Here is a 144,179-nt window from a genome sequence, read left to right as displayed (position 1 = left end):
GGGAACCCGTCCCGGGAGAGGAGGCAGTTCTCTGGTTCCAGACCGGGCGGGCGGCGGAGGAGACCGGACGTGGCGTGAGCCGGCACCCGGGAGGAGAGAAGGCTTGGTTCGGAGCGGAGAGGCACGTCTGGGCGGCGCAGACCTGGAGAAGCCCGGCGTCGCGGCTCCGGGAGGCGGCGGGAGAAGTGCCCAGGCCACTGCCTGCACCTTTACAGGTCCCCGCGAGGCCCGCCCCGGAGTCCCGGAGCGATGAGAGTGCAGGTCAAGGTAAACGCCGCCGCCCCAAACACCTTCCCGGAGTCCCCTCCCGGGGCTCCGCTCCATCCTCTGCCTCCTACCGCCGGGGCTCGCAGGAGAGCAGCGCGCTGGCTCCTCCCGACTCCTGTCCGAAGTGCGATGGGAAGATTTTTTTTTGTCGGGGGGAAAGGGAGGGTGCCCCTGGCTGCTGGGGAGCCTTGAAGGAGCTTGGGGAATTGTGGACAGGAGTGGAGACCCTGGTTGTGCCTTGGTCTCTTGTGAGGCGGCCAGACCTCGAACTGGCTATCACCTACCTGTTTTGTCTGGACTGGCATACATGTGTGAAGTAGTACGGTTTATTGTGCACATTTTATTCTAGCATTGCGGCAGAGTCTGGTTTTTGGTACAAACTGTTAAAGCCAGATCAGCTTAATTCGCATCCTCGCTTCACCAGTAGCTACGATATTGAGCAAATTACTGGAACCTCTGTACTTTGGCTTCCTCTTCTGGAAAATGGGATGAGGATTGTAATTTGAACATTAAATGAGATGCTATATATACAGTAACATTTCGAATAACACCTAACATTTATTGGATTACAGAAGTTTGTTATTATTTCACCCAGAGGATAATCCTGTAAGATCTAAGTATCACCACCCACCCACTTCCACCACACTGGTTTATAGGTGAGGAAAATGAAGTTGAGGGAGAATAGTTAAGATTGGAGCCCAGAGTAGTGGTTTAAAACATTAAGAATATGGATACCATGCACCGGATTTTGAGCATTAGTTCCTAGGGAGAAGGTGGTTCATTTTTAACTACCAAAGTGGGGACTGAGTTCTTGAATTTATTTTTTCCCTGTATAAAAATTTTGGTGTTTCATTTTTCATTTGCTTTGGATTCTTCCATGACTGATAAAGTGTTGGATATTCTGGCTTGACTGACACCTGGCGACCCCCTACCCCCATTAGGTATGGTTTTCTGATGTGGGCCTCAGTTGTGATTTTTCTCTTTTTTACTTCTTAGTTTGACTGAAGTTGTATAGTTCAGAAACAAATTCCATAAGGTTCATTACCAAAAACAGCAGAACTTGTGTCATTTTCTTCTTTTCAGAAAGAGCAATCATGTTCATCTCTTTTAGCTGCTGCTGCTGCTAAGTCGCATCAGTCGTGTCCGACTCTTATCGACCCCATGGACTGTAGCCTACCAGGCCCCTCCATCCATGGAATTTCCCAGGCAAGAGTACTGGAGTGGGCTGCCATTGCCTTCTCCGTTCTTTAGCTGCTGCTGCTAAGTCACTTCAGTCGTGTCCAACTCTGTGCGACCCCATAGACGGCAGCCCAGCAGGCTGCCCTGTCCCTGGGATTCTCCAGGCAAGAATACTGGAGTGGGTTGCCATTTCCTTCTCCAGTGCATGAAGGTGAAAATTGAAAGTGAAGTTGCTCAGTCATGTCCGACTCTTAGCGACCCCATGGACTGCAGCCTACCAGGCAGTTGGTACTTATTCATGTCTAAATAATGCTTGTATTACTCTTCTTGATTTTTCAGATTTAGTATTTATGCACTGTTTTTCCAGAACGGAATATGAGTATTTAGCTTTCTTCTAAGTTCCTGCACCTATCACTAACATCTTTTCTGTTCCTTCCATCCATCTTCAGAATATAGTTAACTCAAAGGTTCCCTTTGAGTCTCTCTAGTGCTGGATCCTGTTCTTGTACCCATACCGTTGTCTTTCTTATTTCCCATTATTTTGGTGGAGCACATTCTCCAGTAGGTCTCTGAGAAAGGTTACATGTAAAGTAAACTGAATCAATGTATTCCTTTTCTTTTTTAATATTTTTTTTGATGTGGATCATTTTTAAGGTCTTTATTGAATTTGTTACAGTATTGTGTCTGTTTTATTTTTTGGTAGCAAGGCATGCAGGAACTTAGTTCCCTGACCAGGGATTGAACACACACTTCCCTGTACTTGGAAGGTGAATCTTAACCAGGCACCACCAGGGAAGTCCCTGAATCAATGTATTCTTGTGACATATTATCCTTCCATATTTTTTTTCTTACCTAAGTTTCACTAATAATACAAAAATATGTTCTTTTGGTAAATAATTCAAACCCTACAAGTAGAAATTCAAACAGAAAGTTTCCTTTCTGTCTTGATCCTCATCTCTCTTAAACCCAGAAGTAACCAAACCATTGGATTTGAAGAATATTATTTAGGTACATTATTATTATATACAATATATTGTTTTGATTTGTGCATTTGTTTTTACGTAAAGGAAATTATACTGATTATTGATGTGCAACCTGATTCCTTTAAAAGTAGTTCTTGGACTATTTTCCCATGTCAATACAAACTGATGCTTTCCTGGCTAATATATTCAGATGAATTTGGTCATTCAAAATCAAGCATATAAAATTTTCTGAACAATTACTCTTCTAGTTTCATTCAGCCAATAAATAATTACTGAGTGTTAAGTATATGCTAAATCCTGTTCCAGAACCTGGGAATATACAGTTAACAAAACCTTTATTTTTGAAGTAGACAGGGATGGTGAGATGGTTCTAGATAATGGAATTGAGTGCAGCTGCAGCTTTAATGAGTTTGTTTTTCCTCTCCTGGAGTACACACATCATTCAACCAAGTCTGTCTGTCTTTCTCTGTAGAAAACAACCATTACAAATTGGACTGCATAACTTCTGTGCCACCAGCGCAACAGAACCATACCTCTGAGACACAGAAATGGATATTCCGAATCGATAAACAAATGCGATATACACATACAATGGAATATTATTCAGCCTTAAAAAGGAAGGAATTCCTATACCATGCTACATCATGGATGAACCTTGAGGACATTTTGCTAGATGCAATGCTCAGTCACGAAAAGACAAATATTGAATGATTCCATTTATGTGAGATGTCTAAAGTAGTCCAGTGCACAGAAAAAAAAAAGTAGAATGATGGTTGCTAGAGCCTGGAAGACTGGGAAATGAGAAGTTGTGTAATGGAAATAAAGTTTAATTTTTGCAGGGTGAAAACATCCTAGGGTTTGGTTGCACAAGTTTAAACATAGTTAATAATACTAAACTGTGGACTATAAAATGGCTAAGATGGTAAATTCTACATTATGTGTATTTTACCACCATTTTTAAAAAAATAAGAAAAAAATTCACACAAGCTCCCTAGTGGGATCTGTCCTTTACTTTGTAATTTTTATTTTATTTTTCACAGCGCTGGGTCTCCATTGCTTTTCTCTAGTTGCAGAGATCGGGGCCTGCTCTCTGGCTGTGGTGCACAGCTTTCGCTGCAGCAGCTTCTTTTGTTGTGGAGCACAGGCTGTAGGGCATGTGGGCTTCAGCAGTTGTGGCTCCCAAGCTCTAGAGCACAGGCTCAATAGTTGTGGTGCTTAGGCTCTGTTGCTCCATGGCATGTGGCATTTTCCCAGACCAGGGATTGAAACTGCCTCCTGCATTGACAGGCCAGTTCTTTACCACTGAGCCACTGGGGTAGCCCTGTCCTATACTTTGAATTCATGATTGAACCTGTTTTCAGCTGGGTTCAGCTTTTGCATGGAATCATGGCTTTTTTAGGGGTTGGGGTAACAATGGACTTCCCTGGAAACTCTTCTTGGCACCAGAACCTTTAGCATGTCCCTTTGTTGGTGGTAGCCCAATGCTATTTTTCATTTTTTTCCCACAAGTTTTGGCATTTCCATATCTCTGGGGAAAAGGTTCCTAAGTTGTTTATGGCACAGATAAACTTTGAGACTATTTCAGAATTACACAATTGAGAGAAGTGAGAAGTGGTCATTTTGTTTGCCTTAAAAGTTTCATTCTTTTCCTGGTTTTGTAAGCACGTGCTTCTCTGCAAGAGCCTTCTGGTCTGTTTTGACTGGAGAAGATGACTTTTACTACTTGCATGGCACAGACAGGTGCCTTCCCTGGCCCTGGTTCTCCTGCAGTTTCCCAGCTGGCATTTATTTTCCAGCCCTGGCCTGATGTGCAATGATCCTCTGCTATTTGCTGGCTCTGGATCTTGAAGCCCACCCAGATCGGATAAGAGTCAGGTATCCAGGGCTTGCAGACATGCTGTGTGTTTTGGATTGGAGAGATCAGCCTGGTGAACTGGATTGTTCTTCTTCTTTTTTTTTTTTTTTTTCTGTTTCTCTGAGCTCAGATCAAATGTTGTTACAAAGGTCTGTAGTAAAACCTTGTCATCATTGCTCAGAACTGATCAGCCTTTCATACACACACACCCCCTGCCCACTCTCACATATCCATCTGTGAATCTTCAGTTATTCACTGTCACCTTTACACACACACACACACACACACACACACACACACACACACCCCTTATTTTAAATTATTCTTTTACTTTTCAGTACTACTGAGATCATATGTCAGGTGGACTAAGAGGTCTTCTCTGATGCTCAGATTTGGCTATTTTCATCATTAATCCTCTTCAGTAAGAGCAGATCTCAGAGAATGGGTTGTTCTTTATTCCTCCACTTCTCCCTAAACTATGTGTGGGCATTATATAGAATTTTCTTTCCAGGCAAACTCAAAGCTTGGTGGGGTAAATGACTATAAACAAGTGACATTCTCTCCTCACTTTACCTATTGTGGACTTGGAGCTTCTTGTAAATAGTCTTTTTTTTTTTTAATATGTACTTTATTTTTAAAAAATTAATTTTATTTATTTATTTATTTTTGGCTTTTCTGGGTCTTTGTTGCTGTGCAGGCTTTTCTCTAGCTGCAGAGAGCTGGAACTATTCTCTTGTTGCAGAACATGGGCTTTAAGGTGTGTGGGCTTCAGTAGTTTGGCATATGGGCTGTGCGGTCCTGGTTCCCAGGCTCTAGAGCACAGGCTCAATAGTTGTGGCGCACGGGCTTAATTGCTTCATGACTTATGGGATCTTCCTAGACCAGTGATGGAACCTGTGTCTCCTGCATTAGCAGGCAGATTCTTTACCACTGAGCCACTAAAAGTGAAAGTTCAAGTGAAAGTGTTAGTTGCTCCAACTCTTTGTGGCTCCATGGACTGTAGCCCACCAGGCTACTGAGCCACTGCTGCTGCTGCGAAGTCTCTTCAGTCGTGTCCGACTCTGTGCGACCCCATAGATGGCAGCCCACCAGGTTCCCTCGTCCCTGGGATTCTCCAGGCAAGAACACTGGAGTGGGTTGCCATTTCCATCTCCAGTGCATGAAAGTGAAAGTGAAGTTGCTCAGTTGGGTCCAACTCTTAGCGACCCCATGGACTGCTGCCTACCAAGCTCCTCCGTCCATGGGATTTTCCAGGCAAGAGTACTGGAGTGGGTTGCCATTGCCTTCTCTGACTGAGCCACTGCTAAGTCACTTCAGTTGTGTCCGATTCTGTGTGACCCCATAGACGGCAGCCCACCAGGCTGCCCCGTCCCTGGGATTCTCCAGGCAAGAACACTGGAGTGGGTTGCCATTTCCTTCTCCAGTGCATGAAAGTGAAAATTGAAAGTGAAGTCACTCAGTCGTGTCTGACCCTCAGCGTCTGCAGCCTTCCAGGCTCCTCCGTCCATGGGATTTTCCAGGCAAGAGTACTGGATTGGGGTGCCATTGGCTTCTCCAGACTGAGCCACTAGGGAAGCCCAAATAGTCATTTTTGACATCAGCAAACCACCTGTCCCAGGGTGGAACCATTTTTATCTGTTAGGAGTTTGTGCTTTCTGTAGCAGGAGTGCTAGTAACCTTGGAGAAAACGTATTCTTGGGATTATTTCCTTGTCCTGAGAGTTTAACATTCTTTATCTTTCTTGGGCTGTGGGATAGGAGGATGGCTCATACAAACCAAAGGTTTGCCCATACAAACCAAAGGAATTTAGGTCCAGGCAAAATTTGTGTGTGATTAGAAGATCATAGAGCCTGAAAATCATATGCCATTTTGGAATCTCTAGGAGGTTCTTTCCTTTCTCATTGATTTCTCTCATTTGCTGCTGAAAAGAACAGGATATGGTAATTGTAGATGCTCTAGAAATATCAGCAGGGAGGCCAGAAGAATAATGAAAGTAACCAAGAGTCAGAAAAAGTAGTTTCACTGCTGACTGCACATTCTCCTGGCCTCAGGCAAGTTAGGTCAGTTTTCTTATCTGTAAAGCAAATGGCCACTGTTTGCTGGCTGCTTCTTTCTAAAGGTTGTGAATGTGCTTGGAGTTAGAGATTCCTTTGACAATCTGATGAAAGCTATAGATAAGTGACTCAGAAACTCACAGTGGAAACCTGACCTGCTGGGCACTCAGGCTTACTGGGCAATTTAAGCTCTGTCTAAAAATGACTGCCCACCCTTGTCCTTAACAGACCATTGCCAAATTAGAATGCAACCTAGTATTACCAGATTCTGTTTTTTGCTTGCTTGTTTGTTTAAACTTTGTTCCTTGTTAAGGAAAATGCGGATGTATAGTTTTTTGTTGAACATGAAACCTCTGGGTTTTTACATTTTTCTAGTTGCTTCAAAGATTTTTGAAAACACTTTATAAAGGGCTAAACAAAACACATTCATGGCCTGCTTTCTTCCTATGGTTAGAAACATGTCTGTATTTTGTTTTCCACTATGGTTAAACCCAAATTATTTATGGGTTTATTTTTGGGCTTTTCTCCCTTTCTGCCTGTGCCACTTCCTCCTTAAATTTTTTTCTTAGTGGATTTATTGAGATATATTCACATATCATATATTTCACACATTTAAAGTATACAATTTAATGAGTTTTTTATCTTCACAGAGTTGTGCATCCATCACCACAGTCAATTTTAGAACATACCCACACCCCTCTTCCTCCTTAGCTCACCCTCCATCTCCATCAGCCACAGGCAACCACTGGTGTACTTTCTTTCTCTATGGATTTGCCTATTCTGGGCATTTTATATAAATAGACTCATACAATGTATATGCCTTTGTGACTGATTTCTTTCATTTCACATAACATTTTCACAGTTCATCCATGTTGTAGCACGTAACAGTACTTCTTTGTATTGCTGAATAATATTTCATTGTGTGGATATATCATGTTTTATTTGTCCATTCATCCATTGATGGGTATTTTGTTGTTTTTGCTTCTTTTTTTGGTCTGTACTGCTATGAACATTTATGTACAGGGTTTTGTGTGGACAATTGTTTTCATTTCTCTTGGGTAGATACTTAGAAATGGATTAGTGGGATCATATGGTAATTCTATGTTTAGCCATTTGAGAGACCTCCAGACTGTTTTCCACAGCGCCTGTATAGCTTTTCATGCCCACCAGCAATCTATGAGAGTTCCAATTTCTCCCCATCCTTGCCAATACTTTGTCTTGTCTGAATTTTTGATTATAGCCATCCTAGTAGGTGTGAAGCGGTATCTCCACTGTGATTTAGATTTACATTTAAATGATTAACGATGTGAAAAATCTTCCTGTGTTCCCTGGTCGGTTGTATATCTTCTTTGGAGAACAGCATATTCAGGCCCTTGTGTAGCACTTATTTTCAGTAGAGCTCTTGAGATTTTCTCCTGAGAAATGCATGTATTCATATCCATGTAAAAGTTGTTATACAATTCCTAGGGGTTCGTGACCCTCTTGCTCTCTGGGTCTAAGGATACCCACAGAGGTTGGGGTACAAAGCAGATTTTTCTGGGCACTTCATGTGCTTTATGTCACTCTTATATCTGCTAAGGACCTTATGGGATTTGTGTGAAGATCACATCTTCAGGAAAGTGATTTGTAAACCCCAAATCACTATTCAGCTTCAGGGATTGGTACATGTGCAAGTTCTGCGGGTAAATGATGGTGAAATGAAGTCATTAAAGGTGTGGACTTGAATCTGACTGCCTGTGTTTGAATCCCGGTGACATTTTTATGAACTATTGTGTTCTTGTGAAAATTACTCAACCTCTCTAACTCAGTGTCCTCTTTTGTAAAATGGAGATAATAACTGCAACTACTTCCCACATGCTCTGGGGCAGAGTTAATATAAACAAAGTACTTTGCCTTGTGCAAGTGGGTGCATAGAGAGTGCTGAAAAAATTGTTAACTTGCTGCTGTGGACTAAATGTTTGTGTCCCCCCAAAGTTCATATATTGAAGCTCCAATCTACAACGTGATGGTATTTGGAGGTGGAACCTTTGGGAAATAATTAGGTCTTCAGAGTGGAACTCTCATGAATGGAATTAGTGCTCTTACAAGAAGAGACACAACTGAATGCTTTCTCTGCCATGTGAAATTATAGTAAGCAGGTGGCTATTGTAAATAAGAAGAGGGTTCCCACCAGAACCCAACCATGAGGGCACCCCAATCTTGGACTTCCAGTCTGTAGAATGTTGAGAAATAAATATTTGTAGTGTGAGCCATCCAGCCTATGGTATTCTGTTACAGTAACCCAACTAAGATACCTGCTATTTATATTATCTTAGGGCTTTCCAGGTGGCATTAGTTGTAAAGAACCTGTGTGGCAATGCAGGAGACCATAGAGACTCAGGTTCAACCCCTGGGTTGGGAAGATTCCCTGGAGGAGGAAATAGCAACCCACTCCCATATTCTTGCCTGGGAATTCCCATGGATAGAGGAGTCGGGTGGGCTACAGTCCATAGGGTCGCAAGAGTGGGACATGACTGAAGCGACTTAGCATATAAGCATATAGAACAGAATGAGCTTCCCAGGCGGCTCAGTGGTAAAGAATTCATCTGCCAATGCAGGAGACCCAGGTTCCATCCCTGGGTTGGGAAGATCCTCTGAAGAAGGAAATGGCAACCCTCTCTAGTATTCTTGCCTAGGAAACTCGGGAGGAGCTCCCAGAGGAACCTAGCGGGCAGTCTATAGTCCATGGAGCCACAGAGGAGTTGGACATGACTTACAGACCAAACAACAACAACATAGAACAGCACAGGTTATTAGCTTATAGTGGAGCAGGTTGGCCTTTGAATATGAGAACACCTTTCTTCTTCCTGGAGGAAATAGATATCCTCTGTTGATATTTTAAAGAGCTAAGAGGTTTTTTTTTTTTTTTCTATAAACTGAATCTTGTTATCTTAGGAAAGAGAATTTTCCTCCCAGAAGGATTTCAGTCCAGAGGGTACTTTACAGATCCTTGGCCTGGATCAGTTAATCCTGACTGAACTTTGTCACCTCTGTTAGTGTCTGTTTAAAGTGATTTAAAACAAACAAATAAAAACCAAACCCCCCAATTTTTGTCCTTATCTGTCCTAGAGAAACTCAGATTCCAAGTAGTCAGTATTGTTCTGTGATCAGGTCAAGTGATCTTGCTGGATTAAAACAAAGCGAGTCCAAAGTCTTAAGATTTAAACTCTTTATAGTATTAGCTAGAGTCTTTAGGGCAGTCTTTTCTTTTTTTGCTACACCACACAGCTTGTGGGATCTTAGTTCCCTGACCAGGGTTTGAACGCAGGACATAGCAGTGACAGTGTGGAGTCTTAACCACTGGAATGCCAGGGAATTCCCTTGGGCAGTGTTAAGACAGACTAGGAGGGAGTCCATGACTTAGCAGAAGACTTTACAAATTGGATCTTTGTTCTCGGATGAGATAAAGAGGCAAGCCTCTCAGGCTCATGTTTTGGTGTCTTGAGCTGCTAATAGCCATTCCTTGCAAGGATAGCCACTATTTCCAAGAGAAATCACATTTTGAGAAGCAGCTCTTTTAGTGGAGATATTTCAGCTGGAAAGTGCATCTTGCTGGCTGGTGTTTGGGTTCAGCAAATACTGAGTGTGAAAAGCAGAGTGGTAGATGAAGGAATAGGAGCCACTTATCCAGAAGGAGACATCTGAAGTCCTTCTCTGTGGGATCTCCTTTGTCAGAGTCCTTCATTTCAGTTTAACTGAAGGGACAAGCTCTGTAAGTTTCAGTCCAGGAGAGAGTTTCTAAGAATTACTGGGATCCCAATATGTTGTCAGTGTTGTTTTCTAACCCACAGACAGTGATTTGTATGTGTGTGTCTGTGTGTGTATGTATGGTGCATGGGTTTTGTTAAAGAGAAGTTTTTCATGACATTTGTTAAAGAGAACAAGGAAGACCAGTCAAGAAAAAATGATTGCAATGGGAGTTTTCAGGAGGCAAGACAGATAGGGCTTAACTCCAAATACAAGGGAAGTGGAGATTTATTGGCAAGGAGCAGGATACCATAAGTGAATGGAAAGGGTTAAGAGGAAACATCAAGGCTAGGGGATTCTTATTAGACCACTCAACAGGAGACTTGGTGAAGGTGGGCCAGAGTAGAGTGGTCAGATACCAAGCATGGGGGATTTTTGCTAAATTAACTCAGCTGGATTCTAAAAATTGACTAAGTGAGCTAATGAGAGAGCCCAAGTTTGTGGCCTAGTTAGAAAGAGGACTCAAGCCAGAAAGAGCCTGACCCAAGTTTGGTTAGGAAAGAGAGTCTTCCTCAGCTTGTAGCTAGAAGTGACTAAGGTAGAACATTCTTCTTTTTGATACAGTCACAAAATATGTGATCATTTGAATGATACCTTCTTTAAAGAAGAAAGTTGCTTTTCTTTTATTTAATCACTTTTTTAGAATTGTCTTTTTAGGTCATTTCAAGGTCTCTTCCTTATGAATAGAATATATTTTTTTCTCATCTTAAAATAGCAGAAGAAATTAGATATAGAAGAAATGTCTTAATAATCAATACCCAGTGGAAGTGGAAACCTGTTGTGTAGTTCGGCTTTCAATGACTTAGAAAAATGCATTGTGCAATAAGTGTGTTCCCCTTTCCTTCCTGAAGTGCATTGAAAGTACAGTCTCTAAACAACAATTTGGGAACTTTGAAAATCAAATATAACAACCAGAAAGAGAAGTTGGGAACTTTTTCTCTAGCAAATGATATTTCATATCTCACAACCACTGATGCTCACAGAATTCTTGGTACCCCTGACAGACTTCTGATTCTCAACTTCCTGGTCCAACCTCATTCCATTAAAACATCTTTTTCCTCCTTGAATTTTAGGGGAATTGTTTGTTCTGGATGTGATTTTTTTTCTGAGAATAACAACCAACCAACCTGATTTGTACCCTACCCTAAATCTTTCAGCTTAAATTCAGATAAAAATCTTAACAATTTCTACCTTTTAAGTTAGACATTTCAAAGACTTTAAAAACTAAGTTAAAAAACCCTAAAGATAAATGTAAAAATCTTGCATTAAGATGTAAGATTTAGGGGAGGTAATATTCTTAGTTGATAATGGGTGGAAGTCTCTTGGAAAAGAATATACCAAAATTGCATCCTGTGGAAACAAGTGTGTGATATCCTCAAAGGCGATCCTTGATTAAATATAATTAGGGGAACAATGGATAGTTTATTCCTTCTGGAGAGTCATATGAGCAGAAAACGTTTTCCAACTGCTTATATGAACAGAAAAGATTTTCTCCTTTCTTATCTGTTGTACTGGTGACATTTACACCATTTTCAAAATTACTTATTAAAAACAAAGTTACTGGGGCCTGGCTAACATGTTCCATGAAAGAGTAAAGGCTTAGAGTCCAAGAAATGAGAGCAATCCAAGAACTATAACTAATGTTATAATTTTAGTAAACCACCACAACCACCACCATAACATTATGGTGGTGGTTGTGGTGGTTTACTTGCTAAGTCACGTCCAAATCTTGGCGACCCCATGCACTGTAGTGCACCAACGTCCTCTGTCCATGGGATTTCCCAGGCTAGAACACTGGAGTGGCTTGCCATTTCCTTCTCCAGGGGAATCTTCCCAACCCAGGGGGTTGAACTCAGGTAGGTGGATTCTTTACCACCTGAGCTATCTATTGCCTGCTACTGTAACATTACAGCAAATCTTTTTTTTTTTGGGGGGGGGGTAAGTAGCAATTATGCACACAGTTGTAAAATGTTTACCTAAAGTGATTGTAATTAATTTTTTAAAATGTAAGTAGAGTACCTATTTCTACGTGTAACTAAAGAAATGCTAAGGAAAATGGATAGCTGGATAGCTGGATGGTTGGAAATTATTTTAACAACCCCTGGGGTGAATTACCCAGGAAGAACGGTATTTATCCAGTTTTCTGACAGAGATTTCTTACAGACTAGAGAAGGAAACCTATTTACCTTACCCTTGCTCTCCACTTCCTTTCTTTCATTATACCTTGCTCTGACTTGTCCACTTGCCTGAAATCTCCAATTACATGTCACACAGTCTAGTCATCTGGGCACATTTTTTTTTTTTTTTTGGTTAGTGTATTAGGGACATGCCTGGAAAGTCATATGATAGTTTCTCCATAGGGTGAACAGTGAGATACTCTTGGTGTTCCCCATCTTTCTTTCTTTCTTCTTTTGTTTTTTTTGGTTGTGCCTCATGGCATGTGGGATCTTAGTTCCCTGACCAGGAATCAAATACGTGCTCCCTGCACTGCAAGAGTGGAGTCTTAACCACTGGACTGCCAGGGAAGTCCCCCCCACCCCCCACCCCCATCCTCCACATCTATTTTAAATTTGTTGGATCCTCTACTGAGAGAGCATTTCCTATGCTTTGTGATTCACAGAAAAGATACTGTACTATGCTGATGTTGTATTGTAAAGAGTACTCTTGCCTGGAAAATCCCATGGATGGAGGAGCCTGGTAGGCTGCAGTCCATGGGGTCGCTAAGAGTAGGACACAACTGAGTGACTTCAGTTTCACTTTTCACTTTTCATGCATTGGAGAAGGAAATGGCAACCCACTCCAGTGTTCTTGCCTGGAGAATCCCAGGGACGGGGGAGCCTGGTGGGCTGCCGTCTATGGGGTCGCACAGAGTTGGACACGACTGAAGCAACTTAGCAGCAGCAGCAGCAGCAGCAGTAGTGAACAGGGGCACTGTGATTCCACATGTGTATCACCTGCCTTTCTGTCTGGTTAAGATAAGCAAAGGAGAATGCTGAGATTTGCAGCCATCGAAGCTAAATGGAGATGTGGAGAGCATAGAGGATATTCTGAAAAGCATAGATAAGAGGGTCTGGAGCAGAATTACCAAGAAGAGAAAGTTTGCCACTCCACTGCTTGCCTCTTTCACAAGAAGCATTTTCCTCAAGGCTGAGTCTTCCTCCTTGGCTATTCATATTATTTTGTTTCCTGCTCCTCACCCCCAGAGTCTCTAAAGTCATTTTTATTCTCTCTTCCATCTTCACTCTTTTATCTACATACATGGTTCCAACTTTCTTAACATAAAGTCAACCTCTCAACTTTGTTTATTAAACACAGTGCAAAAGAGTGCTAGTGTTTGTATTCCATAGAACCTGCTCCATTCTGTAGAGGTGGTAATTGTATCTGTCTAACAGTTGTGAATAGTATTTAAAGCATTTAGCACAGCCCTTGACATATATGAAAGTCTACATAAGCATTGACTTTGCTCTATATTGTTGATCTAGTGGCTGTTTTCTTTCTTCCAAGGATATCTTATACTAGCTGCCTTCTCTGTTTTACAATCTACTTCCTGATTTTCTGTCAATCTGTGTATCTGTCATGGACAACAGAAATTGTCCTTCTTACTTTCTTTTCATTATTAAACACTTCTCAGTATTTCTTTGAAAGTACCTACTTTTGTAATAATACAAACTTTAGAGAGAAAAATTTTCTCCCTTCTCAACTTCAGGTATCGTGTCATCCCGATTAGTAACTCTCTGGTTTGTATTCCCTGAACTTTATTCTATACCTTATGCTTAGAGGTTCCCAAAGATTCCTGGCTCTTTTATCTTCTCTGTTTTCTCCTCCCAGTGATTTTGTGGCTTTTGTTGTACCTTAACATTGGTGTCTTCTGAATTCTTCTCCAGGCCTAAGTCTCTACATTTCTAACCACCATTGAACTTCGTTAGTCACCTTTCAAAACTTTTGTCATCTTTTGGGTGCTTCCCTGGAGGTTCCATGGTTAAGACTCCAAGCTTCCAATTCAAGGCATGTAAGTTTTGATCCCTAGTTGAGGAACTTAAGTTCCTACGTGATGTGCAGGGGAAAAAAAATCTTTGTCATCTTTCAAGGACTTTTTTAAGTTTTGTGTCCTCCTTGAAGCCTCCCCCAAATACTGGCAGACAGAAGGGATTTCTACTTCCAAGGAGTCCCACAGCCTGCTCTTGTGCCATACTTGGTATTAATATCTATCAGTAAACATAGGTTCTTCTCTTTTGGTGTTAGTCTCTGGGACCCAATTTTATTTATTATTTTTATTAGAATTATATAATATGCCCATCAAAGTATTTTGAATGAATGAATGAATAAAGCTATTATTCTTATAAGTATCAATGGAAGACTGACAGAACATATACTGCCTGTGAGTTCTGGAGGGCTTATCTCATACTTACCATGCTTCAGTGATGTCTTTGGGAGGAACCTGTGGTAGGTACTAAAGTCAGATGTAAAGGTAAAAATAACTGCAGTCAAATGTATCATTCAAAAATCTCCTATGTTGCTCAGAAAGAGAAGTATGTGAAGATTTGATCTCTAACTGCTTTTTTCTCTATGTGGGAATTTTCTTCAGTTGAACACCAGATTAAATAGGTGATGTTGAAATACTCCAGTGCACTCACTGAGATGAGATGTGCAGACTAAGATGTGCATGTGGGGCCTGAGACCAGCCAGGAAACAGCAGATCCTGTCTCTCATTCACACTGAACCCGAGTGCCTATGTGTGGTCACTTTTAGGCAGTGATCTTTCATGTGTGGTACCCCTGGGGATTCCTCGGGATCTTTGAGACCCTTTCAAAGTTCCTCAAAGTCAAAATTAGTTTTATACTGGTACATTATTTCCCTTTTCCACTCATTCTATCATAAGCATACAGTGGAGTTTTCCAGACGTTACATGACAAATCCATGATATCTAAAATGTGTCTTAAAATACTATTTTCTTTTTCCAACTCCATGTCCCTGTCAGGTCAATTCTTTTTATGTACGTCAACCAAAACCACTTTGTAAAAGATTGAATGCAGAAGCAGATATAAGAATCCTGCTGTTTAAAGCCAGACAAAAATGCAATGCTTTTCTCATAAACCTTTTAAAAAATACTTTTCATGAAAAATATTTATTTTAACATGTATTGGTTGATTATAATTATTGATTTTTTAAATGAATTGATGGGGAGAGACTATAAAAAGTCCCAGTTTTAATTTCTAATATGTAAATATTGGTAGCTATATTTCACAAGTGAAAGTTCTGTGGAGGTCCTTGGTAAATTAATGAATATGGAGTTCTAACTCCCCAGAGTTTGAGAGCTGCTTCTCGTGGGCATGCTGTTCTCCTGAATGTGGAATGGCTGAAATTCCCCACACCTAAACATTTGATATCTTTTCTCTCACCTTTCTTTTTCTAGTCCTCTCTCTTTTATTTTCCACTTAAAAAAATTGAAATATAGTTAATTTACAATGTGTTAGTCTCAAGTATACAGCAAAATGATTCAGTTATACATGCATATATATGTGTGTTCTTTTTCAGATTCTTTTTTATTATAGATTATTATAAGATACTGAATACAGTTTCCTGTACTATACAGTAGATCTTTGTTATTTACCTATTTTATATATAATAGTGTATATATATTAATTCCAAACTCCTAATTTATCTCTCTCCACCTCCCCTCACCCCCCATTACCCACTTTGGTAGCCATAAGTTTGTTTTCTGTGTCTGTTAGTCTATTTATGTTTTGTAAATAAATTCATTTGTATCATTTTTTTAGATTCCCCATATAAGTGATATCATATAATATTTGTCTTTCTCTGACTTACTTCACTCAATATGATAAGCCCTCTCTTACTCTTTTAGCAAAGATTTTGAATTAAATATGTGGTATGTGTGGTATTTAAATATGTTAAATATATGATACGTATCTGCATGGAATTGCAAGCAGCAGTGTTCTTTCTGCCCTGTTACACTTAGAAAGTGAAACAAGTAATCTTCTCTGTATATATACCTTACTATGAATAACATAAATGCCATTGCCTCTAGCCTGTAATTCCTAGTAAAGGCTTTATTGTCTCAGAGGATGGTAGGTTTTCAAAAAAATCGATTATTTGAGTATAGCTCTGCTGATAGTAAAGCTTCACTCCAAGAGACTTTTCTAGACTATGTTCACTTAGGTGTAGTACTAGTAAAGTTTTGGATAATTTAAGAAGATATTTGTAGCATAAATAAAGACAATCTGTGTACCTGAATAACAAATTTGTGAACGTTTTGCTGAGTGGAAATGGGAGATTGCGTGTATCTAACTTGAAAACCTTCTTAGAGTGGTTCTACAGCAAATAGGCCCAGCATTCAGTTAAACTCTGGATTTCACTATCCAGGGATAGTTGTAAAGAACACTCCTAAGGGAAGCCTCCCATTTCCTTTTCCCTACTTATCAAAATGATTTCACATGATCTGAAGTTATAAACATCTTGTTTGCAAGTTTAATTCCCTAAGGATAAGGCTGAGCATGTGTGATAGCAGAGGAAACGATGTCTTCTCATTGCCATTTAAAATTGTGTTTTTGGGCTAACATACAGAGAGCTTTCACCAATTTGGGCTGTAGAGGGATTATGACATTTTAGCTTGAACCTTTTATGATATACTCTGGTCTGCTAAGTAGGTCACTGTTGAGTTCTTCTAATTCCCCATTAGACTCTGTGGAGAATTCATAAATGTTTTACTCATATACTCATGAGTTTATATAATCTAAATAGTTATTCTGAAGTTCTAAATGCTTTTGCTCAGTAAGGCAGTATATGAAAATGTCAGTAAAATTTCTCACCCAATCAGGAGAAGTGGCATTTTAGGGAATTGTGAGTTATTTAGTTGACATTCTATTAAAGATGTTACCATTAAAAAAGAAGAAAAATAAAAAGAAATCATTACCATCAAAATAGTGCTTACCTTTGACTACCCAAAGAGAAGAAAACCTGTAAGCTTATTTTGTGTTCATGAAGAAGTACTCCTAAATGCTGCCTTCTGGAAAGATTGTTTACTGGAAAACTAGTGAGGTTACCTTGTGGCAGTGTGGTGAGCCAGATCCTCTAGTTTGGGTTATTTTAGATTTGGATGTCCTTTACCTGTGATTCTTAATCTCAGATCAAGTGAGTCCCATGAGGTATCCCTAGATTACGGACAAAACGCCATGGGAGACCCTGAGCTGAGTCTCCCAGTAGATGGGCTGGCTTTGTATTGATGTATTTCCCCAGCCAACACCTCCATCTGCCTGGCACACAATTTGAATGTGTCCTTGCTCCAAGAGAGGGGCTGTGTAGAGAAAATAAAAAATGTCAATCTGGAGTGTGAAAATATTTTCTCTATTTGATCCATTCTGGTGCTTCCCTGCATGGTGTAGACTCCATGATAAATAAACTAACACCTATCTTGAAGTAGACTGTAATTAATGTTGAGAAGAAAACAACTGAATAGGTGCAAGTAAGTGTTGTGTGTATAAAAACATAGATATAAAAGAAAGTAGTCAGTTTAACCTGGAAAAAGTATGTTTTAAATGTTTAATTTTTTTTTTAAGTATGAGAAAGTTAAAAAAAAATTACTTGTTAGCTGTGTGCCCTTCAGCTCCTAATTACACAGTCCACTGGATATTAAGAAAAATCCATGAATATTCAGAAGAATTTTTTTTTTAATCAAGAAATGCCTCTAAGACTATTCCTTCTCAGAGATTCCCCTGAGAAAGAATCTGTTATCTGGAAACCCTAAAAAGCCCCAGTGTAGAAATACTTTCAGTGACATCAGGAATTAATTCGTGTATAGCTACAATTAGAGGATTAGTCTTGGGCATTTCTTTGCTATTCACCACCCTCACCCCAGTCCTGGGCACGTAAAATCTGAATATACATTAGGGTGAGGCAAACTTTGTGCCAACACAGCCTGAGACCGGCACTATTTTCCTTCTTTTCCGTCTGCCTTTCCCTTCCCTAAATAACGCCCACAATGAAAACACAACCTCACTGACTCAGTATATAAAAAATACCCAGTCTATAAAGACTGCCACGATTGCTGCAGAAATGGCACATTCTCTGATGTCAACAACAATGTGCTGCTCCAAGTGGCAAACACATGTCGATTATTTGCCCTGAGTAGATTTGGGCTATTGAATCAGAACCAACAGACATATGGCTTCTAATAGTACTCTGCTGAACTGAACATGGGGGGACCTCTTCCACAGGTGCTGAAGTGTATATTGCAAAAGGCTACCACTATGAGGTAGGGACAAAAAAATAAAATTCTAATTTGAGAATTGTTTTGAAACGCTTGCAAATTAAGCCTGCTTTTCTTTTCCTGTAGTTTTGAGATAAGATATGGGAGTTGCAGGAGGAAGGTTTCCATGTTCTTGTTAGGGCACAGGTTTCCTGTTTACACCCTTGGAGAGAAAATTGTATACATGAAGTCTTGAAGTTCTATTTTAAGTATGTTCGTTTTGTTGTTCATTCTGTAATCACTGGGTTGGGTCCTGGGGCAACAGCAATGACTGGCTTGGGGCCTGTTAGGAACTGGAGTCTGGTGGGGAAAAATGGACCCATAGAAATCATTCTTTGTAATATAAGAGGTCCTAGGAGGGAGACTTGGAGCTCACCAAAGTATTTTTCTATGAAAAAAATACACCAATATTAAGTTCCCATGCTACCAACCGAAAAGCTAATTTTTACCTCTGATATTACCAATAATAATAACTAAGCTTTACTGAGCCTTAATAGGTCCCAAGGAGAAATCTAAGCTTTTAATTCCTTTCAATAGCACAGTAAGGTATTACTATTATTATTATCTCCATATTTAATAGATGAGCGAATAGGTGTAAAGAAAGTAATTTGCCCAGATAGTTCTACTAGTGTTGGCTATCTAGCCTTTTTTTTTTTTTTTTTTAATTTATTTATTTATTTTTAATTTTTACTTTACAATTCTGTATTGGTTTTGGCATAGATTGACATGAATCCACCACAGGTGTAAGAAGGGAATATTTGAGCCTAGCTTGCTTAATTTATATACATAGGCCCCTAAATTAAGTTCTCTTTTTGGAGCTATTTTTAATAGTTAATTGTTACACATGAGGTTTAATGATATCAATTTGTTATCCATTTCCTTCTTTTTATTCTGAGTTTCTTCAGAGTAAGAACTTTGTTTTATTTGCCATAGGATTCCCAGCATGCCACATGGAAGCCTATTGTAAAATGTTTATTGAATGAATTCAGATATTTTGAAATTTAGCCAATAACATGCTATGCTTATACAATGTATAGCAAATTCTCGCTTAAAGAAAGCAGTAAACTGGGGCAAGCTTGAATGATCAGAAATTGAATTCATTTGGCAGTAGCAGAGGAATTGCAATTTGGGAAATGCATGCTGTCACAAGCTACAGGTGAATCTGTTGAGGGTTTGAGACAGGGAGTGCAAAGAAGGGGGCATCCAGCCAGAATCCAAGCAGTCAATTCATTGTCTTGAGGATGGGGGAGACTGTTGGTGAATGGTTATTGGTCAGGAAGTAAGTCTCATTTCCTGTGAATTGGGCATTTATCTTGTGAATCGGGAAATCAGTTTCAGTTAAGGTCCCTTCTGAGGATGCATGTGCAGTATTCCCCATTATGTTTCCTTCAGATTAGTTTTAGATTGAACTCCTTTCATAGAATCTTGCTGAGATTACAGCCCTCCTCTGACATTCTTTCCAGCTTCCTGTCAAATCTTGGCCAAAGTGGGACTTTTTAAATGAGATTTTTGAAGTTTAAGAGCTTCATATTCACTCTATAGGGTTACAGTGCAAGATTTAAAAGTGACTTTTGGAAGAATTTAGAGAATGCTTCAGCTATATCTTTACTTCCTTGGTAGAGTTTTATGCATTTAGGGATCTTACATTTAAATGAGGTGGTGGACCAATTAACTTTGGGAATATTTTTGCATTCAAATTATTTCTGTCTATATGTCTGTAATAGAAGCCAATGAATGCTTAATTTGTTTGGGGTTGGTCTTGGCATTTTAATTCGTGTCTATTATAATTAAACATATATTGCCTACCTGGCCTACTGTGGTTATACTGAGTTCTCATTTCATTAGGCTATAAAAATAATGATATTTTTCTATTCAGTCCCAGAAATCTTGGATTGAAGGAGTGTTCAACAAGAGAGAATGTAACAAAATCATTCCCAGCTCTAAAGACCCTCACAGGTATAATTTTCAATTACATTTTTCTTTTTAAACGTACAGTACTTGGAAGACTGCTTATTGAAATTTAGAGCTATGACTTTACCTTGGCAGAGCCCCTGTTGCTATTGTGGTAAATTTTACTCTTGCTTTATCTTTGATATACTTATTTGTCTAGTGGGAGGATAGATACCAGGGAACTATCTAGTACTACATCTATTCTACTTGGGTTTGGATAATAAATTTATAACTTTTGAGTATTGGATATCTCAACATAGTGTGAATTCCTTATCCCCAGGTGTCTATGGAATATAGTAGCTGGGATATTTCAGGACTCCATGCTCAGATCTAGAAACAGTTAATTGTTTCCTCCTGCAGGCTTTTTCCTTGAGCAGATAATGGGCAGCAGAATGAAATGACCTGAGTTTGACCACTCCGAGTTCTTGACAATCCTTTGAAAATTCTACTTGTAGAACAAAGTTCAAAACAGTAGCCAGTGAAAGATAAAGGAAGACAGGGCTGTGGAAAATTCCCCAGGGTAATGGATCCATGAAATTAAGGTTGGGTAGCATTGCCCTTAGGGAAAGAGTTAAAAGGAAAGGAAAATAGGAGAGCAGTGTTTTAATTAGGGGGACCATTCTATTTTTAGATTCTGTTGGGTAATTAGCCTTGTATTCATTTGAAGTTTAGAAATCACAGCTTTATGTTCATGAAAGATAGCACCATGAGGTCACTGAAATTCTAGTTCTTTGGGGATGATGACTAAAATAGTGTTCTTTGCATTTGTTAAATATTTACTAGCCCCACCCTCTTTGAATTACCTGTGGCTTATAAGCCCTGTGACTGGAAATCCTCATTTTACCTGCTTATGAAATGTTTACAGACTAAAAAGTCAGGGTAACCTTGTTTTTTCCCTTCATCTTTTATGACATTTTGTAGTATGATGATGGATGCAGTGGAAGGCAGACTGAGTTCAGGTGACTCCCACTGCCCTGTAAATGGAAAATCATCTTCACAGTCACTTTGAACTTCATGAAATGTGGTACACTGTAGGTCATTAGCCCACAGACTCAAGAACATCAATGATCATAATTCCATGAATGGTCTAAGATGTACTACTTTTTATTGAAAGAAAGCAGTCTCTCTTTTTCTGTGATTGTAAAAAAAAGGTTAATGGATGATTATGGCTGTTTCTCCTATGTCAGCCTTTTTCTTGCTGCTGCTGCTGCTGCTAAGTTGCTTCAGTCGTGTCCGACTCTGTGTGACCCCATAGACGGCAGCCCACCAAGCTCCCCCGTCCCTGGGATTCTCCAGGCAAGAACACTGGAGTGGGTTGCCATTTCCTTCTCCAATGCATGAAAGTGAAAAGTGAAAGTGAAGTCGCTCAGTCGTGTCCGACTCCTAGTGACCCCATGGACTGCAGCCTACCAGGCTTCTCCGTCCATGGGATTTTCCAGGCAAGAGTACTGGAGCGGGGTGCCATCGCCTTCTCCGGGCCTTTTTCTTAGACCTTAGTAAAATTCTCAAAGCTGTAGCCTTCATGCAGTTTTCTTCCTTACAGTGCACAGCAAAAGAGTGATGGTTCATTATTTTAAACTTAGATAAAAGTTGATCTTTTACTGATTCTTTTTGTCCCTCCTAATAAGAAAAAAATCTGATGGACTTGATTACAGTGCTTTTTTTTTTTCCCCCTCATTTTGAACTTGTTGAGGGAACAAAAATTCTAAAAGGCTGGAACATTCATTTCTGAATAATTTAGAATGATTGATTTTATGAACACTATCTTTTATTTTATTTTAACTAGATTTCTTTTCTAGTTAAAACTTCTACAGGACTTCCCTGGTGGTCCAGTGGTTAAGAATCTACCTTGCATTGTGGGGAACAGGGTGGGTTTGATCCCTGGGCAGGGAATTAAGATCCCACATGCTGCAGGGCAGCTAAGCCCTTGTGCCATAACTGTTGAATTCATGCACTCTAGAGCCCGAAAAGCACAATTAGAGAGCCTGCTTGTTACAACAGAGGATCTGCCATGATGCTAAGATTTAAAAATCTTATTTTTACAAAACAAACAAAAAATCTTCAGACTTAAAAATGTGATCATTGATGATCATAATGCTAACTCCCAAATCCAGGAGGCTTTTTTGAATCATAAAAAAGAGATTAATAAAGATAACAATTATATTCACACCAAATGTTCCTCAATTTGACAGTGTTTAGGGTTTTAAAATTGTATATGTATATTTTCTTACTTAATTCTTAAGAATTCTGTTATCTTCATAGTATTAGTAGTCAACATTATTATGCAAACTGCAGTGTACCAGATATTGTAAGACACCTTATATATATTATCACCCTTAATCCTTTTAATAACTGTATGGGTCAGATATTATTTACAGATATGAGAACTGGGGCTTAGAAGAATTGTTAAATCATTGAGATTTAAATCCAGGTATTTTGGTTCCTAACGCTGTTCCGTTAATTAGATCATAGTTGCTAAGGTGTAATTATATATGGTAAATGACATAGGGGAATATTTGGGAGGTAGTATATATGAATACTCAGTAATCCTGATTTCCAGACTATAGAAAATTAACAGATATTTATATATGAATTAAATTTGTTTTAAAATATATTAATAAACTAACTGGTTTTATCTGTTTTATTTAGATGCACTGCAGGATGTCAGGTCTGTCAGAATTTAATCAGGTAAGCCTTAGATAAAAAATTCTATGTTTATATATATCTCTGAAGTCACATCTCTTTTTTTGGATTGGTTAATATTCCTTTTGATGTGCATTTTACATATTACATGAGGATATTTTCTTAAGTCTTGGGATTTTTTTTTGTGAAAACAGCTTTTTTGAAGTATAGTTGACTTAAAATAAACTGCACATGTTTAAAATATACAATTTGATGTTTTTGTTTTCTTTACTATTTTAATCATTTTTAAGTGTTCAGTTCTGCAGTGTTAAGTATATTCACACTGTTGTGTAATGGATCTTTAGAACTTTTGCCTTTTGTGCATCCATTCATCAGTTGATGTTCAGAATTTTTAAATTTTGTTTGTATATTCATCTGTTGATGTTTCTTCTAGCTCCTTCTTATTGTGAATAATGCTGCTATGAACATGGGTACATAAGAGATTTTTAGTGTTTTCTTAAAGCATCCCCAAAATGATTCTAATGTGCAGCTAAGGGAGAGAACCTCTGAGAATGTTTTTAAACTTAGAAAACAACCCAGTGTTTGAAATCTAATATAAACCTCAATGTAAAGTTTTAAAACTGTTGCTATATGTCATCTATACATTACCCTAGAAACATGTAGAAACATTGAATCTTTTTTTTTTCTTTTTAAATTTTTCGACCACTACATGTAGAAACTTAGTTACCCAACCGGGGATTAAACCCATGCCCCCTACAATGGAAGCATGGAGTCTTAACTAGTGGACCACCAGGGAAGTTTCCATTACCTCTATTTCCTATTCTAAAATTGTGTGTTTTCTATTGTAAATTGGTTTTTATGTCAAATTTAAGGTGTTACTGTGGACTATTGATTAGAGACCATCATGGTATAGATTATACTTGGACAGTCTCAGCTGCCAGCGGTAGTGAAGATGAACAATGGTCTGTTGAAAAGCACACAACGAAAAGCCCTACGGATACCTTTGGCACAATTAACTTCCAACATGGAGAGCACATCCACCACTCCAAGGTTTGCTAATAACTCACATTATTTTGCTGGTTTCTGAACAGAGGATATAACCTCCAAATGTATGTCCAAATAGAATTTCCAAGTGTAGATGATCAGATGACCAGATTTTATTGCAAAGGCGATCCATGTTGTTGACCTGTTGACAAAAATGACTCGGCTGTTTGCTTTATATTTGAGGCCCAGTTCCCAGATGTGGCCCAGCTCTTTATTTGATTAACCTCTTTCAAGCCAGCTTTTATGCCCCCTGCAGAAGAGAATGGCTTATTACTCTTGAGGCAGTTGCCAAAGTGCTGCCCTTCCTTCGGAAGTGTACAAAAGTTACTACCAAAGAACAGATTTCAGCAGAAGTGTGGCCATAGCCTGATATGTCCCCATGAGAGATTCTTCTTGGAAAGGAAATGGGGGTGATTTCTTTCTGGGCCCCCTGACTGACAGTGCTGGGCTCTCCAGGCCAGTTTTCCTCCTGTCTCTAACATGGTAATTTTGCATTGATTTGCATATTGACAAGTCAGGTGTCTCTGTTGAGCTTGTTAACTACTCACTGCTTTTTTAGAGGCAGCTTTTCCAGGGGAAAATGTAAGGGGCACTTGCCTCAGGAAAGCTCAGAATCAGCTGTGCCCTGGAGTGTCATCATCAGTTAAATGGATTTGAAAGAATAATTCTTTTTTTTTTTTTTCTTATGTTTTAACAAGTCTTAAGTTCTTTTTTCTTTTTATATTGGAGGATCATTTCCTCACCATGTTGTGTTGGTTTCTCTCATATAACAATGCGAATCAGCAACAGTTTTAATAGTGCCATAATAATAAGGTTTCATAATATAATTGTATAGTAGTCTACATTTCTGATTACTAATCCTCTTGCACCTAACTTTGTGCATTGACTTTTCATTCAGTTGACAAGAAAACTGACTTTCACAGAACTCTTTATGTGATTTTTCCCTTAAGTTTTTGTCTTCTTCCTTTTGTTTTATGTTGGTTCATAATCATCATCATTTACTCATTTTTTTCAGTCCATTCAGCAGATCTTTATGGTTCAATCCCTTGGTGGGGAAGATCCCTGGAGAAGGAAATGGCAACCCACTCTGGAAAATCCCGTGGACCGAGGAGCCTGATAGGCTACAATCCATGGGGTTGCAAAAAGTCAGACATGACTGAGCCACTTCACTTCACTTCATTTCATAGTTTGCTATGCCACAAAGACCACGTGTTCTGTGTACTAACATTGCTTACAGTCTAGTGAGGGAAACAGGAAATTAACATACGATTACTACAGACAGTGTAGATGTTATGAAAGGGGAGTACAGCATTCTTTGAGAGAATGAAAAGCAAACTCCTGTTTTTTTTGGGTTGGGTGTATCTGTCAGGGAAGCCACCTGAGAGTAGGGATGGCTATGCTGAGATGTGAAAGGTGAGAGAGGCAGAAGGGTAACACCACTCTAGGCATGAGGAATAACTTGTACGAGGGCCAAGGGGGAATAGGGTATATTTAGGAAAGCTGAAAGCATAGTCAGACAGATCTCCTGATCACTAATATGTTTTATGCTTAGCATTAGGCTCCTGTTACCTCTTCTGTGCCTGAATGCATTTGACCTCTCAGAAGAGGAGCAGCTATCCTTATAGTACAGCCTGGAATTGAACTTCAGTCTTAGGGTGCATAGCAGGAGAGCTTGTGAGAGCTGGGTACTCATCCCTCTGGCTGCATTTGCCTTCCCAGTTGTTAGCCCTCCCACCTCCTTCCACAAAGAATTGGAGGTGAGTTAGTTATAATATAGGAGGAGGAGGGGAAGGTAAGAGTAGTTAACCCTTAGCATCGCCTTTGGTTGGTTTTTGGAAGAAAAGACTCTGCTGCTGATAATTTAGTTAATGAAAGGTGTTTATCCTGAAATCTCAAGAAGTATCTTCTAGGACTAAAAGTACTTAATGGTTGAAAGAGAGTGCTACCTGGGAGAAAGAGTTGCGATAGAAGGAGAACTAACCCAGAGCTGCTTCTCTGCCTTTATTTATTACTTGGAGCAACATAAACCATTGCACAAAGGTCCAATGCTATTTGTATACATGATAAAGCCATGGTAACTCAGTTTCCTCACTTGTAAATTGAATCCTAGTTACCCTTAGATTCTTTCTACTATTCAATACATTCTGTGATGGCTTGTACCATCCTCATGTTCAGAATTCCTAATATTTTAATTATGAAATAAAGGGATTATGTTTTAAGAATTTCAAAGGTGAAGACAATTGTTTTAAATTTTAAAAGTGAAGACCATTGTTTTAAATCACTATTACATTCTGGAGGATCATGTGATAATTCCTATTTGCATATCTATGGCAGTCTCTACCTGTGGTTATAGGTTCATGGTTTCTTGTAGCTCTTATCCTATAAATCTGACTTATTCTTGCTGTTGGTTGGCTCACACTCATCTCAATATGATTTTAACAATCTGTAAGTGGCTGCATTGGCTGGGAAAAGAAAACCAGTCATACACTTTTTAATTTTGGGCAAAATGACAAATGATTCTGGGACTGTCTGATTTCCTCTTTTTTTTTTTTTTTTGGTTATATTGACCCTTTTGTGAAAAGTGTATATTTTAGGGAAAAAAAGTTTTTGGAGAGATTATATATATATATATGTATATATAAATAATGTCATTAGAATGTAAAATTTGAAATAAATATACATGTTCCTGGATCTTAATTTAAATTATGCAAACATGTAACTGTATGCATCTCAAGGGATGTACAATAATTGTCAATAGTGGATGAAAAAAATATGCACATATGTGAAATGACCAAGTAAATTAAGAAAAGCCATAACATTTATGAAAAGCCTCATTTCACTCATTTCTAAACAATTTTTTAAAATGGGTTTGCTGGAGTAATGGTTTTTGCCAGTTTGACATTTTTCTGCCTCAGCTCAGACCTTCTAGAGAACACTGATGGACCAATGCTGAAAACCAGAGGAAACCTTCCTGCCGTGACTTGTAATTCCCAGAAGGAACTTAAAGGGGGTGTGGGATCCTTTCAAAGTAAATATTTCTATCATAGGAAGATGAACTTTTAAAGAGATTCCAGGCACTTTTCTTTTAAGTTTTGGCATTTCAGTTGCCCTGCTGTGTGCTTATTGTGAATTGGCATGTCTTTTCCACTATTTTATGTGTACGTGTCTATGTATATCTTCCAGTATATTAGAACTTCTTATGACACAAAGTTGGATCACCTGTTACATTTAATGTTGAAAGAGTGGAAGATGGAACTGCCAAAGCTGGTAATCTCCGTCCATGGTGGTATCCAGAATTTCAAGATGCCCTCAAAGCTTAAAGAGATCTTCAGCCAAGGTTTGGTCAAAGCTGCAGAGACAACAGGAGCATGGATAATAACTGAAGGCATTAATACAGGTAAGGCACATTCCCTGTTTCACTCTTTTTTTTTTCTTTTTCTGTAATTCCTTTTAAAACTGAATCAGGCAGTATAGAACTTAAGTTTGCTCTGCAGTGCTCCCAGGAGATATAGGCAGCATGAGTGAGGAAGACTGAAACTGTAGTAACTGGAAAAGAAACCCAGAAGAATCATAGACCTTTCCTGGACTGTGTTTTTACCATTGTTAAAATCTCCTATTTTAATATAACTTTGTAGACTTTTACCAAAGAAAATAGTTTTTCATGAGCTTTGGACTATTGCAAGGTTACAAAGGACATGGACTCCATGCAAGGGTGTAGTGTGTGGGCATAGACATGAGCTAAACTTGCCATGGTCACGTTCTCAGCCATTCGAAAGCAGGGACGTGTGCAACAATTGTATTGAGTGTATGGGGCATGAGGAGATAATTAACTACATAACTACCTTTTCACATACTATCTCTATCTGAGTCTTATATTCCTTGAAATCTGGCATTCAAAAACTTCATTTAGTAGCCCCTGAACTTCTAACCCGACTCTTTTGCATCCGTTTTTATGAACTGTATGTGTGTAACAGAATCATCTGGAGGCATTACAAAAATACAATACACAGGCTCTACCCCAAATTAATTAGAGTTTTTCAGGGTGGAACTTCTGAAGGATGTCTAATGTGCAGCCGGGGTTGAGAATTAGTAACTTCACAAACTCCTGTTACCAATCTATTAATAACCTATCACAATTCTAACACCAGTTTCCATGTGACCAGCTGAAGTGTCCTACAATTCAACTCAGTTCTACAATATTTACCTGGAAACAGCATCAGATCCCACAGGCTTAGGGCTCAGTCCCATAAGACTGTCCTCACTTCAGATGTCAGCCTCAAGTCCTGGTTGTTAACCTGTGCTTCTGACTCTCTGCCTGCAAATCAGGTGGCTCAGACGGTAAAGAGCCTGCCTGCGATGCCGGAGACCCAGGTTCTATCCCTGATTTCCCCTGGAGAAGGAAATGGCAACCCACTCCAGTATTCTTGCCTGGAGAATTCCATAGACAGAGGGAGCCTGGTGGGCTACGGTTCATGGAGTCGCAAAGAGTTGGACACAACTGAGTGACTAACACTTTCACACTTTCTTTCACTTCCCACTACCCGATCCTTGGGTTTGATGAATTTACTAAAGTAGTTCACAGAATGCAGGAAACCAATTACTCATTAGATTACCAGTTTATTATAGAAGGATGTAACTCAAGAACAGCTAGATAGAAGCATTGCATAGGACAAGGCACCTGTGGAAAAGGGCACGGAGCTTCTGTGCCTTCCTCCCATGTCCACATGTTTACCCACTTGGAAGCTCTCCAAACCCTGTTTTTTGTTTTGTTTTGTTTTGCGTTTGTTTGTTTGGTTTTTATGGAGGCTTCATTGTTGTTCTTCTTCTTGTTTAGTCACTGAGTCATGTCCAGCTCTTCTGCAAACCATGGACTGTAGCCTGCTGTAGGCTACAGTCTGTAGCTTACAAACTGTAGGCTCCTCTGTCCATGGGATTTCCCAGGCAAGAACACTGGAGTGGGTTGCCCTTTCCTTCTTCAGGGGATCTTCCCAAGCCAGGGGTGGAACCCGCATCTCCTGCATTGGCAGGCAGATTCTTTACTACTAAGCCACCTGGGAAATCCATAGGCTTCATTATATGGGCATAATTGATTCGATTATTGGCTATTGATAATTGAACTCAATATCCAGTTCCTTTCCCTTCCCCAGAGGTTGGGGATGGGACTGGAAGTTCCAACCCTCTAATCACAAGGATGGTTGGTTATCCTGGAAACCAACCCACAACAGTAGGTCCAAAAGTTGTCTCATAACATAACAAAACCATCTGTCACTCTCACCACTTAGGGATTTGAGAAGCTCTGTGTCTCTGACAGACTAAATAGTTTTTATTACAAGTCACAATATCACTTCTGTAGCTTTCCATCTTCCCTTTACTTCTCTCTGTTTCTACTTGGGATGTTCTAGCCAGTGTTTCCTATTAAATTCTGCCCATCCTTGAGGATTGACATTAGATTCTAACATACCCAGGAAGCATTGTCTATCTCAACTCACTTTTGCTCCTTAATTTCTGTAGGATTTATTGCCTGTAGCACCTGTGGCGTGTGTGTGTTCTGACATACAGGCTGGGTCAGGATGAGTCTCCCTGACTATGAGGTAGAGGCCAGGGCCTACACATTTGTCTAAGAAGTGAGCAACAGGTACTAAGATAAGAAATCATTTCTTTTGACTAAAAAGGAAAGCAAGTGATTGAAAAAACAAATAAAAAATAAAACCAAGGGGTTTAGAACCTGTCACCAATGGGTAACCTCTGGTACTATTTTTTCACATTCTTAAAAGAAAGTGAAGGTTGCAGAGTTCTAAGTCCAGTGTGTAGTACTTATTTTATTTCCAGTAAAAAAAAAAAAAAAGGGGTGGGTGGGGAAGTTCATTGAGTTCAGGAAAAGGTGAACTTGGTCATAGTTTTTTTCTTTGAATAGTTAACTGTGTCACGTGCTTTACTTACTGCCTTTTAAAAATTTAATATTTTAGGTTAGGGTCAATTAAGGAATGCAAATATAATAGTGTGAAAACTATTGATATAGTTCATATGAACAAAAGAAATGAGATATCTTTGGAGCTTCCTTAAATGATAACCAGGGTCTGACTTGATTCAAGCACAGCTCCTTAGGGCCTGACTACACAAGAAGTGGTCCCTGGACCAGTAACATCAGCATCACCGAGGAGCTTGATGGTAACCTAGATATCAGGCTCCCCAGATGAGTGGGATGAAAAAAACTGCATTTTGATAACATCCCCAGATGATTCTTGAAAGTAAAAGTTGCTCAGTCATGTCTGACTCTTTGTGATCCCATGGACTGGACAATCCATGGAATTCTCCAGACCAGAATACTGAAGTGAGTAGCCTTTCCCTTCTCCAGGAGATCTTCCCAGTCCAGGGATTGAACCCAGGCCTCCCACATTGCAGGTGCATTCTTTACCAGCTGAGCCACCAGAGAAGCCCAGGAATACGGAGTGGGTAGCCTATTCATTCTCCAGTGGATCTTCCCAGTGGGTAGCCTATTCATTCTCCAGCGGATCATCCATCTTACTCAAGGATGAAAGATGAGTAAGATATGGCCCCTGGGTTTAGTGATGAAGTGGGTGACTGTGATAAACAGACAATAAATAACTAACCAAAGATTGATGCTGAATGGGCCATAGTTGAGATACAAAGAAAGTGTTTGGGAGTAAAAGAAACAGGAAGACAAATTCCATTTCCAGATGGGAAACCTGAGAAAAAGGGTTGGTGGAGGATATATACTCTTCCCTTGAGAAAAGGGTAGACAGAAGCATTCTAGGCCAAGGTGGCAGTTCAAGGCTGGGAACACAGCTGGAGATTAAGGCATGTGCAGAGAGTGGTGATACACCTACTAGCTGGATGTGCCTTGTGGCAGAGGATGGGGACAGCCAAGAGAGACTGGAGCCAGATTGGGTACCATGCTATTTGGGCTGAGGTTTTATTCTCTGTGTAGCAGGGAGCCCTCAGAAGATTTTTGAACAGAAGAATGAATAGGGAATGATACTGTCCGATCAGGTTTTATGGAGTCTTAGCAGGTAATATGTATTAAGATCAGAAGTGGGCCGCTGAAAAACTGTCACCACCACATGCTGGTTCAGTTCAGTTCAGTTCAGTCGCTCAGTCATGTCCGACTCTTTGCGACCCCATGAATTGCAGCATGCCAGGCCTCCCTGTCCATCACCAACTCCCGGAGCACTCAGACTCACGTGCATGCTGGTAATCCACGCCAAACCTATGGATCTGAATCTCTGTTGGTACTGATGTGTGTTCTGTGGTCCAGAACCCCAGTTTTAGAAGATGACTGGGAAAAGTGCAAAAGATTGGCTGGAGGGGAGGATGCCGGAGAGAAGAAAATGATTAAAGTGCTATGCTTCAGATGCATGCAATATGCAGGGTTTTTGCTTTTTTTTTCCTGTGCTAATGATACATACAGAGTCAGATTCTACTTAAAAAGAGTAAGTGGTGTAATGTAGTATTTGCAATTAAAAGGCAGGTTAAGCCAGTCTCAAACGGCTACATAGTGCATTATTCCAACTATATGACATTCTGGAAGAGGCAAAACTATAGAGATGATAAAAGATCAGTGGTTATCAAGGACTGGGGAGAATGAGGGATGAATAGACAGAGTATAGAGGATTTTGAGGACAGTGAAACTATTATGTTTGTAATTCCTGTGTGCCAGCAACTTTCCCTGATAACAGTCTTTTGCATATACTTGTCTATTATTCTCTTTCTGGCAATTGCAGTGTTTTGTGTGATTTGTGAGTTAAAGTTTGACTTCTAACCTGGTTGTTCATAGGTGTGTCCAAACATGTTGGGGATGCCCTGAAAGCTCATTCCTCGCAGTCCTTGAGAAAAATCTGGACAGTTGGAATCCCTCCTTGGGGTGTCATTGAGAACCGGAAAGATCTTATTGGAAGAGATGTAAGTAGACAATTCTTTCATAGCAAAAGGAAATAAACATATATCCACTTGCCAGCTTAGCACTATACCTGGATACCTGTAGACATCTTCAGTGTAATATGCCCCAAACCAATTCCTGACTTCATGCTGCCTCTCTTACCCTGTCTTAGAAAGTGACAATCTTACCCTGCAGTTGCTCAGGCCCCAAACCCTGGCACTAACCCTGAAATGATCTCTGCTCATGCCTCAAACCTAATCCCCTGGGTAATTCTAATAGCTTTCCCAACTCTCATCTGTGGCTTCCCAGGTGGCACTACAGATAAAGAACCTCCTGCCAATCAATGCAGGAGACATAAGAGATGGGGGTTCAATCCTTAGGTTGGGAGGATCCCCTGGAGGAGGAAATGGCAACCCACTCCAGTATTCTTGCCTGGAGAATCCCTGTGAACAGAGGAGCCTGGCAGGCTACAGCCCATAGTGTCTCAAAGAGTCAGACTTAGCGACATAGCACGCACTATATATAAACCAGATAACTAGTGAGAAACTACTGTATAGCCCAGGGAACTCTACTCATTGCTCTGAGGTGACCTAAAAGGGAAAGGAAGCTAAAGAAGAGGGAATATGTGTATATAGCTGATTCACTTACTGTATAGCAGAAACTAATACAACATTGTAAAGCTACTGTACTCCAATAAAAACTAAAAAACTGAAACAAAACAACTATATCTTGAAAAAAAAGTGACTCATTGCCTTCCAGAAAGATGATAACAATTTCCATTCCTAACAACAGGGTATGAGGATGCCCATTTTTCTGTACCATTCCTGGCTTCAGAAGATATTCTGGCTTTTTAGAAAACATTGCTTTTCTGATAGGTATAATACCTAATACCTAATTGTTCTTAAGTACATTTCTCTGATTACTAGTGAGGTTCCACATCTTTTCATGTGGTTTCTGGACACTTTTAAGCATAGCTAAAAATGTTGAAATACCTTTTATAATTCATTTTAGCATTTTTGTTTGCTATTTTGCTGCATTTCCCAGATTTTAATTTGTATTATTTATGAAATCTTTCCATATATAAAAAAAATGTGTTAAATCTATCAATCATTTTCTTTTTGGCTTCTATCCTCAGTGTCATGCTTAGGAATTGTAAAGGTAACTTTTAAAGACTAATGTTGTAACATTTATGGTACTTTTTATACCCATTATTTCTTTAACACCTCACAGCAACCCTCTGCTATAGGAATCATTAATATCACTTACACATGAGGAAAATGAGCCTGAGAAAGGAAGCAGGTATTACTCAGATTTAAAATTAGAAAGCAGAAGAGTCTAGCCTTAAACTTGGACTCTTAGACTCTAAACACAGTTGCCCCTCCCTGTTTGTGGATTCTGCATCTGAAGAGTCAACCAGCACTGGATCCCCAGGATTCAATCGACCATGGATCTGGAGGATATGAAAGTCAATTGTATTATGCCATTTTATATGAGGGATCCGAGCATTCGTGGACTGTAGTATCCATGAGTAGTCCTGGAAGTAACCCCCCACAGATACCAAACGACTGTGCTGTGCTTTCCTCCCTGGAAACAAATAAGAATTGGAGTAGTTTATGGAAGAATCAGTAAATATTAATAAGGGGCTTCACTAGTAGCTCAGATGGTAAAGAATCTGCCTGCAATGCAGGAGACCCAGGTTCAATCCCTGGGTTGGGAAGATTTCCTGGAGAAGGGAATGGCAACCCCCTCTAGTATTCTTGCCTGGTGAATTCCATGGATCTGGGTAATTTATACTGAATGTGGATACATCTCCATTTACTCTTCACTTCATTTGGGATACTAGAAACATAAATCAGCGTCCAAATATTATTCTGAAATAGATCTATTTAAAGGCATAGCTTCTGAATACTGATGTGCTCTGCATATCAGTGTAGATCCTTGAACTGTTTTTTCAGTGATCTGAGACAAAGTAAGTAGAGAAATTGAAAATAAAGACTTGGAAGCATTTCTAGCAATGTAACAGTGCTGTGACTCCAAGCATATGGTAAGTGTTCTCATGTTGCTGTGTGTGAGTGTTGCTGAACTTGTGTCACGAGTCTAATGTGGCACAAGGTGCAGACTAGTCATGCACTATAGGACTACGTATCCATCCACAGAAAAACAAAAAGTAAAGGAACTCAGACTGAGTCTTCACTGCACATAGCCTGAGAGGCACTGCTCTTAGTAGCTAGTAGTACTTTTTGGCGTGGACCGGAACTCTGTAGTGCACAAACAGGCCTTTGGAGCAGTCGGCCCAGGAAGGACCTCTGACCCTTGTTTTTGCTATCTTACAGGTAGTGTGCCTGTACCAGACTCTGGGAAACCCCCTCAGCAAGCTCACAACACTCAACTGCATGCACTCCCACTTTATCCTGTCTGATGATGGCACTGTGGGCAAGTATGGCAATGAGATGAAGCTCAGGAGGAACCTGGAAAAGTACCTCTCTCTGCAGAAGATACATAGTTGTGAGTACCCACCGGGCCTCAGCCGACAGGTCCTGTCTAGGGGCACTGCTGTGGAGAGGTCCAACTGGGCTTCTTGTAGTCCTTGGTAAAACCTTGATATTGAGAGAGAACGTTTATCCAAAAAAAAAGGCTGACTCATAAAGTTGCTGTAGAAATCCTTGAGTTCATCCATATGAAATGTGGCCAATGTCAGTTCCTGTGCTGTAGGCCTCTGAGGATGGAAAGCATAGGATTGGGTGACTCTGCATGTCTTCGTAATCCAGGTCTTGGAGAAGAGTACCCTTTCCTGGGATGCCTATTCTAGGAGGTTTTCATCTGGAGCTATAATGCGCTTAAACTGAGAGTCAGGAGTAGAGTCAGCTCTCTCATGAGATTTATAAGCAAGAACTTTACAGTTGTTTTCCTTTTATAACAAATTTAATTAGTTGCATCAATAAGATTCTTTTTGTAGAAAATAATAATAAATATATTTATTTTTGTGGAGATTAGTTATTGCTTCAAGAAAGATGTCCCTAACTGAAATTGAATTGTTTTTCTCTCTCCTGCAAAATACCCTTACTGATTTATTTTTCTAATGATAAAAGTGTTATATACTCTCATATTCAGATAAATAAAGAAAACATAGAAAGAAGGGATAGCCCTCTATAATCTTACTATGAAAAATAACCATTGTTAACTTTTTCATCTGTATGATTTCAGAAGAACATATCCCTTCTGATAGGTAAGGCTATCGCTTTCTTCTCCAAATAAAAACCTAGAATTTGAATTTAGTTTTTATAAGATGATGTTACAAGAAGATTATGCCTATCAATTGGTACATCTTAGGTCTGATTTTTAATGACAAGGAGAAAATAATAAGGAGGTGGAGTTATGTAGAAAAGGAAAGGAAGTGAAATATTAAAACAATGGGCTAAGAGGCCCACTCCTGTCATTTGTGGAGTCAGGACAAGGTGCACATGGAAACCCACATACTGTTTGTTTAAATATTTAAAAGTTTTAAATCAAGCTAACAAACACAAATAACAAGATTAAAAACATAATAAAATAATGTTTAACCCTTTTACCTTTGTGTATATAGCTGGAAGGCCAGGTTTGAGGTCAGAGTCCTGGATTCTGGGGAGTACAAAGCCAAATCATGGAGGTAAAGCAGAACCAGCACCTCGGTCCCTTGTTTACAGGTCACTCTCTGCTTCTCTTCCTTGCTTTGGCTCAATCTCATAATGTCTGGGCCTGACATAGACGTTGTCACCTAGACACCCCAATCTATATGTCCAAGCCCTACTCCCCCCAGATCCTCTTGCTTTGACAAGTACATCCCTGGGGCAGAGGCTCAAGCAGCCCCTGGAATCAAGAATTTTGGGGTCTAGTACAGTCCAATGTAGGACAGGGAGCACAGGCTTCCCTTGAACCTTGACCCTGTAGACTCCTCACTGTGAGGGGAAGGGCTTGGCCAGAGGAGGGCGTGGTAGAACCCGGAACCCAGAGTGAAGTCCTCTGTTGCTCAGGTGTGGGCATGGTGTTGCCTGCCAGTTTTCCTTCTTTTGGGGGAAAAAAAAATTGATTTAAATATTAAATATATCAATACACATGTGATGAAAAAGTTAAACAAGAAGCCTATAAACAGTCAACATTTCCCTAAATCTTCTCCTCCCTTCACTATTAATAATTTGATGTATATCATCCCAGAGTTTTCTGGTTATTTATATAAATATAAAAACATGTTGTACATATAGGTGTGTGTATATGTATATATAAAATATATACCTATATATATAGTTTTAAAATTTTAAATAGGGTTTTAAATAGGATCATACTGGACATATCAATCTGTAACTTTTGTTTGCTTAAGATCTTTAAAAAGAATGACTCCACAGTCTTTCCTTTTTTTGTCTTCCTTACTTTAATAAAGCAGTATGTAGTCTGACAAGAAAGTCAACTAGTGAAAAATGGAATACGTTGAAATATAAAAGTCTTTGAGGTTTACCCATCCCAGTCTGTTCTTAAAAGTAACCACTATTAAAAGTTGGTTGAATTGTCAACAGCTTGATTATTCTTTTGAGGTGAGTGATGGATACATTGGGATCCATTATATCATTCTGTTTTCTTTGACGTATGTTTGAAAATTTCCACAATAAAAAGTTAATTTCTTGAAGACTACTACTTCTTATTATTTTTTAATTACTGAAAGCCTTTAGATACCTTTTTAACTGGGAGAAGATACTCTAACCATATTTGTGGCTACTTTTATTTAAAGTCCAAGCTTCTGACTTGGCCTTGAACTAAGTAAACCTGAGTCACAGAAGAGAATGGCTAGGTCAAGTAAGGAATATACCCGGTAATTGAAAGGCTTGTGTCTGGAAATTGGCATTGCTGATAGAGTCCCTTTGTAACAATTTGATACTGTTTGTCATCTGAAATAGGCTCTGGACAAGGCGTGCCCGTGGTGGGGCTGGTGGTGGAAGGTGGCCCCAATGTCATCCTCTCAGTGTGGGAGACTGTGAAGGACAAAGACCCGGTGGTGGTGTGCGAAGGCACAGGCAGGGCTGCTGACCTCCTGGCCTTCACCCACAAACACTTAGCAGACGAAGGGTGAGCTGTTGAGCCTTCATTTCTAAAACTGTGCTGACTCTTTCCTCTTCCTAAGCTCTGCTCTCATGTGGGAAGGATATCCTTAGAGGACAGGGACCGGAATTCTCTGGATATCTTGGAGGATGGGTTGAGAATTCATTTTTCAGTGATTTTTGTACTTATTAAAGCAACACCAAAATGCCCTCCAGTGATGCAAGTTACTACTTCTTTAGCTGTAGAATGGCTTGCATCTACAAAGGACTTTGAACCTTGTCTGAGCTTAGGGAAAACATATCCAGGGGGAGTGAAGGAGAAGACCACTGTGGTAGTCACTTTTGAATTCAATTGCTGTCAGTAAATAGAGCAGAAATTAGAGAAATCAATATCCTGATATTTTTGTAGCATATGTTGTACTTAGTTGAGGTTTTAATTCTTTCTTCTTTTCAAGATGGGAGTTTTTCTCTAAGCCATCCCTAAACCCAGTGTGATTCTTTCAATTTCAAAAGCATGGTATTTCTGCCACATGAGTAAATACAGGGCACAGGAACTGAAATGTTGACCCCACTCATTTGCTTAAAAAACATTTATTCACTTTAAGCTATAACTGTTCTCTGATGACTTTTCCCTTACAGTTTTTCTCCCCTTTCAGCCCCACTTCCACCCTCTACCCTCTTCCTCTTCGATTATACCTCTCTCTTTCCTAAAGTTACCCTAGACAAGTGATTCTTACACTATTGGAGTGTCAGATTCTTTAAGGATGCCATGCCCATAATTTCTGGAGATTCACAGCCCCTTGGAAATCTGTCAGCTCAAAGACCTGCCCCAAGTGCTTTCTTCCCAGGGGCGTGGCATATGAGTCCATCCTTGTTTTAATGTTCAGCCTTCTCCTCATGCCCGTGCTCCGCTTTGCTTCCTCCCATTCACTTATCTCTTGACACAACTGTCCATAGACACCTCCGTCGCGTGGACAGGCGCAGTGATGCTGTGCTTGTGCTGATACTTTTGGTTTGCCCCTCTCTCGATCGTGCCGAGTCACAGCCGTCTCTCTCTCTCCCAGGACCCTGCGTCCTCAGGTGAAGGAGGAGATCATTTGCATGATGCAGAGCACCTTCAACTTCAGCCTTAAGCAGTCCAGGCACCTTTTCCAGATCCTGATGGAGTGCATGGTGCACAGGGATTCTGTGAGTATAACAAGCTGACGGCTTGACCAACTTAGAAATGGCTAATGTTCAACAGGGGGCCTCCCTGATGGCTTAGAGCTAAAGAATCTGCCTGCAGTGCAGGAGACTTGGCTTCAGTCCCTGGGCTGGGAAGATCCCCTGGAGGAGGGCATGGCAGCCCACTCCAGTATTCTTGCCTGGAGAATCCCGGGGATGGAGGAGCCTGATGGGCTACGGTCCATGGGGTCACAAAGAATCAGATATGGCTGAGCTGCTGAGCATGAGCACTAGTGAATGTTCAACAATTGTGACATTTATTTTCACAATTTTTTTTTTTTCATTTCTACCTTGGTTGTATATAGTGCTACAGAACTTGACTTTTTGTTCCCTCCTTCTCTGGAACCATGCTTCAGATTGGGAAAAGAACTTAGATAATATAACAGTATTACAGGAAAGTGATTGAATTTAGTGTAAATTACATGTGAATATTTTCGGAGGGTAAAGGAACAGCTTCCTGCCTTAAATAAACTCAAGGTTGCTGGCTTAGATGACCGTTTCTCAATATCCTCAGTATATCCTGCAGGAATCACTGGGGATGCACTGGATAGTGAAAATGTGAGAATGTACTCTCAGCTGGAAGATGGAGGCCACAAACTATGGACTATGGACATGATACAGATTCAGGAGATTTTAATCTTTTAGGGCATTTTGATCAAAATTTTTTATCAGTGACTTGGATGATAAGTAGCTGACAGTTACATTAAATATGCAGATATATTATGATTCACAGTGATCTTTCCAGAATTTGAAGGGTGGACCAAATTATACAAGATTTTGGTACTATTAAAGCATTTGGCCCCAAAAAACCAGTTGAGCAAGTTCAGTCTAAACTAGGCATGGCTAAACAGATGTGAAAGCCCTTTGGGATTTTAGGTGACATAAAAATAACAAAAACAGCAACCATGTCTACAGTTAGCAGTGTGCTTTCAATATATGGCTTTTTTTTTCCAATAATTTTTTTTTTTACATGAATATCCCCATGAGTGAGTTCAGTATGGCAGTGATTGCTTATTTCAGTTTCAGAGATAATGAACTAAAGACTAGAGACTTGAAGTGGTTCGCCCAGAGTCATGCAGTTATGAAATAGTAGAACTGAAATTGGGGCTCAGGGTTGAAATCTTGTATATGATCTACCACATTTTATATTCCCCACAATGTCAGTAGGTAAAAAAAGGACATGTTAAAGGGATTGCCCTTATACTTGCCTCTTCCTGTCATCAAGGAGAGTAACCAGGGAGTGGTGTAATAATAAAGAAGAAACAAGTGGAGGCAGCTAAGGGTTTACACATTAGTGAAATTAGGTCTTGAACTCCTATACAGTTGAGGGTTGAGTTTATGTAGAAGCATAGTTTTTCTGTCTTTATGAGACCTCAGAGATTAGTTAGTGAGTTCCTCTCTTCTTGTGAGTAAGGAACCCGAGATGCAGTGGCTTTATAATATTTACCCAAGACTGACTAGTTTGTGGCATATCTCAGACTGGACCTTGCCAGTCTCGGCTCTTTTTTGATGAATAGCTCCCTCTACTATATATTTTCATTTGGAAAGACTGAGATACATGCATTAACAGGAGAAGGCCTATTATAATCATAAAAATGTCCTTATTTGTCTTAAAAAAATGAGTCACATGCCAGGATGCATGTGACTTTGACATTGTACAGGTTTTCTGTGCTATCTATTGTACCTGCTCACTGGGTGTGTTGTAAGTGCCTCATTTATCTTATGACAAGTCGTTGAGTATTCATTTCTCATTAAAAAGCAAAAGCCTCCATTTCTAAAGCTAGGTGACTGGAAGGCTCTCACTTTGTATCCTTTCAAAATGAGGAATAGTTTGCTTTACATGAGGAATTGACACTGAGTTTCTATTATAGCATATGAATAGTAAATTAATGGAGTAATGTTCTTTCATGCATGTTTCCTCTAAGATACTTGGAATTTTTCTTATTTTTCACCCCCTTCATGTGCACAATTCTGCATTACCCTACTTAAAAGTTTTCCCTCTTATTAGTGAAAAAAAGAATTTTTAAACTGTGTGATTTTTGACATTAATAAAGAATGTTTCACTTAATTCATTAGTACAAAAGCAAATTTTTGAAAGCATTCCTTTGCTAGTTCTCAAAATGTATGGCTTTCTGTTTTTCAACTATTACAGATTACCATCTTTGATGCTGATTCTGAGGAGTCACAGGACCTTGATTTAGCAATCCTAACAGCTCTGCTAAAGGGTGAGTGTCTAAATAAGGTTATACTTGTTCTTCCTTCCCTCTTTTCACTCTCATGGCACTTTGTACTTTTTATGTTGATATTGTAAACAGAATATGTGATCTCTTTCTTTTACCCTAGGCACGAATTTATCAGCATCCGAACAATTGAATCTGGCAATGGCTTGGGACAGAATGGACATTGCCAAGAAACATATCCTAATTTATGGACAACACTGGAAGGTATAATGAAAATGAAGTTATTTTGAAGAAACGTGTTGTGTGTTGGTTTGTTAGGGAGGGACCAAAGAGAAAACTGGAGAAAAAATAGGTTACTTTGGGGAGCTGGGTAAGCATCTGATGCTGGGTACACATGATCGCTAAGACATTTCTTTTGTCTACTTTGCCTTCTTGAAAACATTTTTCTATGAATCTGCAGCCTAATTGAAGTTGACAAAAGATGTTGGGGGAAAGGCAAATGAAAGGGTTTTTTATTCACTTTTTGAATGGGTAGATTTTTATATTGTTATTTAAAACTTAAAGTTTATCTTATTTTTTTGCCTTCAAATGTAATGCATACTCACAGTAGAAATTAGTGAAAACAGAGAAAAGCAGGAAGAAGAAAGATTATTCATAGTGCTAATGCTAATCACTATTAAAATTTCATTAAAAAAATATATAGCTGTGATCATACCACAGGTCTGTTATTTTGGGGTTTAACTAATTCATGCACATTGTTTAAAATGTCAAATGGTACTAAAAAGCTACCAAAAACACAGTAATTCTCCATCCTGCAAACCACAAGAGCCCAAAACTGAAAATTTTTGGACTGCTCTGACATTTATAAATCTCCATATCTCTAAATATAAGTCATATTGCTGTTTTCTGATTCCTTTTAATAATTTATTTTATTAAACTTTATTTTTTAAAGTTTATTTTTAATTGAAGGATAATTGCTTTACAATATTGGTTTCATTTCTTCCATACATCAACATGAATTAGCTTAATTCATGTACATATGGATTATGTGCGTATGTCCCCTCCCTTTTGAACTTCCCTCCTACTTCCCACCCTTTCCCACCCCTCTAGATTGTTACGCTCTGTAACAATCTGGTTTGAGTTCTCTGAGTCACTATTTTTTTAAACTTTAAAAAATTGTATTTACTTATTTGGCAGCCCTGGGTCTTCATTGCAGCATGTGGGAACTTTAGTTGAGGCATGCAGATTCTTAGTTGCAGCATGTGGGATCTTGTTCCCTGACCAGGGGTTGAATCTGGGGCCCCTGCATTGGGAGCAAGGAGTCTTAGCCATTGGCCCACCAGAGAAGTCCCTCTGATTAATCTTAAGGTCTCTTAACCTTTCTGTCTGTGGCCCTCACTGGTGCCATCCGGACTGGTTGCCTGCTATTCCTGGTGCTGAGCTATCATCCTTCATCATTTTGGAGATGCCCTCCTTGGTTAGAACACCTGTTTTCTGTATCCCCTGTTTTGTTCTTTCTTGGTTTACTCCTTTATTTGATCATTTCTGAGAAAGGGAATATGGGAGATAAAAATATTGAGACCTCATATGTTTGGATATATTTTAGTTCAAGATGAGACTAATTTTCCCAGTGAATTTTGAATGCTTAGCTTCTAGCACCCAGCAGTGACTGTTGAGAAGTGAAAAATCTTTCTGTTTTTTGATCCTTTGTGGCCATTTCTTTCTTTTCTGGGATTAAAAAGAAATCTTCCTGTGTTTCAGTGTCCTGAGATTTCCCAATGATGTGTGCTGCTATAGCTTTATATCCATTACAGTGGACACTTGCTTTCAGCTTGGCACTTACGGGTTTCCCTTCTGGGGAGTTTCTTTTCCTGTTTTCTCTGCTTTCTTTCAGGAATTTTATCACTTAAATGTTAGATCTAAGGGCTCCTCCTCTAATCTTATCTTTTCCTCTTATCTTCTATATCTTTTCTTTGGTATATGCCTTCAAGTTTAATTTTTCATGCCTTGTATATAGCTTTTTGTTTCTCGTGCTTGTTCTAGTTGCTTAGTCGAGTCTGACGCTTTGTGGCTCCATGAACTGTAGTTTGAGTTTCCTCCGTCCATGGAATTCTCCAGGCGACAATCCTGGAGTGGGTTGCCATTCTCTAGGGGATCTGCCCCACCCGGGGATCCAACCTGTGTCTCTTGCATCTTCTGTGCTGGCAGGCAGATTCTTTACAACTAGTGCCACCTTGTTTCTGGTAATGTGTTACTAATTTCTAAGGGTAAATTTGTTGTCTTTTAAAAAATAGTATGCTGTATATATCTTCTTTTGTTTTTTGGAGGATATTAATGATAGTTCTTTTGAAGTTTTCTTCTTCCTTTATTGTCTGATTCTTCCTAGATGATGTTTTTTGGTCTGTTTGTCCTGTTCTCTTTTTTAAGAGTAGACAAAAGGAAGATCATTAGAAATTCCAAGCCTGTAGATTTGGGCTTCACAGTAGGGTGATCTGGCTGCCATTTGTTGGGAGACTTGCAGTGTTAGCATATTCATATATTTTTCTCTTGTATTCATCACTGTCAGAAAGAAATCCTCCAGTCTCCTGCTTAGAAGATATAAAAGCCTTGTTGTTATTGTTATTGAAGTCAGTAGGGGAAGATGAGTGAAAAGGTCCCAGTATTAGCAATTTATGCTGCCAGAATTCTGTTGCATAGGTTTTTTGGTTCTTCGCTCTTTTTCCAGTTTCTGGGGACTTCCATTTTCTGGTTTCCTGGGAACTGCTAAGTCAATTACCATTGGGCCATCTGCTTTCCAACTTCTGAAATATTTCACTTTTGACCTCCTTATTCTTGTGGATTCTGTTTTGTTTTTTTTTTTAACCCTTTACTAGAATTTTAGTGAAGTTTTAGGTGGGATTAAAAGTAAATGAGTATTTAATTTGCCATTATACCCAGAAATCAGGTATAGTTTAAAAGGGAACATGCCAGATTACCAAAGGAAAAAAAAAAAGAAGGAGAAGAAAGAAAGAAGAGACCTTGGATTTTTATTAGAATTTTATTAACTTCACATATTAATTTGGGAAACATTAAGATCTTTACCATAGTCAGTCTTTTCATCCAAGAACACATTTATTCAAAAGGTCTTTTAGGCCTTTGGTTTACTTTTTGTTATTTTCTCACTTAGGTCCTGAACATTTCTTAGTAAGACTGTATTTTATGATTATTTTTGTCTGTATAGTTTTGAGTTCAAATACATGTAACTCTTTAGTTATTTCTGCTTTCTTAATTGTTTCCATATCTCTTATTTATCTCTCCCCTCTGAAGCCTGGCTCTCTAGAACAAGCGATGTTAGATGCCTTGATGATGGATCGAGTTGATTTTGTGAAGCTCTTAATAGAGTATGGCGTGAACCTCCATCGCTTTCTTACCATCTCCCGACTGGAAGAGCTCTATAATACAGTGAGTACTGGAACAATTTATCAGTTGCTGCCTTAAGATTACTTATTAATTAGCCACATTTAGCTTCAGCTGTATCTTGAATGTTCAAGTTTCCTTCAATGCTTATGTACAAGATAGCTTATAAATAGACAGACTTTTCAACCAAAGAAGAAGCATTCTTACCAAATCCTAGGGCCATTTCTGCATTTCCCACTTTAGTTAATTATACAGAATAGAAGCATAAACTAATTTCAGAAATAGGAAATAGTAAGACCATAATTAAAGCCAAAGATAGGAATAAGAACAAATTGCTTGTATTGAGTAATTAGAGCACTTCAATCTAGGGACACTGTTAAAATTTTGTTCCTGCAATTTTCCTATTGAAACCTTTTATTGAAACTAGACTGGCTTACTCCTTGTAAAGACGTGAGTTGCTCAAGTCAAGCACCCTTCTTGAGATGTTCTTCCTTGCCTTTGGATCTTACCCTTTCTTTAAATCCCTGTCTTCTTGATCACTCCATAGTCTTTTGATCTATAGATCTTCTTGATCACTCCACAGATCACTCCCAAATCACTTCATAATAATACAGATTATTTGCCATTGTTTTGAATATATTCTTCATATTGTTGGTTATTTTTTAGTGTAAGTACCACACTCTTATATTGGGTTGTAAAAATTCTGTGAAGAAAGTACTTATATTCTTTGTTGAATCCCTCAGTAACTTGAATGAATGTAGCCAGTGCTCAATCAGTGTTTGTTGATGCAATGTAATTGTGTGATGGAATTTGTAATTGTGTGATTTATAAATAATAAAAGATAGTTATAGATTTTAAAAATTTGTTTCTGCCTCTTGCCACAAGGTTAATTAAGGCCTTCCTTACTACCTAGATATATACATTGTACACTGAAAAATATTTCAGTCTAATTACGTCTTCTCTTGGGAAATAACTTTCTTAGAATTAATTTGGCTTAAGCTTCATTACTAAAGATGTTGAAGAAAAATGTCAGTATTCTGGATTATTTATACATTCTGAAATAAAGGTTTTTTTATTCCTCCCCAACACATGGTAATTAAAAATTCTTCCTTTTGTTCTTTATTACAGAAACAAGGACCAACCAATATGCTCTTGCATCATCTTGTCCAAGATGTAAAACAGGTATCCTTATTATGAAGGTGTACAAATTTCTTCTTGTGTTGTCTTAGCTTTGTGGTGAAATGTTACCAGATTTTGCTTTGTTAAAAATAGTATTGGATTTTCTAGTGAATTGTCCCATGGACAGAGGAGCCTGGTGGGCTACAGTCCACGGGGTCGCAAAGAGTTGGACACGACTGAGCGACTTCACTTTGACTCTGAACAGTTGTGATTCTGAATGGTTTTAACTAAATCACACTCACAGTTTTTCCTGTAATTTACTTTGTGTTTTAAAAGATTTGACCCACCAAGTTAGTGGCATGAGCAAATAATTATTTTCTCTTATAAAACATGAATTGTAGACATGGAAACTTCCAGGCAGAATTTCAGCTAACATGATGTAACAATATTGCCAGTGATGATAATATCTGTTGAAAATGAAACTTTCTGGTTGTGTCATCTTTACTGAAGGACTGGCGTGTGATTTCTGTTGTTTTTGTTCTTGTTTTGGCTATTATTGATAACTCAGGGTCTCTCACTTCTTTTGTGAGTCTATGTGTTGTTCTAGGGAACCAGGGCCAATCCACTGGTCCCGTCTTTCCTTATATTTTACTCATGCTGTTCTCATTTCACCTTGAGTTAAGTCAGACTTAAAATCATCTCTGACCTCCCATTAGTTACTAAAACTTTCTGATTTTAACAGATTTTTTTTGCCTTAATTCTAAAGTTTAATATAATGGTGAGGAGAGTGTGGGCTTTCTGATTATGTTGACTTGGTGAGAGAATCAGAGTGAAAGGACTGTGGAGGAAGATATTTAGTTGGCAAATCAGTAGTAAGCAGAAGTGTCCATGCTGATGTAAATTTAGTTTGCATTGATTTATGCTGGGTCAAAATAATTTTCTTTAGGTTATTTCCTAAAACTCTGATTCTATCACAGTTTTCTTATAAACTGAGGAAAAAGGAATGAAATAGTTAGATATGCTTTTAACTAGCAGAAAAATGAGAGCATTATTTGTGTTCCTTACAAAAGTAAATTATGAATGTGGAAAAGAAATTAAATTATTTATTTATATACATAACCTTATTTCTTATTCAAAGCTTTGGGAATGTTATTCACAGACTGTTCATTTCACGGATCTTATTCAGCATTGTGTGCCTATAAAAGTATACTATGTATGCATGGCAGTTCAGAAGAGGCACTAAGGTGGGTTTTAAGGGATCAAAATAATTTTCATTTAGGCTAATACCATGTACTTGAAAATCTGCTGTTCATGCCTCCTACTAACCGTACCATTTGTCTTAGAACAGCCTCATGTTTTGATATTTCATTTTGTTTCACCATTTCATGTTCCTTCTGTTTGTTCTGCTTCCTTTCATTTTCTTGTTTTGTGTGTGATGTTATAGCCATTTCAAGAGAGGCTAATGATTTTAACCTAATGTTTATTTTTGATTCTCCAGTATCTTCTCTAGTGATTATATTTCTGTTGTAGTAGTTCTATCATTGCTAGTTAAAAAAATCTTTTATGCTTTCTTTGCCGCTGCTGCTGCTAAGTCACTTCAGTCGTGTCTGACTCTGTGCGACCCCATAGACAGCAGCCCACCAGGCTCCTCCGTCCCTGGGATTCTCCAGGCAAGAACACTGGAGTGGGTTGCCATTTCCTTCTCCAAAGCATGAAAGTGAAAAGTGAAAGTGAAGTCACTCAGTCGAGTGAAGTCACTCAGTCGTTACATGTATTTTTATTCTGAAAGTGTATGTGTGCATGAGAAAGAGAGGAAAAGAGAGTCAATGTACTCTTTATAAGCAGACATGCTGTGTCTGTGAAACTAAAAACATATTAAGGCTAAGTAAGTTTTCCCATTTGAACAAGCAGCTTGTAACAGTAGCTAGTTGTATTAATTCATCAATTGATTTTGTTATTGTTTTGTTATTAGTGATATTTGGGGCTCTCACTTCTTTTGTGAGTCTCAGCATTGTTCTAGGGTTAAAGAATATGTCTCCCTCTTTGGTTATGTTCTAGTCACATGACAAAAGAGAGACAAAGAGAACTGACAGTTATAATTTGTTACGTGTTTTTGTTACAGCATACCCTTCTCTCAGGCTACAGGATAACACTGATTGACATTGGACTGGTAATAGAATACCTTATTGGTGGAGCATATCGCAGCAGCTACACTAGAAAAACTTTCAGAGCCCTCTACAACAACCTCTACAGAAAACATAAGGTAGTATAATTGAAAAGTACCCTTGTAAAACTGATGATTTCTAGGAGTTATACTTTTAGAAAAATGGCTTGGGAAGTTTAGGTGGGAAGAGCTTTCCAAATGACATTCTGTTTATTGATAGTTATTGAATATTTGCTACATGTAAATTACTGTGCTACATGCTAGCATGCTGGCCTGGATGGACATAAAGACTTGCAGTTTTAGCAACTCTTAGCAGAAACAGACATGAATAACTAGCCACAATACAAAACAGGATATACATTGACACAGAAGTATGTGATGAGAAAGTTTAGAGGGAGAGATGATCAATTATTTCCTTATCTTTCTTTTGAAAATACACACGTGTAAAGCTTAATAGGATTGCATCTATAAACTCATAATAGTACATAGCCTGGAGATGACAAACTTGGAACATGTGTAGGGCTTATATTGGAAGATGTATGCAGAATGTACTATGTAAAAATACATACTATACGTATTTTATTTTCCATCATAGTTTTTAAAGTCTGAAAGTGGAGGTGTTAGTTGCTCAGTTGTGTCTGATTCTTTGTGACCCTATGGACTGTAATCCACTAGGCTTCTCTATCCATGGAATTCTCCAGGCAAGAATACATAAGTAGGTTGCCATTTCCTTCTCCAGGGGAACTTCCTGGATCTCCTGGGTCTCCTGGGTCTCCTGCATTGCAGGCAGATTCTTTACCCTCTGAGTCACCAGGGAAGCGCCAAAATTAGAGTTGCTAGTTAGTTGATTAGCAGAGAAAATATTGCTCATTTCTTAAAATTGCCTTTCCAGATTAGTAAACTGAAGAGCTTAGTTCCTTTGTTAGTTAATAAGTAAATTTTAATTGTTCTATGCGTTTGGAAGAAAGAAAAGTATGCACTGAAAGAGAATGATTTAGATGGGGAAATCAGAGAACATCTCTCTGAGGAAATGACATTTCAGTTAAGAACAGTGGTAGATCTTGGGTAGGCAAGAATGGAGGGAGGGCAGTGGAAATGAGGGGACTAGTATACTCAGAAGCCTCCAGATGAGAATGATTCTGGCTTGAAGCTTAGTTCTTATTGGGGGATAATGCAGATGTTAGAAAAGATAGTTTGCAGCATTTTTGTTTGAAAGAAGAGCAGGAACAATACAAGGCATAGTGCTGTGGACATCAGGGTATGGTTTTTCAGTGACCAGGAGGCCTTGGTCTCTGGATAATGCCAGAAGGTTGTGAGGGATGACACTGGAAAGATCACATGAAAAGTCTAGACTATCAAGCTGCTTTTTACCTTTATTTAAAAATAATGAATTTAAGTGAAAACCCAACTTGGCTTTAGGAGATGAGGAAGCAAAACAGAAAGAAACCCAGTTCTCCCAGAGAAAATGTCCTTTATTGGAATTTCACAGACATAAGCATACACTTGAGGTATCAGCTCCTTCATTTAAACAAAATAAGCCTTGCTATGAAGCTACAAGGGGCAGATAGGACTGACTGTGATATTGGTACAGTCCAGTGGGGCGCATGTTGGGCAAGTTCCTTTAATGCTCTTTCTAGAAATGGGTAGGAAATTGCCCATTTCTCTAATTATTTTCTAGTGAAGGAGTATAGAGTTTACTGTGTTTCCTAGTAAATTAGATTGTAGCAGTTACAAACTAGTGCCACTTGGGAAGCTTGAAAGCTTCATACTGACAAGCAATTAATTATGTTATTATTGGATCTAGCCATTGGAATTCCACTCCAGTAGTGATATTATATAACACCTGGAGACATTCCATAACTTTCTAACTTAACCTTAACCTTGGAGCTGTTTGTGAATGGGAACTTTCTCTTATCAGACCTGTGAATCTTTATTGCCTGTTTTGAACTTGTTCCAGGTATAGAACATCTGTTGATTCTAATGGAATTTCCACATAGAGAAGGAATGCAAATATATAATAGGGAACAAAAAAGGATCTTCTTTAAGATGTTATGAAATAAGAGTATGCTTAATAAGAAGGGGTCATGAAAGGCTCTTGTTGGATGAGTAATTAATTACTAACCTTGAATGAGAGACAGAACCATTGGATATTTGCTAGGATGCAATATTATATTTGGTTTTATTGTTATCTAAGAGCCTCTTGATGAAAGTGAGACAGGAGAGTGAAAAAGTTGGCTTAAAGCTCAACATTCAGAAAACTAAGATCATGGCATCTGGTCCCATCACTTCATGGCAAATAGATGGGGAAACAGTGGCAACAGTGGCTGACTTTATTTTTCTGGGCTCCAAAATCACTGCAGATGGTGATTACAGCCATGAAATTAAAAGATGCTTACTCCTTGGAAGGAAAGTTATGACCAACCTAGATAGCATATTAAAAAGCAGAGACATTACTTTGCCAACCAAGATCAGTCTAGTCAAGGCTATGGTTTTTCCAGTGGCCATGTATGGATGTGAGAGTTGGACTGTGAAGAAAGCTGAGTGCCAAAGAATTGATGCTTTTGAAGTGTGGTGTTGGAGAAGACTCTTGAGAGTCCCTTGGACTGCGAGGAGATTCAACCAGTCCATGCTAAAGGAGATCAGTCCTGGCTGTTCATTGGAAGGACTGATGTTGAATCTGAAACTCCAATACTTTGGCCACCTGATGCAAAGAGCTGACTCATTGGAAAAGACCCTGATGCTGGGAAAGATTGAGGGCAGGAGGAGAAGGGGACGACAGAGGATGAGATGGCTGGATGGCATCACCGATTCAATGGACATGGGTTTGGGTGGACTCTGGGAGTTGGTGATGGACAGGGAGGCCTGCCGTGCTGCAGTTCATGGGGTCGCAAAGAGTGGGACGCAACTGAGCGACTGAACTGAACTGAGAAACAAAAGGTTAATTGTTACCACTTTCGTTGTTACCATAACCATCTTTTCCCCTTTTTGTTTTGTTTTAAAAATAAAATAACACATGCCAGCAAGTGACCACTCTTGCTCAAAGCCTGTCCCAGCCTGCTCTTCACCGAAGACACTGCTCAGGAAATAGAAAGGAGTCTACAGAGAGCACCCTGCATTCCCAGTTCATTAGAACTGCTCAACCTTACAAAGTCAAGGTACCGATTACTTATTTTAAATTTGAGAATAAAATTGTCCTTGAAGACTGAGATCCTTTCATCATTTTAAATTCAAGAATGGGGAATACAGATAGAGGGACCATTTATAGGAACTATAAACAGATAGTACAAGTCTAAAACATGATATAGCTATTCTCTAACAATGATGAGCTAATGCCCAGGATGGGGAACTAAATGATCTCCAGGGCTAGCACCTCAGGCTGCCTTCCTTGTTCCTACCTCTGCCATGTCCAGATGATGACTCAGGAAGGCAGTCCATGGAATGGTACTAAAAAATCACCATTAAACCTTCATCCTCCTTTCCCTAAGGCTAATTAGAGAGGTGACTGTTACCTTCTCCTTTGCTTTTCTCTTACATCACCCTCTTGTATCTTCTTTTTCCCCTTTGAAGTTTTTTTGAAATTAATTGAGCCTAATGGTACAGTATGGTAATGATAATGTATTTATGAGTGTGTGTATGTGTGTGAGTAGTGTTATGCCCCCCTTCCCTGTACTACCTCAGTCCCACTTTCCTCTGGGCATGAATGCTTTTGTTCAAGAGTTTCCATAGAAATGGTTCTTACGTTGGCTGAAAGAGGCTTGCTTTTTACAGCTCTTAGAATGAAAAGTTATATCATAAAATTACTGTTGGTCATAATCAATGAACACAAATTCCCTCTACTTATAGAAATAGAAGAAGCTTATTACAATTTTTTCTCTGATCTCCTTTAATTAAAAAAAATTATTGAATCTTATCATTTGCCAGGCATTATTTTGGGCTCTTGGTTGAATCTGAGATGCAGGTGGGCTGGAGAAGATATATTGATGACTAAGAAATGGTCCTGTCCTCCCAAAGAAGTAACCTCAGTGCAGTGTGATCAGCATTGAACTAGAGATACATGCAGAGTGACATAGAAGACTGTGGGGCTTTAGCGAATGGTTTTTGACATGAGTTGTAAAGGGTGGGTTTAACCAGGTAGAAAATGGTATTTCATTATGACCTATTACCATCACTATGGAAATATAGCCAGAATAAAGGAGATCAGAACTAAAACCAATCTATTTGTAACAATGTTGGCAACACTAGTGTCATTTTACTAAAAAGAAGATAGTGGATCTATTTGTAAGGTAAAGTAGAGTTTTTTTTTTTTAATAGTTCTCATTTGTCTTATATGTAATTTCAGCCCATTTCCTTGAGAAATTGAAAACTGTTGTATAGTTAGTGACTTTTCTAAAGGTATAGAGTTTTAAGTTCTATTAAGTTGTTTTATATTGTGTTGCTGCTGCTACTGCTGCTAAGTCTCTTCAGTTGTGTCCGACTCTGTGCAACCCCATAGATGGCAGCCCACCAGGCTCCCCTGTCCCTGGGATTCTCCAGGCAAGAATACTGGAGTGGGTTGCCATTTCCTTCTCCAGTGCATGAAAAGTGAAAAGTGAACAGGAAGTTGCTCAGTCGTGTCTGACTCTTAGCGACCCCATGGACTGCAGCCTACCAGGCTCCTCTGTCCATGGAATTTTCCAGGCAAGAGTACTGGAGTGGGGTGCCTGCCATTGCCTTCTCCATATATTGTGTTAATCTGTGTTAAGTTTTAAGCTGTGTTAACTTAAGTGGACTTAAGGTATCTTAGCCTAGGGACCCTGAAACTATTAGATACAACAAGAAATAGATTAATAAAAGGCCAAGTTTTGGTTTCTGATTTATAAAGTTCTTTTATGATTTATATCCTTTTTTTCAGTGATTTTTAAAATATTTATAAGATACTCAGTGTCTTTTGTCAGGTAGAACATCATGCATCTGAGTATTTGGACACCCATTCCTATTTTATAGGACTTCCCTGATGGCTCAGTGGTAAAGAATCCACCTGCCAGTGCAGGAGACCTGGGTTCCATCCCTGGGTCAGGAAGATCCCCTGGAGAAGGAAATGGCAACCAACTCCAGTATTTTTGCCTAGGAAATCCCATGGACAGAGGAACCTGGCTTGCTATAGTTCACAGGGTCACAAAAGCTATAAAGTTCTATTATTATTTCCATCCTTTTTCAGTGATTTTAAAAATATTTCTGAGCTACTCAATGTCTTTTGTCAGGTAGAACATCATACATCAGAGTATTTGGACACCCATTCCAATTTTATATTCTAACAGGAAAAGTCTGTAGCCCTTCATAAATCAAGGAAGAAGTCAAAAGAAGAACAAAATATATCAGATGACCCTGATTCTACCGGCTTTATTTATCCTTATAATGACCTGCTGGTGTGGGCTGTGCTAATGAAAAGGCAGAAGATGGCCATGTTCTTTTGGCAGCATGGTGAGGAGGCCACAGTCAAGGCAGTGATTGCTTGTATCCTCTACCGAGCAATGGCCCGGGAAGCCAAGGAGAGCAACATGGTCGATGATGCTTCTGAAGAACTGAAAAATTACTCAAAGTAAGAGTTCTCCCTTCACCTCATACTTAACATTGACACTTCTTAGAATGGTTAGAAACATTTATCTTCCACACCCTAGAACTTATAAGAAGAGTGGACTTACAGCGGTGCATTTCATGGACTCTTCCGTGGATAAGAGTCTTAAGATATTTTAAGGATTAAAGGAAAGAGAGGTGGCCCTTAGTTCAGGAGACTTGGGTTCTTGTCCTGGGGCCAGCTCTTTACTAATCGTCAAATGACTTGCCAAGACTGTGGCACTTTAGTTTCTTTTTTTATTAAAAAAATTTTTTTTGGCCTCAGCACATGACATGTGGGATCTTAGTTCCTCAGCCAGGAACAGAACCTGTGCCTCCTGCAGGGAAGTTTGGATTCTTAACCACTGGACGTCCTGGGACTTTAAACTGTAAAATGTTCAATGAATGATTTTGGAACTCCCTCCTGACTATCAAACTCTTTGATACTAAGTTATATTAAAAATTGTTGTTTACTTTAAGTACCTCTCAGGCAGGAAAACAGGTAAATATATTATGTATTAAATGCCAGAGAGTGGATAGAAAATAGAAAGGAATGTTTTGTTTTGTTTTGTTTTATTTACTAATGCATGATGGTAGTAGGGAGAGAAGAAAAGCCAGTTAGTTAATAGAAACTAATTTATAATTTTTGTTTTAAAAAATTTCAGAGAATGACAGTGTCTACTTTTTAGAGAAAACAACCTCCAAGAAGGTCTAGCTTCTTACTTAAGTCATCTGTGTATTTTGTAAAATCTTAAAGAAAAAAAAAAAAAGGGAGTGAGGGGTTTCCACATTTTTTCCTTATATGCTAGTTTGATTTTGAATAGTCTTTTCTGGCAAAAATTCTTCATTAGAACCTATCAGAGAGCCCTGCATAGCTTGTTTTTTGGGGTGGAGTCACTTCTCCTCAGGAATAGCTCAGGGACTGTCGGTGGAAACCCACTGGTTCTGTTCGTTCAAGAAAGGGAGAACAGTCCATTTTCTGAGCAGCAGTCGCTTTTAAAGTAGCTTCTGCATTTTACCGTTCCCTCTTTTCTCTTGGTCTTTTCCGAGTCTCATATGTAACCTTTCTGAACGTTTCTGGGACCCCGGCCTGCCTTTATGTTTGCCGCTCACCACTGTGTCATTGCAGGCAGTTTGGCCAGCTTGCCCTGGATGTGCTGGAGAAGGCATTCAAACAGAATGAAAGAATGGCCATGAAGCTGTTGACCTATGAACTCAAGAACTGGAGCAACTCTACCTGTTTGAAGCTGGCTGTTTCTGGAGGGTTGAGGCCCTTTGTTTCACATACTTGTACCCAAATGCTATTAACTGATATGTGGATGGGGTGTCTGAAAATGAGGAAAAACTCTTGGTTAAAGGTATATATACTTGCTTTAGAGAGTTTAATGTTATTAATAGTTTAGACTGGAGGTCTGTACTCTTTTCATTTGTCGCTTATTCCAGAAGAGTACTTTCAGGAAAACCAATTATTAATACTATTTTTGATTCTCACAGATTCACAGTGAAACCTCTGACAACTACTTTATCTCCCACTCCTATGGTTTCTTTTTAAAAATGGGGATAATTGTGCCAGCTCAGTCCATTGAAAAGGCATACTCATGAGAAAGTGGTTAGAAGTTAAAAGCATGTACAGACATAAATAAGATTTCATTGTTAGTAATCACCACTGCCCCTGATAATTATAATAGAAGTAAATGAGACTTTTTACTGAAAATTTTCTCAGCTTAAGGATGCTAACCCATGATAAACTAAATAAAATTAGCAATTGGTTGTGCTCATCTAATGTAATGTTCCAGGAAATAAATGGCTGTTTTGTAAAGTTGCCCTCAAATACATTTGTTCACACCACTATATCCAAATTTTTGTATTCCATTATAGTTTAGCCTTATCTTTCATCTTGTATTAGAAATTAGAAACCCTTATTCCTGAGAACGTAATAACTTTCTGCTCCTTGTATACTTTATTTTTATATCAACAAAGAGACTTAAGTGAAGTAAGACTAAATGTTTTGCCCCCAAACGTGGTGAGCTGACAAGACTGAATTAGCTACCTAGAATCTCTGACTTACAGTAAACCATATTGCTCTCTATGCCTGGATCCTAATTTATCAGTGCTTGGCTTGTAAGTTTTGGGAACACTTCCATAAATAATTGTAAAATGACTAGTTCGAAGTGGATGAAGACTGGAGGAAGATATTGTAGAGTTTTATGTGGAAAGGAGCTCATGTAAGTGCTTTTAGGGAATAGATTCCAAATCCTTCCTTGGAAATGGGATGTTGATGTCATTGAACACTGTTTCACGAGCTGATTGTTCTGCAGTGGTCAATGGCAACAGAATGCGGAGCTTTTCAGGAAGTAGATTAGGAATTAATTAGTGCCATATTATCATTGTGTTTGATAACTATGATGTTTCCAGACCTAGAAGATTGCATGTTTTTTGGGTTTAACATCTGAAAAGAAAACAAACACACAAACAAACAAATCCCTGCCAAAACTGGGACAAGTCCAGATAACTTCCACAGGAGATCAGGCTTTAAAACAAAACAACAAAAAGAGTTTTTATCATGAAAAAAAAAAAAAGAAATTGACAAGGATATGGCTTTAGTTTATTTAATCATGAATGGTATAGAGTCAGGGTAATCTTATTTTCATTCACTAAATCCCAGAATACTGGGGCTTAATTTTAGCTTGAAAGAGATAATGTTCACCAAGATGATTCTCACAGAATTGAGTAAATTCAAGCTCTTTACCCTGAAAGGCCATACAAGTTGAATAGACCATAAATAAATTCATGAATGATAGCAATAGAGTGAAAACTTTGGATGTCTAGAGTTATACATTCTCTAGTGGGTTTTACTGGCAGAGAAAATAAATGTGTGATGGAAGATGGATGTAAACAGAGGGACTTGGTATGCTTTTACATTATTGATTTATAATATAAATAAATTTTAGAGTGTCTTATGTGATAATAACTACTTAGTGGCTTTAAAGAATTATTCAAGCATTATGCTCATTGAAAAAGAAGACTTCTCAGTGCCCTGCCTCTAGTTTTCTGTTTTTAATTAGAGGATAATTGCTTTACAATGTTGTGGTGGTCTCTGCCACACATTAATGTGAATCCCCTCCCTCTTAAACACCCCCCCTGCCACCCCGCCATTCCACTTCTCTAGGTCATCCCAGAGTGCCCTGTTGGGCTCCCTATGATATACAGCAGCTTCCTGCTAGTTGTTTAGTCGCTAAGTCTTGACTCTTAACAACTCCATGGACTGCAGTCCACTTGTCCTTGGGATTTCCAGGCAAGAAGGGGTTGCTGTTTCCTTCTCTAGAGGATCTTTTCGATTCAGTGTTTGAACCCAAGTCTGCTGCATCGCAGGCGGATTCTTTACTGTCTGAGCCACCAGGGACAGAGTGCTCCAAATTCAAGTTTGCTTTTTGGAACTGTCTGAATTTTTTTTTTTTAATATTTTTAATCCACAGTTAGTTGCATCTGTGGAGGCAAAGCCCACATATATGATGGGCTGACTGAATTCCACTGTTAGGTTGTTCCATGTCAGCTATCCTTCTATAGATGGACTTTTACGCTCAGTTTCTGAGTTGGACATTTAGGTTGACACTAATTTTTTTGCCATTACAGATAGCCCTTCAATGAACATCCCTATACATATGCTTGGATTCATGAGTATTTCTGAGGGAGACACTTCTGGTACTGGAATTCTTAAGTCAGAAAATGTATACAATCAGGGTATCCACTTAATTGGGGGTGGATCTGACATTTCCTATACACCCAAAGCTTGACTTTGTTTGGCTCATGTGTGTGCCTTGTGTAACCCTCACTACCTGCTTTGTTCCCCTCTTTTGCAGATCATCATTAGTATTCTTCTCCCACCTGCCATTTTGACATTGGAGTTTAAAAGCAAAGCGGAAATGTCGCATGTCCCACAGTCCCAGGACTTTACCTGGTATAATGGGGACCAGAACACCAGCACTCTCAAAGAAAATTCATGTCAGGTTAGTACGATATCATGGTGAACTAAGTTTTCATGACCTGGACTGCACACAAACATACACAGATGCATAGCTTATTTATTAACAAACTATTTAACAATCTTAATCATATTATAGTATGGTCAGGTATACTATGTATGGTAGTTCTGATTAACCTCCATGTATGATTAAGCAAAATATCCTATTTCTGCCAAAGTCAAAGACTCTATTATATCTAGGAAGCTGCTTAATATTTCATTTTCCTTTGTGACTAGTGGAACAAATAGATTTATTGTTTATCGAAAGCTATAATAAGGGATGTCTCATAGCCTTCAAAATATTTTATAAAATGCTAGTTTACAATTTGTGCTGATCTTCACTGTTTCATGCCGCAGTTTTTTCACGTGTTATATCCAGTGAGTTTGGATGGTTTTACTTGAGTTCCCAGATGTGTACTTTTTTCATGGGTAACTTGAGCTGGTTCTCTTCCAACCCGTCTTTGCTGAAGAGCCTCTAGTATGCTGTCTACGCATCCATTTTTTGAATTTTATGATTCAACTTGGATCATTGCTGATGAAGTTGCCATTTACTATGAGGTGTTCAGTTCAGTTCAGTCCCTCAGTTGTGTCCGACTCTTTGTGACCCCACGAACTGCAGCACGCCAGGCCTCCATGTCCATCACCAACTCTGGGAGTTTACTCAAACTCATGTCCGTTGAGTAAGTGATTCCATCCAATCATTTTATCCTCTGTCATCCCCTTTTCCTCATGCCTTCAATCTTTCCCAGCATCAGGATCTTTTCAAATGAGTCAGTTCTTCACATCAGGTGCCTAAAATATTAAAGTTTCAGCTTCAGCTTCCAATGAATATTCAGGAATGATTTCCTTTAGGATGGACTGGTTGGATCTCCTTGCTGTCCCAGGGACGCTCAAGAGTCTTCTTCAACACTACAGTTCAAAAGCATCAATTCTTCGGTGCTCAGCTTTCTTTATAGTCCAACTCTCATATCCGTATATGACTACTGGAAAAAGCATACCTTTGACTAGATGGACTATGAAGTGTAGTGAACATCTTTTCTGGTACTTAATACTTCAGTGAGGCATCTTTAGCTAGTGTCTTGTCTGATGGGCTTTTGTACTTATGAGGTATTTGTTATAATGTTGATAACACCTTTGATAAATGTTAAATGAAAAATAATTAATTATAGTTTGTGTGGCTGGCATCTGTTGTGATTGGTTGAGCATCCATTCTGATTGATAATGCCAGATCAGTTAACCAGATGAGTTATTAAATATTTTGACTATCATGACTCTTTGGGTATATGTGTTCCTCTTCTATCCCTCTTCCCCTCCCTTCCTTTCTTTTCTAAGCCTGATAGTTCTGTTTGGAGTTCTCAGAGTACAAGATGCCAGGTACATTCTAACCTTTATAGAGTGTGTGAGAAACTCTCTGTTGCAAAACTGGGCTTTGCAAGTTGTCATAATTGTGATTGTACTGGTTAGATTATATGTTTACTAAGTTTGGACTGTTTCATTTTTCTTTTTTTTAAAGAAAGAAATGTAGTGCTGGCCTAACCTCATTAGAAATAGAAGGCAGTCTTTATATGTGAGACATTCACATATACATGTTTGATTTTATATGGTCTCAAGGCTAACAGTACAGCCTTCTTTCACATTTTTCCTCATTTGGAGTTCTATTTCATGCCTTAAGGCTGCAAAATCTTTCCCTCTGGTAAGAGCACATGGCCAAGAACTATCTTTAAACCAGGCCACATTTTAAGAGACTTCACTCTGAGTCACCCTATCTGGAGAACATGTCATCATCTCCTTGAATCCTGGTGGAAATATTCATGCTTGAGCAATCTTTCCAACACATATGTTTTTCCAGCACTCTGCTTCCAGCCACAACTCTTGGCAGATAATCTTGTGTATTTTATTTGATATCATAATCAGATTCAACATCAAGAACTTCATATACCTGTCATGGTATTTGGTCTTTGAATTCAACTCAGAGATAGGCTCAATTAGTGTTTTTTAAAATAATCTTATTTATTTTGGCTGTGCTTGGTCTTCATTGATGGCTCTTCTCTAGCTGCAGTGAGTGGGGGCTACTCTCTTGTTGTGGAGGACGGGCTCCAGGGCACAGGGGCTTCAGTAATTGTCGCATACGGTTTATTTGCTGCACAGCACGTGGGATCTTCCCGGATCAGGGATTGAAACTGTGTCTCCTGCGTTGGCAGGTGGATTCTTTACCACTGAGCTACCAGGGAAGCCCTCAATTAATGTTTTATAATAACAAGATAAGTCATTTAACAACAAGATCATTACTTAAATAGCTTTCTGGAGTCTTTCTGAAGTGGGCTGGAAGAAGCACAAGCTGGAATCAAGATTGCTAGGAGAAATATCAATAACCTCAGATATGCAGACGACACCACCCTTATGGCAGAAAGTGAAGAGGAACTAAAAAGCCTCTTGATGAAAGTGAAAGAGGAGAGTGAAAAAGTTGGCTTAAAGCTCAACATTCAGAAAACTAAGATCATGGCATCCGGTCCCATCACTTCATGGGAAATAGATGGGGAAACAGTGGAACCAGTGTCAGAGTTTATTTTTTTGGGCTCCAAAATCACTGCAGATGGTGTCTGCAGCCATGAAATTAAAAGATGCTTACTCCTTGGAAGAAAAGTTATGACCAACCTAGACAGCATATTGAAAAGCAGAGACATTACTTAGCCAACAAAGGTCCGTCTAGTTAAGGCTATGTTTTTCCAGTAGTCATGTATGGATGTGAGAGTTGGACTGTGAAGAAAGCTGAGTGCCAAAGAAATGATGCTTTTGAAGTGTGGTGTTGGAGAAGACTCTTGAGAGTCCCTTGGACTGCAAGGAGATCCAACCAGTCTATTCTGAAGGAGATCAGCCCTGGGTGTTCTTTGGAAGGAATGATGCTAAAGCTGAAACTCCAGTACTTTGGCCACCTCATGCAAAGAGTTGCCTCATTGGAAAAGACCCTGATGCTGGGAAAGATTGAGGGCAGGAGGAAAAGGGACGACAGAGGATGAGATGGCAGGATGGCATCACTGACTCGATGGACGTGAGTCTGAGTGAACTCCGGGAGTTGGTGATAGACAGGGAGGCCTGGCGTGCTGCAACTCATGGGGTCGCAAAGAGTCGGACAGAACTGAGCGACTGAACTGGGCTGATGTCATTAAAATCACAATATATAATGACTTTTAAAATCAGTTCTAAGCCTCAGTTCTAAGCCATTTTAACTCTAGGCTGGTTTACTCTGTTAGTAACTGGCTCAGTTCCTGTACTTCTAAATCACATCTCTGATTCCACTCTCCAAAGTGACATGAATGACAGAACTATCAATTAGACCCTGAGAATACCCATCTAGAGGCCTGAGGCCTCAAAATTTAAATTTTCTTGCTATTACATGGATAATTGAGGCAAAACCTGATTCATTCCTTGGCTTGGAAGTTCTTGGTAATCATGCAGGTCTGGTGTTTGAGAGACATCTTTTGTGGGTAGGTTGAAGAAATAGGCTAGTCTGAGAGGCACCATAGAACGTTTCTTTCTTTTCATGTAATATGACTTTCATAATATTACAAAAGTAATACATTTCCTGTTAAAAGATTAAAATCACACAGACATCCATGAAGTAGGATGATACCTCTTTTGCTTTTCTTTCATCATCCCTAAGTTTCTTCTTCTCAGAAGTAACCTGGGTGCAAGTGCTTTTCCCTTTCTCTTTCTTTTTTTCTCTCTTCTGAGTGGACACCTCTGTTAGTCACATTCATGCAGCCACTTCCTTGTCACACAGATATTCATTTCTCACCACCTACAACTGTTAACCCCTTTAGGCTGACCCATAACTTTTGGGAAACTGATGGAAAATCTTTCCCTAGAAAATGCATGTACAACACAAATGCCTGCAGGTGTAGGCATTTAGTAATCTAATAATTTAATTTAATAATTGCAGCAGGTGCAAAGAACTCCAGAAGCTCAGAGAGTTCATGAACTTCAGGTAAAGAACCTCTGTTATTAATGAGTGGAGAAGCTGTCAAAGCCAGAATTCTTTTTTTTTTATTCTTAATTATTATTTTATTAGTGTATTTATAATATTATTAAATGTTTATCAAGTATTTAATCTCCTTATCCCTTTCTTTTCTTGTTTCATTAGTATTTTTTTTAAATATAAATTTATTTATTTTAATTGGAGGTTAATTACTTTACAATATTATATTGATAAACTAACACTGAGCCTGACTTCCCTGTGACTTGGGAAAGATGTATCACCATTCTCTGTCCATTTTGTCCTCCTTTTATATGGAAACAATTCTATTCTCTACTTAATTGATTTCACAAGGACTTTATTTATATAAATATCCTTAGGTTCCAAAATTACTGATAAAGGAGATTAAAAAGAACAGGAAGAGGGACCATTTTAAAATGCTTGGAACTACACTTAATTTGACTAAATTTGATTACAGCAGACTCAACTTGCTTTTCAGAAATGCCCTGTTCTCTTTACCCTGTCAAGATTGATATAATACATGTAGTTTTTCTTCTGTTCAAGACTAAGATTATAATTTGGCAGGTGGATACCCAATTAATTTCTAATATATTTATGAAATATATAATATTTTAGATATTTTTAAATGTTAGTAATTTAGTTAAGGCTCTGACAATAAATAATTATTTGTTTATTTTACAGAAAAACTGTGATTTGGAAAGGGGACCTGATGAGAAAACTGATGAAAGTCAGCACTTTGATTTAAAGAGTGGGCCCCAAACCCTTCCTTGGACCAGGAAAGTCTATGAGTTCTACAGTGCTCCAATTGTCAAGTTTTGGTTTTATACGGTTAGTCTCATTTAAAAAATTATATATAGTATTCAGGATGGTTAATTGTTATTGATAATGTTGATAGTGATATGCCTGATTTACCAACTTGTAATAAAAATGTAGTTTAGAAAAAGTGGGAGGCCTGGCAAAGGAGGTAGGAAAGAAGATTGGAGGGAGGTGAGAAAAGGTGAGGGCAGGTCTTTCCTACTTTTGGGAGTGAAAGCACAAGAATTTTTGTCTTCTGAGTGCTTACAGTTAGCACAGCTGGAACTAAGCATTTGAAACTTGGTGGAACAATAAAATGAATAATAGTGGTTGTAGAATTAAGGGATGGGGGTGGATTCATTTCCCATCTTGGGCAAAAAATGTTAATAGTTGAATTGATTTTTTTTCTTTGTAGGAATGTTGTGTAATATAGACTAAAAATGGAAGTTTTTGTTGTTTTTCTCTTCAGTAGCAAATACTTATATGGAGAACAATACAAATTTTAGAAGAATTATATCAAATACTAAATCTGTCATGGATGGAGAGATAGTGAAAGCAATAACTATATATTAAATGTATTGAGTGGTTTTTACATTTATTTAATAGTTTTTTTTTTTTTCTAATGCTTCAGTTCAGTTCAGTCGCTCAGTTGAGTCCAACTCTTTGCGACCCCATGAACTGCAGCACACCAGGCCTCCCTGTCTATCACCAGCTCCCGGAGTCCACCCAAACCCATGTCCATTGACTCGGTGATGCCATCCAGCCATCTCATCCTCTGTCGTCCCCTTCTCCTCCTGCCCTCAATCTTTCCCAGCATCAGGGTCTTTTCCAATGAGTCAGCTCTTCGCATCAGTTGGCCAAAGTACTGGAGTTTCAGCTTCAAAATCATTTCTACCAATGAACACCCAGGACTGATCTCCTTTAGAATGGACTGGTTGGATCTCCTTGCAGTCCAAGGGACTCTCAAGAGTCTTCTCCAACACCACACTTCAAAAGCATCGATTCTTCGGTGCTCAGCTTTCTTTATCATCCAACTCTCACATCCATACACGGCCACTGGAGAAACCATAGCCTTGACTAGATGGACCTTTGTTGACAAAGTAATGTCTCTGTTTTTTAATATGCTGTCTAGGTTGGTCATAACTTTCCTTCCAAGAAGCAAGCATCTTTTAATTTCATGGCTGCAGTCACCGTCTGCAGTGATTTTGTAGCCCAGAAAAATAAAGTAGGCCACTGTTTCCGCTGATTCCCCCATCTATTTGCCATGAAGTGATGGGACCGGATGCCATGATCTTCGTTTTCTGAATGTTGAGCTTTAAGCCAACTTTTTCACTCTCCTCTTTCACTGTCCTCAAGAGGCTCTTTAGTTCTTCTCCACCTTCTGCCGTAAGGGTGGTGTCATCTGCATATCTGAGGTTATTGATATTCCTCCCAGCAATCTTGATTCCAGCTTGTGCTTCCTCCAGTCCAGGATTTTTCATGATGTACTTTGCATCTAAGTTAAATAAGCAGGGTGACAATATACAGCCTCGATGTACTCTTTTTCCTATTTGGAACCAGTCTGTTCCATGTCCAGTTCTAACTGTTGCTTCCTGACCTGCATACAGGTTTCTCAAGAGGCAGGTCAGGTGGTCTGGTATTCCCATCTCTTGAAGAATTTTCCACAGTTTATTGTGATCCACACAGTCAAAGGCCTTGGCATAGTCAATAAAGCAGGAATAGTTGCTTTTCTGGAACTCTCTTGCTTTTTTGAAGATCCAGCGGATGTTGGCAATTTAATCTCTGGTTCCTCTGCCTTTTCTAAAACCAGCTTGTACATCTGGAAGTTCATGGTTCACGTATTGCCGAAGCCTGGTTTGGAGAATTTTGAGCATTACTTTACTAGTGTGTGAGATGAGTGCAATTGTGCGGTAGATTGAGCATTCTTTGGCATTGCCTTTCTTTGGGATTCTAATGCTTATCTATAGTTAAATTGCTTATAGTCAAGGTTGTATATTTCTAAAACATTTGAAGTCATTATAAGAGGATATTTATGTAAATGTGTTATATTTCAAAATATTCCTTACCCAACCACACACTTGTTTCATATACTTATTGATAAGTACATAGGTCCAAATAACTTTTATGTTTTCAAAAAGAAACTCTTCATTCAGATGATTCAGGTTTTACCATTTTTGTGAATATGCAACAAAATCATAGAGACTCTGATAGTAGCATCAAGAGAATTTAACCAACCCAGGGATCAAACCCAGGTCTCCTGCATTTCAGGTGGCTAATTTACCAGCTGAGCCACCAGGGAAGCCCAACCACTGTCACATCATTGGGTAGAGTATTCAAGTGTTTCTTTCCTTAGAAAATTCCAGCTTATGAACTCTTAGAGACAGGAGCAACCTAAGCCAATGGAACAACAACAACAATAATGATGATGAAAATAAACAAACTAGCCAACCATATCTACACACCACAATGAATTGTATTAGCTGTGAGCACAGGCATTTTAGTCATGGCTGTTACATTGCTAGGTTATGGTACGTGTGCTTTATTAAAGCAATGTCTTGTTGTAAGTGCGATGATGAAAAAGCAAAAATGTAAACATTTTTGGATATCTTTTTAAAACTTGGAAAGAAAAAAAAAAGAGTCAGAAGTAATACCACCAATATCTAAAGTGTTTTGGTGTCTAGCCACCATGAAACCAGTGATAATGATGTAAAAAACGTCTGCTTGACAGTACAGGTTTATTTAAATTGTATCCCTACGGGATCATCAAACATATTAAAACTATGAAATACAGATCTAGAGAAGTATAGAATTTACTTAACTTTCTTATATGCTTCTCTATTAAGTTTCTTAACTCATAGACAATGCTAATAAGCCATTATGCCTGCCTGAAATACCACTTATTGTATATGCCAATATGGTATAGTCAAAAGTGATTTCAGCCATTCTCTATGCAGAACTAAGCTTAGCAGACTTATCAAACTTAGGTAGATCTCAAAAAGATTTCATAAATAGGATTCAGTTTGAAATAATATGATTCTCATGAGAATGAACACGCACACAGGCACTTTTCTCTCTTTTGATCTGGGATTTGTAATATGTGTTTATCAGCTAGCACTGTGCATGGTCTCTGAAGATATTTGAAGGGCTGCATTGTCTCATCCCTTGTTGGTGATTGAGAAGTTGGTAAAGCCTTTTTGGCTGGCAACTTAGTAATATGTGTCACATTTTTAAATGTGTGTAGCTATTCTACTTCTGGAAATTTTAAGACATAAGAATGTTAGATAAGATCACAAAGCTGTTAATCACCATATATCTATATGTGTTTGCTGCTGCTGCTGCTGCTAAGTCGCTTCAGTCGTGTCTGACTCTGTGCGACCCCATGGATGGCCTCCTACCAGGCTCCTCTGTCCCTGGGATTCTCCAGGCAAGAACACTGGAGTGGGTTGCCATTTCCTTCTCCAAAGCATAAAAGTGAAAAGTGAAAGTGAAGTCGCTCAGTCGTGTCCGACTCTTAGCGACCCCATCGACTGCAGCCCACCAGGCTCCTCTGTCCATGGGATTTTCCAGGCAAGTGTACTGGAGTAGGGTGCCATTGCTTTCTCCAGTGTATGTGTTTACTGTGCCTGAATTCTTGTAAGAGACTGGAAATCTAGGTTTAATATACATACCGCTTAAACATACATTTCTTGATTGCCTATCATGTGTTAGGCTGAGTGCTTAAGTACTATAGATAAAAACATCAACAGTCTTTAATTATAAAGATTCACAATCAGATAATACTTTTCTATCAATCAGGATATTTTAATCAGCATAAAATAAAATTCTCAGCAGTTATAAACATCACAACTTATTTGAAAACAGTCTCCTACCAATATTGCTCCTTTGGCATCCTTTTTTTTTTTTTTTTTCCTTTGGTATCCTTAGGACACATGTTTTCTGTTTAAATGGAGGAGAAGGTGTGCAATTCCCTCTTGGCTTGTTCTTAGCTTGACTGTGTCCATGGCCAGAATGTGCAGGGTTCTGAAAATTCTGATCAGGAGCCAACAAGATGAGACAGTGCCCACTTTGATGCATTTGAGAACAGTGCTCTTCTTTCCTTCCACAGAATCATAGAATAGAGAACCGTGGATTCTTGTGCCTTCCTTGATATTGGGCTTCCCTTGTGGCTCAGCTGGTAAAGAATCCACCTGCAGTGCGAGAGACCTGGGTTTGATACCGGGGTTGGGAAGATCCCCTAGAGAAGGGAAAGGCTACCCGCTCCAGTATTCTGGCCTGGAGAACTCCATGGATCATGTAGTCCATGGGGTTGCAGAGTCGGACGCAACTGAGCGCCAGGTGGTCCCAGTTATATTCGCTGCTCTCACGTTGAAGTCCATGTGATTTCTGCTGAGTTGGGTCCTTGTCTGCTTGGCGTCCTCCACTATGCCTCTCACTCATGACCAGGGAATGTGTGTCCCCCTCACAGATGATGTACTTGGCATTCCTTATGCTGTTCACTTACACTGTGTTGGTGGAGATGCAACCCCAGCCCAGCGTGCAAGAGTGGCTTGTTATTATCTACATCTTCACCAATGCCGTTGAGAAAGTCAGAGAGGTGAGTTACCCTTTCTCCCTTTGTCTTCTGTACATCTCTGCTAGAGGTATTCTGGGATGGGGTGGTGAAAATGAAGAGGTCAAAGGTTGAGGTGGGGCGGGCAATGATCCTGACTCGGCATGCTACAGGAGGGTAATTGGGGGAAATTTCTGATCTCAGCCTTTTATTGTTGCCAAATAATTTCTCTTGATTTCTGCTCTTTGAAAGCAGTTATTTTTGAGGACATCTTTATCAGTCACAGAGTGATAGTGTCTAGTTGTTATTAGACCCTCTGACTGTTAGATTTCTCATCCCCAGAGTGTTTTTTTTTTAAAAAATAAGATTGATTTTCATATAATCTAACATTACTTACATAGTATTGGTTTCTTGTCACATAGTGAAGTTGCACAATGGTAAAGAATTCATGTATAGCCTTTGAAAGTTCCTGCTAAACATCCCTCTGGGGCAAGTAGTCCAAGAAAAAAAACAAAGCAAACTTTTTATTTTTTAATTTATAATGAGTCACTTAAAAAAAAAAAGGAATGAATATTCCCATGCAGTTATAATGTCATCACATATAGTATAACTTAGACTATTTTAGAATCACTGTATATGTAACTCTACCTTTGTGCATTTACATATATGAGTTTGTCCTAGAGCTCTTATGACTGATACTGTATATTATGTAGATATAGTCTTAGTAATTATATTTATGTTGCCTGCTAGTTACTATTGTGGAGTTTATAGATGGTAGAAAACAATTCAGCAGAAAAATGTTATCTAAATTCTACCATTCTTTTTAATGCCTCAGGAAAAATGGGTTTACTGTTTGACATTTCAGTTTGTCTGACATTCTGTTGCAGGGGTAATTTCTTGTAATAGTGAGTTCTAATGTCATGTTCAATTTGTTAACTGCTCACTAACAGCAATAGTGGGATCAGATTATAGGATTCTTTCATTTCTTTGCACTAGGCTATTCATCATGAAATGGCATTGCAGCTATAGTCCATTGCAATGTCGAGTTTTAAAATTGTTTCAGTGTTTCCCTGTGTTAGTTGGCTGCTACTGCTGCTAAGTCGCTTCAGTTGTGTCCGACTCTGCGCAACCCCACAGATGGCAGCCCACCAGCCTCCCCCGTCCCTGGGATTCCCCAGGCAAGAACACTGGAGTGGGTTGCCATTTCCTTCCCCAATGCATGAAAGTGAAAATTGAAAGTGAAGTCGCTCACTCATGTTCGACTCTTCGAGACCCCATAGACGGCAGCCAAACAGGCTCCCCCGTCCCTGGGATTCTCCAGGCAAGAACACTGGTGTGGGTTGCAGGATTGATGAAATCTAGAAAAAACTTTTCTTTCTTCCTTCCTTTTTTAAGTTTCTGGTTGGGTTTTTAAATAGTTGACCAGCATTAACAGTCACATTAAGCTGTATTTATAGAATTGTTTAAATAATTCATTCCCCAAGGATAACTTACATCTCCAAAGCTGCCTTATGATCTAAGGTTTGGCAGGATTCAATTCATTTGTAAATGAACAGTTGAAGTATTGAAGATCATATTGATGAGACTCTTGAGGTATAACCCATTCTTTGTTTCTTTCTTTCTATCATGTTTTAGGTCTGTATTTCAGAACCTGGGAAGTTTACTCAAAAGGTGAAGGTATGGATTAGCGAGTACTGGAACTTAATGGAAACGGTGGCTATTGGCCTGTTTTTGGTGGGATTTGGCTTTCGGTGGGGTGACCCACCTTTCTACACAGTGGGAAGACTGATATACTGCATCAACATCATATTCTGGTTCTCACGGCTCCTGGACTTCTTTGCTGTGAATCAACATGCAGGTCCCTATGTAACCATGATTGCAAAAATGGTGAGTACTGTCTGCTGTATAACCTGGTGTTATTTTAACGGTTCTACTTGATTTCATGGTTCATGTTCAATAGTATTATAACTTTTAAAATTATTTAAAGAAGTACACACTGCATCACCACTTATTGTACAACTTAAATTCATATTTAACAAATGTCCTTGGATAGCATATTGGATAGTGACTGTGATACTCATCTTACCCTTTTGGTTAGGGCCAGATGATGGGGGGTTGAGTTGTATTTGTCTCTGAGCACAGTAAGCTGAAATACTGATTTGTCTTGTCTCTCCACCCCTCAGTTCAGTTCAGTTCAGTTAAGTCGCTCAGTCATGTCTGACTCTTTGTGACCCCATGAATCGCAGCCCGCCAGGCCTCCCTGTCCATCACCAACTCCAGGAGTTCTCTCAAACTCATGTCCATCGAGTCGGTGATACCATCCAGCCATCTCATCCTCTGTTGTCCCCTTTACCTTCTGCCCCCAATCCCTCCCAGCATCGGAGTCTTTTCCAGTGAGTCAACTCTTTGCATAAGGTGGCCAAAGTACTGGAGGTTCAGCTTTAGCATCATTCCTTCCAAAGAACACCCAGGGCTGATCTACTTCAGAATGGACTGGTTGGATCTCCTTGCAGTCCAAGGGACTCTCAAGAGTCTTCTCCAACACCACACTTCAAAAGCATCAATTCTTCAGTGCTCAGCTTTCTTCACAGTCCAACTCTCACATCCATACATGACTACTGGAAAAACCATAGCCTTGACTAGACGGACCTTTGTTGGCAAAGTAATGTCTCTGCTTTTCAATATGCTATCTAGGTTGGTCATAACTTTCCTTGCAAGGAGTAAGCGTCTTTTAATTTCATGGCTGCAGTCACCGTCTGCAGTGATTTTGGAGCACCCCAAAAATAAAGTCTGACACTGTTTTCCCGTCTATTTCCCATGAAGTGATGGGACCAGATGCCATGATCTTAGTTTTCTGAATGTTGAGCTTTAAGCCAACTTTTTCACTCTCCTCTTTCACTTTCATCAAGAGGCTTTTTAGTTCCTCTTCACTTTCTGCCATAAGGGTGGTGTCATCTGCATATCTGAGGTTATTGATATTTCTCTTTACAATCTTGATTCCAGCTTGTGCTTCTTCCAGCCCAGCGTTTCTCATGATGTACTCTGCATAGAAGTTAAATAATCAGGGTGACAATATACAGCCTTGACGTACTCCTTTTCCTATTTGGAACCAGTCTATTGTTCCATGTCCAGTTCTAACTGTTGTTAGCCAACTCTTAAATAGTGATTACTGTGGGCCATACCCTGTTCTAAGTACTTTGTGTGTATTAACTCATTTAATCTTAAAAACAATTTTAAGAGATGGGTACTATAATCCATATTTTACATTCAGGGAAATGGAGTTTAAGTAAATTTCCCAAAGGAGTAAGCTGGGGAGCCGGGATTCAAATCTGGACCACCTGGCTCTGTCTGCCATTTGAGCTCACTGTGCACTTGTATAAGCCCTGTCCAGCTGACTTTGCACAGGAGTTAAGAAGGATAGCACCTCAAGATCTTCTTTGCTTTTTCTTCTAGAATACTCACAGGGAAGGGGCAAGCTCTTGAGAAGGAAGAGCTGTGTTGAGATAGAGGAAGAGGACAGTAAAGGGAGAACCTCCTGAATACTAAAGATGGTTTTTTTTACTTTATACTTTTCTTTTAGACCAGCAATATTTTCTCTGGTCTTGGTGACATTGGTATTAACTTGGTAATCTATGTTGAGGTAACCAATGTATCCCAGTGACTCAATACAAGTTTATTTCTTCCTAATGCAAAGACTGATGGGTGCTCACGGAGGCTGGCCTCTATCCAGTGATTGAGGGATCACAAATCCTTCCTTCTTGGGGCATACCCATGTCATTAGCTGGCCTCTGAGGTTTCCTATGACAGGGAATAGAGGGGTGGAGAAAATTCCATGGAGGAGCATGCTTTTAAAGGGATGGAGCAGCTTTTAACTGCTCTGAAGGGGAAGTGAGTCAAATCACTATTATTCCACAGCCCATTGGCCAGAATAGGTCATGTGGCTCCTGCCTCATGGAAGGGAAGCTAATAGGAAATTCATGGTATAAGTTTCTGCCACAGTGAACAAGTAGGTTGATCTGATGTATTAATACATTTAGTAATAGAAATGAATTATTTGAAAGAGCCTTTAAAAATTATAGTACATGTGTATGGTACATGTATATATTATATGTTTTCTCAAGCAGTCCTCCATTGTGCATTAAAACAATCAGGCTTACTTCGTTTTTAAACTTTATATTTTGTACTGGGGTATAGCCGATTGACAAACAATGTTGTCATAGTTTCAGGTGAACAGTGAAAGGATTCAGCCATACATATACATATATCCGTTTCTCCCAAACTACTTCCTGTTCAGGCTGCCACATAACGTTGAGCAGAATTCCCTGTGGTATACAATAGGTCCTTGTTGGTTATCCATTTAAAATATAGCAGTGTGTGTATGTCCATCCCACACTCTGTAACTGTCTCTCCCCACCATCCTTCCCCCTGGTAACCATAAATTCATTCAGCCGTAAGTGCGAGTCTCTCTCTGCTTTGTGGCCGCTTCACTTGTATCTTTCCTTTTAGATCCCACGTGTAAGGGGTATCAGATGATCTTTCTCCTTCTCTGTCTGACCTGCTTCACTCAGTGTGACGGCTTCTAGGTCCACCCATGTTGCTGAAAACGGCCTTATTTCACTCTTTTTAATGGCTGGGTAATATTCCACTGCACAGATGCGCCACCTCCTCTACCATTCTTCTGTCACTGGACATTTAAGCTGCTTCTTGTTGCTATTGCTGTTTAGTCGTTAAGTCATGTCCAGCTGTTTGTGACCACCAGGCTCCTCTGTCCACGGCATTCTGCAGGCAAGAATACTGGAGTGGGTTGCCATTTCCTTCTCCAGGGGATCTTCCCAACCCAGGGATTGAACCCATGTCTCCTGCTTGGCAGGCGGATTCTTTACCACTGAGCCACCTGGGAATCCCCAAGGTTGCTTCTATGCCTTGGCTATATAAACTGTGCTGCAATGAACATTGGGTTGCATGTATCCTTTCAGATCATGTTTTTCCCCAGATACATGCTCAGGAGTGTGATTGCAGGGTCATATTGAAGCTCTATTTTTAGTTTTTTTAAAAACCTCCATCCTATTCTCCATAGTGGCTGTACCAATTTGCATTCCCACCAACATTGTAGGAGGGTTGAATCAGGCTTACTTTTACTGCAAAGACTAACTGAGAGTTAATGAACCACTGGATTTAACAAACATCATTTTATAGTTGCTTTTACATCTTTTTTTTTTCTCTCCCCTTAAATTCTTCAGTTTGCTAAGTAGCTTGGAATTATTCAGCAGATTCTTGGCCTGATCAATTTTCTCAGACTCTAAATACTGCTGAAGATAATCCTGGGAATAAGGAGCCACTTTACTAATTTGAATTACCCTAATTTTTTTCTTTTCATAATCTCTGATGAAAACTTGGATATTAGCCAATGAAAAGCTATTCATATTTCATCACTTCTTAAAAAAAGCATAGATTCTCTACTGTTAGTACATTTAAATTATTCCATAGGCTACCTGAAACATGTATTGGGCAGAGAAAACAAGATGTTTTAGACAAAGGAAATCCAGTTGTTCATGGACTAGGTATTTTGGTCAATGACTAGACAGTCTTATTGGCAGGCCCCCCCCCCGTCCCTGGGATTCTTCAGGCAAGAACACTGGAGTGGGTTGCCATTTCCTTCTCCAATGCATGAAAGTGAAAAGTGAAAGTGAAGTTGCTCAGTCGTGTCCGACTTTCAGCGACCCCATGGACTGGAGCCTACGAGGCTCCTCCGTCTATGAGTGGGGGGCCATGGCCTTCTCTGATAATATGATGACTCCAGGTATTTTATTTGTTTTGAATTTCTAATCTATGCTAAAATTCTGGCTGTGCCATTTTAAAAAAACTTTTTATTTTGTACTGGGGCTCAGATAGTAAAGAATCTGTCTGCAATGTGGGAGACCTCGATTCAATCCCTGGGTTGGAAAGATCCCCTGGAAGAGGGCATTGCTACCCACTCCAATATTCTTGCCTGGAGATTCCCATGGACAGAGGAGCCTGGCGGGCTACAGTCCACGGGGTCACAAAGAGTCAGACACGACTGAGTGACTAACATTTTCACTTTTGTTGGGGTATAGCAAATTAACAGCGTTGTGGTTGTTTCAGGTGGAGAGCAGAATGATTCAGCGATACATACACATGTATCCATTCTCTCCCAAACCCGACTCCCAGCCAGGCTGCCACATTACATTGAGCAGAGTTCCATGGGCTATGCAGCAGGTCCTTGTTGGTTATCCATTTTAAATATAGCAGTGTGTTCATGACCATCCCAAACTCCCTAACTATCTCTTCCCTCTGGCAACCGTAAGTTCATGTTCTAAGTCTGTGAGTTTGTTTCTGTGTCATGCTTTTTTGTAGACAGCAAACATGTTCTACATTGTGATCATCATGGCCATTGTCCTCCTGAGCTTTGGAGTGGCACGGAAAGCCATCCTTTCACCAAAGGAGCCCCCATCCTGGACCCTTGCCCGAGATATCGTATTTGAGCCATACTGGATGATATATGGAGAAGTCTATGCTTCAGAGATAGATGGTATGTAGAGCATTCCACCACTCTGTGGAAATCAAACCCTTGTAGACACTCAGAGTTGAAAAGAACTCTGGAAAACAACCATCTGAATCTTAAAAATGTCAAGAGTTTGTGGTATTCTGCTAAATTAGTGTGCTAAATATTTGTCCATGGTCATAGGACTGTGATTCACCTTGTCTCTCATTCTTTAAAATTCTTTCTTTGCAGTTTGTTCAAGCCAGCCATCCTGCCCTCCTGGTTCTTTTCTTACTCCATTCCTGCAAGCTGTCTACCTCTTCGTGCAATATATCATCATGGTGAACCTGTTGATTGCTTTCTTTAAGTAGGTTATTTAAATCAAATATGGTTATTTTGTATCAGTCAAAATTGGTGAAGTATTTTGAAAGAGTCACATGTAACCTTTGTTTTAATGCATATCAAGCTTTATTACTGTGGTTTTATGGTTTTAAAAATATGGGCATGGGACTACTGGTAGGAAGGTAGCAGAGTGTGAGAAGAGAAAAAACAATGTGGGACTGTAATAAAAACAGAATTAAAAGAGATCATACACTGTAATTAAGCAATAATTTGGAATCATGGATAATAGCATTTGATGAGTTGAAAGTTGACTAGAGAGTCCTTGATAACTTCTCTTCATCAGCTCTCATTATATTTCATTCTCTGTTTTCGTCAATATCACTTCACTTCTTTGCAGTTTTCTTTTCCTGGTTCATCATCTTCTCTCCAACCTTTTAACACTGGGATTTGTCCCTGGGCCCAGACCTTTTGTTTATGCTTTGTTTGGTGATCTCTTTCAGTGTCCTGTATATATGTTCTATATCTTGACAAAGTCCAATATATATCTTCAGCCTACATCTCTTTCTTGAACTCCAGTTCTATAGGTCCAGCTGCCCTGTTCTGTTGCCAGTCAGATATATAATAGATTTCTGAGCTTTTAAATGTCCAAACTCTTCATTTTCCCTCTTTCTGAATATACACTTATTCTTCTTATAGTTGTTCCCACATCTTTAAAGAAGAGCACAAATTTCTGTCAAAGCTTCATCTTTTTTTTGTCATTCAGGCCAAAAACTTTGGCCTTCTTATTGCCTTTCATATTTCTAGGTTTAGATTGTCAGAAATACCTTTGACTCCACCTTCAAATAGATCCTCAGTCCAACCACCTGTCAGTACCTCACTGCTACCACCACAAAGCCTCCTAATTATTTCTCTGCTTCTGTCTTTGGCCCCTATATTCTTTTCTCAACACTGTAGCCCTAATGACACTTAACAAACCTAAGGATGTTATTTAAAAGTGCAGCTGCCCTTTCCTTCCATCATCTCCTTGGCGTGCCTGGTCCGCCTTACTCTTCTTTCTTTATCCTACTCACTTATATATATACAAATATATTTTATAATTTATTTATATATTATTTTTGCCCCCATTTATCTCATTCTGGAATACAGGCTTCATAAGAACAAGTTTGGTTTTTTGCTTTTGGGTTTTCTTTTTTCCTTTTCTGCCTATGAATTTATCCCAAGCATTGAAGAGAGTTTAATGGATGAATGAAATCAAGTGACATGATGGGAAGGAACTAGTTTTTTTCTGAATGCCTCCTTTATGCCAGCCACTGTATGAGGTATTTTATTTATTATCTTACTGAAAAGAGAAAGGGAAATCAGTGCATAGAAGCTAAGTAAAGAAAGTAGAGTAGATACGGCTGAAAGCAGATAAAATAAATAAAAACACAGGCAAAAACCGACTGTTGTTGCATATATATCAGGAAAATCTTATTAGTTATTGCAGGATTATATGATAACTGTCATCTTTCTTTAGTCTCACATTTTATGAACTTGCAACATTTGCTGGTGTTTAATTATTATAGCTTTTATTCTGACATTTCAAATAAGATCAGTGGGTATGAGATTTTTGTTTCTCAAAAATAGCAGGTGTCAAAAGAGAGGTTGGAAAATCCTCCCACAGGCCAATCTTGTCACTGCGATGAACACACGGAGACCCATACAAGCTTCTTCTTGTTCAGTTGCCAAGTTGTGTCCCACTCTTTGCAACTGCATGGACTGCAGCATGCCAGCATGCCAGTCCATGTCCTTCCCGGTCCTTCACTATCTCCCAGAGTTTGCTCAGACTCATGTCCATTGAGTCTGTGATGCCATCCAACCATCTCACCTACTGTTGCCCCCTTCTCCTGTCTTCCATCTTGATCCTTCCCAGTTATCAGGCTCTTTTCCAGTGAGTTGGCTCTCTGCATCAGGTGGCCGAAGTAATGGAGCTTCAACTTCAGTGTCAGTCCTTCCAGTGAACATTAGGGTTGATTTCCTTTAGGATTTTCGTCCAAGTTGAGCAACCCCAGATCTGACTACTTATCCAAAAGCCCCTTTCCAGAATCTGTAATGGTTGCGAAGAGCCTGACAAACACTGTGAAGATCGCCACCTGCTGGTAGATATGCTGTAGTCACACTTGGACTGGGAGTAGCATGGAACTTTGGCGATCCTCAAACTTGATTGTGCAAGAGAATTACTTGGAGGACTTGCTGAGACAGGGATAGCTAATTTGGTCATTCTAGGGTGAGTGAGTGGAGAAGGCAATGGCGACTCACTCCAGTATTCTTGCCTGGAAAATCCCGTGGGTGGAGGAGCCTGGTGGGCTGCAGTCCACGGGGTCGCTAAGAGTCGGACACGACTTCACTTTCACTTTTCACTTTCATGCATTGGAGAAGGAAATGGCAACCCACTCTAGTGTTCTTGCCTGGAGAATCCCAGGGACGGAGGAGCCTGGTGGGCTGCCGTCTATGGGGTCGCACAGAGTCGGACACGACTGAAGCGACTTAGCAGCAGCAGGGTGAGTGTGTAAGTGAAAGGCACTCAGTCATGTCCAGCTCTTTGCAAGCCCATGGACTGTGGCCTGCCAGGCTCCTCTGTTCCTGGAATTCTCCAGGCAAGAGTATTGAAGTAGTTCCCTCCTCCAGGGGATCTTCCCAACCCAGGGATCGAACCCAGGTCTCCTGCATTGCAGGCAGATTCTTTACTGTCTGAGCCACCGGGGAAGCCCCATTCTGAGGTAGGGCCCAAGAATTTGTATTTCTGACAGGTTCTCAGGTGATGCTAGTGCTGCCGGCTCAGTGACTGCCCTTTAAGAATTGCCGTTAAATCCGGTTGTCAGTGCTTTCTTCATCTATCGTATGTAATCTGAAACTTCCCCTTTCCTTTTCCCTCTCTTTTTAAAAATCTAACTAAGTGTCATGCAGGATCTTAGTTCCAGGCCCAGCACCCCGTGCAGTGGCAGCGTGGAGTCGTAACCACAGGATGCGGGGAAGTCCCTCTCCATTCTTCAATCCTAAGCCGTTTTTCTCCGAGATAGTTTGAGTTTCTTCTCTTTACCATTCCTGCAGTTCAGGGTTACTTGCATTTCTATTTGTCAAATTTGTCTGCCCTTCTTAAGTGCTTCTCTGCCATCCTTCTCTAAAGAAATAAATTCTATATTAGCCTAAACAAAATATTAAGATAGATATTTCATTGTGCCCTCCCCACCCATATCATATTATAGACTTAAAGTTAAAGGATGACATATTGCTTGAGAATGGATACCATTCATGACAACTTCATCACAAGCTCTGTAGCATCAACATATTTTTCTGCACTATTTGTATATTGTAATTGATATAATAAAGGGAAAAAAAATCCAAAGTAGCCAACCAATATGAAGTTACTTTTATTATAAAGTTAATGTAAATAATTGATCTAGCTTCTAAATCAAAGTTCTGCTTATTGGTTTATTTTAGGATAAATTGAGTTTTATTGCCTGCCTCATCTTTTTCTTTTCCATTTGAATGCTTTAGCTAGGGTTATTCTAGCACTTCTCACATTTGATAATTAGGAGAATCTCTTCATAATATTGATAATATAGAGGAACATTAAAACCATTTATCATTAAGGATGACTTATGGACTGAAAAGATCTTATGTGATAAAAGATAGTGAATCAAGAATAATGTTACTTCCAGAGGACAGTTTCTGTTCATTGTATTTAAAATGTTAGCATTTTCTTCTCTCTGATTGCAATTTCTACCTTTTGCATATTCTGATTAGCATATTTTATTGTAGAGGGTGATTAATGTCTGTTGTTTGGGGAAGAAGAATCATAAATGCGACGGATATTATTTTTATTGGCTAACTACTGGTCACATCAGGTGAACCAATAATAAGCTGGAAAATAAAGCAGTAATCTGTCATGTTTCAGCATTCTGTATTAAAACACTGTCCCTCTTTTACTGCAACTTACAGTAACGTTTACATAGATCTGAAATCCATTTCAAATAACCTGTGGAAATACAATCGTTATCGTTACATCATGACCTACCATGAAAAGCCTTGGCTGCCCCCACCTTTTATCCTGCTGAGTCACATTGGTCTCCTGCTTCGCCGTCTTTGCCAGCACCAAGCTCCAAATGACCAAGAAGAGGGTGATGTTGGATTAAGTAAGTTTTTAATTGGTGGCATAGGAGAAAGAAAGTAAAGAGCAGAGATCCAAGGTGAAGACACCTGAACATTGTCGATTAAATTCAGGGCACAGGTTGGAAGGCCCTGGGAGTTAAATTAAAAGACTATCAGTTGGGAACCTGGGTCTAAGTAAATACATTGATCTCATGTGGTTATAGTATCTTTTGCTAAGAGTAATTAATAGTTTGAAAGAAAGAAATGGGTAGGAATAGAATCTCTGCTTGGATTTGTAAAGGTTTTTTGTCACCTGGAAAGCCTGTATTTTCTCTGCTTAACTGGGAAGTCATCAGAATAGCTCCTAGAGAGTAGTCGTCCCAGTGACGCATACTTATTCCTTGTTGATGAAGATGGAATCCAAATTGAAAGGATACAGATCTTGTGGATTAAAGGAAATAGATAAACCAGACTTTGTCTAACTTATTCACTAGAGTCAAGGCTCTCTGGTTCTCTGGTTTACAGAATATGGAGGTCATTCTCTATAGATGTCTCATATTTTCAGGAACTTCAACTCGGTATGCAGAAATGCAGATTCTCTCTCTTTTTGGCAAAGCTTAACTCGACACATTTTGAGATTCTTTTCCTAGTTCATTTTGCTTATCCGTATCTTGACAGCATGATATGACTGTCATACTAATCGTCATAAGAGAAATTCATTCTTTTGGTTTACAGATCTTTTGTAGTTCCTCTAGGCCCGTTGTTACTAGGCCTGTTTCTAGATAATTCCTAGATATAGAGGAAATGGCATAAATCCACAATCCTTTATCTCAATTCCTAAATCCAAAATATATCTGAAAATGGAAAGTCTTTTTCTTCTTAAGTTAGAGAAAGACTCATTTGGATAGAAGAGGCTAATGGAACTAATGTAAGCCACTTATCCTCTTTATCCCTTGTAGTAAGAATACTCATTGATTTTGCTGCAGAAATAATGTGTTTAATTTCAGAATATTGCTCTAGCCCCAGTTAGGGATTTTACTTCATTTATGGCATATGCATTATATTACATTTCCAAAACTAGAAAAGTAAACTTCTGAATTCTGAAACAGACTGGTTCCAAGAGTTTCAGATATGGAATTATGGACTATCTGTACATTTTGGTGAGCCCTTAACAAGTGTTATCACAAGGTTGACAGGGTGACATGCTTTTGCTCCTGCTGGTAATTGACTCTGAAATATTTTTCTCTTCTTGAACCACTGTACTGATTTATTTTTCTTTTCCATTTCTTTCCCTCAAGAGATTCAGCCTTTATAAGGAAGTCAAAGTACAACTGAAGTTAACTTAAAGGCTTATAATTATATTATAATTTTTCATCTTCTAACAGAGTGCCATCCCAGAATAATTGTAACAGGAGAGTGTGAACCACTTGAGAGATCCTGGAATTAACTGGGATTTGGCCAGATTTTATAGCACCATACCAAAGAAGCCTTTCCTGAGCTTACCTTGATATGAACTTATAGGGTAATTCTGGTATAAAACTTGAGGAAATATTCTGATGGGTAGAGGTGCACTCACCCTGAGTTTTAGGAAATTCTAAATTTTTGTAAGATGGCCTTTGAGCCTCTGTATTCAGTTTCAGGATGTTTGCACACGGGGTAGCAGTGCCACCTGGTGGACAGTTGCAAGAAAATGTCACATACTGCAAGCTGTACCTATCGCTATCACTGGAATTGCTTTGGGGATTATTTGCTCTCAGGAATCCACAGAAGGTTCAAATCACACAATTCTAAAGTTCCTTACTCATACAAAATTCTTTAATGCAAACAAAAATTTAGAGCTGAGTGGGGATGGGGAGATACTGGATTTTTTTTTGGACCTGAAAAATTCTTCCATACTGTAAAAATCAGAAAACATTGTGAATACCTTTTGTGGCTGAATATTTTCTTTTAATTATCCTCTAAAATTAACAGTTTTGTTAATCTGCATTTTAAATAAATTCTAGAACCTTTGAATTTCTAATTAATTCTGGAGAACTTTAATGGTTCTTTCTTGGTTTTTCTTTTTTTCCCCCCTAATTTAGGTGAAATGGTTGAAGGAAGAAAACATTCCAATTTTACCCTTTTTGCAACAGCATTTTTATATTTAACAAGTATTAGAAACTTGCTTAAAAGATAATGTTTTTTTCTGTTAGGTAGGAGTCAAGGTGGTATACCACATGTGATCACTGAAGTTTGATATAGATTGCATTAGTTTCATAACATCATGAAATGATGTGTCTTTTAATGAAGTAGTTATTGTCAATGAAGATGTTGATTGGCCATTGATAATACTGGCAATAATATCTTTTTTCAATAGAAGAACTTAGTATATACCAGCTCAGTGCCTGTATAAACTCAGTGCAACAAGGTACAACTTTCTTAAACTCCCTAGATTCTCTGAAACAGACGTAGACTTCTTCTAACTTTGATGTTAACCTGTGGGTTACTTGTTGTCATTTTGACAGTTTAAATAGTTGGTGGAGGAACTGCCATAAGCATATAAATATAGATTTTTAAAAGTATTCTAACGTAGGAAGATTTTGAAGATAAAGTATCTGATCCACATGAGTCACGTCCAAACCCCCACTTCAGTATATAAAACAACTAGGAGACTCAGCTTCGTGCTTCCAGTTGTTGGTGCATAGGGCGTCCCAATTGGTGTTAGTCAAACAGTGTGACAAGGCCGTAAACTATTATCACACAAACTGTAGTTTTATTCATTTTCAATACCAGTGGAAGAAAAGTCACTCAGACGTGGTCTCAGCTTCCTATGGAGGGGGAACGATGATTCCTTTTATATACTATACTTACTTCCACAGAACTCTACCTAAGTAAGGAGGATCTGAAAAAACTTCACGATTTTGAAGAACAGTGTGTGGAAAAGTACTTCCACGAGAAGATGGACCATCTGAATTGTAGTTGTGAGGAACAAATCCGAGTGACATCAGAAAGGTAAAAGTTCTATATGTATTTTCACCCTCTAAATGCTACTTAAAGCTAATTCTTACTAGAATGGCTGAAGAAAAGTAGAAGGTCTACTTTTAAAACCTAAGGTTTTGATCCTCTAACATTTCTCAAGTAGTGTGTAATATTCTTGTAATCATTGCACATTTATTGAGCATCTGCAGGGTTCTAGACAGTCTTATAAGTTAGAGGAGATAAATGGTGGATGAGACCAGGGGCCCTTCCTTTGTAGGACTTCCATTCTAGTGCGTGCATGTGGAGGGGTGATGGGAATGGAGGACAAAAAAGAGATATGTAATTTAATGCCAGACCATAAAAGAGCAATAAAGAAAAACAAGTAGTATAAGGGAATAGAGAATGATGGCAGTGAAGGGTCTGCTGGAGTTGGGTTGGGTTGGGTAGGTTGGACTGTCTGGGGAGCCTGGTGCAGGAGGATCACTTTGAGGCAGCTGAGAAGGAGAGACCTGAGGAAGGTGGGATGGTGCCCCCAAACTGGATGCGGATGTGTCCAGGAGCAGTAGGTTGGTCCTGAAGAGGGCAAGGGCAGGGTACCGGTTGCACTGGGGGTCATGGAGCTCTCAGGGAGCCTGACTAGCACTTGTGCATTGCGTTGAGGGCAGTTGAGGGTGAAGAGTAGAGACAGAGATCAGAGGCAGATTTTGTAAGAAGTTTACGTCTGAAGCAGGGCATGGGTGCATGGTGGGATTCTTTTGCTTCATGTGGCGATAACAATATTAATGTGTTTGTTCCTGGAAGTGGGAGGAGCTGCAGGAGCCAGAGGAAAGCAGTGCTTTGCTGAGCAAAGTCCTTGGGGAGGGGAGTTAGTGGTGGAGACCAGGAGAGGATGTGGAGCGTGGGCGTGGCGGAAGGACGCAGCCAGGCTGCAGGAGCCAGGGCGGTCGTCGGTGAGGGTATCTGTGGGTGGGGGTGATTGAGGGGGGAATCAGTGCAGGAAGGCCATTCAGAGTTTTGAGGAAAGAGGAGACATGTTGGAGAAAGTGAACAAAGTCAGATTCTAGTAAGATCAAAGCTGCTGTGCATGTATTACTGATTGTAGGTGTTAAAATAATGAAGGATTGCATGTGATTACATGCACTTTTCAAATTTAGCTGTAATTGACCTAACAATATATTAGTTTCAAGCATATAGCATGATGGTTCGACATTTGTGTACTATGAAATGATCACGACAGTGAATCTGGTTAACATCCATCACCGTACACAGTTGCAGATTTTCTTCTTATAATGAAAATATTCATTTCCAAGGCAATCCATTCAATATCACAGTAATCCAAGTCTATGCCCCAACCAGTAATACTGAAGAAGCTGAAGTTGAATGGTTCTATGAAGACCTATAAGACCTTCTAGAACTAACACCCCCAAAAGATGTCCTTTTCATCATAGGGTCAGTTTGGTTCAGTCACTCAGTCATGTCCAACTCTTTGCTACCCCATGAATCGCAGCACGCCAGGCCTCCCTGTCCATCACCAACTCCCAGAGTTCACTCAAACTCACGTCCATTGAGTTGGTGATGCCATCCAGCCATCTCATCCTCTGTTGTCCCCTTTTCCTCCTGTCTCCAATCCCTCCCAGCATCAGAGTCTTTTCTAATGAGTCAACTCTTTGCATGAGGTGGCCAAAGTATCATTATAGGGGACTGGAATGCAAAAGTAGGAAGTCAAGAGATACCTGGAATAACAGGTAAATTTGACCTTGGAGTACAGAATGAAGCAAGGCAAAGGCTAACAGAGTTTTGCCAAGAGAATGCCCTGGTCATAGCAAACACCCTCTTCCAACAACACAGGAGAAGACTCTACACATGGACATCACCAGATGGTCAATACCGAAATCAGATTGATTATATTCTTTGCAGCCAAAGATGGAGAAGCTCTATACAGTCAGCAAAAACAAGACTGGGAGCTGACTGTGGCTCAGATCATGAACTCCTTATTGCCAAATTCAGACTTAAATTGAAGAAAGTGGGGAAAACCACTAGACCATTCTTGTATGACCTAAATCAAATCCCTATGACTATACAGTGGAAGTGAGAAATAGATTCAAGGGATTAGATCTGTTAGACAGAGTGCCTGATGAACTATGGACGGAGGTTCATGACATGGTACAGGAGGCAGGGATCAAGACCAGCCCCAAGAAAAAGAAATGCAAAAGGGCAAAATGGTTGTCTGAGGAGGGCTTATAAATAGCTGTAAATAGAAGAGAAGTGAAAGGCAAAAGAGAAAAGGAAAGAGATATCCATCTGACTGAAGAGTTCCAAAGAATAGCAAGGAGAGATAAGAAAGACTTCCTCAGTGATCAATGCAAAGAAATAGAGGAAGACAATAGAATGGGAAAGACTAGAGATCTCTTCAAGAAAATCAGAGATACCAAGGGAACATTTCATGCAAAGATGGACACAATATAGGACAGAAATGGTATGGACCTAACAGAAGCAGAAAATATTAAGAAGCAGTGGCAAAAATACACAGAAGAACTGTACAAAAAAGATTTCCATGACCCAGATAATTATGATGATGTGATCACTCACCTAGAGCCAGACATTCTGGAACGTGAAGTCAAGTGGGCCTTAGAAGTCATCATTACAAACAAAGCTAATGGAGGTGATGGAATTCCAGTTGAGCTATTTCAAATCCTCGTGGACTTGAATCCTCATGCAGCCACATGGACTGCTGCAAATCAGGCTTCCCTGTCCTTCACCATCTCCTGGAGATTGCTCAAACTCATGTCCATTGAGTCGGTGATGCCATCCACCCATCTTGTCTTCTGTCATCCCCTTCTCCTCCTGCCTTCAGTCTTACCCAGCATCAGGTTCTTTTCTAATGTGTCTCCTCTTTGCATCAGGTGGCCAAAGTATTGGCGTTTCAGCTCAGCACCAGTCTTTCAGTGAATATTCAGGGTTGATTTCTTTTAGGGTTGACTAAACTCTTTGGTTTGCTGTTACAAAATTTCCCAGACTGGATGGCTTAGAAGCTGCAGAATGTTACTGCTAATAGTTCTGGAAGCTGGAAGTCTGAGATCAGGGTGTGAGGATGGTCAGATGAAGGCCCTGTTTGGGTTACAAACTTCTGTTTCCTTACATGGTAGAAGGCGCTAAGGAGCTCTGTGGAGTCTCTTTTATAAAATAGAGCATTAATCCCACTCATGAGGGCTTCATCCTCATGACCTAATCACCTCCCAAAAGCCACATGTACCAATACCATCACTTTTGAAGATTAATGTTTCAACATATGAATTTTGGGTGGTATTCATATAGGGCATAGCAGAGAGGATAAATAAAGACATTTTTAGAGAAGAGAATTCATGAGATGAGTTAAGGATTGGATGTGGTGATAAGGGAGTAGATGTAGTCCAGGATGAATAGTATCTAAGGCAGGGTAACGAGGTGAAAGGTGGCATCGTAGGGATAAGGAATGCAAGATGCATGGCAGAGACTGAGGCAGCGGGTAGAAGCAATGAGGTTTAAGTTTGTTGACCCCGAGATTCTAGTGGCATATTTAGCCAGAGATGTCTGGAAGGCTTTACATATATGGCTCTGGAGCCCAAAGGGCAAAATTTGAATAGGAAATTTGGTAGTCACCTGCCTATTGTAGGAAAATAAAACTATGAGAGAGGAAGCGATTATGCTCAGGAAGCAAGTGGAGTCAGCAGACTCAGTGGGTCTTACCCTGAGAGGTGTCAACACCTGTGTCATGGGCTGAGGAAGAGGAACTCGTGGAGAAGACTGAAAAGAATTGGTCAGAAGAGAATAATGAAAACTAGGAGAAGGTAATATCATGAGTCAAGTGAATACAGAGTGAAACTTGATGATAGTAACAGTAGTAAACTGAACACCAGTAATCCTCATATGCTATTACCTTTTCTTCAGTTTTTTCTTGGTATTTGAGTAGAGAAGCATTAGATGGTAGATGGGTAAGTAGCTTCTGAAAAACATTCTAGATGCTTTCAAAGGCTCTAGTATTTGATTATGAAGCCCTAATTTAATTTCAGAACACAATTGATCAAATTTCCTTTTGATAGAGCTGTTTCACGAGGCCTCTTTTTACACGGTGGTCCTTATTGAGGTCGTTCTAAAAGTGTTAGTTGCTCAGTTGTGTCCAACTCTTTGTGACCCCATGGACTGTTGCCCACTAGGCTCCTCTCTTCATGGGATTCTCCAGGCAAGAATACTGGGGTGGGTAGTCATTTCCTTCTCAGGGGATCTTCCTGACCCAGGGATCAATCCCAGGTCTCCTGCCTTGCAGGCAGATTCTTTACTGTCTGAGTTACCAGGGAGGGAAGAATATTTTCTGGCAGTAACTGAGCAGTAGTTTGAAGAGGGAGGGAAAAGACATTAGGAAGACATTTGTATGTTTGCCTACCTCTGAAGAAGAGATTATCTGTATCCTTACAGAGTTAGGGGAATTGTAAAAGTGGAAAGAGAACATATTAAGTCTGTTTTATATTTTACTTTCTCTATTTGGAATGCTGGCTACTTTTTGTCCCTAGCTATGTAAGCCAGTGTTTTATCTCTCTGTTCTATGGAATAAGTTGTTAACTAGGGATTTTTCCATAGTAAGCATGTTTGGTTACATTATATTTGGAAAGTGCTACATCTTAAAAAAAAATTTTTTTTAAACTATCACATTGAGCAATGTAATTCAGCAGAGTTATAGCCTGAGCAAGTCCCATCATCGTTTTATCATGATATCTTACTGAGAAACATTTGTGAACAACTCCTGGCATGGAAAATGTGGGTGCAATTCATTCATCCTTCGTGGGACTCTAGGACCCCAATAGGACTTTGCTTGGATCCCTGCTGAGTTGCTGAGACGTGCTGGAGGGCAGTGGTTAATGCCATTGAATATGGTGTTGCACGCTTTGGCTTTGAAGCCTCACTCTTTCACGGACCATATGATGGGTAATGTGACCTATATTCATGAAGGGATAGTAGAATGCCTACCTTATAGGGTGGTCATGTGGATTAAATAAAATAATGTATAACGCCTGGCACATAATGAGCACTCAGGAACACTGTGATTATCATGATGATTATAATAATACTTTCTATAATTTCAGTTTACAATATCTAGTCCAGAGACCCACAGTGAAACAATAACCATCCTGGTCTCCCCCTCACTTTCAAACCTTGCACAGAAGAAACAAAAATTACGAGAATTTCTTTTCCATGTCAGAATGACTAAAAGACTCGATTAATGTAGATCGTGGTTGAGAAATATAATTAAAATATGTTTCATAGGACATTGAGCTTTAGAAAAGAAGTGCCTATGAAAGCAAGAGGACCTGATGTGAGGGTGACCAGGTTATATGCCTAACAGTCTCTATTGTAGCAGATTACCTGTGGCTCTGAATACTTGTTGGTGTCTATTGTATCCTTTTGATGGGGCTGCTGCTAATGGAACTTAATGAGACTCCATTACTGTTGTTCGGACTGTACTGTTTTTGAATTAGATGAAACTGTGCTAGATGGAGAGGCTCTAATGAAGCATACTTGGAAGTGAATATACATATATTTTGTGCTCTTTTCTTCATCAGACTTGCCAATTCTAGTCTTACAGGTTCCAGAAGGTCAGGAAGCCTTTACTAAGGCTCTATTGAGTTATAGAAGTTGAAGCAAGAGAGGGCTCCACTCCCCTAGATGATAATAAAAATGGAAAATACGACCCCCTTTACTCTTTCATTTCTATCTGCAAAGATTTCAGAAAGAAGGGGAGGATTTCTCAGTCCATGTGACCTGAAATATATTCTAGAGAGGGGACATCTGACACTCTTTTGGAAAGTGCTTGCTAGAACTGAGTGCCAGGCTCTTGATGATATAATCAATCATTGCTTCTCCCAGCCCCCAAATAAGATTGGGAACAATTTTTTATTTCTGCGTATGGTGATATGAATCATGAAACTGTTGACTATATTCCCTCCCTTGCTACTTTTCACTTTATTTTTGTTTATCAAAGATTTTTAGTATTGAGAAATTGGAAAGTATACTCCTTTCTGCAAAGTAAAGAATGAAACAGAGGAAAAAAGGAAAGAAAGAAAAATGTCATCACTGTATTAATTTCCTGGGCTGCCATAACAAAGGGCTTCCCAGGTGGTACTAGTGGTAAAGAACCCGCCTGCCAATGCAGGAGACATAAGTGACCTGGGTTCAATCCCTGGGTTGGGAAGATCTCCTGGAGGAGGGCATGGCAACCCATGTCAGTATTCTTGACTGGAGAATCTCATGGATAGAGGAGCCTGGCAGGCTACAGTCCATACGGTTGTGAGACACAACTGAAGTGACTTATCACGCATGCACGCACACCTAACAAAGTACCAAAAATTTGGATGTCTAACAACAATAGAAGTTTATCCTCTCACAGTTCTGGAGGCTAGAAGTCCAAAATTACAACGTTTGCCGGTCCATGCTTTCTTTAAGCATGACTCTAGGGGAGGTCTTTCCTCACTCCTTCTAGCTTCTCTTGCCTGCGGACAGCCCTTGGTGTTCCTTGGTTTGCAGATGCATCACTCCAGGCAGAAGGTAGTTGTCTCACATTTTCTTCCCTCTATGTCCAAATTTCCCCTTTTTATAAGAATATGAATTATACAGGTTTATGGTATACTTTAATGACCTTATTCTAACTTGATTACCTCTGTAAAGGCCCTCCTTTCAAATAAAGTCACATTCTAGGAATACTGAGGGTTAGGATTTCAACTTATCTTTTTTTGGGGGGGGTACACAAAACAAAACCTATACCCATATAACTGAGATAGATATAGATATATTTTCTTTATTCTTTCTAATTCTCTGAATGAAATCAGTTGTTAAATTTAATTTGCCTCTGCTTGCAATGTACTTTTGTACTTGCATAACTGATGGTGTCTGATGCTGCTTTTACTTGAACCACTGGTTCAATATCATAATTTGGGGTTCAAGTGTTCAAAATCACTTAAGAATTGCCTCAGGCTTTCTCTGATTGTAGGTTTCTTAAAATGGGCTTTGTTTGAAACCTGGGATGCTTGTTTATACTGTAGACATGGAATTTTATTTTAAAAGCTCTATAAACTTTTTCTAATTATGTTTTTTATTATTGACTCTATTCCTATCATTCTGGTTTCATCCTCAGGATTTCCCTTGTCTACCAAAATAGCACAGTGCTTGACAATAGGTGATATTTTAAATGTTTGTCATGTAAGTTAATGAATATATTAATGAGTGCAAATAGGCTGATTGATGAGATGATTGGAAGGATAACTAGTAGAAGCTGGAAATGTGGTTCTGAAATACTGGAGAGAAATAAGGGCCAGAAATGCAATTTTTCATTTTCCTTTTTCTGGTGATAGTGGGAATTACAGGAGTGGGTGAGAGCACCTGGAATGAGTACCTACTGGATAGAGAAGAAGGCAGAAGACAGACCCAACATAGGGAAGCCGCATAGGCTGCGCAGCCACCTAGAGATGAAAGCAGAGCAGGAAGAGAGGAAGGCCAGTTCCCATCCGCTTACTGCGTTTATTGGTTTTCTTCCTCCCTTTACCCTTAGGGTTACTGAGATGTACTTCCAGCTGAAAGAAATGAATGAAAAGGTGTCTTTCATAAAGGACTCCTTATTGTCATTGGACAGCCAGGTGGGACACCTGCAGGATCTCTCTGCCCTGACAGTGGATACCTTAAAAGTCCTTTCTGCTGTTGACACCTTACAAGAAGATAAGGCTCTCCTGGCCAGCAGAAAGCATTCTACTTGCAGAAAACTTCCCCACAGCTGGAGCAATGTCATCTGTGCAGAGGTTCTGGGCAGCATGCCACTCTCTGAGAAGAAGAAGTATCAGTGTTATAGCATGCCCCCTTCTTTGCTGCGGAGCCTGGCCAGAGGCTGGTATCCTCCACGAGGGCAGAAAGGGCCCTTTCTTGAGATTACACATCAAGAGGCTTCAAATGTAAGAGATGAGCAAGGAGAACAAGAAACAGAAAATCATGTAGTTGCTTCTGGGGTGATGCTGAACACACAAGCACACCCAAAGTATGGCCAATATCTCCTGGTCCCTTCTTATCTAGAACAAGTTTCTTATCCTGCAAAAACTGACTTGCCTCTGTCCAGACCATCTGTGGAAGCAGGTACAGATGGGCTGACAACTGAACATGTCAGCCAGACTGAGGTCCCTGTTCATCTGATGTGGCAGACCCCGAGTGTCTCAGCCCAGGGCCCCATAGTGGAAACCAGGGAGCAATGTGAGTCATTTGCTCAGATACCAGCCAGATCAGACGAGGGGGAACAAGTGCTCCCCACTTTGATTTGCACACCTGGACCCACAAGAGTGACCTCCCTCCCTTCCCAAGTCATGAGCATGCAACCTGGAGGTGGATATGTCAACTGGGCATTTTCAGAAGGTGATGAAACTGGTGTGTTTAGCACCAAGAAACAATGTCAAATCAGCGTGGCCTCCACTTGTAACCATGACTCCAGACAGAGTGGACATGGCCAGAGGCAGATCCGGGGCAGATCCCTGTCTGATAACTCTGCAAGACTGGCCCAGAGCAATTGCTCAGAAGTACTTCCATGGCTCCAGCCATACACATCCTTTCGAATCAGTCCGCTTCGGAAAGACAAGCCCTTCACTGGGAATCAGAGCTTGAGATTACACAAGGAGGAGAAGTTGAAGATCTCTAAGATTAAAAGTAAGAAGTAAACATTTAAAAACCAGGATTAAATTCTCACGTTGCTACCATTCTCATTCTCCCCATTCTCTCAGTCTTACCTGTGAAACAAAATGGTTCCACATACTGTCTTTATTGTCTCATGTAAATCATTTCCCTTACAGATCTATCAAAATTCTCAGAAATAGGACAGTCAAAATGGATCAAAACAAAAATGCTAACCAAGGATAGGAAACTGTCGAAGAAGAAGAAGAAAACACAAGCACTACAGGTGCCAGTAAGTGCCTTTTATGTTTTTGGCAACTGAGGTAGTATCCTGTCTTAGCTTGATTTCTCTTTATTCTAAAGGGCCAAGTACACAAAATAACACTGTCCTAGAAGGAATGGAGATGTAAATCTTAAGAATCAGCAAAGCTGATTTGCAACGATTCATTTATCAACTCATAGGTTGAAGGACTTTTGTGTTATTTTCAGTTTTTGGCTATTCCACTTAAGCTGTTAAGAACATTTGTGTACAAGTCTTTGTGTGGACATATGTTTTCATTTCTCTTTGGTAACTAGGAGTAGAATAGTAAAGTCATATGGTAAGTATTTGCTTAATTTTAGAAGAAACTTACATTGCCACCAGTTTATGAGTAGTGGTTTATGAGAATTCCAGTGGTCCACGTCCTTGCCAGCCCTTAGTAGGCTCAGTCTTTTTGATTTTAGCATATTAGTGAGTGTACAGTAGTATCTCACAGTGGCTTCATGTGCCTTTCCACAGTGACTAGTGCAAAATCACCTTTGAAGGAGACTTAACATCCATAAAGAATGGCTTCCTTCAGGGAACATGCAGAGTTGCTGGGATCCCATAAAATATGAGTTTAGAATTGTGTTCTAATTATGTTCTAAAATGGCCAGAGTTAAAATAAGAAGTATTAACTGAGCTCAAGTACTAATAACTTGATTTTTGTTATCTTGTAGTTTGTCAGTTTATCTCGTTTCTTCTCTGCCCCTGTGAGGCACACGAGGCAGCCATTATTGTTAGCTCCCTGTTATTTTAATGATGAAGGGAATGGAGCTCATAGACATGAAGTGACTGGCCCAGTTCATGTGGTTTCTGAGTGACAGGGATAGAATTCTAACCAGTTCTTTCAGACCCTTATGTTTTTGTTGTTTTGCTTTATACCAGTGGTTCTTAAACTGTGGTCTCCCATCAGCATTACCTGAAAACTTAAGAGATTCAAATTTGCCCTCTCCTTAGACCTACTAAGGGCTTCCCAGGTGGCGCTAATGGTAAAGAACCCACCTCCCAATTGCAGGAAACATAAGAGACGCAGATAGGATCCCTGTGTTGGACAGATCCCCTGGAGGAGGGCATGGCAACTCCAGTATTCTTGCTTGGAAAATCCCATAGATAGTGGGGCCTGGCGGGCTACAGTCCATGGGGTTACAAAGAGTCATAAACGACTGAAGGGATGTACCACACATGCACAGACCTGCTGAATCACACACAGATGCTGAGGGTGGGAGCCAGCAATCTGTGGGTTTAACATAGTCCTGGGTGATTCTGATACGCACTCAAGTTTGAGAAACCCTGCTCCCCACCCTCGTTCTCAGTCATGACTGCAAATAGGAAAGTCACATGGATGCTTGTGTCCTGCCAGCACGAGTGACGGAAGTTTAACACTTCCCAGGTGATTTTAATGTGCAGCCAATATTAACAACCACTGTTCTTCAACATGCGGTTGTTGTTCTGTTGCTCAGTTGTATCCAACTCTTTGCAACCCCATGGACTGCAGCACACCAGACCTCACTCAGTTCCCAGTTCAGTCGCTCAGTCTTGTCCGACTCTTTGCGACCCCGTGAACAGCAGCACGCCAGGCCTCCCTGTCCATCACCAACTCCTGGAGTCCATCCAAACCCACGTCCATCGAGTCAATGATGCCATCCAACCATCCCATCCTCTGTCATCGCCTTCTCCTCCTGCCCTCAATCTTTCCCAGCATCAGGGTCTTTTCCAATGAGTCAGCTCTTCACATCAGGTGGTCAGAGTATTGGAGTTTCAGCTTCAACATCAGTCCTTCCAATGAACACTCTCCTTTAGGATGGACTGGGATGGACTTTAGGATGGACAGCACAACAGATTTCACTGTCCTTCACCATCTCCCAGAGTTTGCTCAAACTCATGTCAGTGATTACTGTGATTTGGAATCTATTCAGATTAATGTCACTCTGTTCCAACAAGTATCTTTCTTTCCAGGTCATAACAGTCAACACCTGCTCTCAAAGTGACCAACTGAACCCAGAGCCTGGAGATAATAAGATCTCAGAAGCACAGAAGGGCAGCAAGAACTGGATTCCAGTGTCCAAATTTAATCAGATAAGTATGTGACAGTCTGCATTCTTTTTTTTTTAATTTTTATTATTACTTTATTTTGCTTTACAATACTGTATTGGTTTTACCATACATTGACATGAATCAGCCACAGGTGTACATGAGTTCCAAATCCTGAACCCCCCTCCCACCTCCCACCCCATATCATCTCTCTAGATCATCCCCGTGCACCAGCCCCAAGCATCCTATATCCTGCATCGAACATAGACTGGCGATTCGTTTCTTACATGATAGGATACATGTTTCAATGCCATTCTCCCAAATCATCCCACCTCTCCCTCTCCCACAGAGTCCAAAAGTCCATTCTAAACATCTGTGTCTCTTTTGCTGTCTCGCATACAGGGTTATCATTACCATCTTTCTAAATTCCATATATATGTGTTAGTATACCATATTGAATTACCCAAACCCTGGTGGTTTCCTCAGGCTATCGTCTTTAGAGCAGCGGGGGTCCCTGCTGTTCTCTCAAGTGGAGGTGAGAGAATGAGAAGGGGCCACACTTTCTCAGAAAAATAGCTCTTTTCTACTTTTAGTTTTTATGAAAGAGATGCAATTTGCATTTGCTTAATGGGATAATTGTCAGAATTCAGAAAAGAAAAATTAAAATTAATTAAAATGTAGATAGTCTCCTATTCAGAGCTGTTGGATCTGCATCAAGGAGTATTCGTTTAGTCTGACTTATGGAGTGAGTTGTCCAGTGTTATATATTCTCTAAAGTTCAGGTGACGTTGATATGGGCCCTTACACAGAACTCAGCAGTAGTTGGTTATTTACAACTGCTCCCATATAGCGTTTGTTCCATCGGCAGGATTCCCTTAAACTTAATAGTAATGATGTTTGTAGAGGATGGAAGACAGATCAGTGAGCTAGGAATGAAGACTGTGAGCCCAGCGTGGACCGTGAAATAAGCTTGGACAGATACGTTGAGGACATATTATGAAGAGAATAGGTAGCAACGAACTTAACGTTGAACCTCTTACATTTGATAATGAGACCCTTACTAATTTTTAAACAGAAGGGACTATGTGGTTAGCAAGTCATAAATATTTAAAATTATTTGAAGTACTAAACTTAAGGTACGTGTGTTAGTTTTAGATATACAACATAATGATTAGATGTATGTCTGTGTTGCAAAACTAGTAACACAATAAATTAACGTCCATCACCACCTATAATTAACAATTATTTTTTCTTGTGATGAGAACTTTTAAGATTATTATCTTAGCCACTATATAGTATTGTTAAACTATAACCACCATGCTGTATATTACCTCCCCATGTATTTATTTATCTTATAGCTGGAGTTTGTACCTTTTGACCATCTTCTCTTATTTCAAAAAAATTCAAACTGAGAAAGATGGGAGTGGCAGGAGGGTTCTGGCAAAGAATCTCATTTAAATCTGATGATCAGGAAGAAAGAGACCTAGAGAATTAGGCTAAATCCAGGTGTTTGGCTAATCTGAAGACTTCAGGAGGCCTAGTGTCTTGATCCACATTCTGGGTTGAGAACTTTGTTTTTTTAAAAGCTTGTCTGAGTTAAGAATTGAAAAAGAATTTTAAAAAAAATTTGAGGGTGCCCTGTTAGATAGCTCCTTCTAAACACAAAAGGTAAAGTTTTGAGGAAATTAATTATGGAAGGAAAAGCATAGTTTTAGATTTTTATAGAGGTATTTTAATTGTAGTACTGAGCTATCATATTTATCATAATTTTATGATGTTATGAGAAGTATCACATATACAATTTTTTGATTTTTTTCAGTAGCTTTTTTTGTATTTCCTGTATATTTTTTTTCTAGCACCAAATAGTAGGAAAAAATAACAACTACTTTTAGCCAGGGACTTTTAATAAGTATTTTTCTCAGAATTAATCCAACCAAATATTTATTAAATTATTATTGATTGCCTACTATATGCCAGTAACTTTGTAAATACCAGGTATAAAAAATATTAACAATAATGATCCTTGTTAAGTTTTTTAAAGAAAAGGCTAAAAATTAAAACTATTTGCTGGCATTCTTTTCTTTCTTTTTTCTTAGTTTGATTTTGTCTTCTTTTTAAAATAGCCTACAGTAATGCTTGATTCTGCTATTAAGGAAGAATTACTAACAATTTGGATCTCAAAATTCTTGTATTTTGAATAAAGCATGGATGACAAGGTTCAGGGGAAAGTGAAAATTACTAAAGGTGTTTTATAGGAAGATAGGGTATGGATAATTATTTGATAGAGTATTAATTGTTATAGACATAAGGGTAACTATGGAAGAATAGAAATGGGGTAAATAGCTTTTAACCACTTGAGTAAAAAGGACGAAAGAATCTTGGTAAAACTTGCCTAAAAGAGAAAAGAAAAGTTTATTCCAATTTAGATAAATGCACAGTGTTGAGCAGAGAAGGCAATGGCACCCCACTCCAGTACTCTTGCCTGGAAAATCGCATGGATGGAGGAGCCTGGTGGGCTGCAGTCCATGGGGTCACTAAGAGTCGGACACGACTGAATGACTTCACTTTCATTTTTCACTTTCATGCATTGGAGAAGGAAATGGCAACCCACTCCAGTGTTCTCGCCTGGAGAATCCCAGGGACGGGGGAGCCTGGTGGGCTGCTGTCTATGGGGTTGCACAGAGTCGGACACGACTGAAGTGACTTAATATACAGTGTTGAGATCTTTTATTTGTAACTGTGATTCACATATAACACATTTTCATGTATTCTTTAATTTTTTCCTTCCTTTTAACAAGGTCTAGAATCTTACATATATCAGAAAATGAAAACTAAAGAAGCTGAACGACATCCTGTACAAGTCAGTGATTATGGAAGGCAGTCTCAAGAGGTGAAAGCATTTTATTTGACATTTTAAAAGCTCAGTTTTCACCCCCTCTCCTCCCACTTTATTCTTTCTTTGTTGTTCTCTTTTTTGCTATTTATCCATCCAATAACTTATCCTGAGCATTTTAGCATGAATGAGAAAAAGTTTAGGAATTTTTGACACTGTTTTCAAATATGTAAAAGTTGCCATATGAAAGAAAAATACCTCTAATACACTTTTCAGAGGTAGAGCTAAAAAAACAACATATACAAATTATTGGGAGACAGGTTTCAGCCTGATTTGAAAAAGAATTTTTACCTTTTGCAGCTTTCCAGGGATGGAGTGGTTTATCTCACAATAGTTAATGTCTCACTTAGTGTGGTTAGTTGGCTAAGCCAACTTCTTTGTAGATGTATTGGAGGGGATTTGTACATTTCAGAGTAAAGGACCTTCAGTGTTTCTTCAATACTGATTTTTCAGTCTGTTTTTCTTTCTGTCTGCAAATATGTGCTTGTTTTATTGCCTGCCACCATGGGGGAAGCATGATCTAGTTAGACTAGCCACCACCTAACCGCACCCCCCCAATATAATTTTGATCTTTGTTTGACTGTTACCTTTATGACCTTGGAAAGTGTATACAAATAGCCTATATAAAAATATACTAACAACCTCAGATGTTCTTATAGGAATGTAATCTGTGAAACAGAATACTCCTTGAAGGTAGTCAGGGACCTGTCTGCCCTATCAAATCCTGGCTCTTCCACTTCCTAGGTTTCAAAGTTATACATATCAATTAACCTTATGAGCTTCATTAGCTGCATCTCTAAAATGGGGTTAATGCCATCCTTACCAGTTTAATAGTGGATAACAAAAATAACACTAGTGAAAATGCCTAGAGTAATGCTTGGAGTGGCTTCCCTGGTGGCTCAGATGATAAACAATCCACCTGCAATGCCGGGTTCGATTCCTAGGTTGGGAAGATTCCCAGGAGAAAGGAATGACTACCCATTCCAGTATTCTTGACTGGAGAATTCCATGGACAGAGGAACCTGGCGGGCTACAGTCCATGGGGTGGTAAAGAGTCTGACACGACTGAGCAGCTGAGCATGCACGCACACACAGTGCTGGGAGTATACTAGATTTTAAGAAATAATTTGAATCTAAATAGAAATAGAATGAGATATCTCCAAGGTAACTTTCTGAATAATCATTAACTGAAACAATGATCTGATGATTGAGTATAACAATATAATGATCAATGTTTCCTGTCAACTTTGACGTTCATGCCTTCTTTCCCATCCTTCAGTTCAGTTCAGTCGCTCAGTCGTGTCCGACTCTTTGCGACCCCATGAATCGCAGCACACCAGGCCTCCCTGTCCATCACCATCTCCCAGAGTTCACTCAGACTCATGTCCATCGAGTCCGTGATGCCATCTAGCCATCTCATCCTCAGTCATCCCCTTCTCCTCCTGCCCCCAATCCCTCCCAGCATCAGAGTCTTTTCCAATGAGTCAACTCTTCTCATGAGGTGGCCAAAGTACTGGAGTTTCAGCTTTAGCATCATTCCTTCCAAAGAAATCCCAGGGTTCATCTCCTTCGGAATGGACTGGTTGGATCTCCTTGCAGTCCAAGGGACTCTCAAGAGTCTTCTCCAACACCACAGTTCAAAACAGATGTTATATGTTCACTCTCAATCTTGTAAAATCCATTATATATTACAGTTTCTCTTTGATGTCCCCATAAAATACTTTGTGTTAAAGCTGGTCACCACAGTGAGTTACTCATGTATTGTGCTAACATTATTCATCTTTCCAGCTTGAGTTTTGATAATTAGTAAAAGAAATATTGAACTAGAGGAAGGGAAAAGAAAACAACCATATCCTCCAAGGAGTGTGTTTTGCAAATGTGTTGTTGGAAGCTTGAGGGGGGAGAAAGTTGTAATGATCTTTCCCTTCTGCTCAGGATCTTACCAAAAGCTCTTTGTGGGATTCCAGGAGCACCACAGTCAATAGGAAGTCTCAGTGAGTATTTCTGAATGTCTGTCTTTAAGCATCTTTGGCTTCTTTTCTTTTTTAAACTGGACTGGGAACCAAGGTTTAATTGGGTCAGAAAAGGAGAAAAAGAAAAGTGTGTCCAACAACAATATTTTTCTTTTGTTAGCAAGAATGATGATTATTTATTCTAGTTTTCCTGTTTTTGGCAACAAAATCTCACCTTAGTGCCTTTTAAGAATATAATGAAACATGTGCTATTGCAGCAAATTAACCATTTTGTCTTTTTTAGTGTCAAAAAAGCACACATGAAATAATAAGTATCATATCTTTTCTGATGTGAAATTTGCATTAAAAATTAGGAATAAATCTGTCTTGACTGAAAAAAAGACTTAGACTGAAGACTAGATAGTTCTTTCCCTTAGTTTTTTTTTTCCCCAAATGTTTCTAAGATGGATCTTTCTGGTTTCTCCCTAACATCCTAAGTGTTCATCAAAGCAGTAACAATTTGAGAAGGTGTGAGACAGGAGGACAGGGCTAGAGAGAGCAGATAGAGAACTCACATTTTTGTACACTTGAGACTCCTGGATTTTTATTATTCAGAGAATATTTGAACACCAACCAGGCAGATTATTCTATTTTGTTTGTAGTGTTTTATGGACCTTTCCAGTTATATCATCAAATTGAGTATTCTTATAGCCAAAGGAGCAGAATTCAAAAGCATCTGTACTCTACAAAGGGGCCATTGGTGTCAGGCAGGTGGAATATGATGGTCAGTTGGCAGTCAGCTGTGTCTGAGACGGCCTTTTCTCTGAAGCTCCCATCAAGGTCTCTCTGTGCAAGCCTGCCTCTAGAATTAATGTGCACATGTCTTTCTTCTCCCAAAGGTTCAGTAGTTTGTGCTCACGCAGAGTGGTGGGTTATTGCAGCATGAAATTAAACAATAATTGTAATTGTACTTTCTTCCCCAAGGACCTTACGTTCTGGAGATATTCTTTGAATGCACTTATTTTGACTTGCCCATGGCCACTTGTGCACTTGAGCAGGGCACGTAACCATTTAAAGAGAGCTAATTTCAGCCTTGAACATTTAGGGATCACGTGGGCTAATGAAACTGATTTGTAGGCTTGTCCAGAGACATTCATAGACTCATTTGTAGGCATCTACTTTGCATAGTTCAAGAACCTTTTCGTTTAATTGATCCAGAAGAATACAAATACAGTTAAATCTTATATATGTTGTGTGATCACACAGCTAATTAAAAACAAAAACCAACAACTGCTTTTCAGTTAGCTTAGGGCATACACAGTAAACGACTTACATGCATATCTGGTGCTCGTTTTTCTATGAAAATAATTGTAGGGCTGTAAACTGTTTCTCTAAAAGTAGGGGCCAGATGTAACTGATATGCTTCCTTTAAAGTAATATATACATATGTCTATACATATATGCTTATAGTCTCTGTATTATTTACTGTTTTGTGCACTTTTTCTATCTTTGGTCAGTGAAAAATTTAAGCATTATCTAAACAACTTTAATTTTTCAAACAGGTTGAGAAGTTCAAATGGAGTTAACAGTAAGTTTTTATATTTTTTTCATATTATTATTCGTGAGCTTTATGCTCCTGCTGAGATTTTTAGTTCTTGAAATCCTGTTTGTGGTTTTTGTCTACTATACAGAATAGCAAATTCGGTAGAAAAGTAGAAAGTTTTTTAATGTCTTTCCCCAGATAAGTCAGGACTGATATCTGGTTTAAAATTTTTTGGAGTAACCAATTTTCAACCATGATTTTCCAGTGAGTAAGAGTATAGTCGCTGAGCTCATTTAGACTGCTCGACAACTCTTACTGTGATGTTTTCATACATTGCCCAGTAAGAACTCATGAGACCGTATGTAGATCTTTCCTTTGTGGCTTCAGTGGGACTCTGTCCCAAGTGGCTAAGTAGGACCAAGCCTGCTTGGGTGAGACACCTCCCTCACCGAAACCACTCTCTATAGCCACTTTCAGATTTTACCCCTTTCTGTCTTCTTGACCCCTTGATACAGATCAGAAACCTTCTTCTTCTGTGGTCTTGTTCCATCTCAATTTCTTATGTTTTCAGTACATCCTTTGCAGTTGATTCCTTCTCCACCTACAAAAAATTTGTCACGTACAAGAGAAAAAAATAATCCTTTTCTTGATTTTACCTGGCTTTCAGACTGCCACTCCCGTTCCTTACCTCCAAATTAACTGAAACAGTGTTATTCCAGAAAGGAACAGTCTTTTCTGATGATCTTACCTTTTACCCAGCACCCCCAAAGGGAGGGAGTTTTATTCCTTTGCTTATGCAGCAGCAAAAAGCCAGAGACATCTGTGAAACTGGGCTCATTACGCTGCTTATTCTACAAAGTATAAAGCAGTTACCACCACGAGACCAAAGTTCTCCACTTTAATTCTGACTTTATGAAATGGCAAAACTGTTGGAAAGGATTTCTCTTGAGCCTTGTAATTTAGGACTTGAGCAGATAGAAGAGAACCAGTTGAACTAGCAAGAGGTATTCCCAGCACACAGTGCTTCTGTAACCACCCAAATCCCTTGCTGTCACCTTCCCTTCCACCTCCTTTGTTTCTGATATATACCTCTTAATATGTTTTCATCATTTTGTTGTCATTTTTAAGTCAGTGAAGTAGTCTGCTAATAACTTGATATTAATAACGTCTTTATGTGGGCACTGCATCTTGGCAGGGAGCTCAGAGAATTGTGCTTCTGGGATGTCGTGAAATGTGATGGGCAGCTGCATGCCTTCTGCAACCCAGAGGTGTAATTTGTTCAGAGGAAATACATCTTTGAGGCTAATATTACCTGTCTTTCTTCAATTCCCTATATAAATATATTTGGAGATATTGCATTGATGATTGGAAGCTGTCAGGATACCATGCACGATAATGTGGTTAAAGGATATTAGGCAATCTTTTTCGAAAACCGAGAAGCCATTCTGATTAACCTGTTCAATAATAACTTTGAAGGCAATATATTCATAAGTATGTATTTATCTTCAGCCTAGTAATTAAAATGTCAATCTTCTCTGTAATTTCAGAAATCTCAGACTCCTTAAAAAGCCCTCAAGAGCCTCACCATCATTATTCAGGTAGGATGCATGTACACGTGGACATATCAATGGAACTAAATGTCTGTGAGACTGCATTTGGAAACAAAAGCATTAATGAATTTGTGGGGTTGATATGGCTCCAACTTGAAAAGTTGTTTACTCTGATGAGAGCATATTTAGGTTTCTTAACTTGGGAAAACAAGTTGTTAGGATTTAAGAAGTTTTGGATTAAAAAAAAAATGCTTGTATTGGTAAGTTCCAAATTGTAAAAGCGAAAGGTGACCTTGAGATCTGAAAATTCCTTACAAGATCAAAACCAGAGATCTTTGTGTTTTGGACTGGGGAGGAGACAGGCCTGGGGCTGGTTCTCTAAGGAGGGGTTTTGTAACCTTATTGGGCCCTCAGTGAACATAACCACTGAATGAATGCCAGCTCCACAGGGGATGTTCAACAAAGACACCTTAAGGGATGTTATTAAACAAGACGTCAAGGGTCTTGACTCTCTTAAGCAACATCGCTTCACAGTGATTCAGTAGTCTTTCTTTCAAAGTGGGAATAATTGTACTTGCCCTTCCTGAGGAGCAATCTGCCAAAGGGCTAGTTGAGAATAAAGGAAACCCTTTGAAATGCAAAGTAATGTAACAACCAACTGGACTCATGCCATTGGGTGGTCTTTTGGGTATCATTGCTCTCAGCATTGGATTAGATACTACATGAGTGAACTTTTTATACACTCTTAAAGCTGGGTACAAGAGTACAAGTGTATTGGTGTGATAATTACCATTATTATTATATCAAGGTCATGTGTTCAGGGTTTGGTAATAGGCTACCTTATCCTGAATTTTCCTCTGTAGTGAATAGTGTTTCAGTGGATTTCAGACTCCACATTCCAGGCTCTCATAACTGGGTGTTTCAGCTCAGCAGTAATCTGTTATTTTGACTCCAGCTGTCAGCTGAAGAAAGTCTGGTGAGGAACACTGTAACTGACATTGATTCTGATCTGTTAGGATACAACTCTTAACAGGAAAATTCAGATCACTTGCTTCTAATTAAAATTAGTCTTCAGCTCTCTCTGGGAAAAGAAAATGAACTCTGAAAAATCAACAGTAGATGTCCCCACAGCCCACTGTGCACTAGATTTGATCTGGAAAAGAGAAACCAGAGAATGAAGACCACAGATTAAAATGCTCTTTAAAAGCGGGTTCCACATATGTATGGATTAGTGTGGTATTTGCTATTCAGGAGGGTGTAGGTGACAACCCTAGTTCAGGATTTACTAGATAATCTTATGTAATCTGTTACTAAAACTGGGATATCCTTCCTGCTTAAGGCATAGTTTATTTTAAATACTGTATTATAGATACTGTTTTTGATAAAGGAACAAATAGAGGGTCTTCAAAGTAAAATATTGTAGCATTATATGAGTATATTGATGGGAGTCTTTCTATAAATTCAGCCCACTGATGCGTACTTAAAATAGTAAATCTGCTTTTGTTTGCAGCCATTGAAAGGAACAATTTAATGAGGCTTTCTCAGACCATACCATTTACACCAATCCAACTGTTTGGTGAGTGCCATTTCTACCTTCTTGAGGTTGTGCCAGGGCAAAGGCAAAACATCTGAGTGAATCGAACATTTTGCATAATTTTAGTTGAAGATATTCTTTTACCCATGGTCGCAGTTTAGCAATATTAATTTCCTAAAATGGAAACTCTTATTAACTGCCTGGCTGGTATCTAGGCTCAAAACCTAATATACTATGGGGACAGGACTATAATGAGCAGCAGTTGGGGGAAAAAGCAATACTGTTGCACCTGGCATTCACTGATTTAAGGCTGGAAAAAGTAGAATAGAAAAGAACCAACCAGTCATACCTAATAAACAGAGGAGAAAGCATTAAATGTCAATACAGAAGAAGCTAACAGACATCTAAAGAGAAATGCTTGGTATATTGCTTTTTATTTGTTTGTTTTGTTTCATGTAAACTAATTGCTCTTAGCTCAGAGAGCAAACATGATTTTTAAAGACTGGAGTAGTAAAGAAAAACAAACTCATGTTAGCCAAGGCTACCGGCATTTCTCTGTCCTGCCAATTGACAACATAACAAGGGTCCCTGCACTGTCCTTGATCTTGATTTTCTCACATCCTTCACATAAGGACAGATCAGGTGGCTTCTGATCGTTGATGCAAATGCCTTCTCCTTCCACTTGGCTCCACAACTGGTTGTACAACTCAGTAGCTTTGTTCTAAATCCTCTAGGTATTTAGAACTCTAAAGAGATCTCTAGTGCCATTTATCTGGGCACCAAGAATAAATATTCAAAAGGATGTTACTAAGCATTACCTAGACATGTTCTTTGGTAAGCAATTAAATGCAGGAATGAGCAAATAGATTCTTTTCTTTGTAAACCAAGAAAAGCCATTTGAAACTGAGGTATAAGGAGAACACAGGCTGGATTAGAAGTTTTATGTAGTATGTTACTTCTGTCAGGAAACATTACACACTATATTAGGTGGAGTCTAGGCCCCATAAGAATGGCTCCCTGTTCAACAGCCTACAAGTGGAAGCTGCAGAGCAGTTAGAGAACATGTGGGTGTAAAATCTTTAAAGTGGGATTGGGTTTGTAACTGCGAGTCTGCTTCACATTAGCCGCGTCACCATAGTTAATTTTTATAACCACCTAACGAAGTGACTCTTTTAATAACACTTCCATTTTACTGATGAGCAAAGTGAGGCTTTACATAACTTGTCCAAAGGCACAAAGAAAGGAGGGAAATGTTCTGGGGTATGACTTTGCTTCTAACTTTAACCTGTCTCAGTGGGGTAATATCACCCCCAAGGGAGCAAAAACATATTTTTATTTTTGTGTGTAAAGCACAGATACACACACACTCAGAGTTTATAAACAGATATACAGTATATCTTTGGTATTAAAATGTCAGGGAAGGGACAGTTAGAAAAAAAAAAAAAAACAGTCTAAAACAGCTCCTAAGGGGGATGATAATAAACACGGGTTTAAACTGTCTCTTTAAGAGTACTTGTCTTTAACAAAAGAAGCCTAGCCTTGATAATCTGATTTTATTTTCATCTAGCTATAATCTATAATAAGAACAACTTAATTCTTATGTGACATCTAACACCTTGTTCATTTTTCCTCTCCCTCTTTACTGGACTCCGATACAGCCAGATGTCTATACCTGACCCTGAACAGATGCAATTCCCATTCCCCTCTGATCCTTTGGGAAACTGAATCGATTCTTCTGAGTTGATATTTAGGAGGCCATTCATGTTACAGACAGGAGTCTCATTGAACCCCTCCCCTGCATTTCTCTTTGCAGCAGGAGAAGAAGTAACAGTCTACAGGCTGGAGGAGAGTTCCCCCTTGAATCTGGATAAAAGCATGTCTTCCTGGTCCCAGCGGGGGAGATCTGCTATGATCCAGGTGTTGTCCCAAGAGGAGATGGATGGTGGCCTTCGCAAAGCCATGAGAGTCATTAGCACCTGGTCTGAGGATGACATCCTCAAGCCAGGGCAGGTTTTCATTGTGAAGTCCTTTCTTCCTGAGGTTGTGAAGACATGGCATGAAATCTTCCAGGAGAGTACCGTGCTTCATCTTTGCCTTAGGGTGAGTCAGAGACCCAGAGCCCAGATGGACAGGTCGAAGAAAGGGAATCTGGCTCTGTCCTGGTTGAAGGCCATTACTTCAACCCAAGAGATCTTGAAACTGGGGCTTCCCTGATAGCTCAGTTGGTGAAGAATCTGCCTGCAATGCAGAAAACCCTGTTTCAATTCCTGGGTTGGGAATATCCTCTGGAGAAGGGAAAAAGCTATCCACTCCAGTATTTGGAGGTGATGGTATTTTACTATTTTTAGCTTTTACTTTTGGAGTGGGTAGTGATGGAAGCTGAGTAAGGCTAAAAATCACACCTGGGAGGCCTGTAGTAATTCTGTGATCATTCATTAGTAGGCATGTGGTAGTAAACCAATATTTTTGTCAATGCTCCTTATTTTGCAGGAAATTCAACAACAAAGAGCTGCTCAAAAACTGATCTATACCTTCAACCAAGTAAAACCACAAACCATTCCTTACACTCCAAGGTGAGGAAATATTGGCACCTGGCCCTTCATCTTAAGTAGGGATTTTTGTCTATTTCGTTGTACCTCTGTTGGTCCCAAGAAATACCAGACTCATGGGGAAGTTCCCTATGAGCTTAATTTTGTTTTCTTCTTTAGATCGTTCTTGGAGACAGTAAAAAGAGAAGTAGACATCCCAGGGATGTTTGGTTTAAATCACTGAATTTATGTGAGTGGAAAAGAACAGATCAAGCAGAGGCCATGACTAACCTCTCGATTATGAAAGCAGGCAGATCTTGGGTGTTGTTACTAATATCCAGAAACATTATGGCAGCAAAACACTTATATTGTAAGCATAGATTCCTCTCGTAATTATCTTATAAAAATTAGGAACTTTAAAGGAATGAACTCTTATTACTTTCACCTGACTGTTTCCATGCACTTGGATTCACTTAGCAACACAGATCATAGTTCAGTGCTGAGGACTTACAGTAAAGTTTTATTGTTCCATTTACAAGGAACTTCATAGAGCAAGGCAAGGAAAGTTGAATCCAGTACTCACAAGAGTTCCTCGAAGAGCAGGGAGGTGGGTGAGCATGGGGAAAGCTCCAAATCTTTGCATCACATTTTTTTTTTGTTAGAAAGGCAGGGGCATGTGCACTGGGGCTACTCAGTCAAGCTAGGACATCTCTGTTGGTCTCTGTTCAGTAATATAACTCCTACCTTTGCTGCCTGGTGTGAAAACAGTGACCTCTTTTCCCTCCTCATAGGTTCCTGGAAGTTTTCTTAATTTACTGCCATTCAGCCCAGCAGTGGTTGACCATTGAGAAGTATATGACGGGGGAGTTCCGAAAGTACAATAACAACAATGGTGATGAAATTGCCCCCAACAACACCTTGGAGGAGCTGATGTTGGCTTTCTCTCACTGGACCTATGAGTATACTCGGGGAGAGCTGCTGGTTTTAGATTTGCAAGGTGATTGATAGCTGAGGATTTGCTAGAACAAGCATGAGGCAAAGTTCAGGAAACATGGACCAAGGATTGCTTTCTCCTTGTCATTGTCACCTACATTTGCCCCTAGCTCTTTCTTTAAGTCACAGTTAAGATCTTCCAGTGGAGACATTCCTTGGCGTACGTACTTTTTTTTTTTTTTTTAATTTGAAAACAGAAGATGGTATCTGTTTTCTGAATTTATTTACTGTTTGTGGAACTGTCCTAAGTGGGTAGAATCAGGCAGGTATCCTGAGAGATCATGTGAGAACCAGGATGGGTCATGTATGGAGTTGCTCTGTCTAGCTTTGAAACATGGTAGGGCCATTTATGTCAGAGACATTGTACAGTGATGATCAGGAGCAGATGATATAAGCAGATGATTATCGGCCTAGAACTTAGAGTTATCTAAGTGTTAACCTAAAGGGGAGCATGATTTTTGTACCAGATTTCTAATTTTATGGCTTTTCTTTGGACTTAAGTTCACAGTAACACTTAGGCATGCATTAATACGTATAGAAAAGTTGCAATTCTGGTCACTTTTCATGATTTCGGGCTCAGTACTTCAGCAGTTTATAATTTAGCTTGCTCTCTTTGCTGTGTATGTACCTTGATACAGCAAAGTACAGACTTGGTCTGGGACAGGCAACGCAGTGCACTGTTATTTAATGGAAGGCTTTGATCAGTGCATCTCTCTACTAGCAACACCTCACATGTGACTTATAATCCTGCAGCATGAAACAAAGTATCTCTAGCAGGCTTTCCTTGAAGGGACAGAAGGAGATATGTATTAAGGTCAAAGTATAGTACCTGGGCTCACTGACTGGGGCTTTGGTTTCAAATAAGGGATTTAGCCCAGGAACTTTCATAGAAGTTATCTCATTTAATCCCAGAAGCAGCACCTCGAGGTAGATATTATGGGAAATTTATGTCCTGAAAGTTTAAATAACTTGCCCAAGGTTGCACAGTTACCTAAGAGGGAGCCAGGATGCAGGCTTAAGCTGGTTTGATCATCCATGCTCTTTCTTTGTCACTGTCTGTCTTTTATTTCTTTGTAAGTTTCAGATCCATAAGAATATTACCATGTTCTGATTCCTTTTATTTATTTATTTTTTTAAAAAATCTGGTCTCTTCCTTGTCCTCTCTGTCTTTTTCATTTCTCCAGACCTGGGATTCTATGCCAAAACCAGGCTTGAAGGCTGGAGACAGATAAGATGAGCAGGCAATCCTTGTGAGATGAGCAGGCAATCCTCGTGAGATGAGCAGGCATTGTAAGCAATGTCCGCTAAGACTGCAAACCCATTTTGATTGAAATTTGTGCCATGTGCTCAAGGATGTGTCTGTGTGACACATAAGTTCAAATGACACATAAATCCTTCTGTCCTTTCATATCTGTGCTGCTCACAAGGTTGAGTTATATTTCTAACCCTCAAACACAATATTTTAAGAAGCAATATAAACAAAGTTAAAACAGTCAAGATGATTCAGTTTTAAGCCAGCAAGTACATGATCCATGTAAACCCAGCACACTGATGCCCTAGGCATCTGCTTTTGTAGCTCATGTTGGGGAAAGGTTGATTGTTTTTGTCTGTACTTGAATGTCTGTGCTTTGAGGTTTGGGTGGAGATGTTTAAAAAGTAAAAAACAAACCAAAAAACAACCAAAGAAAAACTTTAAGGAATTAATGATGACTCTTCAGTGTGTTTTGTATTCCACTTGAATAGGTTTTTGTTTAATGATGTTTATGTTTGGGGATTTTTATGTCTCTTAGTAATCCAAAGTGACATTAAACAGAACAAATACTGCGTTGATAGTCTTGGGGGGAAAAAGGAATTAACTTTATTTTTTCGCTGGGCAATTATGTGAACTGCAGAAATAGGCCACTCCAAATAAACTATGTCAAAACACTGACCTTCAAAGAAGGGAAGAATGGACATCATAGAATGAGCATGAAGAAATTGAGATACTTGTTGGAGTGTTTTGCCAATTGTTTAGCCCTGAATTTATGGAAGAATGTGAATCCTCTAATAGTAATTATAAGCAGTTATAATACTACTGCTACTAGCTAACATTTCCTAGTTATTTTGTGTCAAGTACTTGGCTAAAGGCTTATGTGCATTAATATATTTAACTCAAACCAGGTTGGAAAGGAAAAATGGGAGAACACAATGTAGTCTTTAAATATGATAACAAGTTTTCAGTTCAGTTATGTTTTATATTTAATTGTATAGTATTTCTAGTCTTTGGAGAGACAATGTGCATTGTCTGCGTGGCAGGGAGTGGAGACTGAAAGGCCAGTAGTCAGCTGCAGTTAGGAGAAGTTCTGAAGTCATGGTGCTGGGGGCTGACTCCTGGCTCCACCATGAATTAGCTGCGTGACGAGAGGGCAACCGCTTTGAGTTCCACTTCTTCATTTGTAATTGGGATAAATCATGTTATGCACTTAACTCACAGGGTTGTTCAGGGGCCGAAATGAGGCAAATTCCCGACACAGTAAATGTAGTTGTTGTTCTCAGGGTTAATCTCTGTGTGGCTTGTTAACATGGCAGTTACTCTTCAGTTGTGGGCAGTCTCCTCTTAGCTGTGTAGTCCTGGTGGTAACTTAAAGGACATCCCAGCTTCTGCCTTTGTAGAATGAAGCCCTGATCAGCTTGTTGTGGCTCCCTCTTGCTTTGAGGGAAAGAAGGAATGAGAAATACTCTGCCCATTTATTCTTTCAGTTTCTTCTTTTCTTCTCTTTATTTTATCCCAGAGAGTGCTAGTCATAACTCAGCAGCTGCCACATCAGGCCAGGAAGCTGAATTTAGGGAGAGGCTTGACCAATTTCTTTTTTGTTTTTTCTTCTTTTTGTTATAATTAAATTTATTTTTTTTAATTGAAGGATAATTGCTCTACAATATAGTGTTGGTTTCGGCCAAACATCAACATGAAATGGCCATAGGTTTATCTATGGAGGCTTGACTGCTTTCTGATCACTTGTAATGATACTGTAGTATCCCAGTCTCATTCTCTTTAAAAACCCTACATGTGAGAGCCTGAATCATTATTACACATGAAATCCAATATTTTATTTCCAGCAATAGGAATGAAAAACAATTGTATTTAAAATTACAGTGGTCTGTGGCATTTTTTTTTTAAGGCTCGACACAAAGAACTTTTGGGGCTATTAATTTTTTATTCAACAAAGCAATTTTCAGTATAAGTCAGCCTTAACCGCAGCATCATCATGGTACATTCTGCTGCTGCAAGGGAAGTAACTTCTTTCCATAGATATGGAAGTTCACTGATGTATCCCAAAGCGGTTGGGATCAGAATGTAAGTCTCTGAGTTTCTCATAAGGGTGTGCTATGTGTTGCCTGTACATGGGCATATACTCTGTTAATGCCAGTAAAGAGATACCACTGGAATTTTTAGATGTTAAAATGTTTTATCTTCTTTCACATTTTCCAGATATCTAGGTGTGTGGGTGGGCTTCCCTGGTAGCTCAGACAGTAAAGAATCTGCCTGGCATGCAAGAGACCTGGGTTTGATCCCTGGGTTGGGAAGATCCCCTGGAGAAGGGAATGGCAACCCTCTCTAGTATTCTTGACCAGAGAATCCCATGGACATAGGAGCTTGGCAGGCTGCAGTCCATGTTGTCCCAAAGAGGTGGACATGACTGATCGACTAACACACACGCACAGTGTGTGTGGGTAGGATAGGCACCTGTGTTAAGGGTTGCCTATCAAGTGCCCCCTGTGTAGCTGGGAGAGGCGGAGTGGGCGTGGTGGCACAGCATAATTGGTTCTCTGAACTGCTTTCTGTTTTTCACTCACTGCAGTCCCCCTTCTGCCATTCACGGGTCTCAATAGATGTGTTCAGTAGTTAAGCTTTGAGCTGTCAGATTGGGTTTAGGGATGTAGAGGTTTGTGGATACTCTTCATCCTCAGTCTTAGAGGAGGTTCTGTTCATTAGGAAATGGTACCTCAGGAAAGTGAGATCATTAGAGCCTGGTTTTACCAGTGGTAAGAAAATAGAACTTTACTTCACAAGAGCTTTTGGAGCCTGGTTTTTCCAGTGGTAAGAAAGTAGAACTTTATTAACAAGAGCTTTTGATAGAATTGTTGTTTAGTTGCTCAGTTGTGTCTGACTCCTTTTGCGACCCCATGGACTGTAGCCCGCCAGGCTCCTCTGTCCATGGGATTTCCCAGGCAAGAATACTGGAGTGGGTAGCCATTTCCTCCTCCAGAGGGTCTTCCTGTATCTCCTGCATTGGCCGGCAGATTCTCTACTGCTGAGCCACCAGGGAAGTCCCTTGATAGAACAAAGACAATAAAAAGAGCAGTTGACGTGTTTCACCTTCTTCTGTTTTGCTAAGCAGTTAGTATATGCTGGTTCATGTAATCTTCTCAGTAACCTACAGGATAAGGCCCATGGTTATTCACACTTTCAGATGATACAACTGCAACACAGAGAGATTAAAGAAGGTGTCCAGATTATACAGCTAGAGAGTGATGAGGATGTGAGTGAGACCCGGACCCTTTGACTTCTTCCTATTTAACAGGCTACAAGACTGAAAATAAATGGAAGCTGGTATGACTTTGATAGACTTCTTCTCCTCTATACAGTCCCCCTTTCCCCAATTCTTTCATTACTGTGCATATCTCCAACTTAAAGTTACAATTTACTCAGACATCAGCCTAAAGCTTTCATCCTGGCTGGAAGCTGTAGGCATAAAATCAGGTCTGAGCTTAAACGTGTGAAGGATTTGTGGCCTTCACTCTCTATGGGTCATACATGGGATGTCTGTTTGTTTGTTTACTGCATAGTGCTGTTTATTTACTAAAATAAACAAAGTTGTTTTTTTATTTACTGCATGTTTGCTATATAGTTAGGGTCCTGCTATGCTGTTTCTTCTTATATCTGTAATGAGAAAACTATAAAGAGCCCATGTTCTTCCTATGACTTTTTCTTTAAAAAGGAAAGTACATTTGCATACTTCCGCGTGAGCCTATGTTTCAGACTTATTTTCCCTTTTCTATTCAGAATCAGTGCCCAGAGAGATTCTAAGCTAGGGGTTCTTAAAGGGTCCCTGGGTAGAAGTCTGAGGGTCTGTGAACTTTGATGAAAAAACAAATTAAAGTTATACCTTTACACTAACCTATAGCTGAAAGTTATAATTTCCTTCAATTATAATGGAGACAATAAACCACAGTGGTATTAGCAGTACCCATGACTGTTTGCAATAGCAATTACAGATGTTAACATGGCAAATACAAATATTTTTCTCAAAATACTGATTGTATTTTTATTACTTGAATGTTATAGTGTTACTAGATTTGTGCTTGATCCTGTTAGCTAATGTGCTGATAAAGAAGCACAAGTATTGCAAAACTATTTTAAAAATATTTTAATCACTGTATTCAATATCGTGGTTTCCTTTATAATCTTACATATTCAAATTTTGCATTTTAAAACATTCTTCTGAGAAGGGGTTCCCTTAACTTCATCAGGCTGACAGAGTATTATGATACAAAAAAAGTTCACCCCCTCACACACTTAAAACAGGTTATTTTCCTAAGGATGTCAGTTTCTCAGAGGAATGGTCTATAAATTATAAAGATTACATTTTCCTTTGAAGGGTGTCAGCATATGGTATAGAACATGGTATAGGACATGGTAAAGTATAGAACATGGTAAAAACCATTCTTTTTTAAAGTAGTTGTTAGAAACATGTTTTTTTTTTTTAACCAAATAGAAACACACAATAATGTTTTACATTTTATATGATTTTAAGTAGATTTCCCACGAGATTGGTCTCCTCCAAGCCAAAAGAACCAGTGCTGATTAGAGTATGGTCTCAGAAATTGCTGGCTGATGCCTACGTGGTGCACTCAACCCGTCTGACTGGCTCACTTGTGAAAATGCTCCCACTGGAAGTCAGTCTCACCGCCACTTGCATTTAATAACAGAGATTCATTTTGATGTTGATACCTGTTTTGATAAACGTTTGTTTTAAATTACACTTACATTGTCTTTTTATGCTTTGGTGCCATTTTTTAAAGAAGTAAAATTTACTGAAGGATCACATACATTCAAGAAAGTGAACACAACATAAATGTTCATCTCAAAGAATTTCCACTGAACACATGTGTGTGACCAGCACCCAGATCAAGAATGTAGGCTGTTTGTATTCTGTTTGTAAACGTTGTAAAAATAGCATTTGTTGTGTGTCTTTGATGGACCACAGGTGGGTATCTGCAGAACCACACAGTACCTGGCCTCTTGCTGAGCACTGATGGACTCCATCTAAAGAGATTGGTCTCCTCCAAGAGGAGGAGACAGGGGGGAGGGACACAGGCTTTGGCTCAGCTTGAATCCTGTTAGACCTCTTGCGGTCTGTGCAACCTCTGACAAATCACTTAATATCTTTGAACATCAGTGTACTCATTGGTAAAATAAGGCTATCAGCATACTATTACTTTTCTTTCATGACAGCCAAGAGTTAGAAAAAATAAAAGTATACTGTCTAGTGTATACGAGTGATAAATGAATGATGGATGCCATTATGAGTAACTGTGAACACATCAAAATGCACTCATTTGTAGCCTCGAGGTTTATTATAGCGTAATAGAGGGGGTTGCAGGAGATAGTGCATTAACTAAGTTTTCAAACTTGCTTGGACAATTTTTATAGTATAGTAAATTCACATGATGTTGGATTTACCACAGTGTGGATGTAGGTTCAAAGAAAGGAAATAAAACTTGGTTTTTATTTTCTTGAATTTCTGAAAAAGTGAAACTCCCCATTTACTAAATGAATTTTCTTTTTCCTTGGAGGTGTTGGAGAAAATTTGACAGATCCATCTGTAATAAAACCTGAAGACAAACAGTAAGTTAATTTATCATTTAGAAAATTGCATTTGACACATCGTACATGATTTCTTACACATAATTTTTAAGCACTTATGTATCTTGCCTAGATCCTAGGATGATTTTGAGGCAGGTTTTATCCATGTCTGTATCTATATCCTCAAATATCTGTATCCAGATATGATAAAATACAGTAAGATTGAAAATACAGTTTTGAAGAATGTATAGCTTAGGAAATGGAGGCCAAAAAATAAGCAGAATATGATTAAATCTGGAGTTGTTAGTACACAAAAATGGAAATTGTATAAAGACCAATGCTGTAGCCAGAACTTTGTTGCAAATTTGACTCTGAGTTTTCTAGTATCCCAGACAAAAGAGAAATATGGGTAAATTCAGCCTCCATAGGCTTTGACATGAAGACAATATCATAGGAGAGACAGTTTCCTTTGTTGTCTTCACAGTGGAGTCATTGTATTCTTGTCATGGGTCGTGTCTTCCATCACATGCCTATAAAATTAAAGCTGGGGGCAGAAAGTGTGCTATTTAGTAACAGCAAATCTGTGAGAGGCCCAAACAGTGGGGCTTAGGTATGGAGTCATCAGATTGTCTGTTAATTCAGGACGGTAAATTATACAGAGAGAGGCGTCATCTGCCTGTCCTTTGAATTCCCATGGACATTTTACCCCGTGAGCAGGCTCTTGGGAGGACTTGGCAGTAAAGGATCTGAGTTGGTATTAATGGTGGAGTAAAAAGAAGTGATGATTAAGGAAAAAAGTGGTGATTAAGGATGGATCAATATAGAAAAATGACAGTGGTTTTCAAACATAAACTTGCATCATAATCACCCGGAGAGCTTGTTAAAACACACTTTGCTGCCCTTTACCTCCAGCTCTTGCCCCTGGTTTCTAATTCAGTGGGTTTGGGATGGGTTCGCATAATGTTGCAAGTTCCCAGATGATTCTAATTCTGCTGGCCTAAAGCCCACACTTTTGAGAATTGCTAGCATATGACATTTTAATTTCTTAGTTGTCCTAAGTGTCTAAACTTGGTCTGTTGGTTGTGTGTGTGTGTATGTATATATATACATATATTTATAAAAATGGGTGATTTGTATATGATGAACTCTAAAAAATTTTATTTCCCTCCCTTGGACTCATATTGTACTTATTCACTACTTTTATCCTATATTCTTCTACTGAATGATTTAATCTAAATATGGTACCATCTGTAGGTGTCTCTGCAAGGAAGTACATCTAAAAGTGTATTAGCTGTTTCTTTGAATCTGGTGAGCTAGAGAAGATAAAAAGTGAGCTATATTGCTCCTCTGCATCCAAATCCCATGGTATTTGACCCTGGAGTTCATGTTGTAACCCTTAGGGTACAGATAAAGGCTTTGCTATTTTTTTTTAGCTAAAAATATGTATTATTTCTTCAGTGGTCCTGTATGCCCAAGAGTTTGTAGTAGAAACTTTGTATAATTTTGCAGTGAAAATTTTTGCATATATAATGAATCAAGTTTATGTATACTTTATGTATATCATTTATTAAATTTTGACCTTGGTATGTATATTTAATATGACCTGAATATTTCCAACTTTTCAAATTCTAAGAAGATTATATTATTCCTCTTGACAGTTGAGTATTTAATTGCATTCTATAAGCCAGTGTGTCTCAGTTTCTATTAGGGTCACCTATGGGGTCGCACAGAGTTGTACACAACTGAAGCGACTTAGCAGCAGCAGCAGCAGCAGACAACTTTGAAAAAAAAAAAAAAAAACCTGCTCAGAATTATCCTCAAGTCAGAATCTCAGGATGGGACCCTGATGTCTGTATTTTTCAAAAGTTTCCCATGTGGTTCTAATGGGCAGTCAGGATTGGGAGCCTCTGTCTTATAGCAGACTTTTTTTTAATGACTTGAGGATGGGAACACTGGACACTGATTGGCTGGTATCACTATAGCCTGTCTGGTTTTGTGGGGTCACCTAGTTTTGGGGCAGTTGTTCTTCTTCCTCATGGTGAAGATAATAAATACTATTTTCCCTCAATGTGGAGAATTACATCTGATTAGTTCAATGAGGCTCACATTTCTGGATGCCTCTTGTATATTAAACTTTTGCTACATAAAGCATGGGCCAGGACCAATAGCATCAGCATTACCCGGAAGATGGTTAGAAATGCAGCCTCTTGAGTCCCTCCCTTTATTGATGTTCAGTCATTCAGTCGTGTCTGACTCTTTGTGACTCCATGGACCGCAGCATGCCTGGCTTCCCTGTCCTTCACCATCTCCCGGAGCTTGATCAAATTTATGTCCATTGTGTTGGTGATGCCATCCAACTGTCTCATCCTGTCGTCCCCTTCTCCTCCTGCCTTCAATCTTTCCCAGCATCAGGGTCTTAAAAGACCCTTGCTAGACTTCCTCAATCAAAAATCTGAATTTTCAGAAGATCTTCGGGTGATTTGGTGTAAATAAAAGTTTGAGAGGGACTTCCCTGGAGATTCAGTGGTTAAAACTCCATGCTTCCACTACAGAGGGAGCATGGGTTCCATCCCTGGTCAGTGGAACTAAGATCCTGCATGCTTCGCAGTGCAGCCTACAGCCCTCCACTCCACCAAAAAAATAAAAAGTTTGAGGAACAAGTGCTGTCATGTGTTGTTTATTTTACTCTTAACAATAACCTTAGAAGGAAATGTCTTCAATCCCTGTTCACAAATGAGAAAACTGAAGCTCAGTGGAGATGCTAACTTGCCTGTGAGCAGAAGAGGGTCAATGAAAAGGAATGATCCTCTACCAAGAGGGAAAGTATTTTGTGGTGCAAATTCTGATATTGTCTCTAATGTCTGTTGTCTCATAACTTTCCCCAGCATGTGAACTTTGCCCTTGCATACGAAGACCAAATCATTACACCTTCTTTCCCAAATCCTCTCTGGCCACTCGCCTTGGTTCCTCACTCAGGTCACTGACCCTCAGTGGAGGTTGCCTCAAGTGTTATTGGTAGTTTGGGATTGCATCTTCCCCCCGCCCCCCACTTACTGCATTGATGGTTTCAGGCATTTGACAAGTATGAAATGATAATGATGAGATGTTCTTTAGTAGATCTCTTTATGTACATGGCACTAATTAGCATTTCCTCGAATGTGAAACCAAGTTACCACCTGCTTTCCTGTGCTGTGAAAAATCTGGAAAACAGTTGCATATTTTTTCAAGCATGGTTGTCTGAGACTGCAAGGCTGTAGGCATGGTGTTTTAGTTAGTGTCCCTACAACCTTCTTTCACTCTCCACTGCTCAGGGAGTGGTTGAACCCCTGATACATACATATTATAGTAATTTTGATTCTTTTGTCTTAACTTTAACAAAGCTCATAGAGGAAAATGATTTCTTTTACAGCTTTTATCTGAGAATCGGTGTTACATTTCTAAGTTGGGAACTTTCATGCTTTACTGGGGGGAAAGAAATGGCAGTGTGGAAGGCAAAAGAGTGATATATTCCAGTAGGGTCATGCCAGAGAGATTATAAAAGGAATTCTGCAATTTTAATGACTCAAAAACCACCTTTGTTTTTCACATTATCAGCATTTAGAATTATGGTACTAAATACTGTGTGATTCTACTTCTTTGCTACATTTGGTTTCACCTTAAAGAAGTGATGCCTTCCATGTGGACTGAAAGAGGAATAGTTAACAAAAGGCAGCTTATGCAGCCTGGTAAACACTGCAAGAGCCGTATTGTGTAAGGGCGATTGAGTGACCAGGAAAGTTAATCCTGGGTGTCTGCCCATGTCATCTTCCCAAGAGGTTTCCTCCACCTACCCGCCTCAGAGCAAAGAGGCAATCTGAGATCAAACTGACATCAGCCCTCGTTCTGAGCTTGGCACATCTTCAGAGCAGCTACTGTTATTCTGCCAAAAGGAAGTGGAAATTGAGATAAATGTTTCAATACTCAGATGGAAAAAAAAAGTCCATTTTTACACCACGTCCCTTTTGAAAAACCACATTCCTTAGAAGCAAAGTTTATTGTTTCCTTTTGTGATAGTTTGCTTTTCTTTTTTCTTAAGACGTGGTATTTAAGAGTGGTAATTGAGTTCAGATTTTAAAATGTGCTGTTTTCCACTCAGCATGTCATTAAAATAAAATATTAGCTTTCATAAAGTTTCTTTGGAGGTATTCCTGGTGTGCTGTGTTCCATGGTGTATAGCATGTCAGTCGAAGAATGATAGTTGTATATGATCTAATAACGGGTAAACTTTGACCCTGGAATCTATTATAATTTTATAATATTATGAGAATCTATAATAGATCACTTATAGAGTGTTCAAAATGTGCCTAATATATATGATTCTGTTTGTAATTTTGTCACCTAAGTTTACTTCCACAAAATCCTTGTCTCCTAGTTGTCACGTCTTTTCACTAAGAGCCCAGAAAACTGCCATAGCCGTTTGCAGAGGAGAAGGAGCTATCGAAAGAGCCATGAATCCTGGGTGTTGGGCTTTGCTGGGCTTTGTGTTTGAGGACATTAATTATGTTCAGAATAGTATTTGGGTTTGAAGCAATGCACGTCAGTCTTTTCAGGAGGGGTGCTCCAATAGCAAATTTATTTTATGGCATACTTACCTTTTGGGTTTTCTAGTAGAACAGTTGGTAGTGAACGTCATTCTCTCACCCCATATGCATGAGAAAGGGTCTCACTGTATTTTGTTTTACTGTGGTACATAGAAAATTCACTTTTCTATCAGATTAGTGTGGAAATGAGTTTCACAGTAGGTCTTGGAGTTGGGTACAAAGATTGAAGTGCATTTGAATTTTAAATGTGCAGACCTCACATTGTTGCTTCCCCAAAGTGCTCGGTTCTTTGTTGGCTCCTTCAAGTTTACTGGGTTACTATGGGATACTGTTCGGTATCGGAGAGAATCCTAGTTGAGCTCCTTTTTCTTAGCTGTGATCTAATTGATATTCTGATATTTCCTCTAGATCAAGAGGAATGGTGTTTGGACCAGCCAATTTAGGGGAAGATGCAATTAGAAACTTCATTGCAAAACATCGTTGCAACTCCTGCTGCCGGAAGCTCAAACTCCCGGGTATGCCCCAAACAATACTATTTTTCTCTAAGTAAATCTCTCATTGAGCAACAGCCATTGTAACCTGGGATGGAGTAGAAAATCTTAATCACTTTTTTATCTCATTCGCAGTCGAGGCCTGACTTTCTGACTGCAAATTTTTCAAGTCTCTAAAGGGATTAAAAGGACAGAGATTTACTTCAGGTTCTGCCAAAATGTGATAAAACAACATCAGGCCCAATGCTTGTCACAGTCTCTCTAAGGGAAAAGTTCCACCTACTTAATTGGGGGTAAAATTGGATGGAGGCAGATTACCCCCACCGCGCCCCCACCCCTTGGATCTTGTGTGATGCCCACAGTATTTCTATTCTGTTCTTATTTACTCATTGGACATTTGGGAGGCTGGGGCATGGAAGGAAGCACCAGCTATCAATTAAAGTAGTGCTTTTTATGATAAAAACCTACCCCTGTCAACATCTATTACAAGATATGTTTTTAAAATCTGATTTGATAGTGTGACATGCTTTCTCTAAGACTAGTAGACTCAGCACAAAAAAATATTCCTAACATAAAAGGCAACAGCCGGAGGTCTGTGGGCCCCAAGTTGGCAGCCCAGCTCTATCGCATTCTATCCTCTTATCTCAGAAGGGACGCTTTATGTCTGTCTCAGCTCATTCCCTGTTTCTCTAAGGTTGTGCCACACTTGTCCTTAAAATGGAATTTCACATCTTTTAAGCTGAGTAGCCCTTCCAGCCTTATCATAAGTGATTGAACCCCAAATTGGAAATCAGTACAAGATCAACATCTGTTGTAACTTGGGATGAAGTAGGTGAAAATTTACAGCAAAGAAAGGCCATTTCTAATCTTGTTGGAATTGAAGGTAGGAGTTGCTCCTATGGGCACGATGCCGCAGGAGACAGGGAGGGTAACAGCTTCCAGTTCCAGCAGGGAGAAGCTTGTCAGCTGGGGAGGTTGTGGTGGGGATGTCAGACTCGAGTGGTACCGAGAGTGGGGTCTCGTTGTCATCTGGTGGCTGCCCAGGACTCCTTCTCACAAACCATTCAGTGGAAGTGGGCAAAGAGAACAGTCCTTGACACATTGGCTGAGCTGCCTATTGACCTCCTCTCTGACTACAGAGTCCAGGAAGGAGCGGGGCCTGGACTGAGCCACATCCAGGCCTCCAGGTAAGGGTCCTCCTGGAGGCAGGAGCTGACACGTATCTCCCAGCCTATGATGGCAGGCCAGAATCCAGCTCATTAACTCAGCGTCCTCAGGTGCTGGCTGACCTCTTCCCAGCTCTGATTCATTGTTTCCTGGGCAGGACCACTTCTTGTTCTTGAGCACACAGGGGCTATATCTGATCAGCCAGGATTAAGGGAAACTTGAGGTATAACTCACTGCTTCCCTCTAGTCACCTCTTCTGTAGGGTTAAGATTCCTCCATCCCCTTCCTTCTTGCCTTTCCCTACCATGGTGGCTTTTGAATCATTCAAGAATTCCTCCATTTCTAGATCTAATCCTTATTTCCTTTCAAAACCTTAGTTAACACATTTAAATGGAAATAAGAAATATCCTCATTTACTCGAACATTTGGTAATTTGAATTTAAAAAAGCTTAGCTCAGAAAACAGGAGTAGGGGTGATTTTTCTTTTTGTTTATATTTTACTTTTTTTTTTTTTTTTTTAAGAGAAGTCATCTCAGAAAGTGTATAAGAGCATGGGGTCCATAGGTTGAGCTCACTTCCCAGGAATGCTTTGTACTAATTTTGTGACCTTGGGCCTCATTCTCATCCATGAGCTGGGAATGATAGCACCTACCTCATAAAGGTGGTGTAAGGATTGAAGAAACGTAGTAAGTGTTGGCTGTTATCAAACTATAATATGTATTAGTTTTATGTCCAGATAGTGGCCATTTAATATTAAAAAATTATAAAGGAATTTATGTTTAAGCTTAACAAATTTAATCAACATGGTATACCATGATATCCAAACATTTAAAGCTCACTGTCCTCCTTAAGTTCTCCCCAAGGGTTGCCCTTGTTAATGATTTCTTTAGGTAATTTCCCTGTTGAACTAAAGAAGGAGGCTTCAGGAAGCAGAGGATTTGATCACTGGACAATGCTTTTAGAGGTTCAGCCAAACCTGAGGTACATTTTCGTTGCAGAAAACTGACCACTGATGTCTCAAGTCCACCATTCTGACTGAACAGGCTGATTCTGCCATCATTCAACAGTGAAAATGCCCTGTTTCTAGTATGGCCTCACTTAGCTCTGGCCAGGTCACGTCTCAAGGGCACTATGTATTGAGCCAAGCAACCGAGTCTTGCCACAGTGAACACAGCCTTGGGGAGTTAAATACATGTGTGCCTGGTGGGGTATACCTTGAACAGGGTTGAGAGTTTGAGTTTCACACATCAGAGGGAGCAGAGTCTTCTCTGAGCACTTGGCCTAAAGTCCAGTCTATCTGAACATCATGTTCTTAAGGTTTCCCTATCACTGTCTTAACTGTCTTCCTTGCAGACTTAAAAAGAAATGACTACTCTCCTGGAAGGATAAATTCTGCCTTTGGACTTGAAATCAAAATAGAACCAGCTGAGGAGATTCCAGAGGGGGAAGAGGGTAGTAATTCTCCAGAAGACTTCACACGATTGTAAAACAAAACAAAACAAAACAAAACAGAAAACAAAAAAACAGAAGTAAGAAGATGACAGCCTTTGCCCTGCCTTCCATGAACTCTATGGTAACATAGATTGGTGATATAACATTGATGATGTCAGAGCCTCTGCCAGAATGGCCTTATCCCAAGGGCCTTCTGGGACGTGCCTTCAGAGTCTCAGGTCTCTCTTGCCCAAGGACTTCCCTGTTGTTTGATGAATGGGGTTCCTAGATATTGACCCTTGTGCAGGGTGCTTTGCATGTGCAGGGTTGTCATGCTCAAGTTGCCCAGGAAGACATTTGGATGAATCAGCTGGGAAAGCTGCTCCTTCATACCTCATTCCTTGGTGCAGAATGCTGGGCACTTAAAGAACCAGGCAGATTAATTTATTTTCTCACTCTGTGTGCAGACTCTAACCTCCGCTGCTATTCATCACCTAACTCCCATATTGTATTGATGTATATAGTTGTACATAAAAAAGTCACTTGACTTCCTCCTCTCTCCTTTCCAGCAGCATAGGGCTTTATATGGTGACAGAAAGGAAAGCAATGAAGAGAAGGTGTATTTGCACAGACTGGGGGACGCTCCTGCACAAACTAGTCAGCGAAAAGTAGCATCCTAGTGACGTCTACTGGGTTTGAGTATCATCAGTGGATCATATGATCACTGGGCATTTCAGGTTTCTCTAGAAGAGAGGAAAGGGAAATCTAAGACAAACGCCCTAGCATTTTCTTTTTTTAAGGGAACAAGGATATATAAAACTAGCAATTATTAAAAAAGGTTTTCCCTTCCCTTAAGCTCAGGGACACTATTGGTTAGAGAGTTGAGTAAGCCAACCTCTTAAGAATTACTCCCTTTTTCAAAGCTGGGTATATAATATTACAAGCTGAATTACTCTATGTCAGGTCATATAAATAAAGATGGGGTTTCTGAATGAAAACATGCTTTGAAAATTTTGATTCATTGCAGTGCAGAGTTCTAGTGGCTTCAAGAGTGCTGGAGTGTATAGTTTAAGTATGGCCTGAGCACATGTGATCAGTTTCAGAAGCCTGAAGAAAGGGTCCCTGGAAGCCACACTGTACAACATGTTTGGGGGAATCAGTCATCCCTCTTTGACACTTTTCAAGGGTCACCCTACCTCAGAACAAGCACAAACTGTTCACCCAAGGAGGACTTGAAGGGCTGGGTACCTTCCCCCCAACTCCCCTCATCTCCTTGCCTCATTAAAAAGCATTCCAATCTATCAACAACAAGCCTCCTGGGGCTTGAAATTTTCACCTTACCTTTACCATTAGCGCTTGCATTAGCTGGCTTCCTTTCAAATCAGTGCTCCTGTATTCTTCGATTATTCTCTGGGGAAATGTTGCCCAAAGGTAGGGGGATGGAAAGCCAAGGATTTGGTTTGCCAAGGATAGTGTATGATTTTTGTGAGATGCATGATGACTGATTTACAGCCCTTTTACTTTGGTCTTGGGGGTGGTGGGAGGTGGGAAATCTGGGTGATTTCTTGATTGGCAATGAGGATAAATTGTTAATGCTTTTTCAGAGCTTAACTGCTTTATCCTGTTCTGCAAATCAGTAAGAGATCTGTTGGTACTCACTTCAGAGCCATGTTCAGCTATGGAAAGAGGCAATTTTCCTATCCAAGGCCACACTAGAAAGCATTAATTCATTGGTCAAATATTTGTTACCTGGAATGGAACTTGAAAAAATACATTTTGATTTTTCTTTTCTGTGTTGTGGTTTTGTGTCTCTCTTTTTAAGAAAAGATCACCAGAATAACAATTTTAAAAAGATGAAACACTGGACAAAGTTCACCGTGGGATAGCTGACAGGAAAATACCAATGTGATAATCATGACTTTGATTCATGACCACAAATGAATAAATTCATTCATTTGGTTATTTTATTCAACAGGTATTTATTAAGTGCCTTCTCTGTAATGTGTAAGAGATGAGGGTGTGGTGCACGTAACATTTCTTTGCCCTTAAAAAGTGGCATGTCTTATATTTCTTTTTGGGTTGTTGTTCCAACTTTGGATTTCTGGTGAGTGCTGAAAAATTTGACTTTTGGGGGAATGTTGAACACAGAGATGTGTCCCATATTCTGTCTGCCAGTGAGCAGTACATTTAGACTGGGATATGAGAATTAGGGCAAATGACATGGCTGGGATGGTTTTAGGAACCACTGAGGAAAAATGGACTGCATCATCCTTATAGGAGCCCTAAGCCCATCTCACAGATGACATCTGAATCTGGGGACCAGAGAAACAGCTAGGTTCCTGGGAGTCCTTCCTGAAGGCATCCTGAGCATGGGCATTCCCTTCTTGGGGCTGTGTGTTCCTGGGGTAACTTCGACCCATCACATCTTAAAGCTTCTAGTAACAACTCTGGGCGAGTGAGATCAGATACAGTTTGGGTCTTTCTTACCATGCTATTTTCTGTGGCTCTGCGAAACAAGTTCTGGGTGACTAAAACTTCCCTGCTGCTGCTGCTAAGTCACTTCAGTCATGTCCGACTCTGTGTGACCCCATAGACGGCAGCCCACCAGGCTCCCCCGTCCCTGGGATTCTCCAGGCAAGAACGCTGGAGTGGGTTGCCATTTCCTTCTCCAATGCATGAAAGTGAAAAGTGAAAGTGAAGTCGCTCAGTCGTGTCCGACTCTTTGTGCCCCATGGACCGCAGCCTACCAGGCTCCTCTGTCCATGGGATTTTCCAGGCAAGAGTACTGGAGTGGGATGCCATTGCCTTCTCCAAAAAGTTCCCTAACAACCATTTAATGAAAAGTTGAAAAAAAATTTTTTTTTATTGTTGCTGTTGTTCGTTATTGTTTTAGATGAAATGGGTCACTCACACTCTAGAAGTCGTGTCATAGATGCTCCCGTCATGGCTTGCAGCCTTTCTCCATCAGCCACCGGCATCTACCACAAACCTTGGCATGTAATAAGTGTTCAACTTTATTTGTTGAAAGAAATAATAAAACCTTCACGTGATAATGGATTTCATTTACTAGTTAACAAATCAGATTTGCATTTTTAATCTAGAAGGGAATGATTACCAATTCCTTAAGACCCAACACAATTCTTTTGATCTCTCTCTGTTTTAATTTTCCAGGAAATAGCTTTTAACAACCTACACCTTGTCTATTGAATTCTCAACCAGTTCTTGCCCTTATCGTCATGGCAATAATACCAGAGTACCATCCTTCTTACTGGTGACTATTGAAATGAGATGATAACTTCCCAGAAACTGCCTAGAAATAATCATCACTTTATTACCCTTTGAAAAGAAGATTGATAGAAAAGTCATTTGAAAGATGGTTCATTACCATGCCCTAGTACGATTTCTTTACTCACATCTCTCCAAAGCATGAGAAAGGAAGGATTATTCTCTGAGGTCGGAATTTGAAGGCTGTGTGTTTGCCTCTTTGAAGTCTTGGTATTTAATTTTCTGTAGTCATTTCTTGGGCAATTTTCTAAGAAACTAGTTGAAGCTAATTTATCATAAGTTAAAGTCAAATGACAGAAAAGATTTTTTTCCCCCTTAACAGCATTTTATTCCACAGAGGTTAGCTTCTGAAGGAAAATGAGACTTAAATAGCATTTCAAATCTCTAGCCACATGGGTGGGTACACAGAATAGAAAGGATTCTGGAAGCCACACTGATTTTTTTATTTAGCACAGTTATTATTTTGTGAGTTTTCTTCCTAGACCTTGATGTACAGATAAAGTATATTTTAGTGAAATGCCCTCCTGAAAATAATTAGTGAAGTTGCTTAATTTTTCAAAAGGAACTTTAAGTCCTCAAGGGATAACAACCCTTGATCTCTAGCATTGGCAGATTTGGTTTAATTTTATATATTTTTTTTAACCTTTCTTTTAGTCCCTAACTCTGAAATGAGGATGAGATACTTACCTTTTCAAACAAAGGTGAACAATAATGAGAGAGCATTTATAAAGTCCTTTGAGAATCTCATTTAAAAGCCTTCTTGTGAGCGTGGGATCCAGTTCAATAAATAATAAGGGGCTTTCATTTTTGATATTATGTGATCATTATTTAATGTTTACTGAGGATGCTCAGTGGACTTGTTCTAGTATAAACACAAAAGTGGTTTCTGCTGTTTTTCTTTCCAAGGGGAAAAAGCTCATTGCTCCCTTTTTATTTTCAAGCTTAATTAAGTGGTTCAAAATCATGATGTTCACCATTTCACAGCGTCTCCTACTTATTTTCTTTTTGATGGATTTGGGTTTATGTAGCCAAAGTCTTTGGCCACCTTCTGCCCGAAGAAAGCCCCCCCAGGATAAGTAAAGCCCAAATCTGGTACCATCATTGATGATATTTTTAGGAATGAAAAAAGAGCAGGTTTAGAATCTTGGTATTTGTAAGGCCTGATGTTTTATAAAAGATTTAATTAATGCCGATTTAGATGTTGTCAGTATAGGGCTGTTTAGTAATAGGAAAATTCTGGCCTATGGCTTGTACATCTTTTAGTAACTAACTTCCTTCAGCATTCTCATCTTCCCCTAGTGGTTTTGTTCATTTGTTTGTTTCACTTTGAACCTTTAAAAATTCCATCTGCTACTAATAGTCAGAAAGTTCATGCAGTTGTTATGGTAGAAAACCTTTGGCTAATGACTGTTCAAATGTGGACATAATAATGACTGCCTTTCATTGGAGGAATTTGGTGGGAATCATCACTGGTGTCATGTGACTGCACTTTGGCTTGTAATGAATCCCTTTCTCTGTTCCATATTGGTCACCAATAAGAGGTCACAGAACCTCAGGATGCTTTTGTAACCCAAAGAAATCCTTGGTATGTATTCTGGGTCGAATCGTGTCTCCCCAGAGTTCACATGTGGAAATCCTAACCCCAAGTACCTTGGAATGGAATTGTATTTGGAAATAAGGTATTTACAGAGGTAATACAGTTTAAGTGGGATCATTAGGGTGGACTCTGACTCAGTATTACTGTTGTCCTTATAAGAAGAGGAGATTAAGACAGAGACACACTGAAAGTGAAGACCAGGTGAAGACAGAGAGAATGCATCATCTGCAAACCAAGCAAGGTGAGAGTCCTCGGAGGAGACCGCTCACACTCACATCTTGGATTCGCAGCTTCCCAAACGGGAGGGAAGAAATTTCTCTTGTTTAAGTCACCCAGTCGTTCTGCTTTGTCATGGCAGCCCTAGGAAATTGTTACATTGTTGCCATGCTTTGGACTTGCCTATGCAGGAGGAGAAGGGGACGACAGAGGATGAGATGGCTGGATGGCATCACTGACTCGATGGACGTGAGTCTGGGTGAACTCCGGGAGTTGGTGATGGACAGGGAGGCCTGGCGTGCTGCGATTCATGGGGTCACAAAGAGTCGGACATGACTGCGTGACTGAACTGAACTGAACTGATGTGACCCTGGAATTTTGTAGAAAGGGACCTGAGGAGAAGAGGGCAACAGCAATGGAAAGGAGGAGATGACCACTGACCATGTTTTGTGGCAGAGGATAGAGATTATCAGAGATGGCAGGACTGGTGAGTCATTTTATTGAGAGAGTAGAGACTGATGTGTTCTGGAGATCATCCGAGTGTTACAGATGAAAACAAACATTGGCTGGGCTTCATGAGGTGAGATGTTTGTCTATTGCTAAAAGGCTTCTGGAGCCATCTTGGGGGACTGGAAAAGAAGTGTGGATTACAATGTAGACCTTAGTTTTCTACAACTGGTCAGTACCTATCCTGTTTAAGAAGTACTTACTGAGCCTTACCATGTGTTATGTCCTGATCCTAACGTTAGACTTGTTAAATAAGATCCGTTTCTGTCTTTGAGGGTCTCCAAGACAATTAAGGGGTTTACAGTATACTGATTTGTCATTGCTCACAATAATAATGGTTATAATGATAACTTTTTAATATTATTATAAGGCAGTGGGTGTTGAACACTCATTATGTTCTAGGCATTGTGCTAAATGCCCATTACAAAGATTTGAAAAAGCTGCTTATAAGTTAGGCAGCTTAGTTAAGTCAGCTACCCAAGGGGGAGCCAGAATTTAAAGCTCCATCCAATCAATGGCATAGACGCTAGGCAGTACTAACCAGCACACTCAGAATTACTAGCGCCTGAATCCCAGTGATGGTTTGAAACACAGATTTGAAAGTCAGGACTTAACTTAGACCACTGGATGAGAAGCTCCAAACTGTTACCTGTGGAGTGTTGCCTTGTGTCCTCTCCATATATGTCGTTGGCAGGGAAATCTTCGCCACACAGGTAATGGCCATTTATAATCTGTGAGTCCATGTGAAAGCCATTCCCTCTTGACATCATCACAGGGTAAGTGCAGGCTGACGAGTGGCTTCTTTTTTGAATCTGGCATGGTGTCCGCCAATGGATTTTTCTGTTTCCACTGCATTTCTGTCCTCTTTATGTCTTTCTGGAAAATTAGATATTTGTTTGGTCACAACAAATAACTATTTGTTATTAATAATAATACAACAGCTAACTATTTGATAGCATCTTGTGACCTTCCAGTTTATCAATTTATAGTGAAAAATAGAATCTATGCAAACTACAAAACCTTTATCAGCCTGACCGTCACACTGTGTCCCTGGAGGCCTTGGAAGCTGGATTATAATCAAAGGTGTACATGAAGTGCATGGAATCAGAACAAAGAGAGTTAGATAAATCACACATTTAATGGTGTCAGGCTAAACATCCTGTTTCATCCCATCTTCTCCAGAGAAATGGGTCTGCTACATGGGAATGGAATACCCAAAGTGTGCAATATTCCAGACTGACTCCAAACTACTGAAAGTGACTATTAGATCAGCCTTGGAAAGTATGAATGATAATGAGATTTTTTTTCTCAATCATCCTCTCTCCCCACTTCCTCTTTGCCTCCCTCTTTTCCTCCCCCGTTTCCTCCCCTCCTCTCTCCCTCCCTCTTCCTTCTTTCATTTTTCTTTCTCTGACTCTGTATTTCTGTTACATGTTTTTATACTAAGCTGGCTACAAATGTGGATCAAGAAACGTCTTTAATTTTATAAGTGCAGTACCAGTTTTTCCAGAAATACAGAGTTAGAAAAAATGAGAACTAAAAGAGTACATAAAAGCAATGCAATTGGAAGAGGCTGTGTTTCACTCAAAGTTAATATAACCGTATTGTCAGAGGAGGGACGAGAACTCAGATCTTCTAAGTCACTATCATTTGTCTTGATAATGACTGAATTTGGGTTAAGGGAAATAATGCTTGTCTTGTATTAAAATTTTCTCTGTTTTCTTGAAAAATGTTCAGATGTTTCTGTGACTAACTTTTTGACTTGGGAACCTTTATATGACTGTCATTTGTGTGTGCATGCTCAGTCATGCCTGACTCTTTGCAACCCTGTGGACTGTGGTCCGCCAGGCTCTTCTGTCCATAGGATTTTTCAGGAAGGAATACTGGGTTGCTATTTCCTCTTAGGGGATCTTCCCAACCCAGGGATCAAAACGGCATCCTCTGCATTGGCAGGCAGATTCTTTACCACTGAGCCACCTGGGAAGCCCCCAAGACTCATTAAGAATAATCAAATAAAATTTACTTGTCTATGCTTTTCAAAGAGGATAAAACATTAGATTTCTAATTTCAGAATTCTAGTCACAAAATATTATTGCAAATTAATGATTGATGACTTTAATATTTCACTTTGCTTATTTGTATGTGTATATGTATGTGTGTGTGTATAAATAGAAGGTAGTTCTTTGAATACCAGGCTTGGATGACTGCTGAAGATTTCAAGTGAAAAGATTCAGATATTTTATTTTATTTAGGATGATTTATGATTATTCCTTATTGTCATCAAAGGCCACCTAGGCCTGTGGCATGCTTTGAATTTTCCCAGATGGGTCTACATTAAACGGTAGGAAAGTCTCTAAACCCTGGGGCCAGATAGACTTAGCTTTGATCTGAAGCTTTGCCACTGAATAGTTTGTTACCTTGGGCAACCAATGAACCTCTCTGAACCCAGCATATCCTCTGACTATGGCAGGTAATCTGTTAATATACTGACTTGTCTTTCTTCTCATTGTTCTCCATCCCAAGAAGGTAGGTAGATGCCTTTCCCTCAGGACATTAATGGCTTACTGCAGAAGTCACAAGGTCCCAATATAACAGCTTCTCACCACGACATCTGGAAAATTGATGGGGATTGGAACTTGGAGTTGATAAAGCAAAAGAAGCCTAACCTGACAAGAGAAGAGAAACTCATTCCTGGAGGCAGGGAAGATGATGGTGTTTTGGGTAAGAGGCATAGGGCTTGTGAAGGGCCAGTTTGTGGATATTGAGAAAACTGACTTAAGAGCTGTTCCGGGAAGTCACAGGGAGCAATCTGTATCCATGCTAGTCAAGGATCCAATGGGAGCCACCTACCTGTGAATGGATCCTTTGGGCCCAGTGACCAAGTTTAGAAGCCCTTCTCTGTTTTCCAAACACTCAGTGACCTGCTTTTGTTCTTACCTATTTTAGAATCCCCAAACATGACTGGCAAGACTAACTCTTATCATTTTATTTATTTATTTTTCTATATATATTTTACTTTATTTTACTTTACAATACTGTATTGGTTTTGCCATACATCAACATGAATCCGCCAAGGGTGTAGACCTCTCTCTAGATTTAGAAAAATAAGGTAATATGCCATTTTTTGCACCTCCGTGTTGTAGAGCAAATTCATCTCTGTAATCTAGAGACTGTACACAGAACACTTAGTACAGTATCTGGCACACAATAGGTATGCTGGGAAGTTGTTAGTTATTATTTAAGATATTCTTATTTCCTCACCAAAACAATTTCCCACCCGGGATTGGTGGAGCTGGAGATGCTTCTTTCTTACTTAAAAATAGACTTTTCTAAATGACCAATTCTAGGTTCACAACAAAACTGAACAGAATGTCCAAAGATTTCCCATATATTCTCTGCCCCCACATATGCTCATCAGCCTCCATCTGCTTCTCGTTTCAAACAAAAGAGTAATAGTACGTGACATTGATCCTAGAATGCTAGCACTGGAATGGTTCTGTATTAGGGGACGCTGGACAACAACAGCAAGGAGGCACAACCGTGTGATGAGTTGACACAGTGCACACTTTTCACTCACTTAATCCTGCAGGGCAGACTGTGGTGAGTGGTTGTGCTCTCTTCTCCAGATAACCTTTCTGGGACCCAGGCTGACAGGGTTCTATCATCTTTAACAAATGGGCACCAAAAAGAAAATAACATGAAAGGAAAGAGAACACATGGGAGCCTTTATGGGCCAGCCCTAGAAATGGCACACATCCTCCTGTTCACATACCATTGGCTAGAATTCAGTCATGCTTACCTGCAAAAGAGGCTAAGAACTGTGGTCTAGAAGTGTATCCACATAAAAGAGAAAGAGGAGTTTGATGGACAGCTAACATAATCTGTCCAATTAGGGATTATTTAATCTGGTCCAAATACTCGTTTAACTGAAAGTGGTTCTGGAAGGTGGAATGTTCTTTTATACGGCTTTTGGAGAATGGGTTTTTTCTTTCCATGGAAATGTTTACTACAAAGTCCTCCTTGTTTAGGACATGGCACAATTTTGGCTAACACTTCATATCTTTTTGCACCAGGTGTCCTCAAATATCAGATACATTGCTGTCTGTTTCCCCATAATTTACTGGAATGAGATCTCTCTTTCTTGAGCACTGTTAGTTTGGTGACAGCTATAAAATATAGACTTGTAGACTTTCACTGCTTGACCTCTACCCACTTCCCTCCTCACCATCCCTCTAAGCGAAATTTCATGAAATCAAACATTTCTTGCCCTCATTTCTAAATTGCATGCCACCAGCTAGCAGGCATATAAGCAGTGAGGTAAGAGTAGAAATTTACATAAGGAGCCTATTAATATACTATACAAACGAGGGTCCTGTGGAGAACGTTAATTCATTTCCTACACTGAATGGTCATGATCACTGTAAATTTTCACCCAGCAAGAGCTAACGTGGAGGTAGAAAACTTGGATATACATAAGAGATGGGAATTAACTAAATTTTCTGAAGAGAGTTTATTATCATGTATTTTTCCCACAAAGCAGACTTTAAACTGTGCTCTGACTTTAAAGCTTGGATTCCTAAACATGAAAATGATTTTTAAGAGTCATCTTGGACCATTTCCTGAAGGGCAGTGGGTGGGGAATTGAAACATTTTCATGAAATATTTCACTTTATCAAAATTTAAAATTGACATTTTTAGAGTACTATTGTGAAAATTTATGATCTGTTCAAGAACCATAGCTGACAGACCATAGGTAGACTAGACAGAAGACGTGAATTTTTCTGGTAACTCCTCAGTGGGTGCTCCATTATTTTGTTGGTTCAGTCATTGATTTATTGACTTAACAAGGATTTGTTAAGTGCCTAGTGTTTGCCAAGATTAGTAAGGTAGGTACTCACAGGTTTGTGTGAAGATAGATATAGAAAACAACCTCACTGCACCAGAAGCTGCATTGAGGCATTTGCAAAATGCCTTTATTTCAAGTGAAAAAGGGACCCTCTAGCTCAGCTGGTAAAGAAGCTGCTTGCAATGCAGGAGACCCCGGTTCAATTCCTGGGTCAGGAAGATTCACTGGAGAAGGGATAGGCGACCCACTCCAGTACTCTTGGGCTTCCCTGGTGGCTCAAATGGTAAAGAATCCACCTGCAATGTGGGAGACCTGGGTTCAGTCTCTACGTTGGAAAGATTCCCTGTAGAAGGGAAAGGCTACCCACTCCAGTATTCTGGCCTGGACAGAGGAGCTTGGCAGGCTGCAGTCTATAGGATCTCAGAGTCTGATACTGCTGAGTGACTTTGACTCACTCCCATCTCAAGAGGGAAGGGAAGGCTTCACAGAGAATGACATAGAGTTTGCCTGGTGGAGGGAACAGCAGCTGGGAGAGATGTTTGGGGAATGCTGAATAGTTGTCTAGCTAGTTCCTATATCACGTATTGGAATAAAGTAGCAGGTAGCATGAGATAAAGCTGAGAAGAATGGATAAACTGTTAAAAGCCTTTCATGCAATTTTAAGGAATAAGTTTTATTATGAAGGCTAAGGAAGTTAGAAAATGCTTTAAACATAATCAGTTCTAGGTTAGTTAATTAATTCAGCAGACATGTATCAATCATCCACTGAGTATGACCTGCTTGGTCTTAGAACACTATGACATAGACACTGCCCATAGGAGCTTGGAATTTGGTGAGTGATTACAACCGGTAGAGGTTTTTTTGGAAGGGCTTTTAATTGCTCATACCAGCAGCCCCATCCAAATTCACTTTATCCTGTCATTAGCACTGTCATTATCTTTGATGTGAGTGATGGAAGTTTTCTCAATCCAAAAGTTAAAGCTTCTAACAGAGAAGTGGCATTTTGCTGATCAAATAGAGTTCTCAGAATGTCATGGACTCTTGGTCCTACTCTCTTTGGAGTTATCCAACACACACACTCTCCAGGAGCAAGAGGCATCTCCTCATGCTTACTAAGTTTTCTTCACCAAGGCAAGATAAGACCAAGAGTTTATCTAAAGGAGTGAAAAGAGATGCAATGAACTGTTCTTAATTTTAGCATCAACTTTCCTAACCGTGGACATTTCAGAATGTCCTGACACTATCTTCCAGTAGTTTCTCTTTTTCTTGCTAGTATTAACTGATTGACTATATCAAACATCTGTGGACCATGTGCCCAATCCTTGCATCTCTCACTCCTGCCTCTGCCAGAAGCAATTCCTAAATCACGAGTAAAATGTTATTTGTCTCTGACTGATACACCTTTGACTCCAGCAGAGAGAGTATTTCATTGGGTTTTGGAGAATTAGCCAAAACTCTGTTGCTCTCTGGGCAAGGGAGTGCTCTTTTGGTCAAGGCTGCCCTCACAGCCATTGCCCACCTGGGAAGGCTGCTATGGTCTTCTGTTCTGCAAGGAAGAAGGCCAAATAAGATCAGCCAGTACATGACGCAGAAAGCTTCCAGGCCGTCTCATCTTATTTGGGTCCTCACTCAGGTGCAGTAACCTCCCATTGGTCCAGCCAGATCAATACATTCCCTCCAGCCTCCATCCTGAGCCTCTTAGCCTCAGCTAGGCTCTGAACTCCTGGTCCCGAGAGCAGAATGGATTAGTGCTCAGGGCTCCCACGCTGACTCTATCAAAGCTTTCCTCCGCACATCTCCATTATGTGAACAGCTCTGTTAACCAAACCTATTATCTTTCCCCCTTGGTTTTCAAGTTGAGAAAGGGAAAGCAACTTCTTTAATGGCCCACAGATTGATGATTAACATTTTACATGTCCCTGCTGCTAAGTAAAAGAACTGCTCTGTGGACAGTGAAATGCCTAGGAGAAGGAAGCGGGAGTCAACTTGGTTTATTAAGTTGTGCTGCTTCATTAATCACAATCTTTTTTTATGGCAGTGCTTAAAGGCCCATCCATTGTGCTTCTCAGGAATGGGGTAGATCAAAAACAAGTGCTTTCAGTGCACCTTTGACATCTGGCATAGCAGCCGGCTATCTGCGATATTGCTCTCAAGCAGTGTGGGGAGCTGCATTCACTGTGACCATGCTGGCCCTTCTGATTTAAGCTACTGCAGAGGGCCATGAATTACCTTAAAGGAGCTCCAGTGCAGAACTCCAAGTTTTATGCCGGACCCCTGCCAGCTTCCCTACTTTATGAGTATGAACAATCAGACAATTGAACTGATTTGACTTTGCTGCTCCTGGAGTTTCATTGCCTCGAACCTAGGGATGTAATGATGGCAATGCCATGCTAAGTGCTGCTCTGACTAGCAGCAGTACCCGCTGCCCGTTCAAGTAGGGTACCCATTCTTGTTAGCTGAAAACTGCTCTGATTTGCAGCAAGGGGGAAAATAGATCCCATGCAATCAGATTAACTCAACTCTGAATGTTATTTTCATTTAACACCGTGGAACCAGGCAGTGTCCCATTTTTTTTTTTTTTAATGGTAAACTCATTAAAAGGCAGGGTTCTTTCACAAGGAGTCTTACAGCACGGGTGCAGAAGGCACCTGCCACATACTAATGTAGATTGCAGACACACACACTCATATAAGCTGACATCTACACTACTCATATGCTCCCACTCCATAGACAGGTTCAAGCCCAGCTAGTATCACCAGTATATAAAAGGGCATCTGGTCCAGTCAAAATGACCTGAAATCCAATTTTTCATACTGTTTAGAACTTGTGTCCACACATACTCATTTTAGCTCTTTGTGTGAAACAGAAGACAAGTGCTCAGGTTTACTTATTGTATGCTTTCTGTGTCAGAGATCATATTTACTATTGCGATTTATTGTATGTAAAATGAATTTCTTCTAACATCTATTGAAAACAGTGTTATTATATTTGGAAGAACAATCCAGTGCTCACTATAAAAAGTTAAAAAAATGCAGTTAAGAACCCAAAATACAAGCCACCCACTCTCTTACCACCTGGAGACCCCATTATTAAAGCTTTTTCTTGTCATCTTTCTTTGTGAATGTACACTGGATGATTGCTTCATTCATTCATTTTAGACCTATAAGCAAATCTAAATGTTGTTAAAACAGTGTGGAAGATATGATCCCATTTATGGAAAACACACACACATACACACACATTTAAACAAAACTCCATGGAGTCTCAGTTTCTTATGTCCACATGCTTGCTTGGCATTGACTGGTAGACTTGGAGTCTATCAGACATCTCAATTGATTTAATACCTAACCACCTGATGTTCCCCCAAATCTACTTCTTAAGTAACCTCTCCCATCTCAGTTAATGGAATGCAGCCTTTTGGTTAATAAGACCCTCAAGTGTGGAGTCATCCTTGATTCCTATTGTTTGTTCCATTTATCACAAATCCTCTCAGCTCTCAGAGCAGGTTCACATCTCAGCATCTTTAGTACCATCCTTACTCACCTGGATTATTGCAATAAGCTTCATATTGGTCCTCCTGACTCCTGCATTCAGTCTGGATGAAACTGTATGTTTTAGGGTTGTCACATGCTCTTATGGTTTTCAAAAATATGATGACAGATATTTTGGAAAGAGCAGATGTTTAATCTAGATAGAATTGTGTTTGTGTTGTAGCTGTAATGGTCACTAGCTGTGTGGCCTTAGGAAATTCAGTCTTATTTTCTGAGTCTCTTAGTTTCTTCATCTGAAAAGTGAGTTAATGATAGCTACACCCTAGGGCTCTCATGAAGGTGAAGGGAATTCACACTAGGTAACTAGCAACAGTCTAGCACACAGGATGTGCTCTGCAATCGCTTATTTTTGTGTTTCCTCTTGTTCATTCAACTGGGATCATGTCACATTCCTTGAAGTGGCATCGAGGTCTCCACACTTGCGGTCCATCTCCTTCGAACTAGACACCTCTACCTCTTCACTCTGTGTCCCCATGCTTCAGCTACAGTAAATAGCCTGTCTTTCCCCAAACCCATATATCACATAGGCAGATCTGACAGTGTTATGAGTGTCGTTCTTCCACAGGAGGGTTTCCATGGCAAATATCAGAGACAAATATCCAAGAGTGGCATACAGCGTGGTCCCCATCTGTCCACTTGCAGGTCATGATCTTCTTTACCTTATTCTTCCTCTTGTCTTTGCTCTGCTGCCACTTGGGCTTGGAGTCTTCTTTTCCCACTTTCTCTTTGATGGCTAAATCTTATTTAGCCTTTAAAAAAGTGAATATTCCTTTATTGATGTATAATTTATATATAGTCAAATGCACAAATCTTAAGCATAGACACTGATGAATTTGACAAATATATATATATATATTTGACATATATATAAGCATACAGACTGATGAATTTTGACATATATATGAGTATGACAAATATATATGATACATATGAGTATACATATATACACACTCATATAGATCATGATAGGAAACATTTGCATCACCCCAGAAAATTTTCTCATGCTTCTTTCCAGTCAGTCTCCAGCCCCTACCATGATCCTGATTTCTATAACTGTAGATTATTGTGTGTCCAGGGGAGGCAGGGAGAACCATAGCCTCTTATCTCACCATTTTGAACCAGAACTCCAAGAAATTTATTTGTATGAGTCTTTTCTACCTCACAAGAGACCAAGGAATGGGGCAGGCAGGGCAGACTGGTGTTTCAGGCATGCTGGGCCAAGGGGCTGCTTCTGTTGCCCTGGAGCTCCTGCCCTGCCAGCTCTCTACCATTGTTAGATACCTTCCATGGAAGCTTGATTTGAATTAAAGCTAGACATTCTTTTAAATATTTTATTAGTGGTTACATTAAAGCTCTTTTAAAAGAACATTTTTAAGTCTTTATTTATCTAATCATCATATCAAAATCAAAACAATTAATTTTTTTAAAATTAATTTATTTTAATTGGAGGCTAATTATTTTACAATATTGTAGTGGTTTTTGCCATACATTGACATGAATCAGCCATGGGTGTACATGTGTTCCCCATCTTGAACCCCCCACCCACCTCTCCCCTCATCCCATCCCTCAGGGTTGTCCGAGTGCACTGGCTTTGCATGCCCTGTTTCTTGCATTGAACTTGGACTGGTGATCTGTTTCAATATGGTAATATACATAAAGCAATTAATTTTGATTCTGCTTTATAGGCAATGAATTTAGTATTTTTGTTTTAAAGATGCATTCTCTACTGTTTAATCATCATTGTTTTTTTCTTGGATTCTGCACTGTATCATTTGAAAGATAAACTCTTTTTTAGTGTTTCAGTTCAGTTCAGTTCAGTTGCTCAGTTGTGTCAAACTCTATGCGACCCCATGAATTGCAGCACACCAGGCCTCCCTGTCCGTCACCAACTCCTGGAGTCCACCCAAACTCATGTGCATCGAGTCTGAGATGCCATCCAGCCATCTCATCCTCGGTCGTCCTCTTCTCCTCCTGCCCCCAATCCCTCCCAGCATCAGAGTCTTTTCCAATGAGTCAACTCTTCACGTGAGGTGGCCAAAGTATTGGAGTTTCAGCCTCAGCATCAGTCATTCCAATGAACACCCAGGACTGATCTCCTTTAGGATAGATTGGTTGGATCTTCTTGCTGTCCAAGGAACTCTCAAGAGTCTTCTCCAACAACACAGTTCAAAAGCATCAATTCTTCGGTGCTCAGCCTTCTTCACAGTCCAACTCACATCCATACGTGACCACTGTAAAAACCATAGCCTTGACTAGACAGACCTTTGTTGGCAAAGTAATATATCTGCTTTTTAATATGCTATCTAGGTTGGTCATAACTTTTCTTCCAAGAAGTAAGCATCTTTTAATTTCATGGCTGCAATCACCATCTGTAGTGATTTTGGAGCCCCCCAAAATAAAGTCTGACACTGTTTCCACTGTTTCCCCATCTATTTCCCATGAAGTGATGGGACCCGATGCCATGATCTTCTTTTTCTGAATGTTGAGCTTTAAGGCAACTTTTTCACTCTCCTCTTTTACTTTCATCAAGAGGCTTTTTAGTTCCTCTTCATTTTCTGCCATTGAAATAAGTATTTAGCTTCATCAGTTAACTTTTGTAATTATGTTTAAAGGTTTATTAAATTTGGTATCGTGTAAAGGCTAAGAGTGTGAAATTTGAAGCCAGATGCTAAGGTTCAAATTCTGGTGCCATCTCTTGTTGGCTGTACAGTTTTGAGCAGGAAAGTGAACCTCTCTGTCTCATCATCCTCACTGGAAATGGGGAATAATAATAGTCGCTACTTCACTGATTTTCAGAAAAACATTTAAGTGAGCCACTATAAGCACCCAGAAGAGTGGCTTGCATATAGTAAACTATTACTATTTTCTTTGTGTTTGGTTCATCTTTCAGTTTTTGCAAATGTCTTAGAAAGTCCCTTCTTTATCCAGGAAGGGTATATACTTACTATTATTTTGAAAATTTGCATATTTGAATATGATTTTTCTTTTGCATCTTCATATAGGAATGAGAAATTGGTGGGGTCTAGGATTCCTGGGTAATAAATTTTTCCCTGAAAGCTGGTAAAGAACATTATATCGTCTTCTAGCATTGATGGTTGCAAAAGATGCAATTTGTTTCCCTTGAAGATGAATTGTTTTATCTTCTTAGATTAACTAGTTCAATAAATATTTATTGTACTGATTCTAGGAATATAGCAGTGAGCCAAACCTTATGAAGATGGCAACCTAATTGGGATAAGGGTGGGGAGAAGACAGTAACCCAATTACCCAGAGTTAGCTAAGGACAGGATAGAAACTAGAACCAGACAAAGGAAGAGACACATACGGTAGAGTTTTAGAAAAGTCCAAATGTGAGGCTTCCAGTTGTCCTCACTCCATGGAGTCATGGTGATACTATCTACTCCTCACCACTATGTGTGCAAATCCATATGGAATATTGCCAACCAGGGATGCTCACCTTGCTTTTAGTGTCCGGACATTTTTTCTGGGCTTGATTGCATACTGTCTACCTAGCTGTCTTTAATCTCTTTTCTTTTGGAGGTTGAGATTAACTCTTTAATTTCTAGTTCCTCTGGAAGTCAGAACTGATATGGTCCAAAGCCCCCAGTCATAAATGAGATTGTTAGACTGTCCAGTGATCAAAGCCTCCAGACAAAGGACACTCCCATGAGACAGTACATTCCAAGGGCCTGGAGATCGCCTCTCAGCAACCATGAACAAAATTCAGACCTCTTGTTGGGTGAGACCTCTCTTTCTTTTCTACATACGAATAAATATACAACAAATGCAATGAAAAATAACAAAAGATGGTAAGGGAGAGAGCCGGCGCACTAAGCACGGGCGGCTGCGAGAGCCGGCGCACTGAGCGTGGCTGAGAGGAGCTATCCACATCCGAGGTTAGGGGCAGCGGCCTAGAGTGACAGGCTGCGACGGCGCAGGAATGGCTGAGAGGAGCTACCCTGTGTCTGAGGTCAGGGGCAGCGGCCAAGAGGAGCTACCCTGTGTCTGAGCTCAGTGGAGGCCAGGAGGAGCTACCCTGCGTCCGAGGTCAGGGGCGGCGGCCGGGAGGAGCCACCTCGCGCCCGAGGCCAGGGGCAGTGACCCTGAGGAGCCACCCTGAGCCCGAGGCTAAGGACGGCAGCTGGAAGGAGCCACCCACGCCCGAGGCCAGGGCCCGCAGCTGGGAGGACCTAGAGGAGCTATCCCACGTTGAAGGTCAGGAATGGTGGTGGTAAGGAGATACCCCTCATCCAAGGTAAGAAGCAGCGGCTGTGTTTTGCTGGAGCAGCCGTGAAGAGATACCCCACGTCCAAGATAAGAGAAACCCAAGTAAGATGGTAGGTGTTGCAAGAGGGCATCAGAGGGCAGACACACTGATACCATAGTCAATCTAATCTCACTAGGACCACAGCCTTGTCTAATTCAATGAAACCAAGCCATGCCTGCGGGGCAACCCAAGATAGGCGGGTCATGGTGGAAAGGTCTAACAGAATGTGGTCCACTGGAGAAGGGAATGGCAAGCCACTTCAGTATTCTTGCCTTGAGAACCCCATGAACAGTATGAAAAGGCAATATGATAGGATACCAAAAGAGGAACTCCCCAGGTCATTAGGTGCCCAATATGCTACTGGAGATCAGAGGAGAAATAAATACAGAAAGAACGAAGGGATGGAGCCAAAGCAAAAGCAATACCCAGTTGTGGATGTGACTGGTGATAGAAGCAAGGTCCAAGGCTGTAAAGAGCAATATTGCATAGGAACCTGGAAAGTCAGGCCCATGAATCAAGGCAAATTGGAAGTGGTCAAATAAGAGACGGCAAGGGTGAACGTCGACATTCTAGGAATCAGTGAACTAAAATGGACTGGAATGGGTGAATTTAACTCAGATGACCATTATATCTACTACTGCGAACAGGAATCCCTCAGAAGAAATGGAGTAGCCATCATGGTCAACAAAAGAGTCCGAAATGCAGTACTTGGATGCAATCTCAAAAATGACAGAATGATCTCTGTTAGTCTCCAAGGCAAACCATTCAGTGTCACAGTTATCCAAGTCTATGCCCCAACCAGTAATGCTGAAGAAGCTGAAGTTGAATGGTTTTATGAAGACCTACAAGACCTTTTAGAACTAACACCCCAAAAATATGTCCTGTTCATTATAGGGGACTGGAATGCAAAAGTAGGAAGTCAAGAAACACCTGGAGTAATAGGCAAATTTGGCCTTGGAATGTGGAATGAAGCAGGGAAAAGACTAATAGAGTTTTGCCAAGAAAATGCACTGGTCATAGCAAACACCCTCTTCCAACAACACAAGAGAAGACTCTACACATGGACATCACCAGATGGTCAACACCAAAATCAGATTGATTATATTCTTTGCAGCCAAAGATGGAGAAGCTCTATACAGTCAACAAAAACAAGACCAGGAGTTGACTGTGGCTCAGATCATGAACTCCTTATTACCAAATTCAGACTTAAATTGAAGAAAGTAGGGAAAACCGCTAGACCATTCAGGTATGACCTTAATCAAACCCCTGATGATTATACAGTGGAAGTGAGAAATAGATTTAAGGGCCTAGATCTGATAGAGTGCCTGATGAACTATGGAATGAGGTTTGTGACATTGTACAGGAGACTGGGATCAAGACCATCCCCATGGAAAAGAAATGCAAAAAAGCAAAATGGCTGTCTGGGGAGGCCTCACAAATAGCTGTGAAGAGAAGAGAGGTGAAAAGCAAAGGAGAAAAGGAAAGATATAGGCATCTGAATGCAGAGTTCCAAAGAATAGAAAGGAGAGATAAGAAAGCCTTCTTCAGCCATCAATGCAAAGAAATAGAAGGAAACAACAGATTGGGAAAGACTAGAGATCGCTTCAAGAAAATTAGAGATACCAAGGGAACATTTCATGCAAAGATGGACACAATAAAGGACAGAAATGGTATGGACCTAACAGAAGCAGAAGATATTAAGAAGCGGTGGCAAGAATACACGGAAGAACTGTACAAAAAAGATCTTCATGACCCAGATAGTCATGATGATGTGATCACTAATCTAGAGCCAGAGATCTTGGAAAGTGAAGTCAAGTGGGCCTTAGAAAGCATCACTACAAATAAAGCTAGTGGAGGTGATGGAATTCCAGTTGAGCTGTTTCAAATCCTGAAAGATGATGCTGTGAAAGTGCTGCACTCAATATGCCAGCAAGTTTGGAAAACTCAGCAGTGGCTACAGGACTGGAAAAGGTCAGTTTTCATTCCAATTCCAAAGAAAGGCAATGCCAAAGAATGCTCAAACTATTGTACAATTGCACTCATCTCACATGCTACTAAAGTAATGCTCAAAATTCTCCAAGCCAGGCTTCAGCAATACATGAACCGTGAACTCCCTGACGTTCAAGCGGGTTTTAGAAAAGGCAGAGGAACCAGAGATCAAATTGCCAACCTCCACTGGATCATGGAAAAAGCAAGAGAGTTCCAGAAAAACATCTATTTCTGACTTATTGACTGTGCCAAAGCCTTTGAGTGTGTGGATCACAATAAACTGTGGAAAATTCTGAAAGAGATGGGAATACCAGACCACCTGACCTGCCTCTTGAGAAATCTGTATGCAGGTCAGGAAGCAACAGTTAGAACTGGACATGGAACAACAAACTGGTTCCAAATAGGAAAAGGAGTACGTCAAGGCTGTATATTGTCACCCTGCTTATTTAACTTCTATGCAGAGTACATCATGAGAAACGCTGGGCTGGAAGAAGCACAGGCTGGAATCAAGATTGCCAGGAGAAATATCAATAACCTCAGATATGCAGATGACACCACCCTTATGGCAGAAAGTGAAGAGGAACTAAAAGCCTCTTGATGAAAGTTAAAGTGGAGAGTGAAAAAGTTGGCCTAAAGCTCAACATTCAAAAACAAAGATCATGGCATCTGGTCCCATCACTTCATGGGAAATAGATGGGGAAACAGTGGAAACAGTGTCAGACTTGCTTTTTTTGGCTCCAGAATCACTGCAGATGGTGATTGCAGCCATGAAATTAAAAGATGCTTACTCCTTGGAAGAAACGTTATGACCAACCTAGATAGCATATTCAAAAGCAGAGACATTACTTTGCTGACTAAGGTCCGTCTAGTCAAGGCTATGGTTTTTCCAGTAGTCATGTATGGATGTGAGAGTTGGACTGTGAAGAAGGCTGAGCACCGAAGAATTGATGCTTTTGAACTGTGGTGTTGGAGAAGACTCCTGAGAGTCCCTTGGACTGCAAGGAGCTCCAACCAGTCCATTCTGAAGTAGATCAGCCCTGGGATTTCGTTGGAAGGAATGATGCTAAAGCTGAAACTCCAGTACTTTGGCCACCTCATGAGAAGAGTTGACTCATTGGAAAAAACTCTGATGCTGGGAGTGATTGGGGGTAGGAGGAGAAGGGGACAACAGAGGATGAGATGGCTGGATGGCATCATGGACTCGATGGATGTGAGTCTGAGTGAACTCTGGGAGATGGTGATGGACAGGGAGGCCTGGCATGCTGTGATTCATGGGGTTGCAAAGAGTCAGACACGACTGAGCGACTGAACTGAACTGAACTGAAGGGAGTAAGGGCTTCCCAGATGGCTCAGTGGTAAAGAATCTGCTTGCCAATGCAAGGGATGTGAGTTAGATCCCTGAGTTGGGAAGATCCTCTGGAGAAGGAAATGGCCACCCACCCCAGTATTCTTGCCTGGGAAATCCCATGGACAAAGGACCCTGGCGGGCTACAGTCCATGGGGTTGCAAAAAAGTCAGATATGACTTAATGACTAAATAACCAAAAGGGAGACAGAGGGAGAAGTGGAGGTGGTTTTTGTAGATAGGAAGGTGAGGCCTCTCTTGAAGCCTGAAGGAGAAGGGGTCAGCCCTGGGAAAGTCTGGGGAAGAGCATTTTAGGCAGAGGGAATTGCAAGTTAAAAGGGATTGAGGCGGCACATAATCGGGAAGTAACAGAAAGAAGGTCATTTTAGGTAAAGACTAAAATGTGGGCACTGAGGGAGGTGGTGAGTGGCTGGAGTGGAGGTCAAAAGAGGTTTGGGACGAGGCAGTCAGATCCTATAGAACCTTGTACGTTTTATATTTTCTCTCAGGGAGATGATGGGAAGCCACTAGAAAAATGTGAGCAGAGGAAAGACATACTATGATTTGAGTTGTAAAAGGCTTGCTTTGGGTCCTGGCTGGAAAATAGTCTGTAGGGAGCTAGAGCAGAAGCAAAGAGCTCAGTTCCAAGCCTATATAGTTTGTAAACAAACCGATTGTCAGTTGCTCTTAAGCTATTATTTAGGTAGAAAAGAGTTTGAGGTGGCTGTCACTTTTTAAATCACATCTATAACAAGCTCAAAGAATTCTTGAATTCTAAGTTTGATTTAGCAATCAGCTGAATCAATTTTCAGTTGAAATTCTGAAGAACTGTACGAGTAAATGTTATTGTTTTTTTCCCTCTTTTTTGAATATGTGTTGTATTTAAAGTTGAAATCTTGGGCACTTCATATATGACATGATAAAAATTATGTCACAATCAGCATATATAAGTCTGTGTTTCCTAACTGTGTGGTTATGTTTACATGCAGAATATAAAGTAAAAGCCCTTCTAAGAAGGCATTATAAGTAAATTTAACCTTGAAAAATGAAAAAAGAAAGGACTGAAGCAATAGGGAAGGGCAGAGGTGAAAGTCTTTGAACTGGGTTGGTGGTAACAGAGAAAAATGGGTAGATCGTGGATATGTCATATTTTAAATGAAAAACAATCAGGATTTAGTGACAGGTTGGAGCCTGGATTCTTTACTTTAAAATGTAAACATTTAGTGCATTTATTTAGGCACAGACCATCTCTTAGTAAATTGCCTGGAGCAGAGTGACCTCGTCCAGTCTAAAATATTTGGAAGGGTTTGTCCTCATTTATTCCTTATTCCATTGTTCTGATTTCTGTCTTCATTGACCAGATCTCTCTGATTTATTTTTTGTATCTATTTATTTTTTTCCTTAAATGATTTTAAAAAATTTCATCTCTCTTTTCCTTACATTTTCTAAGCCCTACTCAGGTTTGTCTCTCTCTTTGCTTTGTTAACCAGGAATTTCCATTTTTTGCAGTCTCAAAAGGTGGCCCTCGGGGCTAAACATTCAGGTAGGTGGTCAGTTCTAAGTCAGGGCTGATCACAGCCTTGGGCTTGGGAACAGACAGGGAAACTGACAGGAACAACCCTGGGCCTGACTTTTCAGTAGACTGATTTTCAGGCCTTGGGATCTGGGCTGGCCAACAGCTGGAGGTGTTCACCATCACTTGTCAAAGGTGATAATAATGGTCCTAAAGGTGCTCCTTCTTGGGTTGGCAAAAAGGATTAGACAGCCCTGCTGCTGGAAGCAAGATCTATGGAGACAGAAAAATATATATAAAATTTAGAAATTCTCCTACTAACTGATGATGTCTATTTGTAGCTCTTCCCATCCCACTGCCTCCCAGATTCTGACCTGTTAGAAATTTGTTTGTTTTACAGCTTTTTTTCAGAGTCAACTTTTTGACTTATTGGTCAGCTCTACTTAACTTTGATTAATTTCTGCTTTTGTCTAACATTCTTTCAATTTTATTTGTGTTTATTTCAGTTTCTTGGGCTGGAAGTTTAGTTTTGTTTTCTAGAACATATATATCTGTACATTTATATATATATATATATATATATATATATATGGGAGAAGATGATGGCATCCCAATATATTTCACATAGTTCTGCATGGTTGCAGTCCATAAGTATTGGTATTAAGAGCTCACATACCTTTTATTTCTAAATAATTTGTAATTTAAATCTTGATTTCTTCTTTAATCCAAGAATTAGAAGTTTATTTTTAAGTTTTCATATGCTTTGATTTTTTGTGTGTGTGGTGGAAGAGGGTCTTAATGTTGTGGTTTTACTTCTAATTTTTCCATTGTGATGAGTGTTTTTCTCTTTCTTGGAATTTACTGAGAGTTTTTGTGTGACTCATTACATTGTCAATTTTTATGAATGTTCCATGTGTTTGAAAATATAGTGAATTCTTTGTTTATTGGTACACAACTAAATTTATCTGAGATCAAACTTGTTAACTGTGTTATTAAAATCTCTAAATTTTCTTTAAAAAATCTATTTAATCTTCTAGGATCTGAGATCTCTGTGAGTCTTGTCCATTGTGCTTTTTCAATTTCTCTTTAAAATTCTAATAAATTTTGCTTTATATTTCAAAACCATATTGTTAGGTACATAAAAAAGTAGCTGACTAGGGCTTCCCTGGTGACTCACCTGGTAAAGAACCTGACTGCAATTTGGGAGACCTGGGTTCGACTTCTGAGTTGGGAAGATCACCTGGAGAAAGGTATTCTGGCCTGGAGAATTCCATGGACTGTGCAGTCCATGGGGTCACAGAGTCTGACACAACTGAGGGACTTTCACTCACTCACTCATTGAATCTTCTAGGTAGATTTGTAACTTAGAATACTTAATAGTCCTTACTATAATATTCTTAAATTCTATTTTGTTACTATTTCTACATCCTTGAAAATCTTTGTTAGTTTTTATCTAGGTCACCTCTTCATTTCTTTATTTTCAGTTTTCCTGTATCAATTTGTTTTCAGCTCTTTTAAAAATATTATACATTAAAATTTTTTACCAAAAAATGATCTGTGCCTCAAGTTTTATAATGGGGAAATAACATATTGGTTAAAAATTGTTAATGTATATAAACTTTTTTGGGGGGGCTTTTATTATATGTTTTATACATATTATGCTCTCTATTGTTTCTTTTCTCTTTTTCCTCTACAAATGCAGTGTGTTGAGTCTTTTATTTTCTGCCTTATAGTAAAAGTTTATAATTTTGTTCACATAGGTTCTGTACTTATACTACCAAATTTGTCTAGAGGAACTTTATAGTATTATTATTGTAGTAATAATTTTTTCCCCTTAATTTCTGATACAGTATTTTTAAAATTATATATTTTTATATTTATCATCCATATAGCCATCTAATGAAATTATCCTTTATGAATAGAGTTTTGAAAATAGTCTTTTGGATTTTCTAAATATATAATTATATTGTTTAAATATCAACATAACTTTATTTCTTTTTTCCTAATATTTTCACTGATAATCTACTTCTCTTTGACAGGTATGCACAGTTTCCTTCTATTCAAATATCCCATAGAATTTTTATTGGAAATGTCTTTTTGGCAGCTATTAGTAAAACTCTAAACTCTTCTATTTTAATCTAGTTTTATGTAACATTTATTTGAATCCAAACTTACTAGGTGTGAAGCTTAGTTTATAACTTTTAGGAAGCATTTTTCTTGGCAAAGAAAATTTTTACAGGTAAAAAGGTATATTACTATAATAATAATGTAATGTGACATATAATTTACTTTAGTGATATAATTTAATAACTTGATCAATGGCCTTAATCTTGAATCTCTAGTAATATTAAGATCTGAAAGTCTTCCTTATATTTCTCAATTATATTTACTTGATTTTATGATGGAAAAGTATATTCCATAGCTGAATTTTGGAAGTAGTGCTTACCAATATTGATCTGTAAAGCATGTTTTATCTTTAATGGGCTGTTGTGATGCTCAGATGAAGAATATACATGAGGCATATCGTAAGAAGTAAAGAACTCTACAATGGTTAGTCACTATTATTAGAGTAGGTACCCAATTAATATGTTTATTT

General features: G+C 39.6%; 2 protein-coding genes and 1 non-coding gene across 3 annotated transcripts; 2 read left to right on the top strand and 1 right to left on the bottom strand.

Annotated features, from left to right (window-relative positions):
- Positions 1-4,616: 4,616 nt before the first annotated feature.
- LOC120867841 lies at positions 4,617-4,698 on the bottom strand. Its single transcript, XR_005722036.1, has one exon. It is a non-coding gene; the product is annotated as a small nucleolar RNA U2-19 (small nucleolar RNA).
- Positions 4,699-23,762: 19,064 nt separating this feature from the next.
- On the top strand, positions 23,763-37,019 carry LOC120873884 (transient receptor potential cation channel subfamily M member 6-like). The gene is made up of 5 exons (XM_040254989.1): positions 23,763-24,030; positions 27,208-27,421; positions 31,820-31,944; positions 34,255-34,426; positions 36,847-37,019. The coding sequence occupies exons 1-5, from the start codon at positions 23,839-23,841 to the stop codon at positions 37,017-37,019; spliced, it is 876 nt and encodes a 291-aa protein (XP_040110923.1). The 5' UTR covers positions 23,763-23,838.
- A 16,348-nt stretch (positions 37,020-53,367) lies between these two features.
- On the top strand, positions 53,368-120,261 carry TRPM6 (transient receptor potential cation channel subfamily M member 6). Its single transcript, XM_040254851.1, has 23 exons — positions 53,368-54,020; positions 56,523-56,669; positions 61,359-61,505; positions 65,938-66,066; positions 67,657-67,908; positions 72,397-72,571; positions 72,776-72,890; positions 76,847-77,040; positions 79,855-79,987; positions 87,531-88,663; positions 88,807-88,919; positions 90,885-91,008; positions 93,758-93,849; positions 95,788-95,846; positions 97,367-97,392; positions 98,895-98,945; positions 100,408-100,473; positions 102,245-102,531; positions 102,922-103,004; positions 103,751-103,956; positions 110,790-110,841; positions 115,788-115,894; positions 118,391-120,261. Exons 1-23 carry the CDS (start codon positions 53,850-53,852, stop codon positions 118,522-118,524), a joined length of 3,996 nt encoding a protein of 1,331 aa, XP_040110785.1. The 5' UTR covers positions 53,368-53,849; the 3' UTR covers positions 118,525-120,261.
- Positions 120,262-144,179: the final 23,918 nt, after the last annotated feature.

This window comes from Oryx dammah, unplaced genomic scaffold, assembly GCF_014754425.2.
Source record: "Oryx dammah isolate SB20612 unplaced genomic scaffold, SCBI_Odam_1.1 HiC_scaffold_1, whole genome shotgun sequence".
Lineage (NCBI taxonomy): Eukaryota > Metazoa > Chordata > Mammalia > Artiodactyla > Bovidae > Oryx > Oryx dammah.
This window is presented reverse-complemented; position numbering and strand designations above follow the sequence as displayed.

Bases quoted from the DNA above. Each gene is read 5' to 3' on its own strand.
- LOC120873884 (XM_040254989.1), top strand. From the start codon at position 23,839: ATGTCAAATTTAAGGTGTTACTGTGGACTATTGATTAGAGACCATCAT. The intron at 24,031-27,207 runs GTTTGCTAATAA...TATATCTTCCAG, and splicing joins AGCACATCCACCACTCCAAG to TATATTAGAACTTCTTATGA. The intron at 34,427-36,846 runs GTGAGTACCCAC...CATCTGAAATAG, and splicing joins TCTGCAGAAGATACATAGTT to GCTCTGGACAAGGCGTGCCC.
- TRPM6 (XM_040254851.1), top strand. From the start codon at position 53,850: ATGGCCATGAAGCTGTTGACCTATGAACTCAAGAACTGGAGCAACTCT. The intron at 56,670-61,358 runs GTTAGTACGATA...TTTATTTTACAG, and splicing joins TCAAAGAAAATTCATGTCAG to AAAAACTGTGATTTGGAAAG. The intron at 79,988-87,530 runs GTAAAAGTTCTA...CTTTACCCTTAG, and splicing joins ATCCGAGTGACATCAGAAAG to GGTTACTGAGATGTACTTCC.